A 144,179-nucleotide genomic window follows, 5' to 3' on the forward strand; every position below is an offset into this window, starting at 1 on the left:
TGAGCCAGGTAAAACCTGCAGATTTAGCTCTAGAAAAAAAAGCTGGGGGAAAGTTGATTTGCTAATGAAGGTGCTTTTAGCAACTATTGAAAATCCAGATTTGAGAATAGAGGAGAGGATATCATCCTCTAAAAGTAAAAGTAAGGGTAAGTTCACACAGGGCATTTTTGCTGTGGTTTTTTTACTGTTTTATTTATGCCAATTTTCAGCTGCTTTTTACAGTACCAGCAAAGCCTATGAGATTTCAGAAATCTTATGCACTCACGTTGGTTTTTTGTGTCATCAGGATTTTGTGCTTTTCTGTGTTTGTTTGGACATATAGCATGTAACTTCTTTCAGCGTTTTTTCAGCGTTTTTCACCCATTGACTTAAATGGATTGTGAAAAAACGCTGTAAATACACAGGTTGACTTTTCTTGCAGTGTATTTGCTGCAGAAAAGTCAAGGACAGCCGGATGCAACCTCTAGATGGCAGACTGCATGATGCATCCATACAGCCTGTCATCCAGCAGAGTGGACCTGAACCCCATTCACTTGAATGGGGGGCCCGACATTACAATGTTTGACATGCTGTCATATGCATGACAGCGTGGCAAAAACCGCTTCTGATCGGCAGGGAAATCCTCCCCGCTGGTCAGAGAGCCACGGTCCCCACGCTGTCAGAAGACAGCGTGAGCGCTATGCTGTGATCAGAGGTATAAACTTTACCTCCGGTCACTGGTGTCCCATCATCTGCTGCTCCTGCGCTATAAATAAATAATTAAAAAAAAACAGCATGGGTTCCCCCTATTTTTGATAACCAGCAAGACAAAACTCACAGCTGGGGGCTGCAATCCCCAGCTGTCAGCTTCAGCAAGTCTAGTTATCAAGGATAGAGGGGTCCTCATGCTTTTTTCATTATTTAAATAAATAATTAAAAAAACGGCATGGTGTCCCCCCATTTTGACAACCAGCCTTGCTAAAGCTCACAGCTGCCCAGAAAAGGTGCACCTATTAGATGCGCCAATTCTGGAGCTTTGCCCGGCTCTTCCCCCTTGCCCTGTAGCAGTGGCAAGCGGGGTAATATTTGTGGGATTAATGTCACCAGTGAAATTAAGTCCACGGCTTAGTAATGGAGAGGCTTCTATAAGTCACCTATCCATTACTAATCCTATAGTTGTTACATTTAAATAAAGACACAGCCAGCATAAAGTCCTTTAATGAAATAAAACACCACACAGTTTTACCATTTTATTATTCAGGTAATCCAAGCAAAGCCATCAATCTCCTGTAATAAAAATAAAAATAATAAACCAATACAAATACTCCCTGGTCCAGCGCAGTCCAATATACCGAGTGTCCCATGCAGTAATCCATATCTGGGGGAGATAACGTTTACAACCCAGAGTGCTGCTAATGCAACTGCACACGGCTGTAATCTATTGGGGAATGAATGATATGCAGCGGGCACAGGCTCAGTAACTAGTGGTGACGTCACTGAGAATGCGCTCCCTCACAGCCTAACCTGAGATAACCTCTGGACCGTGGGAAAATGTCAGTGAAGAGGTTACCTGTTGTGAATTCTGCTCTTGGGTTCCCTCCAGTGGTTGTAGGTGGGAATGCAGTTGTCTCTGAGTCACAGACCTGGCCAGGTGTATCGGATGATTACAATTCTGACTGGGATATTTAAGTGGGCAGGATCCTTTAGCCCTTGCCAGTAGTCAATGTTCCTTGTGAAGTGTTGGATCACTTTCTGGCTTCTCCTGCTCGCTGCCTATTTCAGCAAAGATAAGTGTTTGGTATTTGTTTCTGTGGCACACTGCCAGTGTGCTTGTTTCAGTTTTATTCCTGCTCTGATTGTAGGATTCACTGGAGTTGCAGATTTACGTTCCTACATCTTTTAGTAAAGATGTAGGAAGTTTTTGTATATTCTGCTGTGGATGTTTTGAAGGGTTTTTATACTGACCGCACAGAACTCTGTCCTATCCTGTCCTATCTAGCTAGAGTGGCCTCCTGTGCTAATCCTGTTTTTCTGCCTGTGTATGTTTTTTCCTCTCCGACTCACCGCCAATATTTGTGTGGGGCTATCTATCCTTTGGGGATTTTCTCTGAGGCAAGATAGTATTCCTATTTCCATCTTTAGGGGTATTTAGTTCTCCGGCTGTGTCGAGGTGTCTAGGGCTTGTTAGGTACACTCCACGGCTACTTCTAGTTGCGGTGTTAAGTTCAGGATTGCGGTCAGTACAGTGGCCACTTTCTCCAGTGAAAGTTCTCATGCAGCTCCTAGGTCACCGGATCATAACAGTTACCGCAGGTAATCTATCTATCTATTCTATCTATTATTCTATTATCTATCTATTTATTCTATCTATCATCTATCTATCTATTCATTCTATCTATTCATTCAATCTATCTACAGAAAGTTTTTATTTTCTCTGGGGGCACTGAACTTTATTGGCATGCACAAAGAGAAGAAAAAAAAAGCATCAAAAACATACGCACCCACCTAAACCTGCATTTTTGACGCAGCTTCTTTCCTGCCAGGAAGATCAGGTTTTGCTACAGAAAAAAAGCAGCAAAATCTCCCTGTGTGAACTTACCCTTAATGTTTTAATACAATATTTTTCATTTGAGAAAATTGTGGGCTATGTTGTGTAGAAAAAACTGGTTTATATGGATTGGTAGTAATGTTGAGCACGGAAGGCCTACTTTTGTTATGTGAAATAGAGCACCCAAGGGGGAGTATCCCCGTTTGGCATGTCTGCAGTGTAATTGGATCTTTTTTAGCATGCAGTCAGTGGAATTACTACAATTTCTTTTAATACAAATATATTCACCTTTGGGAATCACTTTAGCTACGTGTTTGGGATGACTGCTCTTGTAATGCATAATGGTGTTACCTGCTTATGGTTTTCTGAATATGGAGGAAATAATGAATTCATCTGCCATACCAGTAAATTCCAAATCAAAAGTTATTTTGGAAGAATTGTAATCAGTGGTAGATTGTACATTAAATTCATTTGAATTCATGTATTTACCAAAGAGTGGTATGGCAGGCACATCGCCACTCCAAATAAAAAAGTATATCATCGATGTATCTGCCATACCACTGGATGGAAGCCAGAAAAGGGTTGATTGAAGAATATAAAAACAACTCTTCCCAATATGACATTACCAAATTTGACAATGATGGGGAGAATTTAGCCTCAAATGACACTCCTCGATGTTGTATGTAATACGAACCATCATATAAAAAATAATTATATGACATGAGAAATGAGATGATTTGAATGATATAATTTTGAAGAATTGGATTGTAATTACTATATTTATTAAGGTGAAAAGCTAAAGCCTCCAAAGCTATGTATTGCAGAATCATTGCACCATGAATCTGCAAAAACCCTAGTCCATGCCCTCATCATCTCTCTCCTTGACTACTGCAACCTCCTGCTCTGTGGCCTCCCCTCTAACACTCTCGCACCCCTCCAATCTATTCTAAACTCTGCTCCCCGACTAATCCACCTGTCCCCCCGCTATTCCCCGGCCTCTCCCCTCTGTCAATCCCTTCACTGGCTCCCCATTGCCCAGAGACTCCACTACAAAACCCTAACCATGACGTACAAAGCCATCCACAACCTGTCTCCTCCATACATCTGTGACCTCGTCTCCCGGTACTTACCTACACGCAACCTCCGATCCTCACAAGATCTCCTTCTCTACTCCCCTCTTATCTCCTCTTCCCACAATTGTATACAAGATTTCTCTCGCGTATCACCCCTACTCTGGAACCCTCTACCACAACACATCAGACTCTCGCCTACCATCGAAACCTTCAAATAGAACCTGAAGACCCACCTCTTCCGACAAGCCTACAACCTGCAGTAACCACCGATCGACCAAACCGCTGCATGACCAGCTCTATCCTCGCCTACTGTATTCTCACCCATCCCTTGTAGATTGTGAGCCTTTGCGGGCAGGGTCCTCACTCCTCCTGTACCAGTTATGACTTGTATTGTTTAAGATTATTGTACTTGTTTTTATTATGTATACCCCTCCTCACATGTAAAGCGCCATGGAATAAATGGCGCTATAACAATAAATAATAATAATAAAAATAGTATACTGTAAAATAAGCATAATGGTATGAATTTGGATGAATTATTGGATACTAATCTGGTTATAAAATGAAATGATGAGAGATTGCAAGGAGTTGTATGTCTTGATCTCAATATTACAATATATTGTCATCATCTATTGGAAGTTTGACAAAGCAGAATAAGGCTATGTGCACACGTAGGAAATGTGGTGCAGAATTTTCTGCACTAAATCTACATTTCCTGGCAGAATCCAGAGGTGCATTTTTTATGCATTTTATATGCTTTTTTATGCGTTTTTGTGCATTTTTTAAGCGCTTTTTGTGCAGTTTTTGTACAGATTTTACCACTAGTGGATTTCTATTATGGAGGGGTGCAGAAACGCTGCAGAACTGCACAAAAGAAGTGACATGCACTTCTTTGAAATCTGCAGCGTTTCTGCACAGATTTTTCTGCACCATGTGCACAGCTTTTTTTTCACATTGATTTACATTGTACTGTAAATCACAGTGCAGTTCTGCAGCGTTTCTGCTGCAGAAAAATCTGCTGCTGTTCTGCACTAAATCTGCACTAAATCTGCATCGTGTGCACGTACCCTTAAAGTCTCATTGAAGTTTTAACTTTTCATATAAAGAGATTACATCACATGTAATCCACAAAAATTTTGATGCCCATTTAATTTTGGGGAATTGGTCTAGGATGTCACTGCTGTGTGTAAGAAGGAATCTAACCAGTTACCCAGAATGTCATTCTCAGATCCAATTCCATTTATAATGTGTCTCATGGGTGGTGGGCTAATTCCTTTGTGAATCTTGGGCAATGCATGTAAGATTGGGGTAACAGGATACTTAACAATAAGATAATCAGTCTGTTTTTTAGCTAGAACCCCTAAAGTAAGCCCTTCATTGATTAATTTAACAGTAAGTTGTGAATAATTAGCTGTAGGGTTAGACAATAGTTTGTAGTAGTTCTAAGGATCTGCCATCATGCTATTAATTTGGGTTGCATATAAATCCTTGTCCATTATAGCCACCACAAATTCCTTGTTAGTCATCTTAAATATGATGTCATCCATAAGTGACAGCTCGAACAATGTGGTTTTCAAAGGCAATGGGAGGTAGTGTCCTGAGCTGTTGTTTCGGGTCACATCATAAAGAGCTTTTAATTCTCTTTCTACTGTGTACTGAAATTTGTCTATGCAACCTGCACGTGACTGGACAGGGTAGAAAAATGTTTTTTTTAGTGGTAAATACAGGTGATGTAAGAATATCATGATTAAATGCATGATCATCACTTTAAGACTACTGTTTGGTCATTTCTAACTAAGCTTGACAAAGAACAACTGTGTTCGAAACGCGTTGCTTGCTGACCATACTGTCTTTGATGGAATAAAGATACTATTTGATATTTTACCAGAAGCTGTAACTCCTTCACTTTTCCCCCCATTTTTAACACAAGTGGTCGGCCTGGCATTATCTTTCTTTCTTTGACTGTCTTTTTAAAATGTGGTGCCCAGAACTGGACACAATATTCCAGATGAGGCCTGACCACGGAGGAGTGGAGGGGGATAATTTCTTTACATTGAAAAACTGGAGCAAGTTCAGAGAAGAGCCACCAGGATGGTGAGCAGACTGCAAAGTATGTCCTACGAGGAACGGTTAAAGGATCTGGGAATGTTTAACTTGCAAAAAAGAAGGCTAAGAGGAGACTTGATAGCTGTCTACAAATATCTGAAGGGATGTCACAGTGTAGAGGGATCATCCTAATTTTTATTTGCAAATGGAAACACTAGACGCAATAGAATGAAATTGAAAAGAAGAAGATGCAGATTAGATATTAGAAAAAACTTTTTGACAGCAAGGGTGATCAATGAGTGGAGCAGGCTGCCAAAAGAGATGGTGAGTTCTCCTTCAATGTAAGTCTTCAAACAGAGGCTGGACAGACATCTGTCTAAGATGGTTGAGTGAATCCTGCGTTGAGAAGGTGGTTCGACACGATGACCCTTGAGGTCCATTCCAACTCTAACATTCTATGATTCTGTGATTCTAAATGGCATTACTGAAAAGCCATTAATTGTGCGAGAGAGAGACCAAATTAGCACCAAATGATTTGATATTTACCCTCCTTTTGTGAAGAATAAGAGTAAAAAAGGCTGTTCTCATTGCTACCTTAGTATATCTCAGATTTAGAGTGGCTATACAGGTACAGCACTTAACTATACAATATATCATTTGAAACTTTGGATTATTTGGATTAGTATTCATAGACTGAGACTTTTCCATTTTCAACTTGCTTGGAAATTGAAGTGGAACATACCATCAGCTCACTCTCTGAGTCTGCAGGGTAAAAAATGGGATCTTTTTTTGGTGAATGGATCCTGAAGAATTGAATTTTACTGTTTGAATCGGGGATAATCTTTGAATTTCAGGAAATTAAGCCTCGTAGATCGATTTGCTTATCTCTAATGAACAGGCAACTGAATACTTGCTTGCAGAAAGGAAACACACTATTGCAGCAGTGTTGCAAATGGCCAGCTGGGCTGAGCAATGTAAATACATGGTAAACAAGGAGGAGTTTGCTGAAGAAATGGCAGTGGCCGTAAGAAAAGTGAGGACAGCCCAGCACTCAAGGTAGGACACGTTGTAACATAGAGTGGGGCGATAACCGCCGGTGAGGCACTCGTCTTTAGCATCATGGCAACTTACATGAAAGTGTGGGTCCTGGCTGGGTGTGTGGACTTGTGCTGTGAAGGCTTTTCGCCCCTGCAGGCCTCATGTCACTGGTGTTGCAAGCTTGACAGGACCAAATGTTTCAGAGTTCAATGAGGGAGACCACCATTCAAAAATAAACTCTTTACTGAATGGTAACTTGATAAGGGTTGTGTACATGGAATAGTGGGTACAAAGTCGTATGGAAATTTCTTTTACAGTGGGAAGCATTTTACCATACAGAATTCTTCCTCTGTAGTATAATCCACAGCTTTAAAGGCACTGTTTCACCATGCTTTGCGATAACTCAGCTTTAATGCTACATTCCTGATTAACAAGTCTCATTTACTTGCTCCGCAGTTCTGCATGCTATTTCTTCCCCTACTGGCAGCCTGGTTCTCCCACTGAGATCCTTCACTAGTCCTCATCTCTCAGTCCTGCTAAGGTCCGTTACCTTCTGCATTACAGCAGTAGGTAATGGGCCTTACTAGGCACTATAAAGGAAAACAATACATTAAAATTCACATTACACAATATTTACATAAGATGCACGACATAATACACATAACGCGATTGGTGCCTTCAGGGGTAGGGACATGACAGTCTTTGTCCACTAACCTTACAATGGAACATTAGGAGTATCAGAAAAAAAACTTAGAAGTACAAGGGTTGCTCCTTTTGTTTTGGACCTTTCATTGCGCTATGAAAAAAAAAAGAAAGAAAGTCAGCTCACCACGTTGTAGGAGTACAGATGAAAAGTCCTGCACAGATGGCACAGAGCAAGGCAAATCTTCAATAGAAGGATTGGTAATCCAGCGAGGCAAATGAGTGGTAAAATCCAGGAAAAACTTTATTTGTCAAAAATAAATAAAAAGCAATACAAGGATAGAATCACCAGCGGCTCACTGACCAACGCATTTCGGCTATGGAGCCTTCACATAATATATGTCATCCAATACAGATGAAGGTAGTGAGGAGGCACACCTGCAACAGGTTTGCTTGACCATCAACATGCATGTTAGATAAATGCATTGAAAGACCACTTAACATGCCCACCAGGGCCGAGGGGTACTCGGAACCGGGTCGGACAGTTCTTTGGGGAAGTCATGAGGCCGTGACCCGACTCTGTGGCCCTGGCCGTGCCGTAAAATGGGGAATATGTATATGGGATTTAATGTGACGCAACCTGTGGTGTTCAGCAATGGATGGTCGACGCTGCTAAAGAAGACCTCTGGGGCTGATGGTGATGCAGCTGATAGTACAGACCTGGGCACTGGTAACTGATCGTGATGGAGAGCCGGACAACCTGGAAGCAATTTTTGATACACCTGGCCAGGTAGGTACGAAGCTCTTCTTTCTGCGCTATCCTCCCTTTTTTCTTGCTGCCTAAAAACTCACCCTGCTGCTGCTGTCTCTTTCTGTTTTTAAAAACTCACCGTTGCCCACATGGCAGGCAGCTCGAGCCTATCACAGGTGCTGCTCCTGTGCGTCAGCTCCAGGCCCTCGTATGCTGCTGTGCCAATGGGTATTAGATCAGGCCAAGAGACCTGCAGTCCGCTGCCTTTCGGATTTAGCTGATGGGACTTTATTACCCACACAACGACGGATGTTATGAAAGGCAATTCAGTACTACAATGGACATAGCAGTCAGAGCACATACAGTGATCTGACAATAACCCAAAATCATAGAACGAGCTCTGAGACGTGGGAACTCTGCAGACCGCAATCCCTAATCCTCTCCAAACAACACTAGAGGCAGCCGTGGATTGCGCCTAACTCTGCCTATGCAACTCGGCACAGCCTGAGAAACTAACTAGCCTGAAGATAGAAAATAAGCCTACCTTGCCTCAGAGAAATACCCCAAAGGAAAAGGCAGCCCCCCACATATAATGACTGTGAGTTAAGATGAAAAGACAAACGTAGAGATGAAATAGATTCAGCAAAGTGAGGACCGACTTTCTTAACAGATCGAGGATAGAAAAGGTAACTTTGCGGTCTACACAAAACCCTAAAGAAAACCACGCAAAGGGGGCAAAAAGACCCTCCGTACCGAACTAACGGCACGGAGGTACACCCTTTGCGTCCCAGAGCTTCCAGCAACAAATTAGACAAGCTGGACAGAAAAAAATAGCAAACAAATAGCAAAGAAGAACTTAGCTATGCAGAGCAGCAGGCCACAGGAATGATCCAGGGAAAAGCAAGTCCAACACTGGAACATTGACAGGAAGCCAGGATCAAAGCATTAGGTGGAGTTAAGTAGAGAAGCACCTAACGACCTCACCAGATCACCTGAGGGAGGAAACTCAGAAGCCGCAGTACCACTTCCCTCCACCAACAGAAGCTCACAGAGAGAATCAGCCGAAGTACCACTTGTGACCACAGGAGGGAGCTCTGCCACAGAATTCACAACAGTACCCCCCTTGAGGAGGGGTCACCGTACCCTCACCAGAGCCCCCAGGCCGACCAGGATGAGCCACATGAAAGGCACGAACAAGATCGGGAGCATGGACATCAGAGGCAAAAACCCAGGAATTATCTTCCTGAGCATAACCCTTCCATTTAACCAGATACTGGAGTTTCCGTCTAGAAACACGAGAATCCAAAATCTTCTCCACAATATACTCCAATTCCCCCTCCACCAAAACCGGGGCAGGAGGATCAACAGATGGAACCATAGGTGCCACGTATCTCCGCAACAATGACCTATGGAATACGTTATGTATGGAAAAAGAATCTGGAAGGGTCAGACGAAAAGACACAGGATTAAGAACCTCAGAAATCCTATACGGACCAATGAAACGAGGTTTAAACTTAGGAGAGGAAACCTTCATAGGAATATGATGAGGAGATAACCAAACCAGATCCCCAACACGAAGTTGGGGACCCACACGGCGTCTGCGATTAGCGAAACGTTGAGCCTTCTCCTGGGACAAGGTCAAATTGTCCACTACATGAGTCCAAATCTGCTGCAACCTGTCCACCACAGTATCCACACCAGGACAGTCCGAAGACTCAACCTGTCCTGAAGAGAAACGAGGATGGAAGCCAGAATTGCAGAAAAATGGCGAAACCAAGGTAGCCAAGCTGGCCCGATTATTAAGGGCGAACTCAGCCAAAGGCAAAAAGGACACCCAGTCATCCTGATCGGCAGAAACAAAGCATCTCAGATATGTTTCCAAGGTCTGATTGGTTCGTTCGGTCTGGCCATTAGTCTGAGGATGGAAAGCCGAGGAAAAAGACAAGTCAATGCCCATCCTACCACAAAAGGCTCGCCAAAACCTTGAAACAAACTGGGAACCTCTGTCAGAAACGATATTCTCTGGAATGCCATGTAAACGAACCACATGCTGGAAGAACAATGGCACCAAATCAGAGGAGGAAGGCAATTTAGACAAGGGTACCAGATGGACCATCTTAGAAAAGCGATCACAGACCACCCAAATGACTGACATCTTTTGAGAAACGGGAAGATCAGAAATAAAATCCATAGAGATATGTGTCCAAGGCCTCTTCGGGACCGGCAAGGGCAAAAGCAACCCACTGGCACGAGAACAGCAGAGCTTAGCCCGAGCACAAATCCCACAGGACTGCACAAAAACACGCACATCCCGCGACAGAGACGGCCACCAAAAGGATCTAGCCACCAACTCTCTGGTACCAAAGATCCCAGGATGACCAGCCAACACCGAACAATGAACCTCAGAGATAACTTTATTGGTCCACCTATCAGGGTCAAACAGTCTCTCCGCTGGACAACGATCAGGTTTATTAGCCTGAAATTTTTGCAGCACCCGCCGCAAATCAGGGGAGATGGCAGACACAATTACTCCTTCCTTGAGGATACCCGCCGGCTCAGACAAACCCGGAGAGTTGGGCACAAAACTCCTAGACAGAGCATCCGCCTTCACATTTTTAGAGCCCGGAAGGTACGAAATCACAAAGTCAAAACGGGCAAAAAACAGCGACCAACGAGCCTGTCTAGGATTCAACCGCTTAGCAGACTCAAGATAAGTCAAGTTCTTATGATCAGTCAATACCACCGCGCGATGCTTAGCTCCTTCAAGCCAATGACGCCACTCCTCGAATGCCCACTTCATGGCCAGCAACTCTCGGTTGCCCACATCATAATTTCGCTCAGCAGGCGAAAACTTCCTGGAAAAAAAAGCGCATGGTTTCATCACTGAGCAATCAGAACCTCTCTGCGACAAAACAGCCCCTGCTACAATCTCAGAAGCATCAACCTCGACCTGGAACGGAAGAGAAACATCTGGTTGACACAACACAGGGGCAGAAGAAAAACGACGCTTCAAGTCCTAAAAAGCTTCCACAGCAGCAGAAGACCAATTGACCAAATCAGCACCCTTCTTGGTCAAATCGGTCAATGGTTTGGCAATACTAGAAAAATTGCAGATGAAGCGACGATAAAAATTAGCAAAGCCCAGGAACTTTTGCAGACTTTTCAGAGACGTCGGCTGAGTCCAATCATGGATGGCTTGGACCTTAACAGGATCCATCTCGATAGTAGAAGGGGAAAAGATGAACCCCAAAAATGAAACCTTCTGCACACCAAAGAGACACTTTGATCCCTTCACAAACAAAGAATTAGCACGCAGGACCTGAAAAACTGTTCTGACCTGCTTCACATGAGACTCCCAATCATCCGAGAAGATCAAAATGTCATCCAAGTACACAATCAGGAATTTATCCAGGTACTCTCGGAAGATGTCATGCATAAAGGACTGAAACACTGATGGAGCATTGGCAAGTCCGAATGGCATCACTAGATACTCAAAATGACCCTCGGGCGTATTAAATGCAGTTTTCCATTCATCTCCTCGCCTGATTCGCACCAGATTATACGCACCACGAAGATCTATCTTGGTGAACCAACTAGCCCCCTTAATCCGAGCAAACAAATCAGATAACAATGGCAAGGGGTACTGAAATTTAACCGTGATCTTATTTAGAAGGCGGTAATCTATACAAGGTCTCAGCGAACCATCCTTCTTGGCTACAAAAAAGAACCCTGCTCCTAATGGTGACGATGACGGGCGAATATGCCCCTTCTCCAGGGATTCCTTCACATAACTGCGCATAGCGGCGTGCTCAGGCACAGATAAATTAAACAGTCGACCTTTTGGGAATTTACTACCAGGAATCAAATTGATAGCACAATCACAATCCCTATGCGGAGGTAGGGCATCGGACTTGGGCTCATCAAATACATCCCGGTAATCAGACAAGAACTCTGGAACCTCAGAAGGGGTGGATGACGAAATTGACAGAAATGGAACATCACCATGTACCCCCTGACAACCCCAGCTGGACACCGACATGGATTTCCAATCTAATACTGGATTATGGGCTTGTAGCCATGGCAACCCAAACACAACCACATCATGCAGATTATGCAACACCAGAAAGCAAATAACCTCCTGATGTGCAGGAGCCATGCACATGGTCAGCTGGGTCCAGTATTGAGGCTTATTCTTGGCCAAAGGCATGGAATCAATTCCTCTCAATGGAATAGGACACTGCAAGGGCTCTAAGAGAAACCCACAACGCTTAGCATACTCCAAGTCCATCAAATTCAGGGCAGCGCCTGAATCCAGAAATGCCATGACAGAATACGATGACAAAGAGCAGATCAAGGTAACGGACAGAAGAAATTTTGACTGTACTGTACCAATGGTGGCAGACCTAGCGAACCGCTTAGTGCGCTTAGGACAATCAGAGATAGCATGAGTGGAATCACCACAGTAGATACACAGCCCATTCAGACATCTGTGTTCTTGCCGTTTAACTCTGGTCAAAGTCCTATCGCACTGCATAGGCTCAGGTTTAAGCTCAGGTAATACCGCCAAATGGTGCACAGATTTACGCTCACGCAAGCGTCGACCGATCTGAATGGCCAAAGACATAGACTCATTCAAACCAGCAGGCATAGGAAATCCCACCATGACATCCTTAAGGGCTTCAGAGAGACCCTTTCTGAACATAGCTGCCAGCGCAGATTCATTCCATTGAGTGAGCACGGACCACTTTCTAAATTTCTGACAATATAACTCTATCTCATCCTGACCCTGACAAAGAGCCAGCAAATTTTTCTCCGCCTGATCCACTGAATTAGGTTCATCGTACAGCAATCCGAGCGCCAGGAAAAACGCATCGATATTACTCAATGCAGGATCTCCTGGCACAAGAGAAAATGCCCAGTCCTGAGGGTCGCCGCGCAAAAAAGAAATAACAATCAAAACCTGTTGAACTGGATCACCAGAGGAGCGAGGTTTCAAGGCCAGAAATAATTTACAATTGTTTTTGAAACTCAGAAACTTAGTTCTATCTCCAAAAAACAAATCAGGAATAGGAATTCTTGGTTCCAACATAGCTTTCTGATCAATAGTGTCTTGAATCTTTTGTACTCTTGCCGAGAGCTGATCCACAAATGAAGACAGACTTCTAATGTCCATCGCTACACCTGGGTACTGAACCACCCAAATGTCTAGGGGAAAAAAAAGGCAAAACACAGTGCAAAGAAAAAAAAATGGTCTCAGAACTTCTTTTTTTCCCTCTATTGAGAATCATTAGTACTTTTAGCTTCCTGTACTGTTATGAAAGGCAATTCAGTACTACAATGGACATAGCGGTCAGAGCACATACAGTGATCTGACAATAACCCAAAATCATAGAACGAGCTCTGAGACATGGGAACTCTGCAGACCGCAATCCCTAATCCTCTCCAAACAACACTAGAGGCAGCCGTGGATTGCGCCTAACTCTGCCTATGCAACTCGGCACAGCTTGAGAAACTAACTAGCCTGAAGATAGAAAATAAGCCTACCTTGCCTCAGAGAAATACCCCAAAGGAAAAGGCAGCCCCCCACATATAATGACTGTGAGTTAAGATGAAAAGACAAACGTAGAGATGAAATAGATTCAGCAAAGTGAGGACCGACTTTCTTAACAGATCGAGGATAGAAAAGGTAACTTTGCGGTCTACACAAAACCCTAAAGAAAACCACGCAAAGGGGGCAAAAAGACCCTCCGTACCGAACTAACGGCACGGAGGTACACCCTTTGCGTCCCAGAGCTTCCAGCGACAAATTAGACAAGCTGGACAGAAAAAATAGCAAACAAATAGCAAAGAAGAACTTAGCTATGCAGAGCAGCAGGCCACAGGAATGATCCAGGGAAAAGCAAGTCCAACACTGGAACATTGACAGGAAGCCAGGATCAAAGCATTAGGTGGAGTTAAGTAGAGAAGCACCTAACGACCTCACCAGATCACCTGAGGGAGGAAACTCAGAAGCCGCAGTACCACTTCCCTCCACCAACAGAAGCTCACAGAGAGAATCAGCCGAAGTACCACTTGTGACCACAGGAGGGAGCTCTGCCACAGAATTCACAACAGACGGACCCCGGTATCCGGTTTCTAGTGCTCAGCTCTGGGGCGAGTTTAATCACAGTTGAACTCCCCAGGTCCTGCTCTACTTCTCTCCTCTCCTACTGACACCTGGTAAGGGGACCCCTCCTTGCTTCCAGGCATGACATTACTCTCTGTGAGAGAGGCAATGCGACTGTGGCAACCGTACTCCTGGGGTGCCACATATGTGTGTTACGCAATTAGAAAAATTGTATGAAAACAACTAGACAATAAGAAAAAAGACATGATGGAAAGAAAAAACAATTAGTACCATGCAGTATTTAATAAAAAAACATGTATGTGGAAGTAGGAGAAAAATATGGAATAATCGGTATAGCAAATACTGGTAAAGTCAAGAGAACTGTAAGAAAAAAATCCCTTTTAATTATATTTGTAGAATCGGGTCATGTCTAATGTTAAGACCTGAAGGAAATATGCTATTAAGTGTAAAGATCCAGAAGGATTCTCTGTTGAGAACCTTCCTTCTGAAAACTCCTCATCTATGAGGATTCTGTGACTCAAATCTGGAATGCTATTCTGTTCTCCTGATATGGTAAAATATCTGCTTTATTATCTGACTACCAACTTCAATCTCTTGATGCATCCAACATTCATGATCCAAATACAAACTGCGAAAACTGGACTGGCCGTGATGCTCCTGACACAAAATCAAAAGCCTCTGAGGCATATATGAGGATGTTGCATCTAGCAAAATGATATCCTCATTTGGTCTGTATGTTGCAGACCATTCTCGAACCATGAATTTCACATGTGTCAAACCAGCCTAATAAGATCACTTGCTATATTGATGGCACCCAGACGTTGATAAGAAATATAAAGTGAGAAAGTGACATCCTGGATGAGAGAACATTTGTCTCATTCATGTTCACACTTACTTTTGTTAAATACTCTTATTTCATGTAAATGGTAGTTTTTGGTATAACAATTATTATTGTAAAAGTTATTTTTATATAAAATTCTTCAGGGATTTAAGAATAAATGATTTGCAATGTGTCTCACAAAGTTACTATTTAAAAACATTGCACAAAGTCTACTGTCATCTTCAAATACTTTTTATGTGTCCTAAAACATATTCATTTTTCTTAGACCGTCACAGTGAAACTTTTGGTATGGACCATGACGGGAAAAATTATCAATCAACAATGATGACTCTATACCGGTAACAGTTAAGGGGGGACGATTCCTTACAATATTCCAATCCATGTTACTCACAACCATGAAAACTGACCTACTTGTATGAAAGAAATACTGTGTTCTACAAAGCAATAACTTGGGGCTACTTATAGTAAAGCCTATGTACGTATATAAAGTCTAACTTGTATGGAAGTAGAGGTCTTTCTAAACGGTTGGATCAAACATAGAACGTTTAAAGTAAAATTAGAAAAAAGATCTTTAATCTTAATAAATAAATAAAATATAGGACAACTTACAGTATCACTAAGTAACTACAGATAATTATAATTCTGTAATGTCTATTCTTTCATTATATGTTTCATTTAGATTTGAGAGTTTATTGATGGAGTCCAACCAACTAACAGTTCCAGGATTTAAGAAATAAGAAAATCTTTTATTATTAACTCTAATCCATGTACATGATACACAGTAAATGAACAAATATTTCATCTAATGTTGTTAAACTGTTCAGATTCTATGCTCTTTAGTATTTTATTAGCACTTTAATTGCTCAGTATACTGGTATATTTTTTTAAATGTTATCTTTGAGCAATTTTAGCACGTTACTAAGAGCAGGTTCAAATTTATATACTGCTTATAATTAGACTTCTATGCTCATGCTGCTATATCAGTGTTGCATTTTCTTGTTTTTCGAGATTTTTTTTCAGATTTTGTATACATTTTGCTTTTTTAAGCTTTTTTAATGGATTTTATTATTTTTTTTGGGGGGGGTTAAAACATGGGCAGATAATATAAAAAGTATGGTGGAATCTAAAAATTATTTTTGGTTTGTGGTGTTTTGATGTTTTTTAGGACAGTGTCATTTTTTCCAAATTGTCAAATCCTATAGGAATAGCATTTTTTAGGCATTTTTTAAGTCCTAAGTTTAAAACTATGGAAACAAAACTAAATAAAGCTTTGCTTGATTCAAATATAATGAATCACTGTAAAACCATAGTAATGCTAGGAAACAGTCTTGAGATTTATTGTGTGTTTACAAATCAGTATCTATTGAAGACAAACTTTTTTTTCAGCATAAATCAAATTAAAAAGGACCTTTCGGATCTACTAACATAAGTATTGAAATTAAAAATTCAGTAGTTCTGGAGACTTGAGGATCTTTTTGAGAGCTCTGTGTTTTTTTATTGAAACAGCTTTTTTGACGGATCCTGCAAAAAACGGATGAAACATGTGGCCATCAGGCGCAATCCGGCGCTAATACAACTCTATGAAAAACAACAGATCTGGCAGGAAAAAAAACGATCTGGTGGAGAAAAACGGATCTGGTGGAAAAAAACGGATCTGGCAGAAAAAATCAATCCGGAGGAAAAAAACGGATCCAGTGGAAAAAAACGGATCTGGCGGAAAAAACAATCTGCTGGAAAAAAACGGATCTGGCGGAAAAAAACGGATCCGGTGGAAAAAACGGATCTGGTGGAGAAAAACGAATCTGGTGGAAAAAACGGATCTGGTGGAAAAAAAATGATCTGGTGGAAAAAAACGGATCCAGCGGAAAAAAAACGATCCCATGGAAAAAAAACGATCCAGTGGAAAAAACGGATACTGCAAATGTGCTCGCAGGATGCATTTTACCCATAGACTTGTATTAGCGACGGATCGCGACAGATGGCCAAAAGTCGCGTCCTTCGTGCTACGGATCCATCATGTTTTGGTCGACCGTCGGCACGAAAAAACGTTCAAGTGAACGTTTTTTTGGCCGTTGTGCCCGCTATTTTCTACCGCGCATGCACGGCAGAAACTCCGCCCCCTCCTCCCCACACTTCAGAATGGGCAGCGGATGCGTTGAAAATCTGCATTCGCTACCCACATCGTGCACAAATTTCACAACGTGCGTCAGTATGTCGGCCTGACGCATAGCGACGGACCCGTACCGACGCAAGAGTGAAAGGCCTTAATGAGCATTGAATTTAAAAAAAAAAAAAAAAAGAAACCGAAAAAAACGGCGTGGGCTCCCGCGCAATTTTCGGTGCCAGAGGGGGAAAGCTGACGGCCGGGGGCCAATATTTGTAGCCTGCTATGAATATCAGCCCGCAGCTGTCTGCGTAGCCTTTACTGGCTATTAAAATAGGGGGACCCCCCAAAAAAATGATGTGGGGTCCCCCTATATTTTATAGCCAGAAAGGCTACGCAGACAGCTGCGGGCTGATATTTGTAGCCTAGAGAGGGGCCATGGATATTGGCCCCACCCTGCTACAAATACCAGTCCGCAGCCGCCCCAGAAATGGTGCATCTGTAAGATGTGCCAATTCCGGCACTTAGCCCCTCTCTTCCCTCTCCCGAGTAGTGGTGGGATATGGGGTAATAAGGGGTTAATGTCACCTTGCTATTGTAAGGTGGCATTAAGCCGGGTTAATAATGGAGTGGCGTCTATAAGACACCTATCCATTATTAATCCTAGAGTAGTGAAAGAGTTAAAAACAAAATAAAGACAAAGCCAGAAAAAAGTATTTTATTATTCTTAATTTCACCATACTTACCATACTTCAGCGCCTGCAAAAAATGTTAAGTAATAAACCGTATACTACCTGTACGCCGTAGTCCAATTAATAACGAGTGTCCCATGACGATCTCTCCTATAGAACAGTGACATCGGGTGATGTCACTGCTCTATAGGACCCTCAGTGACACACTGACAGGAGACAATGGCTCCTGCAGTGCATCACTGAGGTTACGCCAGTTCACTGGTCTCACTTTATGGCAATTGCTGCGTGGGAAAATTTCTCACACAGCAATGGCATAAAGTGAGACTAGGGACTATTTTCTCACAGGGGCGTAGGAATACATTGTGAGGAATACACTGTGGAAGGATACCTTCCATCATTGTATTCCTGGAGCCCCTGGAGAGCAGTCACATCAGCTGATGCTCCTGCTCTCCATGGGAGATCATCATGGGACACGCGTTTTAATTGGATTTCTGTGGATCAGGGAGTATAGTGTTTGCTTATTATTTTAATATTTTTTACAGGTGACAATGGCTTCAGGGAACAAAGGTACAAGTGATGGTGAGTATGTACTCTATGTTATATGTACTGTATGTCTGTATGTATGTTGTATGTATGTATGTACTGTATGTATGTACTCTATGTCGCATGTCCCATGTCACATGTTGTCAAATGTCCCATGTCGCATGTTGTCGCATGCCCCATGATGCATGTTGTCGCATGGTGCATATCTTTGCATGTTGTCACATGTCATCGCATGTTGCCCCATGTCGCATGCTGCATGTTGCATGTCGTCGCATGTCGTCACATGGTGCATGTCATCACATGGTGCATGTCGCATCTCGTCGCATGGTGCATGTCATCGCATGGTGCATGTCGCATGTCGTTGCATGGTGCATGTCGCATGTCGTTGCATGGTGCATGTCGTCGCATAGTTCATGTCATTGCATGGTGCATGTCGCATGTCGTCGCATGGTGCATGTCGCATAGCACATGTCGTCGCATGCTTCATGTCGCATGGTGCATGTCGCATGTCCAATAGTAGAGAAAACACACATCCGCACTGCTCAAAGGTCAAACTCAATGACCGTATTATATTATCGGTCTAGCACCACAGAAAGTGATACTGGCTGTATAAATCCTTTACACCTAAATCTTGTAGTCCCATCGGACGATGCCTGGACACACACACACCCCAAAGCACATACCGGCTCCGGTGCGCAGACCCCCGGCGCCTGCACGGCACATACCGGCGCTGGCACGCAGACCCCCGGCACCGGCATGCACATACCGACGCCTGCACGCACATACCAGCACCTGCACGCACATACCGGTGCCGGCACTCAGATCCCCAGCACCAGCACGCACATACCGGCACCGGCACGCAGACCCCTGGCGTCCGCACAATCATCCGATCCCAGCACAGCCCCGCCCTCAGCACAGCCCCGCAGGCAGCCCCCAGCCACGCCCACATTCCAGTCACTCTTGATGAGTGACCGCTGTCTGTGGGGGCTGGTCACGCCTGCTCCTGACGTCACGTCAATTTACAGAGTCTGGAAATTGACGTGACGTTGGTGGAAATAAGCGGCGGCTGCAGCCTGGGGGTCAAGTGACCCGGACTCAGCCACCAGAAGATCGCCGCTCACAGGCGAAAATGGCAACATAAGGTATTTGCACAATTCATTAGGGGCCCCGGGGGGATACATTGGGGGGTTAATTGAAAGTAGCGGACAACCCCTTTAAGTTTTGTCTTCTACTGAGGTAAATGTCTGTTGCTTCTACTATTCATGTTTTTCTGAGTTTCTCAGAATTTTGGGTCCTCGTATCGATCATTTAGCCATTTGTCCTGTATGACATACTACACATATAATACTTTTTAATGTACCGTCAATGCATATATTCTGTCTATAATAAATGGTGGACATGTTTAGTCTAGCTAACTTTATCAAATACTATCTGCTATCCAGTCTCCATTTAGAAAACATTGCCATCTAATACATAGCTGGTTATATATCCTTACAGCTAAAGACATGAAATGCCATGTCTTTTTTTTTATCAAAGAACCTCTGTTGATTTTCCTAAAACTTCACAAAGCTTAATTTCTAAGCACCTTACCATCTTTTTTAGGGCCTTTACAATGGCTTTTGTTTAATGCTAATCTTCAGTATATTTCATTTTGCCATTAACATTGCCTAGAGACAGCAGTCTACCTCAATAAGTATAAAGTACATGACATGCAATACTATAATTACAGTGTCTGGGAACTCTAGTGACCCATTAAAATTGATTTGTATAGTAGGCACAGATTCTAAGGGCAGAAGCAGGTGAGACATAAACGCCAGCCTGCAGGGTTCATTCATTGCCAGTTTATGTAGCACAAAAAGGCATAATCTGAGATAGAAAAATCAATACACACGTGAAAATTTATAGCTCTATTCTACGAGTTTATACTTATTCTACTGGCTCACAACTCACAAAAAAAATACACGGAGGTTGTATTAATGAAAAATCCAAATTTTTTTCTTTATTTTTGGAATCAAGAGTTTGTGACTCAAGGATTTTATGTTTCTGAAAAAGAGAATATTTTATAGCAAACCTCTAATTTACGAGTAAGGTGACAAATTCTTACTGTAAATAACCATTGACCTAAGAAAAGGTAGATACTTTAGAATCATTTTAAAGAATTAGGCAGCAAGCTGAAAAGAACTTAATTCCTTGGTACTGCATAAACACATTGATAAAGTTGGTGTTGCCGAGACACGGTTGGACTCTTCGCATGATTAGAATCTTAATTTTTATGGTTTTCAACTTTCAGAAAGACAGGGAAAAGAGGAAAGGAGGAATATGTTTGTATGGAAGGAGTGACATGAAACTTAGTGTGACAGAGGCAATTAGTGGGTTGATCGTGAGGAAGTTGAAATCTTGTGGTTGGAATTACAAAGTGTGGTAAAACCCTGAAATATAATGTTTGGTGCATTCTTTAGACCCCTAATGTCACTAAGGAATTGGAGGGTTATCTGCACATTCAGCTGGCGCAGGCTGCATTAGTGATTATTGGATATTTTGAATTCCCAAGAAAGGCTACGTTCACATTAGCGTTTTCCGTGTTTGCGTCGGGCGACGCAGCGATGACGCATGCGTCATGCACCCCTATATTTAACATGGGGGATGCATGGACATGCGTTGTGCTGCGTTGTGCAACGCATGCATTTTTTTTGCCGCAAGCGTCGGGCGCAGAAAACGCAACAAGTTGCATTTTTCTTGCGTCCAAATTTCGGCAAAAAAGGACGCATGCGTCACAAAATGCAGCGTTTTTGCGTGCGTTTTGGTGTGTTTTTATTTGCGTTGTGCGTTGCGTCGCCGACGCAGCAGTACACAACGCAAATGTGAACGTAGCCTAATAACTGAAGTCATTGTTTAACTGCAAAGAGAAGAAAATGATTCTACTTGTTGCTAAACAATTTTATAGACCAATTCATGGAAGACCTGAAAAGGGGGATGCTCTGTTGTATCTAGTCATTTTTAACATAGGTGAGCTTGGTAGAAATGTCAAACCAATGGCCACAATATAATTTTACTTTGCTTACTTGGTAAACAAGCATTCTCAGTAGGGCTGAGCGAAGCCAAATGGTAAAGTTTGGGGTGTGTACGTACGGTCTGTACATCAGCGCTAATATACCACTTATATGCCTGCTGGAAAAAAACAATTCAGGCAATGATAGATGAGGTGGTGGCAAAGGAGGAAGCAGAGCAGGAGAAGCAGGGCCAATTCACTACTTTGTCAGGCTGTCGTCTACACATGACTCAAAGGGAGGGTTACTGTCTCAGAGTGGCCAGGTACTCAGCTGTACTGCCAGGGGACAGTTTGGGAAAATGATCAAGAGAAGAAGGAGGAACAACCTTGCTTACATCAGGGTGGCACTCACATAAGCTCATGGGCATTACTGGAGCGTTACTGGGCAGATACAGAATACACAGTTCATACAACTCCCATCGAGAACAGCTTATTGTTTTCTCTAGGCAGTGTGGCACACATGAGCCAATACATGCTGCTGCGCCTGCACAATAACTATTGAGTTAATACTAGTGTTGAGCGATACCTTCCGATATCGGAAAGTATCGGTATCGGTTTGGATCGGCCGATATTCAAAAAATATCGGATATCGCCGATACCGATACCCGATCCCAATGCAAGTCAATGGGACCAAAATATCGGAATTAAAATAAACCCTTTCTTTCCTTGTAGGTTCATTCTACATGAAGGAAAACAACTAAGAATAATGCCGGATGTATTTGGGGAGGTGGCGGAGACATTAAAGTCATAGAGGTTTATCCCAATCAAATAGAATAGCATGTTTTTTGTTTTTTTTTAAGACGTTCGGAGTGACAAAGATATTGACTATGTAAATTTTTTTTTTATTTTGTCAGATATTGATGTTTCACTATTCCACGCCCTTCCCCTTCTTTTTTTTCTTTTTTTTTTCTTTTCCCACACTTTCATCTTCATCATCATCAGCATCTTTGACATCAACTTCTTCACCTTATTCATCTTCTTCTTCATCTTCTACCTATTTTTTTTTTTTTATTACATTCTTCATATTCATTTTATTCAACTATTATTATTCTTCTTATTCTACATATTCTTTTTATTCCACTGTTATTATTCTTCCTATTCTACTTCTTCATCATATTCTCATTTGTGACAGGCATTCCCGTAGTTGTTATCTATAAAAGTTTGAAGATTACACCTTCCGTTCTGCCAGTCACAAAAGTTACATTTGTCCGCGTTCAGTTTGGCCTGCAGCATCAGGCTTTATCCAGGGGCACCACGAGGAGGAACGGACTCACCCCCATACACTGCTTAGTCTTCTTCTGCATATAATTTAGATAATATCTTTTGCTCTGATATTAAGTCTTATGCTTAATGTTCTTCTGCTCTTTGTTCTGCAGCCTCTTGTTCTTCTGCTTCTCGGTCTTCCATGTTGTCGTCTCCAGGGTCGTCGTCTCCAGTGTCGTCATCTCCGCCGTCGTCGTCGTCGTCATCGGGGTGGTCTTCCGTGTCGTCGTCATCGTGGTGGTCTTCCGGGTCGTCGACGTTAGGGTCTTCAACTTGGAAATGTAGCAGAAGGTACAAGAAGGCTGAGAAAATGCCAAGAACCAGCTGATGGAACTGGAACTCGGATGGCTACCCGAAGGTTCAAGAGCCTATGGAACTACCGAGGACCAGCTGACGTTACTGGAACCCGGTTACTAAGCAGGAGGTACCCGTGCTAAAAAGCACTACCAAGGACCGCCTGACGTTGACGGAACTCGGATACCCAGAAGGAGGCACCTAAGCCAAAGGCTCTGCCCGGAACCAGCTGACGTTACTGGAACCAGGATGGGGAGCAGAAGGTACAAGAGCAAAAGACACTGCCGAGAACCAGCTGACGGTACTGGAACCCGGATGGGTAGCCGAAGGTCCAAGAGCCAATGGAACTACCGAGGACCAGCTGACGTTACTGGAACCCGGTTACTAAGCAGGAGGTACCCGTGCCTGAAAGCACTACCAAGGACCACCTGACGTTGGTGGAACTTGGATACCCAGAAGGAGGCACCTAAGCCAAAGGCTCTGCCCGGAACCAGCTGACGGTACTGGAACCAGGATGGGGAGCAGAAGGTACAAGAGCAAAAGACACTGCCGAGAACCAGCTGACGGTGCTGGAACCAGGTGGTGGACCCGAAGGCCCACAGGAGAGGAGAGAACAGCTAGGCCGCGAGGCAGCCGCAGTTACCGAACCCCAACAGTCCTACAGGGGGAGCTGGGCCTACTGGCACTACATAACCAGCCTTGACTACCAGTTCACGCAGCCCACATAGGAAGCTCCTAAACTGGAGGCACCCTGGAGTTGGCTAACTCGACCGCACCACGACGGGGCAAGCATAGGCGTCTCAGTGAAGTTGACACAACCCGGAAACAGCTGACGGTGCTGAAACCAGGCTTGGCACGAGGGAGTACCTGTGACAAGAACACTGCTGAGAACCAGCTGGCGGTGCTGGAACCCGGATGCGTTGCCCCAGTGTGCAAGAGCCAATGGCACGACCGAGGACCAGCTGACGGTGCTGGAACCCGGTTACTAAGCTGTAGGTGCCCGCGCTTAAAAGCACTACCAAGGACCGCCTGGCGTTGGCGGAACTCGGATACCCAGGAGGAGGCACCTAAGCCAAAGGCTCGGCCCGGAACCAGCTGACGGTGCTGGAACCAGGTGGTGGACCCCAAGGCCCACAGGAGAGGAGAGAACAGCTAGGCCGCGAGGCAGCCGCAGTTACCGAACCCCAACAGTCCTACAGGGGGAGCTGGGCCTACTGGCACTACAGAACCAGCCTTGACTACCAGTTCACGCAGCCCACATAGGAAGCTCCTAAACTGGAGGCACCCTGGAGTTGGCTAACCCGACCGCACCACGACGAGGCAAGCATAGGTGTCTCAGTGAGCTTGACACAACCCGGAAACAGCTGACGGTGCTGAAACCAGGCTTGGCACGAGGGAGTACCTGTGACAAAAACACTGCCGAGAACCAGCTGGCGGTGCTGGAACCCGGATGCGTTGCCCCAGTGTGCAAGAGCCAATGGCACGACCGAGGACCAGCTGACGGTGCTGGAACCCGGTTACTAAGCTGTAGGTGCCCGCGCTTAAAAGCACTACCAAGGACCGCCTGGCGTTGGCGGAACTCGGATACCCAGGAGGAGGCACCTAAGCCAAAGGCTCGGCCCGGAACCAGCTGACGGTGCTGGAACCAGGTGGTGGACCCGAAGGTCCACAGGAGAGGAGAGAACAGCTAGGCCGCGAGGCAGCCGCAGTTACCGAACCCCAACAGTCCTACAGGGGGAGCTGGGCCTACTGGCACTACAGAACCAGCCTTGACTACCAGTTCACGCAGCCCACATAGGAAGCTCCTAAACTGGAGGCACCCTGGAGTTGGCTAACCCGACCGCACCACGACGAGGCAAGCATAGGTGTCTCAGTGAGCTTGACACAACCCGGAAACAGCTGACGGTGCTGAAACCAGGCTTGGCACGAGGGAGTACCTGTGACAAAAACACTGCCGAGAACCAGCTGGCGGTGCTGGAACCCGGATGCGTTGCCCCAGTGTGCAAGAGCCAATGGCACGACCGAGGACCAGCTGACGGTGCTGGAACCCGGTTACTAAGCTGTAGGTGCCCGCGCTTAAAAGCACTACCAAGGACCGCCTGGCGTTGGCGGAACTCGGATACCCAGGAGGAGGCACCTAAGCCAAAGGCTCGGCCCGGAACCAGCTGACGGTGCTGGAACCAGGTGGTGGACCCCAAGGCCCACAGGAGAGGAGAGAACAGCTAGGCCGCGAGGCAGCCGCAGTTACCGAACCCCAACAGTCCTACAGGGGGAGCTGGGCCTACTGGCACTACAGAACCAGCCTTGACTACCAGTTCACGCAGCCCACATAGGAAGCTCCTAAACTGGAGGCACCCTGGAGTTGGCTAACCCGACCGCACCACGACGAGGCAAGCATAGGTGTCTCAGTGAGCTTGACACAACCCGGAAACAGCTGACGGTGCTGAAACCAGGCTTGGCACGAGGGAGTACCTGTGACAAAAACACTGCCGAGAACCAGCTGGCGGTGCTGGAACCCGGATGCGTTGCCCCAGTGTGCAAGAGCCAATGGCACGACCGAGGACCAGCTGACGGTGCTGGAACCCGGTTACTAAGCTGTAGGTGCCCGCGCTTAAAAGCACTACCAAGGACCGCCTGGCGTTGGCGGAACTCGGATACCCAGGAGGAGGCACCTAAGCCAAAGGCTCGGCCCGGAACCAGCTGACGGTGCTGGAACCAGGTGGTGGACCCCAAGGCCCACAGGAGAGGAGAGAACAGCTAGGCCGCGAGGCAGCCGCAGTTACCGAACCCCAACAGTCCTACAGGGGGAGCTGGGCCTACTGGCACTACAGAACCAGCCTTGACTACCAGTTCACGCAGCCCACATAGGAAGCTCCTAAACTGGAGGCACCCTGGAGTTGGCTAACCCGACCGCACCACGACGAGGCAAGCATAGGTGTCTCAGTGAGCTTGACACAACCCGGAAACAGCTGACGGTGCTGAAACCAGGCTTGGCACGAGGGAGTACCTGTGACAAAAACACTGCCGAGAACCAGCTGGCGGTGCTGGAACCCGGATGCGTTGCCCCAGTGTGCAAGAGCCAATGGCACGACCGAGGACCAGCTGACGGTGCTGGAACCCGGTTACTAAGCTGTAGGTGCCCGCGCTTAAAAGCACTACCAAGGACCGCCTGGCGTTGGCGGAACTCGGATACCCAGGAGGAGGCACCTAAGCCAAAGGCTCGGCCCGGAACCAGCTGACGGTGCTGGAACCAGGTGGTGGACCCCAAGGCCCACAGGAGAGGAGAGAACAGCTAGGCCGCGAGGCAGCCGCAGTTACCGAACCCCAACAGTCCTACAGGGGGAGCTGGGCCTACTGGCACTACAGAACCAGCCTTGACTACCAGTTCACGCAGCCCACATAGGAAGCTCCTAAACTGGAGGCACCCTGGAGTTGGCTAACCCGACCGCACCACGACGAGGCAAGCATAGGTGTCTCAGTGAGCTTGACACAACCCGGAAACAGCTGACGGTGCTGAAACCAGGCTTGGCACGAGGGAGTACCTGTGACAAAAACACTGCCGAGAACCAGCTGGCGGTGCTGGAACCCGGATGCGTTGCCCCAGTGTGCAAGAGCCAATGGCACGACCGAGGACCAGCTGACGGTGCTGGAACCCGGTTACTAAGCTGTAGGTGCCCGCGCTTAAAAGCACTACCAAGGACCGCCTGGCGTTGGCGGAACTCGGATACCCAGGAGGAGGCACCTAAGCCAAAGGCTCGGCCCGGAACCAGCTGACGGTGCTGGAACCAGGTGGTGGACCCCAAGGCCCACAGGAGAGGAGAGAACAGCTAGGCCGCGAGGCAGCCGCAGTTACGGAACCCCAACAGTCCTACAGGGGGAGCTGGGCCTACTGGCACTACAGAACCAGCCTTGACTACCAGTTCACGCAGCCCACATAGGAAGCTCCTAAACTGGAGGCACCCTGGAGTTGGCTAACCCGACCGCACCACGACGAGGCAAGCATAGGTGTCTCAGTGAGCTTGACACAACCCGGAAACAGCTGACGGTGCTGAAACCAGGCTTGGCACGAGGGAGTACCTGTGACAAAAACACTGCCGAGAACCAGCTGGCGGTGCTGGAACCCGGATGCGTTGCCCCAGTGTGCAAGAGCCAATGGCACGACCGAGGACCAGCTGACGGTGCTGGAACCCGGTTACTAAGCTGTAGGTGCCCGCGCTTAAAAGCACTACCAAGGACCGCCTGGCGTTGGCGGAACTCGGATACCGAGGAGGAGGCACCTAAGCCAAAGGCTCGGCCCGGAACCAGCTGACGGTGCTGGAACCAGGTGGTGGACCCCAAGGCCCACAGGAGAGGAGAGAACAGCTAGGCCGCGAGGCAGCCGCAGTTACCGAACCCCAACAGTCCTACAGGGGGAGCTGGGCCTACTGGCACTACAGAACCAGCCTTGACTACCAGTTCACGCAGCCCACATAGGAAGCTCCTAAACTGGAGGCACCCTGGAGTTGGCTAACCCGACCGCACCACGACGAGGCAAGCATAGGTGTCTCAGTGAGCTTGACACAACCCGGAAACAGCTGACGGTGCTGAAACCAGGCTTGGCACGAGGGAGTACCTGTGACAAAAACACTGCCGAGAACCAGCTGGCGGTGCTGGAACCCGGATGCGTTGCCCCAGTGTGCAAGAGCCAATGGCACGACCGAGGACCAGCTGACGGTGCTGGAACCCGGTTACTAAGCTGTAGGTGCCCGCGCTTAAAAGCACTACCAAGGACCGCCTGGCGTTGGCGGAACTCGGATACCCAGGAGGAGGCACCTAAGCCAAAGGCTCGGCCCGGAACCAGCTGACGGTGCTGGAACCAGGTGGTGGACCCCAAGGCCCACAGGAGAGGAGAGAACAGCTAGGCCGCGAGGCAGCCGCAGTTACCGAACCCCAACAGTCCTACAGGGGGAGCTGGGCCTACTGGCACTACAGAACCAGCCTTGACTACCAGTTCACGCAGCCCACATAGGAAGCTCCTAAACTGGAGGCACCCTGGAGTTGGCTAACCCGACCGCACCACGACGAGGCAAGCATAGGTGTCTCAGTGAGCTTGACACAACCCGGAAACAGCTGACGGTGCTGAAACCAGGCTTGGCACGAGGGAGTACCTGTGACAAAAACACTGCCGAGAACCAGCTGGCGGTGCTGGAACCCGGATGCGTCGCCCCAGTGTGCAAGAGCCAATGGCACGACCGAGGACCAGCTGACGGTGCTGGAACCCGGTTACTAAGCTGTAGGTGCCCGCGCTTAAAAGCACTACCAAGGACCGCCTGGCGTTGGCGGAACTCGGATACCCAGGAGGAGGCACCTAAGCCAAAGGCTCGGCCCGGAACCAGCTGACGGTGCTGGAACCAGGTGGTGGACCCCAAGGCCCACAGGAGAGGAGAGAACAGCTAGGCCGCGAGGCAGCCGCAGTTACCGAACCCCAACAGTCCTACAGGGGGAGCTGGGCCTACTGGCACTACAGAACCAGCCTTGACTACCAGTTCACGCAGCCCACATAGGAAGCTCCTAAACTGGAGGCACCCTGGAGTTGGCTAACCCGACCGCACCACGACGAGGCAAGCATAGGTGTCTCAGTGAGCTTGACACAACCCGGAAACAGCTGACGGTGCTGAAACCAGGCTTGGCACGAGGGAGTACCTGTGACAAAAACACTGCCGAGAACCAGCTGGCGGTGCTGGAACCCGGATGCGTTGCCCCAGTGTGCAAGAGCCAATGGCACGACCGAGGACCAGCTGACGGTGCTGGAACCCGGTTACTAAGCTGTAGGTGCCCGCGCTTAAAAGCACTACCAAGGACCGCCTGGCGTTGGCGGAACTCGGATACCCAGGAGGAGGCACCTAAGCCAAAGGCTCGGCCCGGAACCAGCTGACGGTGCTGGAACCAGGTGGTGGACCCCAAGGCCCACAGGAGAGGAGAGAACAGCTAGGCCGCGAGGCAGCCGCAGTTACCGAACCCCAACAGTCCTACAGGGGGAGCTGGGCCTACTGGCACTACAGAACCAGCCTTGACTACCAGTTCACGCAGCCCACATAGGAAGCTCCTAAACTGGAGGCACCCTGGAGTTGGCTAACCCGACCGCACCACGACGAGGCAAGCATAGGTGTCTCAGTGAGCTTGACACAACCCGGAAACAGCTGACGGTGCTGAAACCAGGCTTGGCACGAGGGAGTACCTGTGACAAAAACACTGCCGAGAACCAGCTGGCGGTGCTGGAACCCGGATGCGTTGCCCCAGTGTGCAAGAGCCAATGGCACGACCGAGGACCAGCTGACGGTGCTGGAACCCGGTTACTAAGCTGTAGGTGCCCGCGCTTAAAAGCACTACCAAGGACCGCCTGGCGTTGGCGGAACTCGGATACCCAGGAGGAGGCACCTAAGCCAAAGGCTCGGCCCGGAACCAGCTGACGGTGCTGGAACCAGGTGGTGGACCCCAAGGCCCACAGGAGAGGAGAGAACAGCTAGGCCGCGAGGCAGCCGCAGTTACCGAACCCCAACAGTCCTACAGGGGGAGCTGGGCCTACTGGCACTACAGAACCAGCCTTGACTACCAGTTCACGCAGCCCACATAGGAAGCTCCTAAACTGGAGGCACCCTGGAGTTGGCTAACCCGACCGCACCACGACGAGGCAAGCATAGGTGTCTCAGTGAGCTTGACACAACCCGGAAACAGCTGACGGTGCTGAAACCAGGCTTGGCACGAGGGAGTACCTGTGACAAGAACACTGCCGAGAACCAGCTGGCGGTGCTGGAACCCGGATGCGTTGCCTTGCCTATTAAAGATTGTCTTCCTAGAGCCCCAACTAGCGGTGTTGGAGCAAAGGGTAAGCAGGGGGAGATGAGTGTAGGCCGAAGCCTGCACTGGAGGCAGCTTTGTGTCTGCGTTGCGTTTGCAGGACACTTTGCCGGCTACACACTGGGGGAACAGCTGGCGTTGCTGAACCCCACTAACACAATGGCGTGTGTTTTTCTCTGTGCAGCTAGCACTTGCGGGCAAAAACTAGCGATGTTAGAGCCCGTGTTGAAGCAGGAGGAGGAGGAGAGGAGCAGAGTGTAGGCCGAAGCTTAGTTGAACCAATTTCAAAGGAAACCTTTAACCCCCCCCTCAGGTGTTACAAAGTACAAGAGACACACCTTGTGCAGTATTAATGCTGCACAAGTGAAAGGTTGCTCTATTAATTTGTCTACTTGCACACGCTGAATGAAAGACATACACAATTTACCCCATTCTACAGTCAAACTGTAGTGGATGCGTGACTTGGTTTTTTGATGAGACGCAGCACAGGTGTCCAAAATAACGCCTTGGTGCTTGGAGCAGCTTCCTGAGCGTTGTTATTTGCTGTACAGGAGTCTGCGCTCTTGTGTTATCCCTTGGCAATGCCCTGTTAGCGCTGCCCATCTTATGACATCATTTCATGTTGGCCGGTGCGGTTAACGATGGCCATAAATCCCAGACCCACAGTGTCTTTTCATAAAGCCACACTGCGGTGCTGGGATTCGTGGCCTTGAGCAGTAAATATTTTGGCCGCTCACACACGTCCTTACACCTGCTTCAGACTGGGCGGCCTCTGCTGATCCCTTCTTGCATGCCGCGGCCATGAGGCTGCACAGTCTGAAGAAGGCTGAAGGAGATGAGTTAAGACAGGCGAAGATATGCACTGCTCGTGCCCATCAATCACACCCTCGCAGTCAAAATAATTAAGACAACGAGGAGCATTTTATTCAGGCAGGGCGGACGAACAGGCGCAAGTAGCCAACCAATGATGTCAGAAGACGGGAAGCGCTACCAAGGGGGGTGCTGCGTATCATTAGAAAGGAAAGTCACACCTCAGGGACAGTGGAATGGTCTCAAAGAGACACATTTTGTACGTGTTGAGTTCCACGTGGGCAAGGAGAAAACATCAGCCACCTTGTACAAATGCAGCAGTACTGCTGTACAAGGTGGCTGTTATACATAGAAACACCTGGGGGTGGGGGCCAGGCTCCCTTCAATTTCAGTTCATGTGCCTGCGTGGCGTTTGCAGGTCACGTTGCAAGCTGCACAGCAGGGGAACAGCTGGCGGTGCTGAACCCCACTAACACATTGGCTGGTGTTTTTCTCTGTGCAGCTAGCATTTCCGGGCAAAAACTAGCGGTGTTTGAGCCCAGGGTCAGCAGGAGGAGGAGGAGAGGAGCAAAGTGTAGGCCGAAGCCTGCACTGGTGGCAGCTTTTGGTCGGTTGTGCCAGCGTGGCTTGTGCTGGACACGATGCCGGCTACACAGCGGGGGAACAGCTGGCGTTGCTGAACCCCACTAACACATTGGCTGGTGTTTTTCTCTGTGCAGCTAGCATTTCCGGGCAAAAACTAGCGGTGTTTGAGCCCAGGGTCAGCAGGAGGAGGAGGAGAGGAGCAAAGTGTAGGCCGAAGCCTGCACTGGTGGCAGCTTTTGGTCGGTTGTGCCAGCGTGGCTTGTGCTGGACACGATGCCGGCTACACAGCGGGGGAACAGCTGGCGTTGCTGAACCCCACTAACACATTGGCTGGTGTTTTTCTCTGTGCAGCTAGCATTTCCGGGCAAAAACTAGCGTTGTTACAGCCCAGGGTCAGCAGGAGGAGGAGAGGAGCAGAGTGTAGGCCGAAGCCTAGTTGAACCAATTTCAAAGGTTACCTTTAACCCCCCCTCAGGTGTTACAAAGAACAAGAGCCACTCCTTCTGCAGCATTAATGCTGCACAAGTAAAAGGTTGCTCTATTAATTTGTCTACTTGCACAAGCTGAATGCAACACGTAGACTATTTAGCCCATTATACTGTTTAACAGTAGTGGAGGCGTGACTTGTCTTTTTAAAGAAAAGCAGCACAGGTGTCGAAAACACCTTTTTGCATGGGCGCAGCTTCCTGAGCGTTGTTAGTTGCTGTACAGGAGTCTGCGCTCTTGTGATCCTTTGGCCATGCGCTGTGAGCGCTTCCTGTCTTATGACCTCATTTCATGTTGGCCGTTGCGGTTAGCGATGGACATGAATCCCAGACCCACAGTGTGTTTTTAAAAAATCACACTGCGGTGCTGGGATTCGTGCCCTGGTGCAGTAAATATGTTTGCCGCTCACACATGTCCTTACACCTGCTTCAGACTGGACGGCCTCATCTGATCCCTTATCGCATGCCGCGGCCATGAGGCCGCACAGTCAGAAGAAGGCGGAAGGAGGGGAGTGAAAACAGGGGAACATATGCACTGCTCGTGCCCATCAATCACACCCTCGCAGTCAAAATATATGAGACAACGGGGGGCGTTGTGTCGGGCAGGGGGGACGCACAGGCACAGCCAGCCAACCAATGATGTCAGGAGACGGGCAGCGCTAACAATGGGGGTGCTGCGTGTCATTAAAAAGGAAAGTCACACCTCAGGGACATTGTAATGGTCTGTAATGAGACACATTTTGTACTTGTTGAGTTCCACGTGTGCAAGGAGAAAAAGTCAGCCACCTTGTACAAATGCAGCAGTACTGCTGTACAAGGTGGCTGTTATACATAGAAACACCTGGGGGGGTGGGGGGCAGGCTCCCTTCAATTTCAGTTCATGTGCCTGCGTGGCGTTTGCAGGTCACGTTGCAAGCTACACAGCAGGGGAACAGCTGGCGTTGCTGAACCCCACTGACACATTGACTGGTGTTTTTCTCTGTGCAGATTGCATGTCCGGGCAAAAACTAGCGGTGTTAGAGCCCAGGGTCAGCAGGAGGAGGAGGAGAGGAGCAAAGTGTAGGCCGAAGCCTGCACTGGTGGCAGCTTTTGTTCTGTTGTGCCAGCGTGGCTTGTGCTGGACACGTTGCCGACTACACAGCAGGGGAACAGCTGGCGGTGCTGAACCCCACTAACACATTGGCTGGTGTTTTTCTCTGTGCAGCTAGCATTTCCGGGCAAAAACTAGCGGTGTTTGAGCCCAGGGTCAGCAGGAGGAGTAGAGGAGCAGAGTGTAGGCCGAAGCCTAGTTGAACCAATTTCAAAGGTTACCTTTAACCCCCCCCTCAGGTGTTGCAAGGTACAAGAGCCACACCTTGAACAGCATTAATGATGCACAAGTCAAAGGTTGCTCTATTTAATTTTGCTCCTTGCACACGCTGAATTAAACACGTACACTATTTAGCCCATTATACTGTCAAACAGTTGTGGAGGCGTGACTTGTCTTTTTAACGAGACGCAGCACAGGTGTCAAAATTTGCACCTAGGTACTGGGCGCAGATTCCTGAGCGTTGTTATTTGCTGTACAGGAGTCTGCGCTCTTGTGTTATCCCTTGGCAATACCCTGTTAGTGCAGGCCGTCTCATGACCTCATTTCATGTTGGCCGGTGCGGTTAACGATGGCCATAAATCCCAGACCCACAGTGGCTTTTCCTAAAGTCACACTGCGGTGCTGGGATTCGTGGCCTTGTGCAGTAAATATGTTCGCCGCTCACACATGTCCTTACACCTGCTTCAGACTGGGCGGCCTCAGCTGATCCCTTATCGCATGCCGCGGCCATGAGGCCGCACAGTCAGAAGAAGGCGGAAGGAGGGGAGTGAAAACAGGGGAACATATGCACTGCTCGTGCCCATCAATCACACCCTCGCAGTCAAAATATATGAGACAACGGGGGGCGTTGTGTCGGGCAGGGGGGACGCACAGGCACAGCCAGCCAACCAATGATGTCAGGAGACGGGCAGCGCTAACAATGGGGGTGCTGCGTGTCATTAAAAAGGAAAGTCACACCTCAGGGACATTGTAATGGTCTGTAATGAGACACATTTTGTACTTGTTGAGTTCCACGTGTGCAAGGAGAAAAAGTCAGCCACCTTGTACAAATGCAGCAGTACTGCTGTACAAGGTGGCTGTTATACATAGAAACACCTGGGGGGGTGGGGGGCAGGCTCCCTTCAATTTCAGTTCATGTGCCTGCGTGGCGTTTGCAGGTCACGTTGCAAGCTACACAGCAGGGGAACAGCTGGCGTTGCTGAACCCCACTGACACATTGACTGGTGTTTTTCTCTGTGCAGATTGCATGTCCGGGCAAAAACTAGCGGTGTTAGAGCCCAGGGTCAGCAGGAGGAGGAGGAGAGGAGCAAAGTGTAGGCCGAAGCCTGCACTGGTGGCAGCTTTTGTTCTGTTGTGCCAGCGTGGCTTGTGCTGGACACGTTGCCGACTACACAGCAGGGGAACAGCTGGCGGTGCTGAACCCCACTAACACATTGGCTGGTGTTTTTCTCTGTGCAGCTAGCATTTCCGGGCAAAAACTAGCGGTGTTTGAGCCCAGGGTCAGCAGGAGGAGTAGAGGAGCAGAGTGTAGGCCGAAGCCTAGTTGAACCAATTTCAAAGGTTACCTTAAACCCCCCCCTCAGGTGTTGCAAGGTACAAGAGCCACACCTTGAACAGCATTAATGATGCACAAGTCAAAGGTTGCTCTATTTAATTTTGCTCCTTGCACACGCTGAATTAAACACGTACACTATTTAGCCCATTATACTGTCAAACAGTTGTGGAGGCGTGACTTGTCTTTTTAACGAGACGCAGCACAGGTGTCAAAATTTGCACCTAGGTACTGGGCGCAGATTCCTGAGCGTTGTTATTTGCTGTACAGGAGTCTGCGCTCTTGTGTTATCCCTTGGCAATACCCTGTTAGTGCAGGCCGTCTCATGACCTCATTTCATGTTGGCCGGTGCGGTTAACGATGGCCATAAATCCCAGACCCACAGTGGCTTTTCCTAAAGTCACACTGCGGTGCTGGGATTCGTGGCCTTGTGCAGTAAATATGTTCGCCGCTCACACATGTCCTTACACCTGCTTCAGACTGGGCGGCCTCAGCTGATCCCTTATCGCATGCCGCGGCCATGAGGCCGCACAGTCAGAAGAAGGCGGAAGGAGGGGAGTGAAAACAGGGGAACATATGCACTGCTCGTGCCCATCAATCACACCCTCGCAGTCAAAATATATGAGACAACGGGGGGCGTTGTGTCGGGCAGGGGGGACGCACAGGCACAGCCAGCCAACCAATGATGTCAGGAGACGGGCAGCGCTAACAATGGGGGTGCTGCGTGTCATTACAAAGGAAAGTCACACCTCAGGGACATTGTAATGGTCTCTAATGAGACACATTTTGTACGTGTTGAGTTCCACGTGGGCAAGGAGAAAAAGTCAGCCACCTCGTACAAATGCAGCAGTACTGCTGTACAAGGTGGCTGATATACATAGAAACACCTGTGGGTGGGGGGCAGGCTCCCTTCAATTTCAGTTCATGTGCCTGCGTGGCGTTTGCAGGTCACGTTGCAAGCTACACAGCAGGGGAACAGCTGGCGTTGCTGAACCCCACTAACACATTGGCTGGTGTTTTTCTCTGTGCAGCTAGCATGTCCGGGCAGAAACTGGCGTTGTTTGAGCCCAGGGTCAGCAGGAGGAGGAGAGGAGCAAAGTGTAGGCCGAAGCCTGCACTGGTGGCAGCTTTTGGTCGGTTGTGCCAGCGTGGCTTGTGCTGGACACGATGCCGGCTACACAGCGGGGGAACAGCAGGCGGTGCTGAACCCCACTAACACATTGGCTGGTGTTTTTCTCTGTGCAGCTAGCATGTCCGGGCAGAAACTGGCGTTGTTTGAGCCCAGGGTCAGCAGGAGGAGGAGAGGAGCAAAGTGTAGGCCGAAGCCTGCACTGGTGGCAGCTTTTGGTCGGTTGTGCCAGCGTGGCTTGTGCTGGACACGTTGCCGACTACACAGCAGGGGAACAGCTGGCGGTGCTGAACCCCACTAACACATTGGCTGGTGTTTTTCTCTGTGCAGCTAGCATTTCCGGGCAAAAACTAGCGGTGTTTGAGCCCAGGGTCAGCAGGAGGAGTAGAGGAGCAGAGTGTAGGCCGAAGCCTAGTTGAACCAATTTCAAAGGTTACCTTTAACCCCCCCCTCAGGTGTTGCAAGGTACAAGAGCCACACCTTGTGCAGCATTAATGCTGCACAAGTAAAAGGTTGCTCTATTTGTTTTGCTCCTTGCACACGCTGACTAAAACACGTACACTATTTAGCCCATTATACTGTCAAACAGTTGTGGAGGCGTGACTTGTCTTTTTAACGAGACGCAGCACAGGTGTCAAAATTTGCACCTAGGTACTGGGCGCAGATTCCTGAGCGTTGTTATTTGCTGTACAGGAGTCTGCGCTATTGTGATCCCTTGGCCATGCGCTGTGAGCGCTTCCTGTCTTCTGACCTCATTTCATGTCGGCCGTTGCGGTTAGCGATGGACATGAATCCCAGACCCACAGTGTGTTTTTAAAAAATCACACTGCGGTGCTGGGATTCGTGCCCTGGTGCACTAAATATGTTTGCCGCTCACACATGTCCTTACACCTGCTTCAGACTGGGCGGCCTCATCTGATCCCTTATCGCCTGCCGCGGCCATGAGGACACCCAGTCTGAAGAAGGCGGAAGGAGATGAGTGAACACAGGCAAACATATGCACTGCACATGCCCATCAATCACACCCTCGCTGTCCAAAAAAATAAGACACCGAGGGCCGTTGTTTCGAGCAGGGGAGATGCACAGGCGCAGCCAGCTAACCAATGATGTCAAAAGACGGGCAGCGCTAACAAGGGTGGTGCTGCGTGTCATTACAAAGGAAAGTCACACCTCAGGGACATTGTAATGGTCTCTAATGAGACACATTTTGTACGTGTTGAGTTCCACGTGGGCAAGGAGAAAAAGTCAGCCACCTCGTACAAATGCAGCAGTACTGCTGTACAAGGTGGCTGATATACATAGAAACACCTGTGGGTGGGGGGCAGGCTCCCTTCAATTTCAGTTCATGTGCCTGCGTGGCGTTTGCAGGTCACGTTGCAAGCTACACAGCAGGGGAACAGCTGGCGTTGCTGAACCCCACTAACACATTGGCTGGTGTTTTTCTCTGTGCAGCTAGCATGTCCGGGCAGAAACTGGCGTTGTTTGAGCCCAGGGTCAGCAGGAGGAGGAGAGGAGCAAAGTGTAGGCCGAAGCCTGCACTGGTGGCAGCTTTTGGTCGGTTGTGCCAGCGTGGCTTGTGCTGGACACGATGCCGGCTACACAGCGGGGGAACAGCAGGCGGTGCTGAACCCCACTAACACATTGGCTGGTGTTTTTCTCTGTGCAGCTAGCATGTCCGGGCAGAAACTGGCGTTGTTTGAGCCCAGGGTCAGCAGGAGGAGGAGAGGAGCAAAGTGTAGGCCGAAGCCTGCACTGGTGGCAGCTTTTGGTCGGTTGTGCCAGCGTGGCTTGTGCTGGACACGTTGCCGACTACACAGCAGGGGAACAGCTGGCGGTGCTGAACCCCACTAACACATTGGCTGGTGTTTTTCTCTGTGCAGCTAGCATTTCCGGGCAAAAACTAGCGGTGTTTGAGCCCAGGGTCAGCAGGAGGAGTAGAGGAGCAGAGTGTAGGCCGAAGCCTAGTTGAACCAATTTCAAAGGTTACCTTTAACCCCCCCCTCAGGTGTTGCAAGGTACAAGAGCCACACCTTGTGCAGCATTAATGCTGCACAAGTAAAAGGTTGCTCTATTTGTTTTGCTCCTTGCACACGCTGACTAAAACACGTACACTATTTAGCCCTTTATACTGTCAAACAGTTGTGGAGGCGTGACTTGTCTTTTTAACGAGACGCAGCACAGGTGTCAAAATTTGCACCTAGGTACTGGGCGCAGATTCCTGAGCGTTGTTATTTGCTGTACAGGAGTCTGCGCTATTGTGATCCCTTGGCCATGCGCTGTGAGCGCTTCCTGTCTTCTGACCTCATTTCATGTCGGCCGTTGCGGTTAGCGATGGACATGAATCCCAGACCCACAGTGTGTTTTTAAAAAATCACACTGCGGTGCTGGGATTCGTGCCCTGGTGCACTAAATATGTTTGCCGCTCACACATGTCCTTACACCTGCTTCAGACTGGGCGGCCTCATCTGATCCCTTATCGCCTGCCGCGGCCATGAGGACACCCAGTCTGAAGAAGGCGGAAGGAGATGAGTGAACACAGGCAAACATATGCACTGCACATGCCCATCAATCACACCCTCGCTGTCCAAAAAAATAAGACACCGAGGGCCGTTGTTTCGAGCAGGGGAGATGCACAGGCGCAGCCAGCTAACCAATGATGTCAAAAGACGGGCAGCGCTAACAAGGGTGGTGCTGCGTGTCATTACAAAGGAAAGTCACACCTCAGGGACATTGTAATGGTCTCTAATGAGACACATTTTGTACGTGTTGAGTTCCACGTGGGCAAGGAGAAAAAGTCAGCCACCTCGTACAAATGCAGCAGTACTGCTGTACAAGGTGGCTGATATACATAGAAACACCTGTGGGTGGGGGGCAGGCTCCCTTCAATTTCAGTTCATGTGCCTGCGTGGCGTTTGCAGGTCACGTTGCAAGCTACACAGCAGGGGAACAGCTGGCGTTGCTGAACCCCACTGACACATTGACTGGTGTTTTTCTCTGTGCAGATTGCATGTCCGGGCAAAAACTAGCGGTGTTAGAGCCCAGGGTCAGCAGGAGGAGGAGGAGAGGAGCAAAGTGTAGGCCGAAGCCTGCACTGGTGGCAGCTTTTGGTCGGTTGTGCCAGCGTGGCTTGTGCTGGACACGATGCCGGCTACACAGCGGGGGAACAGCAGGCGGTGCTGAACCCCACTAACACATTGGCTGGTGTTTTTCTCTGTGCAGCTAGCATGTCCGGGCAGAAACTGGCGTTGTTTGAGCCCAGGGTCAGCAGGAGGAGGAGAGGAGCAGAGTGTAGGCCGAAGCCTAGTTGAACCAATTTCAAAGGTTACCTTTAACCCCCCCCTCAGGTGTTGCAAGGTACAAGAGCCACACCTTGTGCAGCATTAATGCTGCACAAGTAAAAGGTTGCTCTATTTGTTTTGCTCCTTGCACACGCTGACTAAAACACGTACACTATTTAGCCCATTATACTGTCAAACAGTTGTGGAGGCGTGACTTGTCTTTTTAACGAGACGCAGCACAGGTGTCAAAATTTGCACCTAGGTACTGGGCGCAGATTCCTGAGCGTTGTTATTTGCTGTACAGGAGTCTGCGCTATTGTGATCCCTTGGCCATGCGCTGTGAGCGCTTCCTGTCTTCTGACCTCATTTCATGTCGGCCGTTGCGGTTAGCGATGGACATGAATCCCAGACCCACAGTGTGTTTTCAAACAATCACACTACGTGGCTGGGATTCGTGGCCTTGTGCAGTAAATAGGTTTGCCGCTTACACATGTCCTTACACCGGCTCCAGACTGGGCGGCCTCAGCTGATCCCTTATCGCCTACCACGGCCAGGAGGCCGCACAGTCTGAAGAAGGCGGAAGGAGATGAGTTAAGACAGGCGAACATATGCACTGCTCGTGCCCATAAACCACACCCTCGCTGACAAAATAAATATGACAACGAGGGGCGTTGTTTCTAGCAGGGCGGATGCACAGGCGCAGCCAGCTAACCATGATGACAAAAGACGGGAAACGCTACCAAGGGGGGTGCTGCGTATCATTACAAAGGAAAGTCACACCTCAGGGACAGTGGAATGGTCTCAATGAGACACATTTTGTACGTGTTGAGTTCCACGTGGGCAAGGAGAAAAAGTCAGCCACCTTGTACAAATGCAGCAGTACTGCTGTACTAGGTGGCTGTTATACATAGAAACACCTGGGGGGGTGGGGCCAGGTTCCCTTTTAATTTCAGTTCCTGTGCCTGCATGGCGTTTGCAGGTCACGTTGCCGGCTACACAGCAGGGGAACAGCTGGCGTTGCTGAACCCCACTAACACATTGGCTGGTGTTTTTCTCTGTGCAGCTAGCACTTCCGGGCAAAAACTAGCGGTGTTTGAGCCCAGGGTCAGCAGGAGGAGGAGAGGAGCAGAGTGTAGGCCGAAGCCTGCACTGGTGGCAGCTTTTGTTCTGTTGTGCCAGCGTGGCTTGTGCTGGACACGTTGCCGACTACACAGCAGGGGAACAGCTGGCGGTGCTGAACCCCACTGACACATCACCTAGTGTTTTTTTCTGTGTAGACAACACTTCCAGGTGGCAACTGACAGTGTTGAAACCCAGGGAATCAAAGAGGAGCAGAGTGTAGGCCGAAGCCTGCAGTGGAGCAAGTTGAAAGGGAACCTTTAACCCCCCCCCCCCAGGCATTTGTTGCTGAAAGAGCCATCTTGTACAGCAGTAATACTGCACATGGAAAATGGTGGCTCCGAAAATTATGCTCCTTGCAAACGCTGAAGTACACACTCATATAATGTGTCCCCTCACACCGTCAAACCATCCCGGAAGTGGGACTTTCCTTTGTAATGTGACACAGCACAGCCGTCATTCCAACCCCCTTGGTGCCGGGCACCACCTCCTCAACGTTGTTTGGTTCTGTCACGGAGCCCGCACTGTAATGTTATCCCTTGGCCATGCACAGTTAGCGGTGCCCGTCTTCTGACATCATGTAGGTGTCAGGCTGGCAGTGCCTGTGCGTCCAAGCTGCCCGAGATCCAACCTTGCAGTGTCATCTAATGTAGTCCCACTGCGGGCCAGGGATCCATGGGCATGCGCAGTGCATATCATCGCCTCTCACTCACCTCCTTCCTGCTTCTTCAGACTGTGCGGCGTCACGGCCGTGGCATGCTATTAGGGATCAGCTGACGCCGCCTAGTCTGAAGAAGCGTGAAGAAGGGGAGTGAGAGGCTAGTATATGCACTGCGCATGGCCATGGATACCAGGCCCACTGTGGGATCACATTAGACGACACTGCGAGGTGTGATTTCGGGCAGCGTGGACGCACAGGCGCAGCCAGGACGACAACAAATGATGTCAGAGGACGGGCAGCGCAAACTGTGCATGGCCAAGGGATAACATAACAGCGCAGGGTCCATGACGGAATCAAACAACGCTAAGGAGGCAGCGCACGGTGCCAAGGGGGTAGCAATGACGGCTGTGCTGTGTCACATTACAAAGGAAAGTCCCACCTCCGGGACGGTTGGACGGTGTGAGGGGACACATTACATGAGTGTGTAGTTCAGCGTTTGCAAGGAGCATAATTTCAAGAGCGACCTTTCCCTTGTGCAGTATTAGTGCTGCACATGGTGGCTCTTTCAGTAACAAACGCCTAGGGGGGGGGGGGACAGGTCCCCTTACATTTTAGTTGTGCCAGCGTGGCGGTCGCATGACACGTTGCCGGATACACAGCTGGGGATCAGCTGACGTTACTGAACCCCAATAACAGAGGAGCGACTGTTGACTGTGCACACAGCACTTCCAGGCACCAACTGGCGGTGTTAGAGCCCAGGGACAGCAGGAGGAGCAGATTGGAGGTATTGCCGCACACACAGCTGGGGATCAGCTGACGTTACTGAACCCCAATAACAGAGGAGCGACTGTTGACTGTGCACACAGCACTTCCAGGCACCAACTGGCGGTGTTAGAGCCCAGGGACAGCAGGAGGAGCAGAGGAACAGAGTGTAGGCCGAAGCCTGATTGGAGCAAGTTGAAAGGAAACCTTTAACCCCCCCCCCCCCAAGACGTTTGTAGCTGAAAGAGCCATGTTGTGCAGCACTAAGGATGCAAAAGGAAAAGGTTGCTCTTTTAATTATGCTCCTTGCAAACACCGAAGTAAACACTAAAAATGTGTCCCTTTATACCGTTAAACCGTTCCGGAGGTGCGAATTTCCTTCGTAATGGGACACAGCACAGCTGTCATTCCTATCCCCTTGATGCCGTGCGCTGCCTCCTCAGCGTTGTTTTAAGCTGCCACGGAGCCTGCGCTGTTCTGTTAGCCCTTGGCCATGCCCAATTAGCGCTGCCTGTCTTCTGACATAATTTGGTGTCAGGCTGTCAGTGCCTGTGCGTCCACGCTGCTCCAGATCCCACCTCGCAGTCTCATCTAACGTAATCCCACTGCGGGCCTTGGAACCATGGGCATGCACAGTGCATAACCTCGACTCTCACTCCCCTCCTTCCCTCTTCTTCAGACTGTGCGGTGTCACGGCCGTGGCATGCTAGGGATCAGCTGACGGCGCACAGTCTAAAGAAGGCGGAGGGAAATGAGCGAGAGCCCGAGGGGAAGATATGCACTGCGCATGCCCATGGATCCCAGGCCCGCAGTGTGACTCAATCAGAAGACACTGCGAGGCGGGATCTCGGGCACCGCGGCCGCACAGGCGCAGCCAGCCTGACACCAAATTATGTCAGAAGACAGGCAGCGCAAATAGGGCATGCCCAAGGGATAACAGAACAGCGCAGGCTCCGTGACAGCTTAAAACAACGCTGAGGAGGCAGCGCATGGCACCAAGGGGGTAGGAATGACGGCTGTGCTGCGTCACATTACGAAGGAAAGTCCCAGCTCCGGGACGGTATAACGGTATCAGTGAACACATTTTATAAGTGTTAAGTTCTGCGTGTGCAAAGAGCTAAAAAAAAAGAGCTACCTTTTCCTTGTGCAGCATTACTGCTGCACAAGATGGCTCTTTCAGTAACAAACGACGGGGGGGGGGGGGGGGGGGGGACAGGTTCCCTTACATTTAGGTTGTTGTGCCAGCGTGGCGGTCGCAGGACACATTGCCGGCTACACAGCTGGGGATCAGCTGACGTTACTGAAACCCAATAACACTGGGTCGTATGTTTTTACTGTGCAGCCTGCACTTCTGAGCCGCAACTGGCGGTGTTGGAGCCCAGGAATAGCAGTTCAGGTGGTAGAAAGATGAACACAGCAGGAGACCTGGATGACACCCAATTACTTAATCAGGCAGAGGAGTGGCAAATTCCTGCGAGATCCAGGCCTGGTTCATTTTCAGGAAAGTAAGCCGGTCAACGTTATCGGAGGATAGTCGCATGCGACGGTCTGTTAGTACACCACCTGCGGCACTAAAGACACGTTCCGATAAGACACTAGCCGCAGGGCAAGCCAGCACCTCCAATGCATACTGGCTTAGCTCTGGCCATGTATCCAGCTTAGAGACCCAAAACTTGAACGGGGAAGAGCCGTCTGGGAGTACAGTAAGAGGGCAAGCCATGTAGTCTGTCACCATCTGACGGAACCGTTGCCTCCTGCTGACTGGAGCCGCCGGTGATGGTGTAGACATTTGGGGCGGGCACACAAAAGTGTGCCAGAGTTGTGCCATACTGGGCTTGCCTTGGGCAGAGGCACTGCTTCTGCTCCCTCTTTGGGCAGAGCCTCCCCCACTGCCTCGACGCACTGAGCTGCTTTGTAAAGCACTAGCAGCACTCCTCTCAGTTGGACAGGAGAAGATGATGGAATTCACCAGTGTGTCGTGGTACTCCCGCAATTTACGCTCCCGGGTCAACGCAGGGATGAGGTTTTGGACGTTGTCCCGGTAGCGAGGATCGAGGAGGGTGAACACCCAATAATCAGGCATGTTGAGAATGTGGTCGATGCGGCGGTCGTTTCTCAGGCACTGCAGCATGAAATCCACCATGTGCTGCAGAGTGCCAACCGGCCCAGAAACGCTGTCCCCTGCTTGAGACATGATCTCTGCCCGCTCGTCATCACCCCACCCTCGCTGTACACACTGACCACTGGACAATTGTGTCGCTCCCTCCTCTGGACGGAGCTCTTCCTCCTCCATTGACTCCTCCTCATCCTCCTCACAAATTGGCCCCTGCGTACCCCTTTGTGAGGAACCACGTGGCGCTGACTCTCCAGAAGCTGATGGAAAAGGTGACTCCTCATCCTCCACCTCTTCCACCACATCATCCCTTAACCCTTGCAAAGTTTGCTGAAGCAGGCAGATAAGGGGGACAGTCATGCTGACTAGTGCATCATCTGCACTTGCCATCCGCGTGGAATAATCAAAAGGACGCAAAACCTGGCAGACGTCCTTCATAGTGGCCCACTCTGTGGTTGTGAAGTCTGATCGGCGCTGACTGCGACTTCTTTGCGCCTGATGCAGCTGGTACTCCATAACTGCTTGCTGCTGCTCACACAACCGCTCCAACATATGTAACGTGGAATTCCACCGGGTAGGTAGGTCACATATGATGCGGTGTTCCGGAAGGCGGAATCGGCGCTGCAGAGCAGCAATGCGGGATCTGGCCAAGCTGGAACGCCGCAAGTGAGCACACTCTAGGCGGACCTTGTGCAGCAGGGCATCAAGATCCGGATAGTCCCTCAGAAAACTCTGCACAACCAAATTGAGCACATGTGCCAGACATGGGATGTGAGTGAGGTTGCCAAGGGCCAAAGCTGCCACCAGATTTCGGCCATTGTCACACACTACCATGCCTGGCTGGAGATTCGCTGGCAGTAACCACACATCGCTCTCCTGCTTTATGGCATTCCAGAGCTCCTGCGCTGTGTGGCTTCGATGCCCCAATGAAACTAGTTTCAAGACGGCCTGCTGACGTTTGGCCACGGCTGTGCTCATGTCGGTCATAGGTAAACGTTCACGGGTCCATGTGGGGGTGGACTGTGACGGATCCTGCAGAGAGGAATCAGAGGAACTGGTGTAAGAGGAGGAGTCGATGCGTACAGACTGGATTCCTGCAATCCTTGGAGTGGGCAGGACACGTCCTGCGCCACTCGCACGATCTGTACCTGGCTCAACAACATTAACCCAATGGGCAGTGAGGGAAACATATCGCCCCTGTCCATGCTGACTGGTCCACGCATCGGTGGTGAGGTGGACCTTGCTACTGACGGCGTTCAGTAGCGCATGTTTTATGTTTGCCTCAACATGCCTGTGCAGGGCAGGGACAGCCTGCCTGCTGAAGTAAAAGCGGCTGGGCACCTTGTACTGTGGGACTGCCAATGCCATCAAGTCACGGAAGCTGTCAGTCTCCACCAGCCTGAACGAGAGCATTTCCAGGGACAACAGTTTGGCAATGCCTGCATTCAGAGCCTGTGCTCGGGGGTGGTTGGCCGAGAATGCCCGCCTTTTCTCCCATGCCTGTACTACCGATGGCTGTAGAGTAGACTGGGAGTGTGAGGATGACTGGGAAGGTGGTGCTGTGGGTGGAATTACACAAGGTCTCTGGGAGGAAGCCAAACCAGCTGTGCGTGAGCTGGAGGAAGAGGCAACACGAGCTGAAGAGGTGGTAGCTGCCGCTGTTGGTTGGCCTACATCTTCAGTGTGTTTCTGTAACTCCACCGCGTGCCTGGTCCGCACATGTTTCCACATATTTGTGGTATTGAGGTTGCTGACATTTTTCCCTCTTTTTACTTTATGATGACACAGCTTGCATTTGACAAAACAAATGTCATCTGCAACTGTGTCAAAAAAGGACCAGGCACTGCAAGTCTTGGGAGCGCCCTTTTTGGCTTTGGAAAGAGACAGGCTCCTAACGGGTGCCAAAGTGGAGGCTACAGGCTCCGCAGTCTTCCCCCTCCCTCTCCCTCTTTGGCCCGTAAGAGGAAGCTCTTCCTCTGAGCTGCTCCCACCACCTTCCTGTTCCTCACGCCACGATGGGTCAAGGACCTCATCATCTCCACTACCCTCTGCCACCAACTGCTCCTCCTGGGTAGTCTCAGCAGCACAGTACGCACGAGAAAGCGGCACCTGAGTTTCATCATCAGATGCGTACTGCGCTGTGGTCACCGGAGGCACTGGCCCACCTGCCTCTTCAGAGTCAGAGAGAAAAAGGTGTTGGGCATCACTGCACACTGCCTCTTCTTCCATTTCTCCAATGCTGCTTGGCTGGCCCCCTGTTTCCAAGCCAAGAGATTCAGAGAACAGAAGTAGAGACGGCTCCTGTCCTGGGCTCTCTGACTGCCTGGCCAATTTGGCAGGTGGTGAAGAGACAGATGGCTGCTCTCCAGTGCTCTGTGCCTGAGAGGATGTGGCACTAACTGAAGTCGATGCCGAGGCGTTAGCTGCCATCCACCCGACAACGGCTTCAATTTGGTCTTCACGCAGCAGCGGTGCACGGCGCTCTCCGACAAAGCTGCGCATGAAGGACTGTTCCCTGCTGAAACTGAGTGACGACGAGTCACCGGCGCCCGCAGCAGGCACAGAATCACCACGTCCTCTCCCTGCTCCTCTCCCTGCTCCGCGCCCACGCCCACGTGCCTTACTCCCTGCCCTCTTCATCTTGGTTGACAGATAAAGATAAGCAGAAAAGTACTAAGGCCTTAGTGTGCTTATTCCTGTAATGCTCCTCCTAACAGGTGTAAGAAACACTAATGTTGTAAATTGTGGACTAAACTTTATTATTTTTCAAATGTGGCCTACACAAGTGTAAGTTGTGTTTGGTGAACTTAACCTTTTTTTTGGTGCAGATCGGGCTACAGAGCTAGTTTAAATCACACGGAGACCGTGCAGACAGCCGTAAACGGCGCTGCAAGGCCAAGAAACCCTCCTCTAGGTTATCCTATATAGTGTTTTTCCACTATTTAGCTGGATACAAGTGGAAAGACACTAATAGGAATTTTTTTTTTCAAATTTTAAACTGGCTGCACTATTTGAAAAAAAGGAAATTGTTTTTCAAGGTATGAGGCAGTAACGCACCCTGAGCTGAATCCAACCGGCTATGGCTGCACACAGACTACAGGGCGAGCTGGGCTCACACGGAGACCGTGCAGACAGCCGTAAACGGCGCTGCAAGGCCAAAAAACCCTCCTCTAGGTTATCCTATATAGTGTTTTTCCACTATTTAGCTGGATACGAGTGGAAAGACACTAATAGGAATTTTTTTTTTCAAATTTTAAACAGGCTGCACTATTTGAAAAAAAGGAAAATTTTTCTCAAGGTATGAGCCAGTAACGAACCCTGAGCTGAATCCAACCGGCTATGGCTGCACACAGACTACAGGGCGAGCTGGGCTCACACGGAGACCGTGCAGACAGCCGTAAACGGCGCTGCAAGGCCAAAAAACCCTCCTCTAGGTTATCCTATATAGTGTTTTTCCACTATTTAGCTGGATACGAGTGGAAAGACACTAATAGGAATTTTTTTTTTCAAATTTTAAACAGGCTGCACTATTTGAAAAAAAGGAAAATTTTTCTCAAGGTATGAGCCAGTAACGAACCCTGAGCTGAATCCAACCGGCTATGGCTGCACACAGACTACAGGGCGAGCTGGGCTCACACGGAGACCGTGCAGACAGCCGTAAACGGCGCTGCAAGGCCAAAAAACCCTCCTCTAGGTTATCCTATATAGTGTTTTTCCACTATTTAGCTGGATACGAGTGGAAAGACACTAATAGGAATTTTTTTTTTCAAATTTTAAACAGGCTGCACTATTTGAAAAAAAGGAAAATTTTTCTCAAGGTATGAGCCAGTAACGAACCCTGAGCTGAATCCAACCGGCTATGGCTGCACACAGACTACAGGGCGAGCTGGGCTCACACGGAGACCGTGCAGACAGCCGTAAACGGCGCTGCAAGGCCCAAAAACCCCCCTCTAGGTTATCCTATGTAGTGTTTTTCCACAATAGAGCTGGAGACTGGTGGAAAAACACTAATAGGAAATTTGAGAAAAAATGTGCAGCAGGCTGCACTAAGAGCAAAAAAGAACAACTGTGTGAGGCAGTGTGAACCCCCCCTGAGCTGAATACAACCGGGTATATGGCTGCACACAGACTACAGAGTGAGCTGCACACACACACACACAGAGACCTTGCAGAACGCTGTTAAAACAGCGCTGCAAGGCAAGAGCAAGGTGAACAGTGAAGAACACACAGCGTTTTGCTAAATTAGCCTTTGGAAAGGAAAATAAAGCAATTAGCTAGCTCAACTGGCCCTCAGTTAGAACACAGCGTCCTGTCCCTAACTGAAATCACAGCAGAGTGAGCGCAAAATGGCGGCAGCGCTTTTTTATAGTGCAGAGTGACATCATTTCAGCAGCCAATCCAAGCCTTGCCAGTACTTACATGCCCACCATGCTAAACAGGATGTGCCCACACTTTCATTCATTCCTCATTGGCTGCTGCGTTCAATTTGAATTCTGGGAACTTCCGATTCCGGTATCCGATACGCGGGAAGTATCGGAATTCAGTATCGGAATTCCGATACCGCAAATATCGGCCGATACCCGATACTTGCGGTATCGGAATGCTCAACACTAGTTAATACCAGTGCAGATTACTGGGTGGCTACCCTGCTTAATCTACAAGGAACATGTACCATCATTACTTATATCACTGGTGCGGGAGCACCAAATACGTGAATACACGCAGACACTGGTAGCGGAATAAGGCTAGGGTCACATTGCGTTAGTGCAATCCGTTTAGCGCTAGCGCTAGCGGATTGCGCTAACGCAATGTTTTCTATGGGGCTGCGGTCGGGGTCGCGGTAACGTCCCCGCTCTCGCAGATCCCCGATCTGCGAGAGCGGGGAACGGACCGCAGGCGCGCCTCGGACGCTGCAAGCAGCGTCCGCGGCGCGCCAGGAATCACCGGCGCGTCGCTAGCGCGTGCCGAATATGGCACGCGCTAGTGAAACGCGTTCCCATTAGCGTGAATGGGCGCGTTAACGGCCGCGTTGCACGGCGTTAATTTCGCCGTGCAACGCTGTCCGTTTAACGCGGTCCCATAACGCAATGGGAACCCAGCCTTACTGATTCCTTTCCCATCTGACAGCTAGGGCTCAGTGGAAGAACAGGTCAGAGGTGGAGTAGAAAGTCACCAATGCAGCTGGGGTACCGCCAGCACCGCCAGGAAGGCAGGGTTAGCATGGCCAAAATGCGGCAAAACTTTATGAGAATGCCACAGCATACAGCACCACCATGTAAGGTCTGTATTAGCAGGAATCAGCATTAAAACAACATAGAATAAGAGTGCGTGTCCACACATCTGCACATTATGACAGATGGATCTGCCCCATTTAACTTCTGGGTCTTTAAATTCATCACATGGCCTGAGCTTGCCCTTTAAGCCTTGGGGGTTCTGGCCTGCCATGTGGCTAGTGTACTGTTGAAACATGTGTTTAGCATGGCAGGGGGTGTGATCACAGACAGGCACATTCACCTGTCCACATCCAAGATCGAGAACCTAACATTCCCTAAAATGAACCAGGTGTGGATTCCATAGGACTTTTCCATACCTTTGGATGACTAGACAATTATACAGCTGCACCAAGCCAGTATTAAACTCTAATTGCCATTCGTTTCATTTGGGTGTCTCCTTCCCAAGTAAAAAACCCAAATCTGTGTTGGCTACATCCTCCTCTGCCTCTTCCACCTATACTGCCATGTCCACCTATTCCTCCACTTGGATCTGTGCCTCATAGTTGTAGATTGATAGATTTAGTTTGGTTAGTTAGAGGTTGTTTTAAGTCAGTTTCTTTAAATATTAGAAATGCAAAAAAATTTAAAAATAGTGAAAAAAAACATAGAAAAAAATACAAAAACCCACCTCAAAAACACTGTTAGATTACTCCTCCCTTTTTCCATTCCTTCTCTTGAACCTACAGTGGGTACGGAAAGTATTCAAACCCCTTTAAATTTTTCATTCTTTGTTTCAATGCAGTCATTTGGTAAACTCAAAAAAGTTCATTTTCCACATTAATGTACACTCTGCACCCCATCTTGACTGAAAAAAACAGAAATGTAGACATTTTTGCAAATTTAATAAAAACGAAAAACTGAAATATCACATGGTCATAAATATTCAGACTTTTTGCTCAGACACTCATACTTAAGTCACATGCTATCCATTTCCTTGTGATCCTCCTTGAGATGGTTCTACTCCTTCATTGGAGTCCAGCTGTGTTTCATAAAACTGATAGGACTTGATTTGGAAAGGCACACATCTGTCTATATAAGACCTCACAGCTTACAGTGCATGTCAGACCAAATGAGAATCATGAAGACAAAGGAACTGGCAAAGGGGCCCAGAGACCGAATTGTGGCAAGTCACAGATCTGGCCATGGTTACAACAGAATTTCTGCAGTTCTCAAGGTTCCTAAGAGCAGAGTGGCCTCCATAATCCTTAAATGGAAGAAGTTTGGGACCACCAGAAGTCTTCCTAGACCTGGCCATCTAGCCTTACTGAGCAATCGTGAGAGAAGAGCCTTGCTCCAGAGATGCAGTTGGGAGATGGAAGAATCTTCCACAAAGTCACCTATCACTGCAGCCCTCCACCAGTCTGGCCATTATGGCAGAGTGGCCAGACAGAAGCCTGTCCTCAGTGTAAGACATATAACAGCACGTATAGAGTTTGCTACAAAACACATGAAGGACTCCCAGACTATGAGAAATAAGATTCTCTTGTCTGATGAGATGAAAATAGACCTTTTTTGTGATAATTCTAAGCTGTATGTGTGGAGAAAACAAGGCACTGCTCATCACCTGCCTAATACAATACAATACAACAGTGAAACACGGTGGTGGCACCATCATGCTATGGGAGTGTTTTTCAGCTACAGGGACAGGATGGATGGTTCTCATTGAAGGAAACATGAATGCAGCCAAGTACAGAGATATCCTGGATGAAAACCTCTTCCAGAGTGCTCTGGACCTCAGACTTGGCCGAAGGTTCACCTTCCAACAAGACAATGACCCTAAGCACAAAGCTAAAATAACAAAGGAGTGGCTTCACAACAACTCTGTTACCATTCTTGACTGGCCCAGCCAGAGCCCTGACCTAAACCCAATTGAGCATCTCTGGAGAGACCTGAAAATGGCTGTCCACCAACATTCGCCATCCAACCTGACGGAACTAGAGAGAATTTGCAAGGAAGAATAACAGAGAATCCCCAAATCCAGGTGTGAAAAACTTGTTGTATCATTCCCAAGAAAACTCATGGCTGTACTAGCTCAAAAGGGTGCTTCTACTCAATACTGAGCAAATTGTCTAATTACTTATGTCCATGTGATATTTCAGTTTTTCTTTTTTAACAAATTTGAAAAAATTACTACTTTTTTTCAGTCAAGATGGGGTGCAGAGTGTACATTAACGAGAAAAAAATGAAATTTTTTTAATTCATTCAATGGCTGCAATGAAACAAAGAGTGAAAAATTTAAAGGGGCATGAATACTTTCCGTACCCATTGTATGCCTCCTGATTGTAGATAGCTAGTTTCAGCTTGGTTAACTACAGGTTGTTTTTATACAAAAAAGGTTGCACTCTATCGTGCCAAAGCATGTCTAATATGAAATACATGAAATATGAATAGCAAAATGGCTTTTGAACATTAGGAAAAATATTTATGAGACGCTTTGCACAAAATTTGGCCAAATAGTGTGAGCCCATCAACCATCATCAAGGCGGCCTCATTAATCTGATGGGTCCCTGACCTCCCTCTCCAAATTTGAACACTTACCTAAGGCTAATTTCTGAATGGGTGAATGTGGTCCCCTCTCGATTTGCTGGAACTGCAGGTTTCTGTTCCCCAATCTATTTCAGGGTAGTTGAAGTCCCCCATAATTATGACTTCTCCTTGAGTCGCAGCTTCATCTATTTGCTTTATGAGAATATTCTCCGTTGCTTCCATTATTTGTGGAGACTTATAACAAACCCCTATCAGTAATTTATTATTTTTTCCCCATCCCCTTATCTTCATCCACAAGGACTCTACATTTTCATTAGATTCACATATATTATCACGCAGGATGGGTTTTAAGGTTGATTTTACATATAGACACACACCTCCCCCTTGTTTATCCATTCAGTCATTTCTGAACAGATTATAGCCCTGCAAGTTAACAGCCCAGTCATGGCTCTCATCCAGCCATGTCTCAGATATCCCCAACATGTCATAATTATGCTCCAACACCATTAATTGTAATTCGTCCATTTTGTTGGTGAGGCTTCTGGCATTAGTATACATGCACTTTATGTATCTCTCTGTACCTCTATTCTTTCTTAAATTATTATTTGTTGTAACCCTACCCCCCATGCCACCGCCACCCCCAACTTCCTTATTTGTGCCCAGGTCTCTATCTGTACTATCTTCCCCTCCTATAAAATGAATACCCCCCCATCCCTAGTTTAAACACTCCTCCAACCTTCTAGCCATTCTCTCCCCCAACACAGCTGCACCCTCCCCAATGAGGTGCAGCCCATCCCTAGCGTAGAACCTGTAGCCAACTGAGAAGTCAGCCCAGTTCTGCAGGAACCCAAACCCCTCCTTCCTACAACAATTTTTGAGCCACTTACTAACCTCCCTAATCTCCTGTTGCCTCTTTGGCGTGGCACGTGGTACAGGCAGTATTTCAGAGAATACCACGTTGGAGGTCCTTGCTTTCAGCTTTCAGCCTAATTCCCTGAAATTGTTTTTAAGGACCTTCCACCTACCTCTAACTTTGTCATTTGTGCCAATGTGCACCATGACCGCTGGGTCCTCACCAGCCCCTCCCAGTAATCTGTCAACCCGATCAGCGATCTGTCAGACTTGAGAGACAGGTAGGCAGCACACCGTTCGACGATCCCTGTCTTTGTGACAGATTGCCCTATCTGTTCCCCTAATAATTGAGTCCCCCACTACCAGCACCTGTCTGGCCTGCCCTGCCCTCCTATTTCCCTCCTTACTGTAGCAGTCACTCCTCCGGCTTTCAGAGGACATGCCTGGCTGCAGCAGTGCTACCCCTGTACTGGCACCCCCTCATCTGCCAACTTAGCAAACTTATTGGGGTGTGCCAGATCAGGAATAGCCTCCCTGGCACTCTTCCCTCTACCCGGCCTTATATCTGTCACCCAGCTTGCTGCCTCACTGTCCTGCAGCTCCATCCCACCATCCCCCCCTCATCTATCCCATTGAGCATCTGCTCAGTGAGCAGAAGACTCTTTTCCATAGTGTCAATGGATCTCAGTGTTGCCAGCTGCACATTTACTGTAGATCCAGAATCTGGGCTTCCAAATGCACAATGTGCTCACATCTCGCACAGCAGTATGCACCCTCCACCAACTGATCAAGAATTGCATACCTGTTGCAAGATATGCACTGTATGGCATTAACAATAATGGAGCACATTTCCTAATGGGGATTGCACCAGATTACATCATTGTGCATGTTTGGGGTAGGATGAAAGAGGAAACTTGGAAGACAAAACCAAAGAATCTAGATGAACTCTGGGAGGCATGTAAGACTGTATTCTCTGCTATTCCTGATGACTTCATTAATAATTTGTATGAATCATTGTTGAACCGCATGGATGCAGTCCTTCAAGCTCATGGAAGTCACACAAAATATTAAATATGACTCTAATAGCATCACAACTTCATTCACCAATGTTATGCAACATATATTTGTATTTTAAGTTATTTGCTTGACTATCACATTACTTTCTGGGGGCGACAAAACTTTTGTCTTCCCTAAATCTGACCATTCTGTGTCCATTAACTGTTTAATATTTCTGCATTGATGTCAATTTATTTTCTTAACCTAAACCACATTTCAGGGGGTTTCAGCTTTAAAAAGAATAATTTATAAAACCAATGGATGAATTTAACATCAGGTTATAAGCTTTTATTGATATAACATGGATAAGCGACATAACATCTGTCAGGGATTGTAGCCACGATAAGGCATTTCTTGTATACAAGAAATACTAAAACTTTGTGATTAGCCTTTATGAATGTGGGACAACAGCAACTACACTTTAAAATAATTTGAATGTGCTCCACCAGTTGTGGCCTTTCAGGGGTCTATGGATGAACTTCCTTATAATTTTTTCTTGGCCTTGCACTTTTTGCAAAGCCTTTATGAGTGTAGAAGTACATAAACAACACTTTCAAAATATATAAGTTCCAAATTATTTTCTGGATTCAGTTAATCAACCATGTATTTTAACGCGCTTATTGCTACATTACGGTGCTATGTAAAACTCAAATAATGGTTTAAAAACTTTGACTTGGTTAACTTTCTCACCCATACACTATTCAGTGGTCTGGGGTAAATTTCTGTGATATCTAACCCTCCAAAAAATGTTCAAAAATGTATCTTAATTCAATTACTCATCCATAGAGTATTACATGCTCTGGTGTATATTTCCGTGTTATATAACACTCCAAAAAAGCATTCAAAAGTTTATCTCGATTGAATTAGTTATCCATACAGTATAATGTATTCTGGGGTACATTTCGTTGGTATGTGACCCTTCAAAAAATTGTTCAAGAATCTATCAGCACTGTATTGCCCATCCATATAGTATTACATGTTCTTGGGTACATTTTGGCATTATGTAACCTTCAAGAAAAGTGTTCAAAAATGTATCAGTACTATAATGGTCATCCATAGAGTAATACGTTTTCTTGGTAGATTTCTGTGGTATCTAACCCTTCCAAAAATAGTTCAAAATGTTTTAGTATTATATTTCTCATCCATAAAGTATTACATGTTCCTAGGTACATTTCAGTGGCATGTAATCCTCCCAAAATATATTAAAAAATGTATTGGTATTATATTGCTCACCCATAGAGGATTAAGTATTTTTAAGTACATTTAGGTGGTATCTAAATCTCCCAAAAATTGTTCAAAAATGTATCGGTATTATATTGCTTCCCCATTGATTATTACGTTTTCTTGAGTGCATTTTCAATGGTATCTACCCCTTGAAAAAAATTGTTCAATGTGTTTTCAATATTATATTATTCCTCCATAGATTATTACTAGTGATGATCCAATAGTGAAATATTCGGATTTGGTAAAATTAGCACGAATAATTTCTAATATCTGTGTATTCATACCGAATAATGAATCCAATGCAAGTCAATGGGAAAGCTGAATATTTTTCTGCTGGACCCAACAAACAGGTCTGGGGCATGAGAAAAAAGCTGAAATGGATGTTAAAGAGCTTAAGCTAAATGGTAACAGCATGGAGCAGATGTCTGCATACATTTCTGACTCACATATGATATCTGGGAAAAATGTTGTCAGACTACTGTGCCAGTTTACCAGATTTTAAAAAAGAACTACCAAACCAAAAATTTTTTTAAAGGGAAAAATGCTAAGAAACATTATTTCCTACATAATTATGCAGCGCCCCAGAGACCTGGTCGTTGCAGTATGGCACTCTGCCGCTAAGGAAAGTGGTGGTACGTCTGATGGCACTAAGGAGTTCTCCTCACCAGGTATCACCAGAACACATTACACTTCACACTCCGGCCACTAGGGGGAGAAAAAGGCTTTATTTATTGGGCCACTCCTCACATTGGTAAAACTAGGGGCTGGGGAGGAAGTTAATCAGAAGCTGACTGGATTGGAACCAGGCAACATCCCGTGGCAGGGGGTGTTGCAGGGAGAAGGCACAGGGGGTCCCTGTCAGGCGTGGGAACCTGGCAGGTGCCTAGCGAACAGAACAGAACGTAATGGAACCGCGCCTGCACACCCTGCGGCGGTATCCAGGAGAGAGACACAAAGGGAAGGATATTGTGGAACAGTGTAAACGAGATCAGCACAAAGGAGAGCCAGTAAGAGTCGTGCCGAGAGAGAGAGAGGCAACATCTCACTGAGGCGCGTAGTCGGTGGCCGGAAAACCGCAGGAGTAACTGACTTCAAGCCTTACTTCAAACTCCATCGGGCAGTCAATTATAAGTTGGCTGTCTAACTTAAATTTCCTAGGAAGACATAGGGGGCAACTGTTATGAACAGGTAATTCAGAACCACAGTGGACCTTGAAGTTCAGAGCACACAAGGTGACCTGACATTTACCAAAAACATAGGACAAGCTCTGAGACGTGGAAACTCTGCTGACCGCAATCCCTAATCCTAACACACCACACTAGAGGTAGCCGTGGATTGCGCCTAACGCTCCCTATGCACAGCCTGAGAAACTAACTAGCCCTGAAGATAGAAAAATAAGCCTACCTTGCCTCAGAGAAATTCCCCAAAGGAAAAGGCAGCCCCCCACATATAATGACTGTGAGTAAAGATGAAATACAAACACAGAGATGAAATAGATTTAGCAAAGTGAGGCCCGACTTACTGAATAGACCGAGGATAGGAAAGATAGCTTTGCGGTCAACACAAAAACCTACAAACAACCACACAGAGGGGCAAAAAGACCCTCCGCACCGACTAACGGTACGGAGGTGCTCCCTCTGCGTCTCAGAGCTTCCAGCAAGCAAGAAAAAACCAATATAGCAAGCTGGACAGAAAATATAGCAAACAAAAATAACACAAGCAGAACTTAGCTTATGCAGGATAGAGAGGCCACAGGAACGATCCAGGAGGAAGCAAGACCAATACTAGAACATTGACTGGAGGCCAGGATCAAAGCACCAGGTGGAGTTAAATAGAGCAGCACCTAATGACTTCACCTCATCACCTGAGGAAGGAAACTCAGAAGCCGCAGTACCACTCTCATCCACCAAAGGAAGCTTATAGACAGAACCAGCCGCACTACCACTCACGACCACAGGAGGGAGCTTGGCCACAGAATTCACAACAGTACCCCCCCTGGAGGAGGGGTCACCGAACCCTCACCAGAGCCCCCAGGCCGACCAGGATGAGCCACATGAAAGGCACGAACCAGATTGGCAGCATGGACATCAGAGGCAAAGACCCAGGAATTATCTTCCTGACCATAACCTTTCCACTTAACCAGATACTGGAGTTTCCGTCTCGAAACACGAGAATCCAAAATCTTCTCCACAATATACTCCAATTCCCCTTCAACCAAAACTGGAGCAGGAGGATCAATAGATGGAACCACAGGTGCCACGTATCTCCGCAACAATGACCTATGGAACACGTTATGGATGGAAAAAGAAGCCGGAAGAGTCAGACGAAAAGACACAGGATTAAGAACCTCAGAAATCCTATATGGACCAATGAAACGAGGCTTAAATTTAGGAGAGGAAACCTTCATAGGAATATAACGAGATGACAACCAAAACAAATCCCCAACACGAAGTCGGGGACCCACACAGCGCCTGCGGTTAGCGAAACGTTGAGCCTTCTCCTGGGACAAAGTCAGATTGTCCAATACATGAGTCCAAATCTGCTGCAACCTATCCACCACAGTATCCACACCAGGACAGTCCGAAGACTCAACCTGCCCTGAAGAGAAACGAGGGTGGAACCCAGAATTGCAGAAAAACGGCGAAACCAAAGTAGCCGAGCTGGCCCGATTATTAAGGGCGAACTCAGCCAAAGGCAAAAAGGACACCCAATCATCCTGATCAGCAGAAACAAAACATCTCAGGTATGTTTCCAAGGTCTGATTGGTTCGTTCAGTCTGGCCATTAGTCTGAGGATGGAAAGCCGAGGAAAAAGACAAATCAATGCCCATCCTAGCACAAAAGGCTCGCCAAAACCTCGAAACAAACTGGGAACCTCTGTCAGAAACGATGTTCTCTGGAATGCCATGTAAACGAACCACATGCTGAAAAAACAATGGCACCAAATCAGAGGAGGAAGGCAATTTAGACAAGGGCACCAAATGGACCATCTTAGAGAAGCGATCACAAACCACCCAAATGACCGACATTCTTTGAGAGACGGGGACATAAATAAATAAAATCCATAGAGTTATGCGTCCAAGGCCTCTTCAGGACCGGCAAGGGCAAAAGCAACCCACTGGCACGAGAACAGCAGGGCTTAGCCCGAGCACAAATCCCACAGGACTGCACAGAAGAACGCACATCCCGCGACAGAGACGGCCACCAAAAGGATCTAGCCACCAAATCTCTGGTACCAAAGATTCCAGGATGACCAGCCAACACCGAACAATGAACCTCAGAAATAACTTTATTCGTCCACCTATCAGGGACAAACAGTTTCTCCGCTGGGCAACGGTCAGGTCTATTAGCCTGAAATTTTTGCAGCACCCGCCGCAAATCAGGGGAGATGGCAGACAAAATTACCCCCTTTTTGAGAATACCCGCCGGCTCAGACAAACCCGGAGAATCCGGCACAAAACTCCTAGACAGGGCATCCGCCTTCACATTTTTAGAGCCCGGAAGGTACGAAACCACAAAGTCAAAACGGGAGAAAAACAGCGACCAACGAGCCTGTCTAGGATTCAACCGTTTGGCAGACTCGAGATAAGTCAAGTTTTTGTGATCAGTCAAGACCACCACGCGATGCTTAGCTCCTTCAAGCCAATGACGCCACTCCTCGAATGCCCACTTCATGGCTAGCAACTCTCTATTGCCAACATCACAATTTCGCTCAGCAGGCGAAAATTTCCTGGAAAAGAAGGCGCATGGTTTCATCACCAAGCAATCAGAACTTCTCTGCGACAAAACAGCCCCTGCTCCAATTTCGGAAGCATCAACCTCGACCTGGAACGGAAGCGAAACATCTGGTTGGCACAACACAGGGGCAGAAGAAAAACGACGCTTCAACTCCTGAAAAGCTTCCACAGCAGCAGAAGACCAATTGACCACATCAGCACCCTTCTTGGTTAAATCAGTCAACGGTTTAGCAATGCTAGAAAAATTAGCGATGAAGCGACGATAAAAATTAGCAAAGCCCAGGAACTTCTGCAGACTCTTCAGAGATGTTGGCTGAGTCCAATCATAAATGGCCTGAACTTTAACAGGGTCCATCTCGATAGTAGAAGGAGAAAAAATGAACCCCAAAAATGAAATCTTCTGAACACCAAAGAGACACTTTGACCCCTTCACAAACAAAGAATTAGCACGCAGGACCTGGAACACCATTCTGACCTGCTTCACATGAGACTCCCAATCATCCGAGAAGACCAAAATATCATCCAAGTATACATAGTTACATAGTTACATAGTTATTAAGGTTGAAGGAAGACTATATGTCCATCTAGTTCAACCCATAGCCTAACCTAACATGTTGATCCAGAGGAAGGCAAAAAAAACCCATGTGCAAAGAGTAAGCTCCACATTGGGGAAAAAAATTCCTTCCCGACTCCACATACGGCAATCAGACTAGTTCCCTGGATCAACGCCCTATCGAGGAATCTAGTGTATATACCCTGTAACATTATACTTTTCCAGAAAGGTATCCAGTCCCCTCTTAAATTTAAGTAATGAATCACTCATTACAACATCATACGGCAGAGAGTTCCATAGTCTCACTGCTCTTACAGTAAAGAATCCGCGTCTGTTATTATGCTTAAACCTTTTTTCCTCCAACCGCAGAGGATGCCCCCTTGTCCCTGTTTCAGGTCTATGATTAAAAAGATCATCAGAAAGGTCTTTGTACTGTCCCCTCATATATTTATACATTAAAATAAGATCACCCCTTAGTCTTCGTTTTTCCAAACTAAATAGCCCCAAGTGTAATAACCTATCTTGGTATTGCAGACCCCCCAGTCCTCTAATAACCTTGGTCGCTCTTCTCTGCACCCGCTCCAGTTCAGCTATGTCTTTCTTAAACACCGGAGACCAGAACTGTGCACAGTATTCTAAGTGTGGTCGAACTAGTGACTTGTATAGAGGTAAAATTATGTTCTCCTCATGAGCATCTATGCCTCTTTTAATGCATCCCATTATTTTATTTGCCTTTGTAGCAGCTGCCTGACACTGGCCACTGAATTTAAGTTTGTCATCCACCCATACACCCAGGTCTTTTTCATTGACGGTTTTGCCCAGAGTTTTAGAATTAAGCACATAATTATACATCTTATTACTTCTACCCAAGTGCATGACTTTACATTTATCCCCATTAAAGCTCATTTGCCATTTATCAGCCCAAGCTTCTAGTTTACATAAATCATCCTGTAATATAAAATTGTCCTCCTCTGTATTGATTACCCTGCAGAGTTTAGTGTCATCTGCAAATATTGAAATTCTACTCTGAATGCCCCCTACAAGGTCATTAATAAATATGTTAAAAAGAAGAGGGCCCAATACTGACCCCTGTGGTACCCCACTGCTAACCGCTACCCAGTCCGAGTGTGCTCCATTAATAACCACCCTTTGTTTCCTATCCCTGAGCCAGCTCTCAACCCACTTGCACATATTTTCCCCTATCCCCATTATTCTCATTTTATGTATCAACCTTTTGTGTGGCACCGTATCAAAAGCTTTTGAAAAGTCCATATACACTACATCCACTGGGTTCCCTTGGTCCAATCTGGAACTTACCTCTTCATAGAAACTGATCAAATTAGTCTGACATGAACGGTCCCTAGTAAACCCGTGCTGATACTGGGTCATGAGGTTATTCCTCTTCAGATACTCCAGTATAGCATCCCTTAGAATGCCCTCCAGGATTTTACCCACAGTAGAGGTTAAGCTTACTGGCCTATAATTACCGAGTTCAGTTTTTGTTCCCTTTTTGAATATTGGCACCACATTTGCTATACGCCAGTCCTGTGGCACAGACCCTGTTATTATGGAGTCTTTAAAGATTAAAAATAATGGTCTATCAATGACTGTACTTAATTCCTGCAGTACTCGAGGGTGTATCCCATCCGGGCCCGGAGATTTGTCAATTTTAGTGATTTTTAGACGCCGCCGCACTTCCTGCTGGGTTAAGCAGGTGACATTTAATTGGGAATTTTTATCACTAGACATTTTGTCTGCCATGGGATTTTCTTGTGTAAATACTGATGAAAAAAAGTCATTTAGCATATTGGCTTTTTCCTCATCCTCATCCACCATCTCACCCAGACTATTTTTAAGGGGGCCAACACTATCATTTTTTAGTTTCTTACTATTTATGTAGTTAAAGAATATTTTAGGATTATTTTTACTCTCTCTGGCAATGAGTCTCTCTGTCTCAATCTTTGCTGCCTTGATTTGCTTTTTACAGAATTTATTTAATTTTCTGTATTTATTTAATGCCTCCTCACTACCTACTTCCTTTAATTCTCTAAATGCTTTCTTTTTGTCACTTATTGCGCCCCTTACAGCTCTATTTAGCCATATTGGTTTCCTCCTATTTCTAGTATGTTTATTCCCATACGGTATATACTGTGCACAGGTCCTATCCAGGATGCTAATAAACGTCTCCCATTTTCTTTGTGTATTTTTGTGTCTCAGGATATCGTCCCAGTTAATTGCACCAAGATCCTCTCTCATCCGTTGGAAATTTGCCCTCCTGAAGTTTAGTGTCCTTGTAACCCCTCTACTACACATCTTTTTAAAGGATACTTGAAAACTTATTATTTTGTGATCGTTATTTCCCAAGTGACCCCCAACCCTTATATTTGATATGCGGTCTGGCCTGTTGGTTAATATTAGGTCTAGCAGTGCCCCCCTTCTTGTTGGGTCCTGAACCAGTTGTGAAAGGTAATTGTCTCTCATAATTGTCAAAAACTGATTACCTTTGCTGGAACTGCAGGTTTCTATTCCCCAATCTATTTCAGGGTAGTTGAAGTCCCCCATAATAATGACTTCTCCTTGAGTCGCAGCTTCATCTATTTGCTTTACGAGGATATTCTCCATTGCTTCCATTATTTTTGGAGATTTATAACAAACCCCTATCAGTAATTTATTATTTTTTCCCCCTCCCCTTATCTCCACCCACAGGGATTCTACATTTTCATTAAATTCACCTATATTATCGCGCAGGATGGGTTTTAAGGATGATTTTACATATAGACACACCCCTCCCCCTCGCTTATCTGTACGGTCATTTCTGAACAGGCTGTAGCCCTGCAAGTTAACAGCCCAGTCATGGCTCTCATCCAGCCACACTCATACAATCAGGAATTTATCCAGGTACTCTCGGAAGATGTCATGCATAACGGACTGAAACACTGATGGAGCATTAGAAAGTCCGAATGGCATAACCAGGTACTCAAAATGGCCTTCGGGCGTATTAAATGCTGTTTTCCATTCATCGCCCCGTTTGATACGCACAAGATTATACGCACCACGAAGATCTATCTTGGTGAACCAACTAGACCCTTTAATCCGAGCAAACAAATCAGACAGCAGCGGCAAGGGGTACTGAAATTTGACCGTAATTTTATTTAGAAGGCGGTAATCAATACAAGGTCTCAGCGAACCATCCTTCTTGGCCACAAAAAAGAAACCCGCTCCCAATGGCGACGATGACGGGCGAATATCACCCTTCTCCAAAGACTCCTTCACGTAACTCCGCATAGCGGCGTGCTCAGGTACAGATAAATTAAACAGTCTACCCTTAGGAAACTTACTACCAGGAATCAAATCGATAGCACAATCACAATCCCTATGTGGAGGTAGGGCATTGGACTTGGGCTCATCGAATACATCCCGGTAATCAGACAAGAACTCTGGGACCTCAGAAGGGGTGGATGATGAGATAGACAGAAATGGAACATCACCATGTACCCCCTGACAACCCCAGCTGGACACAGACATTGATTTCCAATCTAATACTGGGTTATGGACTTGTAGCCATGGCAACCCCAACACGACCACATCATGCAGATTATGCAACACCAGAAAGCGAATATCCTCCTGGTGCGCAGGAGCCATGCACATGGTCAGCTGGGTCCAGTACTGAGGCTTATTCTTGGCCAAAGGCGTAGCATCAATTCCTCTCAATGGAATAGGACACTGCAAGGGCTCCAAGACAAACCCACAGCGGCTAGCATACTCCAAGTCCATCAAATTCAGGGCAGCGCCTGAATCCACAAATGCCATGACAGAATAGGAAGACAAAGAGCAGATCAAAGTAACGGACAAAAGAAATTTCGACTGTACCGTACCAATGGTGGCAGACCTAGCGAACCGCTTAGTGCGCTTAGGACAATCAGAGATAGCATGAGTGGAATCACCACAGTAGAAACACAGCCCATTCTGACGTCTGTGTTCTTGCCTTTCAGCTCTGGTCAAAGTCCTATCGCACTGCATAGGCTCAGGTTTATGCTCAGATAATACCGCCAAATGCTGCACAGATTTACGCTCGCGCAAGCGTCGACCGATCTGAATGGCCAAAGACATAGACTCATTCAGATCAGCAGGCATATGAAATCCCACCATGACATCCTTAAGGGCTTCAGAGAGACATTTTCTGAAAATAGCTGCCAGCGCAGATTCATTCCATTGAGTGAGCACGGACCACTTTCTAAACTTCTGACAATAAATCTCTATCTCATCCTGACCCTGACACAGAGCCAGCAAATTTTTCTCTGCCTGATCCACTGAATTAGGTTCGTCGTACAGCAATCCGAGCGCCAGAAAAAACGCATCAATATTACATAATGCAGGATCTCCTGGCGCAAGGAAAAATGCCCAGTCTTGAGGGTCGCCACGTAATAAAGAAATAATGATTTTAACTTGTTGAACTGGTTCACCAGAGGAGCGGGGTTTCAAAGCCAGAAACAGTTTACAATTATTTTTAAAATTCAAAAATTTAGCTCTATCTCCAGAAAATAACTCAGGAATAGGAATTTTAGGTTCTAACATAGGATTCTGAACCACTAAATCTTGAATGTTCTGTACTCTTATAGTGAGATTATCCATCAAAGAGGACAGACCCTGAATGTCCATGTCCACACCTGTGTTCTGAAACCACCCTGATGTATAGGGGAAAAGAAAGACAGAACACAGTGCAAAGAAAAAAAAATGGTCTCAGAACTTCTCTTTTCCCTCTATTGAGAAGCATTAGTACTTTGGGCCTCCAGTACTGTTATGAACAGGTAATTCAGAACCACAGTGGACCTTGAAGTTCAGAGCACACAAGGTGACCTGACATTTACCAAAAACATAGGACAAGCTCTGAGACGTGGAAACTCTGCTGACCGCAATCCCTAATCCTAACACACCACACTAGAGGTAGCCGTGGATTGCGCCTAACGCTCCCTATGCAACTCGGCACAGCCTGAGAAACTAACTAGCCCTGAAGATAGAAAAATAAGCCTACCTTGCCTCAGAGAAATTCCCCAAAGGAAAAGGCAGCCCCCCACATATAATGACTGTGAGTAAAGATGAAATACAAACACAGAGATGAAATAGATTTAGCAAAGTGAGGCCCGACTTACTGAATAGACCGAGGATAGGAAAGATAGCTTTGCGGTCAACACAAAAACCTACAAACAACCACGCAGAGGGGCAAAAAGACCCTCCGCACCGACTAACGGTACGGAGGTGCTCCCTCTGCGTCTCAGAGCTTCCAGCAAGCAAGAAAAAACCAATATAGCAAGCTGGACAGAAAATATAGCAAACAAAAATAACACAAGCAGAACTTAGCTTATGCAGGATGGAGAGGCCACAGGAACGATCCAGGAGGAAGCAAGACCAATACTAGAACATTGACTGGAGGCCAGGATCAAAGCACCAGGTGGAGTTAAATAGAGCAGCACCTAACGACTTAACCTCATCACCTGAGGAAGGAAACTCAGAAGCCGCAGTAGCACTCTCATCCACCAAAGGAAGCTTATAGACAGAACCAGCCGCAGTACCACTCACGACCACAGGAGGGAGCTTGGCCACAGAATTCACAACAGGCAACATTGGGAGAGGGGCATCTCTAGGGTCCCAGAAGACCTGCAAGCCTTCCCGTCATACGGGTGCGTCCTAGCCAAACCATACTGGGGGACGAGAAACTAGTAACTTCTGGAACTGAAGAGAGAGAGAGCTGTAGAGAACGAACAAACGAGAACAGCAGTTCTGAGGACTATTCTGAATGCTCAGCAGGGTAGGACTACAACACACAGGCGCTAGTGGTAGGCAACGATTTCCATCTGCGAAGGAAACTCTGGATGTGCCCATCGGACCGGCCGGTCTCTGATAGCCCTGTTAATCGTGCTCTGGATTGAGGATCCTGAAGTCTTCAGTAAAGAGGTAAAGAGACTGCAACCCTGTGTCTTCGTTATTGCCTGCACCTCACACCATCGCAACCTACACCACTGGGAAGCCCTGGGGACATACTTCACCTGTGGGAAGGTATACCATCCAGCTGCCGTTCCATCACCCCAGCGGACCCCATAGCAGCGTCGGTCACCCTGACCGAACACCACAGGTGGCGTCACGAACCCCTGACAGACTGTACCACCACCTTCATTGGACGCCCCTTAGCAGGGTCACGGACCGGGTCTAGCCACCGTGACAGCCTAAGCACCGAACCAGAGAGGCCCGGTACCGAGAACCCGTGGCCCTGTGTCTGGGGGCGATCCAATTGCATGTATATAGAACCAAAAAAAATCATACCTTCCCATTAGCATATGTTCACAAGGAGTGTTTTGGCTTTATTATTTATTTTAACATTTGTGAGGGCTCTCACTCATACATTTGGGAAGACCATGCTTCATGCCAAATAGTTAGCAAGATAGAGGAATACATATTCCCCATCTACTTACAATGCCATTTCAAATATTTCTCCTTGTACCGTGGGTCAACAAAGGTGCACAGCCAGTATTTCATGTTAGACAAAATATCTTTCACACAAGGGTCTTGGGAAAGTCATCTGGACATGAACTGTGCCATGTGTGGCAGACTATAAAGAGTCAAAACTTTCAGTGTCTTCGCGAGGAAAAACACTAACCATACTCTTCTCCTCATGATGCATAGCTTCCTCCTCCTCCTCTTCAGGCCATCCATGCTGGACATGCATGAAGATGGGATTGGGGGTCCTCTCTGTAGCGCAGGGCAAAAAATCCTGTTCCACCTCCTCCTCCTCCTCCTCTTGTTCCTCATCATCACACAATGTGGCCTGAGAATACTGTGTGAGGCTTGGCTGTGTGGTATCAGCCACTGTACAATCTCACTCCATAGCCACTTACTCGGTATTCAAAGCTTCCTCTTTCAGATGGTTAAGCTCATAATAGCATCATCAGTGCTCACCATCTTGGTGCAGCTTTCAAAGTTACATCACATAGGTTAGTGAGCCACACCCTCTCGGCAGTTGTTATGTGTGGAGGCTGAGAGTTTCTTTGCCAGTCATTGAAAAGCTAACATTCAGAGACTGCCCTCTGCTGCTCATGAAGCCTTGTCAACATATGGAAGGTTGAATTCCAGTATGTGGGCAGGTCACAAATCAGTCTGTCACAAGGTAAATTAAAGCGTTGCTGCAGCACAGCTAGACTAGCAAGAGCCTGAGATGTCTTTTGGAAGTGTGCATTGACATGGCATACCTTGGCAAGTGGGTCAGGCAAGTCAGGTTATATTGTTAAAAACCGCTGTACAACCAAGTTCATCACGTGGGCCATACATGGAATGTGTTCCAGCTTGCCGAGCTTTAAAGCCGCAACCAAGTTACGCCCATTATCGCACACAACCAGACCTGGTTGGAGGATCAGTGGGGAGAGCCACTAATTGGTCTGCTCTTTAATCCCTTTCAACAGCTCGGCTGTGTTGTGAGCTTTACAGCCTAAGCAGATGAGGTTCAGCAGAGTGCTGGCGCTTTGCCAAAGCAGTGCTGCAGATTTCTCAGATGGGGAGTGATGAGGAGGCTAGTTCTGCTAAGGATGAGGAGGAGGAGAGACAGGAAGTGGAATACGAGGAGACTAAAATCCTGATGGAAATTGGGCCAGCTATTCTTGATGTCCCAGCCTTTGACTCTGTCCCAGACTCCACCAGGTTAACCCAGTGTGCCATCAGGGAAATGTATCATCTCTGTCCACAAGAACTTGTCCACATGTCTTTGGTTATGTGGATCTTACCTGTGACTGTGTTGGCCAGAGCACAGCTGATATTGTGTAGCACTTGCTTATGTAAAGTGGCTATGGCACACTGGGAAAAGTAGTGTTGGCTGGGAATCGAATACCGTGGGACTGCCACTGCCAAGAGATTGTGGAAAGACTCAGTTCCAACTAGTCGAAACAGCAACATTTCCAGGGCTACCAATCTAGCAATGTGGGTGTTTAACACTAGAAGTCCCAGAGAGGGGTCATTTAACATTTCTACGTTTGGAACCTTTGGAGCTGGAAATTTCTGGGACTTCTAGTGTTAAGGGTTTGAACATGTGGGAGGATGGGTAGATTTTTCTGCTTTCTAGTAAATGTCTGGGGTAGGGACAAGTGAATGCTGCGCTGGGACAACAAAGTGGACATGACTGCTGACTGTTGTGAGTGTGCAACCTGTGTTTGTGGGCAGGAGGCATCAGTGACTGCTTCATGGTCAGCAAATTGGGAAGGCCGTAACACAGGGGAAAGGGCAGTGGTTTGACCCTCAGACACAGATTTGGTACCCAGGCATTCCACCTACTGGAGTACTTGGCTGCTATGTGCTTTTACATGCTGGTGGTGCTCAGGTTGGCAGTGTTCTTGCCTCTTCTTAGCTTGGTTTGGCAGATGCGGCAAATTACAGTTGTTTTATCTGAAGGGCTTTCAGAAAAAAACTGCCATACAGGGGATCAATGCACCATTGGCCTGTTATCTAGCCAAGTGTGGGTGCGCTGTGGAATAGTTGACCGAGTTCTTGCCTTTTTTTGTGCTACAGATCCATTCCTCTCTGTAATGCTGTGCTCACTAGGCATGACACTGTGCCAGGTTGGATCAGTGGCTTCATCATCTACCACGTTGTTTTCCAGTTCCTCAATGTGGTCCTCCTTCTGAGCTTTGATTTGAGGCTGACCTGATGACAACTGTGCCTCATGATTATCCTCCTCCACCTCTTCAGACTTCAATTAACCTTCTTTTCTACTGGCCTTGGCGGGCACCACCACATCCATGTCCCTTAACATCACCCTTTCTCATCTTGAATACGTTATTGCTTATGAAACAAAAAAATACTGGTTTTGTTTTTCACAAGTACCCTTACAAAGGTCTTATTTACAAATTCACTGTATCTATCAATGTGTGACTATTTTTTGGAGATCGTCTTGCTGACACACTTCAAATGCAGAGTAATGAAGACTATTGCCCCTGCTAAATTGTCATGTAAGATTATCAGCACCCGGATTGCACTAGTTGCACAACTGCTAGATAAAGATAAGCTATTTTTGAACCAATACAAAATTATGTTTTTTTTTTCAATTGGCTTGCTGAAGCCCCCCAAATGTGGAGTAGTGAAGATTATTGCCCCTGCTAAATTATCACATAAGATTATCTGTACCCAAATTGTGCCAATCACACAACTGCTAGAAAAAAGATAAGCTATTTTTAAACCAATACAAAATTATTAATTTTTTTTCATTCGGCTTGCTGACACACTCCAAATGTGAAGTAATGAAGATATTTGCCCCTACTAAATTGTCACGTAAGATGACCCGGATTGCGCCAGTCGCACAACTGCTAGATAAAGATATGCTATTTTTTAAACCAATAGAAAATTTTGTTTTTTTTCAATTGGCTTGATGACATACTCCAAACGCGGACTAATGAAGATTATTGCCCCTACTAGGTTGTCAGTTAAGATTATCTGTACCCGGATTGCACAAGTCACACAACTGCTAGATAAAGATACGCTATTTTTTAAACCAATAGAAAATGATAATTTTTTTTCAATCGTCTTGCTGATACACTATAAATGCAGAGTATTGAAGATTATTGCCCCTGGTAAATTGTCATGTAAGATTATCTCTACCCAGATTACGTGAGTCGCACAACTGCTAGACAAAAATTAGGTATTTTAAGTGGAAAATAGCAGAGAGCTGCATCATGTACTTGCAATGATGAGAACACCCAGGTGACTGCCTTTCACTCTCCCTTCTATTAAATCTCTCCACACTTAAATCCTCACCTAACAAACAAGAGCTTTTTGGAATAAATAACGCTCACTATAACCTCCTATCACTCTCCCTACACTACTTTCACTCTCCCTATGCTAAAATTATGCATTCTTTACGCTGTTTCCGGCTGCAATTTGCGCAAGATGGGGCCTTTAAATAGTCGCTATGATGCTGGAAGGCCAGCCAATCACAGTAATGCCACAACAAAGATGGCGCCAGCATTACTGTTATTGGCTAGCCAGCCCAGCATGTTCATTGGCTGCAAATAAAGCGCCAAACATGCTGGGCGGGTCAGTTGAATATATCGAGGCAAATACCTAATTACTCGCCAAGTAACGAAATGCCAGAATACCATACTACTTGTGTGAGTAACAAATACTGCAAAATGTATTCGCTCATCACTAATTATTACATGTTCTTAAGTGCATTTAGGCGGTATCTAACCTTGAAAATATTGTTCAAAAACTAGTGGTGAGCGAATATATTCGGCAAATAGTACGGTCTTTGGGCTATTCGTTACTTGGCGATTTATTAGGTATTCACCTCGGTGCATTTGAGTGAACCACACAGCATGTTTGGTGCTTAAATTGCAGCTAATGAACATGTTGAGCTGGCTTGACAATCACAGTAATGCCGACGCCATCTTTGGTGTGGCATTATTGTGATTCGCTGGTGTTACAGCATTAGGCCGGCGTCACACACAGCGTAAAACAATACGGTCCGTATATTACGGCCGTAATACGCTGAAAAGTCCCCCAAAAAATGGTCCGTTGCTCCTCCGTAGGCAGGCTGTGTCAGCGTTTTTTGCGCATGGCATCCTCCGTATGTAATCCGTATGGCATCCGTACTGCGTGGTTTTCTCGCAGGCTTGCAAAACCAACATACCGCTATAGAAGTGATCCATGTGTCCCAAAAAGAAAAGAATATATATATATATATATATGTCAGTAGACACATATATGTATATATATTAATACTTATTCCAGCGCTATACAGCTTGAAAGCCGGTAATTCAATTACCGGCTTTTTCTTTCTCCTTCATAAAACCCGACATGATTTGAGACATGGTTTACATACAGTAAACCATGTCTTCTCTCCATTTTTTTTGCAGATTCCACACTACTAATGTCAGTAGTGTGTATCTGCAAAATTTGGCCGTTCTAGCTCTTAAAATAAAGGGTTAACTGGCGGAAAAAATTGGCGTGGGCTCCCGCGCAATTTTCTCCGCCAGAGTAGTAAAGCCAGTGACTGAGGGCAGATATTAATAGCCTGGAGAGGGTCCACGGTTATTGGCCCCCCCCCTGGCTAAAAATATCTGCCCCCAGCCACCCCAGAACAGGCACATCTGGAAGATGCGCCTATTCTGGCACTTGGCCACTCTCTTCCCATTCCCGTGTAGCGGTGGGATATGGGGTAATGAAGGGTTAATGCCACCTTGCTATTGTAAGGTGACATTAAGCCTAATTAATAATGGAGAGGCGTCAATTATGACACCTATCCATTATTAATCCAATTGTAGTGAAGGGTTAAATAAAACACAAACACATTCTTTAAAATTATTTTAATGAAATAAAAACAATGGTTGTTGTAGTATTTTATTCAACGCCCAATCCAGTCACTGAAGACCCTCGTTCTGTGAGTAAAGAAACATAATAAACCAACAATATACTTACCCTCCGCAGATCTGTAACGTCCAACGATGTAAATCCTTCTGAAGGGGTTAAAACATTTTGCAGCAAGGAGCTGTGCTAATGCAGGCTGCTCCTCGCTGCAAAACCCCAGGGAATGAGGCTAAAAATAGATCAATGATCTATATTTAGCATCATTTGTGGTGAGGCGCCCTCTGCTGGCTGTTCATAGATCGTGGGAAATTACCTAGAAAGCTCCCTGGCTCCCTGGCTTTCTAGGTAATTTCCCACGATCTATGAACAGCCAGCAGAGGGCGCCTCACCGCAAATGATGCTAAATATAGATCATTGATCTATTTTTAGCCTCATTCCCTGGGGTTTTGCAGCGAGGAGCAGCCTGCATTAGCACAGCTCCTTGCTGCAAAATGTTTTAACCCCTTCAGAAGGATTTACATCGTTGGACGTTACAGATCTGCGGAGGGTAAGTATATTGTTGGTTTATTATGTTTCTTTACTCACAGAACGAGGGTCTTCAGTGACTGGATTGGGCGTTGAATAAAATACTACAACAACCATTGTTTTTATTTCATTAAAATAATTTTAAAGAATGTGTTTGTGTTTTATTTAACCCTTCACTACAATTGGATTAATAATGGATAGGTGTCATAATTGACGCCTCTCCATTATTAATTAGGCTTAATGTCACCTTACAATAGCAAGGTGGCATTAACCCTTCATTACCCCATATCCCACCGCTACACGGGAATGGGAAGAGAGTGGCCAAGTGCCAGAATAGGCGCATCTTCCAGATGTGCCTGTTCTGGGGTGGCTGGGGGCAGATATTTTTAGCCAGGGGGGGGCCAATAACCGTGGACCCTCTCCAGGCTATTAATATCTGCCCTCAGTCACTGGCTTTACTACTCTGGCGGAGAAAATTGCGCCGGAGCCCACGCCAATTTTTTCCGCCAGTTAACCCTTTATTTTAAGAGCTAGAACGGCCAAATTTTGCAGATACACACTACTGACATTAGTAGTGTGGAATCTGCAAAAAAAATGGAGAGAAGACATGGTTTACTGTATGTAAACCATGTCTCAAATCATGTCGGGTTTTATGAAGGAGAAGGAAAAAGCCGGTAATTGAATTACCGGCTTTCAAGCTGTCTAGCGCTGGAATAAATATTAATATATATACATATATGTGTCTCACTGACATATATATATATATATACCTATTCTATGTGTACACATTTATTATATCTATTGGACTGTAAGCTGTCAGTGTGATTTTACTGTACACCGCACTGAATTGCCGGCTTTTCTCTCTAACAGCGCTGCGTATTTCTCGCAAGTCACACTGCTTGTCCGTGTGTAATCCGTATTTTTCACGCTTCCATAGACTTTCATTGGCGTATTTCTTGCGCAGTACGGTGACAAACGCAGCATGCTGCGATTTTGTACGGCCGTAGAAAGCCGTATAATACTGATCAGTAAAATACGGCAAATAGGAGCAGGGGCATAGAGAATAATCGTGCCGTATTTTTTGCGAGTTTTACGGACGTAGATTCTGCGCTCTTACGTCCGTAAAACTCGCATGTGTGACGGCGGCCTTAGGAACAGACTGTGAGATTAGGGTGAAATAGCGAGGGTTTCAGTCACTGCCAAAATGTACAAATCAGCTATTTTTAGAGGTAAATAATATTAGGCAGTACCGGTATATACAAAACCATTTTTTTTGAGCAACATAATATTCATGTGAAGCAGCCTATAATTTTTTTACCGCAAAATAATATTCCTCATTGCGAGCATATAGCAACATCCATTTTAAAAGCTAATTGGTAAATTATATTCCTTGTCTATTGCTTAAATACCTAATATTTCCCTAGCAGTTGTGTGACTGAGGCAAAACCTGTTGATCCAGGGAAACGTCACTACTTAAGGCTGTGTTCACACGTTGCGTTTTTTTCGCGGTTTTTCCCGATAAAAACGCTATAAAACCGCAAAAAAAACGCATACAATAAGCATCCCATCATTTAGAATGAATTCCGCATGTTTTGTGCACATGATGCGTTTTTTTTCCGCAAAAAAAACGCATACCGCACAAAATCCGGACATGCTCTATCTTTTTGCATTTTTTTTGCGGATTTCCCACTCCAAAATGCATTGGGAAGTGTCCGGAAAAAAACGCGGCAAAAACGCGTCAAAACCACGGCAAAAACGTGTCAAAACCGCGGCAAAATCGCGGCAAAAACGCATGCGGTTTTCTTGCGGATTTCATGCAGAAAATGTCCGGAATTCTCAGGAATTTTCTGCATGAATTCCTGAACGTGTGCACATAGCCTAAAAGTAACATCCCTGAGTCTGCTGTTAGCGTGTCTCATAAAGGCGATGTAAAAAATTCTATTGGTTAGAAAAATAGCATAATTTTATCTTTCAGTTGTGTGACTTGTGTAAGCAAACGTCACAATTTACCAGCGGCAATCATTTTCATTAGTCCACTGATGCAGTCTGTCAGCAAGGCAATATAAAAAAAATCATAATTTTCTATTGACTTAATAAATAGACTGTCTTTATCTAGCAGTTGTGTGACTTTCACAATTCAGGTAGAGATAAAATAAGCAAACATCATAATTTACCAGTGGCAATAATTTTCATCAGTTTAGTGTGTCAGCAAGGCAATATTAAAAAAAAATCATACATTTCCATTGGTTTAATAAGTAGCATATTTTTATCTAGCAGTTTTGCGACTTGCACAAAATGGTTAGAAATAAGCAAACTTCACAATTTACCAGTGGCAGTAGTTTTCATTAGTCCGCTGTTGCAGTGTGCCAGCTAAGCAATATTAAAAAAATCATATTTTCTATTAGTTTAATAAATAACGTATCTTTATCTAGCGGTTGTGCGACTTGTGCAAACCAGGCAGACATAAGCAAATGTCACAATTTACCAGTGACAATAATTTTCATTAGTCCACTGTTGCTGTGAGTCAGCAAGGCAATATAAAAAAAAATCATAATTTTCTATTGGTTTAATAAATAACATATCTTTATCCTGCAGTGGTATGACTTGCGCAATTTGGGTAGATATAGTGTAAGCAAACATCACAATTTACCAGTGGCAGTAATTTTCATTAGTATGCTGTTGCAGTGTGTCAGCTAGGCAATTGCAAAAAAAAATCATAATTTTCTATTGGTTTAATAAATAGAGTATCTTTATCTAGCATTTGTGTGACTTGCGTAATCTGGGTAGAGATAAATTAAGCAAACGTTACAATTTACCAGTGGCAATAATTTTTATTACTCTGCTGTTGCAATGTGTCAGCAAGGTAATATTAAAAAAAAATCATAATTTTCTATTGGTTTAATAAATAGCGTATCTTTATCTAGCAGTTGTACGACTTGCGCAATACGGATAGAGAAAAGCAAACGTCACAATTTACCAGTGACAATAATTTTCATTACTCTGCTGCTTCAGTGTGTCAGCAAGGCAATATAAAAAATCATAATTTTCTGTTGGTTTAATAAATAGAGTATCTTTATCAGTTGTGCGACTGGTGCAAAGCCTTCAGAGATGTGAAAAAGTGACTATTTACCTGTAATTTACATCAGTCTGCTGTTGCCGTGTATAATAAAGATGAGATCTGAGAAAAAATAGCCACGCATTGCTACATACAGTGAAGACCTTTATGAGACCTTGTGAAAAATAAAGCCAGCATATATTTTTTTCATAGGCATAATACATTCAATATGAGAAAGGGTGATGTTAAACGACGTGGATGTGGCAGTGCCTGCTAAGGCCATGTGACAGATCCGGAGGATACTGTATCTTGTTCTTGCTTCCTGACAAAATTTGGTCAGTGCGCTACACCACTAATGAACCCAGACAAGTGGGAGGATGTTGTAGGTTGGATGGCAGGCCAAGGCTCCATTGTGTTGACAAGCAGCACCACAAAGTGTTCCACACAGTCCAGTCTCAGTGGCCCTAGAGAGGCTCTGCCTCTGAATCCTCAACTTGGTCCTCCTTCCTCCCACTATCAAAAGTCCCAGGAGGGATATCACCACCAACACTGGCAACTCTGAGGAACTGTTTATGTTTCCTTGTAATTTGTCAGGCCTCTCAACGTGCACCATTAAAGAGGGTCATTAGGAGGTGAAGGTCAATTCATGTCTGAAGAGGTGGAGGATAATCATGATGCACAGTTGACATCAGGTCATCCTCAAATCGCAACTCAGAAGGAGGATTAAATTGAGGAACTGGAAGGTGACCTGGTCGATGATGAGGCCACTGATCCAACCTGGCATGGTGGCATAACTAGCAAGCACAACAAAGCAGAGAGGGATTTATCCGTAGCACGAAAACAGGCAAGAAGAGGTAGTGGTTTAACAAGAGGGAGAACTTAGTCAATTGTTTGGTGAGCCTTTTCCAGGCTCCTAAATGAGACTTGTGTCTCTTTTTTGTAAGCTGTAGCTTCCCTTACATTTTCTAAATTTGTTTCCTAAAAAAATAGTGGTGGGGTATTGGCTAGTTTCTGTACATTTTAATCACATCTTAAGAGACTGGGTGTTACGGCTGGCAGAACACACCAAATAATTATAAGGATGGTATGTGGTGCGTTCGCAGCCCGGGGTCCACCGTGCAGAGAAGACACCTGCTGCTCGGTAATGACGGACAATATATGGTGGTATAATGTGAACACACGGGTTAGCTTCACCCGGTATGTAAGGAAGCGAACCCTGTTGCGTCACAGGGCCGCAATACCGCAGAGTGAACGCTAGTATTGGGTCACAGAACTCTGCCCCAAGGACACGGGGTTAGAGTCCCTCTAGACCATTAGTGCTCGGTGCCGCAACTGCGGTGCCAGGGAAACACCTAAATAATGATTTACTGCACTGAGTGCGTGCAGCGCCACTCTGGCAAGCACCACTAACCGTCCTAACTAGGGACAGGTAAGCGCACTGGTTGCGCATGGTGCCGCACTGACTAATGCTGCTGTTAGGCGCTATAGATTGTGCCTGGTGCTGGATGGCACTAACTGGCGCTAGACAGCTCCAACATTTGTAAGCGCATGGTGCCGCACTGACTAATGCTGCTGTTAGGCGCTATAGATTGTGCCTGGTGCTGGATGGCACTAACTGGCGCTAGACAGCTCCAACATTTGTAAGCATTCATCAAAACTAGGGATGGGAATGATTCGGAGCTTTCACCAGAATAGGCACACATCCACACACACAATAACTGATCGATTGGCCACGCGAACCGTTTATATCTGTAGCCTTCCAGGACCTTCCTAGTGCTCAAATTTGGAGCCGCTACAGGACCTGAACATGTGACCCTCGACCACCAATGAGAGGTCGTCCCGTGGTTATGCTCAGTAAAAGAAAAGCAGGATTTAGTCCCTGGAACATCTGCTCGCCTCTGATCAATGCTGGTTATAAAGGCTGAGCCTTGAATGGCAGCTGTAACCAAACGCACAGTATCTGTTTGAGCCAGATGCTGGGACCTACATCTCTGCTGAGCAGGCTCCACTGCGGCTGAAGGAGAATGGGAGACAGTAGCGGACATGGTTTGAGATTCCCCCTGTGCAGCGGTGGGAACACGACACCTAACACTGGGTTAATATTCTCCATGGACCTATTGAAGCCACAGTCTTACAAATATTGGAACATGGTCATTGCCACACAAACGCCTTTACCAGAGCTCTGTAGCACTGCCTGTCACCTGAGTAATACACTCCATAGACCTCGCCACTCTCTGGGACATGTCCTGTAATTACTCCATTGATGCTCAAAATCGTGCAAAAGATACATTCTGCTTGGTTGGGTAGTTTCCAGAAGAAGTGCGTAGGCTTGTGCAGATTGGTCAATGGCACTCCTGGCTGTTTCCCTTGAGGAGGCTGCTTCCAAGTAAAATGAGGCTTATACATGTTCCTGACATGGGTTTAAAGCCTGACAGACTGAGCACAAAACAGGCCCTCGCTTGCATACACTGTATTCAGAATTTAATTCTGGAGGATTATCATGACGCACAGTTGACATCAGGTCATCCTCAAATCGCAACTCAGAAGGAGGATTAAATTGAGGAACTGGAAGGTGACTTGGTCGATGATGAGGCCACTGATCCAACCTGGCATGGTGGCATACCTAGCAAGCACAGCAGTGCAGAGAGGGATTTATTCGTAGCACGAAAACAGGCAAGAAGAGGTAGTGGTTTAACAAGAGGGAGAACTTAGTCAATTGTTTGGTGAGCCTTTTCCAGGCTCCTAAATGAGACTTGTGTCTCTTTTTTGTAAGCTGTAGCTTCCCTTACATTTTCTAAATTTGTTTCCTAAACAAATGGTGGTGGGGTATTGGCTAGTTTCTGTACATTTTAATCACATCTTAAGAGACTGGGTGTTAGGGCTGTCAGAACGCACCAAATAATTATAAGGATGGTATGTGGTGCGTTCGCAGCCCAGGGTCCACCGTGCAGAGAAGACACCTGCTGCTCGGTAATGACGGACAATATATGGTGGTATAATGTGAACACACGGGTTAGCTTCACCCGGTATGTAAGGAAGCGAACCCTGTTGCGTCACAGGGCCGCAATACCGCAGAGTGAACGCTAGTATTGGGTCACAGAACTCTGCCCCAAGGACACGGGGTTAGAGTCCCTCTAGACCATTAGTGCTCGGTGCCGCAACTGCGGTGCCAAGGAAACACCTAAATAATGATTTACCGCACTGAATGCGTGCAGCGCCACTCTGGCAAACACCACTAACCGTCCTAACTAGGGACAGGTAAGCGCACTGGTTGCGCATGGTGCCGCACTGACTAATGCTGCTGTTAGGCACTACAGATTGTGCCTGGTGCTGGATGGCACTAACTGGCGCTAGACAGCTCCAACATTTGTAAGCATTCATCAAAACTGGGGATGGGAATGATTCGGAGCTTTCACCAGAATAGGCACACATCCACACACACAATAACTGATCGATCGGCCACGCGAACCGTTTATATCTGTAGCCTTCCAGGACCTTCCTAGTGCTCCAATTGGAGCCGCTACAGAACCTGAGCATGTGACCCTCGACCACCAATGAGAGGTCGTCCCGTGGGTATGCCCAGTAAAAGAAAAGCAGGATTTAGTCCCTGGAACATCTGCTCGCCTCTGATCAATGCTGGTTATAAAGGCTGCGCCTTGAATGGCAGCTGTAACCAAACGCACAGTATCTGCTTGAGCCAGATGCTGGGACCTACATCTCTGCTGAGCAGGTTCCACTGCGGCTGAAGGAGAATGGGAGACAGCAGCGGACATGGTTTGAGATTCCCCCTGTGCAGCGGTGGGAACACGACACCTAACACTGGGTTAATATTCTCCATGGACCTATTCAAGCCACAGTCTTACAAATATTGGAACATGGTCATTGCCACACAAACGCCTTTACCAGAGCTCTGTAGAACTGCCTGTCACCTGAGTAATACACTCCATAGACCTCGCCACTCTCTGGGACATGTCCTGTAATTACTCCATTGATGCTCAAAATCGTGCAAAAGATACATTCTGCTTGGTTGGGTAGTTTCCAGAAGAAGTGCGTAGGCTTGTGCAGATTGGTCAATGGCACTCCTGGCTGTTTCCCTTGAGGAGGCTGCTTCCAAGTAAAATGAGGCTTATACATGTTCCTGACATGGGTTTAAAGCCTGACAGACGGAGCACAATACAGGCCCTCACTTGCATACACTGTATTCAGAATTTAATTCCAATGCTTTTGGTGTTTGGTAGAATCCAATTTACTGACATTGTTCATACAGCTCCCCCAACTCCTGTATTATATTCCCCCTACAGCAGCTTCACCCGCTATGGCAGTGGCTCCATTGTGATACAGTGAATAAAATGAACTATGGAGCTTGAAAAGCTCAGGTTTTATGGCACCTGCTGGCCCTCTAAAAATGTGAAGCGAGGGACCTACAATGACATGGCGGTGGACATTGTGGTGGTGACCGGTGATGCCCAAAATTCAAGTGGGTATGTTTGAAATGGTATTGTAAAGGGATGGGGAATATGTATTCCACTATCTTGCTAACTAGTTCGCATGAGGGATGGACCTCCCAAATGTAGGATTGAGAGCTCTCCCCAATGTATGATACAGGGCCACCTGGGGGCCTTTAAAAAACTCAGGTTTCACAGCACCTGCTGACACTCTGGTAATTGTCAGCGAGGACCGTTCCTGTAAGTTCATTCCTATAAGTAGATTGTAATGTATATATCTATAATTATCACATATTTTTTCCTTCACAGTTTTTTCCTTCACTTCCTCTAACAGGAAAAGAATTTCTCACACATACTGTTCATTCTTTTATTACCTGCGAAAAACACAACCTTTCACCCAATCTGGAACCCATCACCTATGTTTTCCAGATTCTTCACATGGTCAGCAGTTCACTTTGAGCCACGTCCGAGATGTCATTTTCTGCTCCTCACTCTTCCATCTCTATCCATCATTCTGCATCTGCTTTCTTCTGCGGTTTGGCCTCCCAGAAAGGCATCATTCACTACACTTCTCCCCAGCGTCTTAGAATTAAAATCTTCCTATTCCTTGTGCAACGTTCCACAATGCAGTGGCTCACAGCAATATCCTGGGTTTCCTCAAGCCCTCATGCAATGTTATCTAGCAGTTCGGATCCCATTATCCACTAACCTAGTTCACATAGTAGGAACAACTCTATTTTTATCAACATATTTAAGAATCCAATGTTTTTATAATGCTTTTATTTTTAATTTATTGTTATTTTCTTTTATAAATTATTTCAATGTACATAGAAGTTTTTTAACATGTTGATTGTTATAATATGTCGAGTATTTTAAACTGGATCTACAACTGTCGTTATCCTCACGACAGGCTGAACTTTGACATGTCATGTCCATTCAATTTCATGGGGTTTTTTTGTTCGGAGGGTGTGAAATTATGTTTTTTTATGTTTTATTTGTGTTGTTCCAATACACACAAAGAAAATAAACATATGTATAACAATTGTAAAATTGCTATAATTTTCTGGCAGAAATACTTCATTTTCTGGAACAATTTCAAGGGTGCCAAAACTTTCAGCTAAAATATATACATATAATATGCAAATATATATCCCAAAATGGGGCATCATGTTCATTTTTTCTGTGGTAGTATATTTGTCAGTATGTGTCATACTTTTTTAACCGCTATGTGAAATCTTCAGTTGTCAATATTGGTTACCTGCCAACCCTGGAAAGTTTTAACCTTAGACTGTACATGACTGATCTGTAAGTACCACCTGGGCTGGAATACATACTGTACATGTGTCTTGTATCCCAATATGATAACAAATTGATGACAATCCATTGCCCTCACCAGGAAAAAAAAAAAGTGAAATGTTTTTCAAATGAAAAACTTTATAAAATGAAAAATAAACACTGGAAAAGGTTTATATTATTATTATTTTGGAATAATTTCTTTAAAACTGAACCCATATTGCTATGTCAAGGGCAATAGTTTCTGCGCAGCGCTATTTAATTAATGGCATGGCTCAAAACACCAGTCATCGAACTCGACCATTCATTCAGCAGGCTGAAAGGGGTTCTCCAGAGCTCGAGTCAGTCTTATAGAATAGCATCGTTTAGCAAATGTGACCACTAATCCTTCTATCCGTCTTATCCTTCCAGCACTAAAAGGTTTAACTGCTTTGAAGTTAGCTTTCAAAGACTCAGCAGCTGAGTTTGCAACAGAAATAAATAAAGAAAAAGTGGCTAGAAAATTAATATAATCCCTTTAATCCTTGGCTGTAGTAGTGGGTGACAATGGTTCTAGGTGTGCATAAGAACAGCCTGAGTTTCTGCTAAATTAAGAATGTTTTAGTCAATTCCTAAGGCATTGAATAGTCTTGCATGTGCATACATACTTATCTTGAGCACTGTAACCCGGGTTTTGGTGACGTTTTAAGATGTAATCACATCAATATGAAACTATAAACTGTCACATATCCATCTATGAGTATATTTGCTCTGTAATTAAAATATATAATTGAGACATGCAGGAAAATGTCATTAGTGAACTGGAACCCCCAGATTTGGCACAGTTTATAGGGCTGCAAAATATCTCAGCAATGTACCTATTAATATTTTTGCTCTTCTTATTTCACTGTTAGATAAAAACGAGATAATATTTTTAGATTAGAGATTCTCAAACTGTATGGCAGCCATTCAAGTTATGGTGTCTCCCAGTTTTTGATGACGTGTGCCATGGAATATTGACATAAATGATCATATGCAGTACAGTCGAAGCTCATGTTTAGTAATATAATGTTTCATTTTTTACTATTTATAATTAAATTCTGGAATCAGAATAGAAATGTCAGGTAAAGCAAGCAGTATTTTCACTTTTGACATGGATTTCCATCACTGGTGAAACTGAGGAAGTCATTGTTTTATTGCGTGGACCTCAATGCAAAAGGTTAAAGAAGTGCCTGTAGATAAGTGTAGTTGTAGACAGAAAAATGGTTGAGGATAGACTAAGATATAGGTGCTCTTCACAAAATTAGAATATCATCAAAAAGTTAATTTATTTCAGTTCTTCAATACAGATCGGGTCGTTGCTGCAATGCAATCTTATGACCGGAGCGTCGCGAGGTGCGGGAAAAGCTGCCACGGACGCTGGAAGGTGGGAATATAATATTTTTTTAATTATTATTTTTAACATTATATGTTTTTACTATTGATGCTGTATAGGCAGCATCAATAGTGAAAAGTTGGTCACACAGGGTTAATGGCAGCGTTAACGGACTGTGTGACACCGCGTTATGCCACGGTGTAGAGCAGTCCGTTTAACGGACTGCTAAAATGCTATGTGGGCGCTGACTGGAGGGGAGTATGGAGGGGGCACTGACTGGAGGGGAGTAGGGAGGAGCCGGACTGTGCCTGTCGCTGATTGGTCATGCCCAGCCTGCCACGACCAGTCAGCGACGCAGGATTTCTGTGACAGACAAACAGACAGACAGACACACAGACAAACAGACGGAAGTGGACCTTAGACAATTATATAGATAGATAGCCAGTGAAAAGCCAAAAGTCATTATCTCAGTAAACTAGAATACTTTATAACACCAGCTTGAAAAATGAATTTAAATTCCGAAATATTGGCCTACTGAAATATGCGTTCAGTAAATGCACTCAATACTTGGTAGGGGCTTCTTTGCATCAATTACTGCATCAATGCGACGTGGCTTGAGGTGATCAGCTTGTGGCACTGCTGAGGTGTTATGGAAGCCCAGGTTGCTTTGATAGCAGCCTTCAGCTCATCTGCATTGTTGATTCTGGTGTCTCTCATCTTCCTCTTAACAATAACCCATGGATTCTCTATGGAGTTAGGGTCAGGCGAGTTTGCTGGCCAATCAAGCACAGTGATACTGTTGTTTTTAAACCAGGTATTGGTACTTTTGGCAGTGTGAACAGGTGCCAAGTCCTGCTGGAGAATGATATTTCCAACTCCAAAAGCTTGTCTGCAGAGGGAAACATGAAGCACTCTAATATTTCCTGGTAGATGGCTGCGCTGACTTTGTCCTTGATAAAACACAGTGGACCTACACCAGCAGATGACAAGGCTCCCCAAACCATCAATGATTGTGGAAACTTTACATTAGACCTTAAGCAGCTTGGATTGTGTACCCCTCCACTCTTCCTCCAGACTCTGGGACCTTGATTTCCAAATGAAAAGCCAAATTTACTTTAATCTGAAAACAACACCTTGGACCACAGAGCAACAGTCCTGTTTTTTTTATCCTTGGCCCAGGTAAGACGCTTTTGCCGTTGTCTATTGGTCATGAGTGGCTTGACACAATGAATGCGACACTTGTAACCCATGTGCTGGATACCTGTGTGTGTGGTGGCTCTTGAAGCAATGATTCCAACAGCAGTCCACGCCTTGTGAATGTTCCTTAAATTTTTGAATGGCCTTTTCTTAACAATCCTTTCAAGGCTGCGATTTTTCTGGTTGCTTGTGCACCCTTTTCTACTTTTTCCTTCCAATCAACTATCCATTAATATGCTTTGATACAGCACTCTGTGAACACCCAGCTTCTTTAGCAATGACCTTTTGTGGCTTACCCTCCTAGTGGAGTGTGTCAATGACTGCCTTTTTATTATTATTATTATTTATTTATATAGCACCATTAATTCCATGGTGCTGTACATGAGAAAGGGGTTACATACAGAGTTATAGATATCGTTTACAGTAAACAAGTTTACAGTGACAGACTGGTACAGAGAGGAGAGGACCCTGTCCTTGCAGACTTACATTCTATGGGATAGTGGGGAAGAGGCGGAAGGTAGGGGCGAGGCGGCGGCTCTGGCGATGGAGAGGTGGCGGCTCTGGCGATGGCGAGGCGGCGGCTCTGGCGATGGCGAGGCAGCAGAATGGTTATTGCAGGCTGTAGGCTTTCTTGAAGATATGGATTTTCAGGTTCTGTCTGAAGGATCCGAGGGTGGTGGATAGTCGGACGTGTTGAGGCATGGAATTCCAGAGGATGGGGGATATTTGGGAGAAATCTTGGAGGCGGTTGAGTAAGGAACGAATAAGTGTGGAGGAGATTAGGAGGTCTTGGGAAGATCGGAGATTACGTGAGGGAAGATATTGGGAGATTAGTTCAGAGATATAGGGAGGGGACTGTTATGACCTGGTGGTCAGGACAATAATGGACCTGGTGGTTAAGAGCACACGGAAAGACCTGATAGTTACTGATAATAAGGACGAGCTCTGGGACGTGGGAACTCTGCTGACCGCAATCCCTAATCCTATCACACACACTAGAAATAGCCGTGGATTGCTCCTAACGCTCCCTATGCAACTCGGCACAGCCTAAGGAACTAGCTAGCCCTGAAGATAGAAAAATAAAGCCTACCTTGCCTCAGAGAAATTCCCCAAAGGAATAGGCAGCCGCCCCACATATAATGACTGTGAGTAAAGATGAAAATACAAACACAGAGATGAAATAGATTTAGCAAAGTGAGGCCCGACTTACTGAACAGACCGAGAATAGGAAAGGTTGCTTTGCGGTCAGCACAAAAACCTACAAAAAGACCACGCAGAGGGCGCAAAAAGACCCTCCGCACCGACTCACGGTGCGGAGGCGCTCCCTCTGCGTCCCAGAGCTTCCAGCAAGCAAGACAGCAATAAAAATAGCAAGCTGGACAGAAAAATAGCAAACTAAAGAAAAACAAACAGGAACTTAGCTTCTGCTGGGAGGACAGGTAACAAGAATGATCCAGGAGAGAACTAGACCAATACTGGAACATTGACAGGTGACATGGAGCAAAGATCTAAGTGGAGTTAAATAGAGCAGCCAGCTAACGAATTAACCTCGTCACCTGTGGAAGGAAACTCAAAAACACCCACCAGAGGAAGTCCATGGACAGAACCAGCCGAAGTACCATTCATGACCACAGGAGGGAGCCCGACAACAGAATTCACAACAGTACCCCCCCCTTGAGGAGGGGTCACCGAACCCTCACCAGAGCCCCCAGGCCGACCAGGATGAGCCAAATGAAAGGCACGAACCAGATCGGCAGCATGAACATCAGAGGCAAAAACCCAGGAATTATCTTCCTGACCATAACCCTTCCACTTGACCAGGTACTGGAGTTTCCGTCTCGAAATACGAGAATCCAAAATCTTCTCCACCACATACTCCAACTCCCCCTCAACCAATACCGGGGCAGGAGGATCAACGGATGGAACCACAGGCGCCACGTATCTCCGCAATAACGACCTATGGAACACATTATGGATGGCAAAAGAAGCAGGAAGGGCCAAACGAAATGACACAGGATTGATAACCTCAGAAATCTTATACGGACCAATGAAACGAGGCTTAAACTTAGGAGAGGAAACCTTCATAGGAACATAACGAGACAACCAAACCAAATCCCCAACGCAAAGTCGGGGACCTGCACAGAGCCGGCGGTTAGCGAAACGTTGAGCCTTCTCCTGGGACAATGTCAAATTGTCCACCACATGAGTCCAAATCTGCTGCAACCTATCCACCACAGTATCTACACCAGGACAGTCCGAAGACTCAACCTGCCCTGAAGAGAAACGAGGATGGAAACCAGAATTGCAGAAAAATGGCAAAACCAAAGTAGCCGAGCTGGCCCGATTATTAAGGGCGAACTCAGCCAACGGCAAAAAGGACACCCAATCATCCTGATCAGCAGAAACAAAGCATCTCAGATATGTTTCCAAAGTCTGATTAGTTCTTTCGGTTTGGCCATTTGTTTGAGGATGGAAAGCCGAGGAAAAAGACAAATCAATGCCCATCCTAGCACAAAAGGATCGCCCAAACCTCGAAACAAACTGGGAACCTCTGTCAGAAACGATGTTCTCTGGGATACCATGTAAACGAACCACATGCTGGAAAAATAATGGCACCAAATCAGAGGAGGAAGGCAATTTAGACAAGGGTACCAAATGGACCATCTTAGAGAAGCGATCACAAACCACTCAAATGACCAACATCTTTTGAGAGACAGGGAGATCCGAAATAAAATCCATAGAAATATGCGTCCAGGGCCTCTTCGGGACCGGCAAGGGCAAAAGCAACCCACTGGCACGAGAACAGCAGGGCTTAGCCTGAGCACAAGTCCCACAGGACTGCACAAAAGAACGCACATCCCGTGACAAAGACGGCCACCAAAAGGATCTAGCCACCAAATCTCTGGTACCAAAGATTCCAGGATATCCAGCCAACACTGAACAATGAATCTCAGAGATAACTCTACTAGTCCATCTATCAGGGACAAACAGTTTCTCCGCTGGGCAACGGTCAGGTCTATCAGCCTGAAATTTTTGCAGCACCCACCGCAAATCAGGGGAGATGGCAGACAAAATTACCCCCTCTTTGAGAATACCCGCCGGCTCAGGAACACCCGGAGAGTCGGGCACAAAACTCCTTGACAGGGCATCAGCCTTCACATTCTTAGAGCCCGGAAGGTACGAAACCACAAAATCAAAACGGGAGAAAAATAACGACCATCGAGCCTGTCTCGGATTCAACCGTTTGGCAGACTCAAAATAAGTCAAATTCTTGTGATCTGTCAAGACCACCACGCGATGCTTGGCTCCTTCAAGCCAATGACGCCACTCCTCGAATGCCCACTTCATGGCCAACAACTCACGATTACCAACATCATAATTACGCTCAGCAGGCGAAAACTTTCTAGAAAAGAAAGCACATGGCTTCATCACCGAGCCATCAGAACTTCTTTGCGACAAAACAGCCCCTGCACCAATCTCAGAAGCATCAACCTCAACCTGAAATGGGAGCGAAACATCTGGCTGGCACAACACAGGGGCAGAAGAAAAACGATGCTTCAACTCCTGAAAAGCCTCTACAGCTGCAGAAGACCAATTGACCACATCAGCACCCTTCTTGGTCAAATCAGTCAACGGTTTAGCAACACTAGAAAAATTAGCGATGAAGCGCCGATAAAAATTAGCAAAGCCCAGGAACTTTTGCAGGCTCTTCACAGATGTCGGCTGAGTCCAATCGTAAATGGCCTGGACTTTAACAGGGTCCATCTCGATAGTAGAAGGGGAAAAAATGAACCCCAAAAATGAAACCTTCTGAACTCCAAAGAGACACTTTGACCCCTTCACAAACAAAGAATTCGCACGAAGGACCTGGAACACCATTCTGACCTGCTTCACATGAGACTCCCAATCATCCGAAAAGACCAAAATATCATCCAAATACACAATCAGGAATTTATCCAGGTACTCTCGGAAGATGTCATGCATAAAGGACTGAAATACTGATGGAGCATTGGAAAGCCCGAATGGCATAACCATGTACTCAAAATGGCCCTCGGGCGTATTAAATGCAGTTTTCCATTCATCGCCTTGTTTAATACGCACAAGATTATACGCCCCTCGAAGATCTATCTTGGTGAACCAACTAGCCCCTTTAATACGAGCAAACAAATCAGACAGCAACGGCAAAGGATACTGAAATTTGACTGTAATTTTATTAAGAAGGCGGTAATCAATACAAGGTCTCAAAGAACCATCCTTCTTGGCCACAAAAAAAGAACCCTGCTCCTAACGGTGATGACGACGGGCGAATATGGCCTTTCTCCAAGGATTCCTTTATATAACTCCGCATAGCGGCGTGTTCTGGCACAGATAAATTGAACAATCGGCCCTTAGGAAACTTACTACCAGGAATCAAATTAATTGCACAATCGCAATCCCTATGAGGAGGTAGGGCACTGGCTTTGGGCTCATCAAATACATCCCGATAATCCGACAAAAACTCTGGAACTTCAGAAGGAGTGGAAGACGAAATAGACAAAAATGGAACATCACCATGTACCCCCTGGCAACCCCAGCTGGACACAGACATTGATTTCCAGTCCAATACTGGATTATGAACCTGTAGCCATGGCAACCCCAAAACGACCACATCATGCAGATTATGCAACACCAGAAAGCGGATATCCTCCTGATGTGCAGGAGCCATGCACATGGTCAATTGGGTCCAGTACTGAGGCTTATTCTTGGCCAAAGGCGTAGCATCAATTCCTCTCAATGGAATAGGATACTGCAAGGGCTCCAAGAAAAAACCACAGCGCCTAGCATACTCCAAGTCCATCAAATTCAGGGCAGCGCCTGAATCCACAAATGCCATAACAGAATAGGATGACAAAGCAAATCAGAGTAACGGACAATAGAAATTTAGACTGTACCGTACCAATGAAGGCAGACCTAGCGAACCGCTTAGTGCGCTTAGGACAATCGGAGATAGCATGAGTGGAATCACCACAGTAAAAACATAGCCCATTCCGACGTCTGTGTTCTTGCCGTTCAGCTCTGGTCAAAGTCCTATCACATTGCATAGGCTCTGGCCCATGCTCAGATAGTACCGCCAAATGGTGCACAGCTTTACGCTCACGCAAGCGTCGATCGATCTGAATGGCCAAAGACATAGACTCATTCAGACCTGTAGGCATGGGAAATCCCACCATGACATCCTTAAGGGCTTCAGAGAGACCCTTTCTGAAGATTGCTGCCAGGGCACATTCATTCCACTGAGTGAGCACAGACCACTTTCTAAACTTCTGACAATATATCTCCGCTTCATCCTGACCCTGACACAGAGCCAGCAAGATTTTCTCTGCCTGATCCACTGAATTATGTTCGTCATAAAGCAATCCAAGCGCCAGGAAAAACGCATCAACATCACGCAATGCCGGATCTCCTGGCGCAAGGGAAAATGCCTTGTCTTGAGGGTCACCACGTAACAAAGAAATAATGATCCTTACTTGTTGAACAGGGTCACCTGAGGAGCAAGGTTTCAAGGCAAGAAACAATTTACAATTATTTTTGAAATTCAAGAACTTAGATCTATCACCAAAAAACAAATCAGGAATTGGAATCCTAGGCTCTAACATCGGATTCTGAACCACAAAATCTTGAATGTTTTGTACCCTTGTAGTGAGATTATCCATCCAAGAGGACAGACCTTGAATGTCCATGTTTACACCTGTGTCCTGAACCACCCAGAGGTAAAGGGGAAAAGAGAGACAAAACACAGTGCAAAGAAAAAAAATGGTCTCAGAACTTCTCTTATCCCTCTATTGAGATGCATTAGTACTTTTGGCCACCTGTACTGTTATGACCTGGTGGTCAGGACAATAATGGACCTGGTGGCTAAGAGCACACGGAAAGACCTGTTAGTTACTGATAATAAGGACGAGCTCTGGCACGTGGGAACTCTGCTGACCGCAATCCCTAATCCTATCACACACTCTAGAAATAGCCGTGGATTGCTCCTAACGCTCCCTATGCAACTCGGCACAGCCTAAGGAACTAGCTACCCTGAAGATAGAAAAATAAAGCCTACCTTGCCTCAGAGAAATTCCCCAAAGGAATAGGCAGCCCCCCACATATAATGACTGTGAGTAAAGATGAAAATACAAACACAGAGATGAAATAGATTTAGCAAAGTGAGGCCCGACTTACTGAACAGACCGAGGATAGGAAAGGTTGCTTTGCGGTCAGCACAAAAACCTACAAAAAGACCACGCAGAGGGCACAAAAAGACCCTCCGCACCGACTCACGGTGCGGAGGCGCTCCCTCTGCGTCCCAGAGCTTCCAGCAAGCAAGACAGCAATAAAAATAGCAAGCTGGACAGAAAAATAGCAAACTAGAGAAAAACAAACAGGAACTTAGTTTCTGCTGGGAGGACAGGTCACAAGAACGATCCAGGAGAGAACTAGACCAATACTGGAACATTGACAGGTGGCATGGAGCAAAGATCTAAGTGGAGTTAAATAGAGCAGCCAGCTAACGAATTAACCTCGTCACCTGTGGAAGGAAACTCAGAAACACCCACCAGAGGAAGTCCATGGACAGAACCAGCCGAAGTACCATTTATGACCACAGGAGGGAGCCCGACAACAGAATTCACAACAGGGGACAGGTTGTGGATGGCTTTTTAGATCAGTGTTAGTAGTTTGAACTGGATTCGTTGGGGAATTGGGAGCCAGTGGAGGGATTTGCATAGGGGAGAAGCAGGGGAGCAGTGAGGAGAGAGGTGGATTAGCCAGGCAGCAGAGATCAGGACAGACTGGAGTGGTGCAAGAGAGATAGCGGGGAGGCCACAGAGGAGGGTGTTGCAGTAGTTGAGACGGGAGATGATGAGGGCATGCACAAGAGTCTTAGTAGATTGTGGGCTGAGGAAAGAACAGATTCTGGCAATATTTTTGAGTTGGAGGAGACAGGAGGTGGCAAGAGTTTGGACGTGCGGTTTGAAGGACAGGGCAGAGTCGAGAATTACACTGAAGCAGCAGATTTCAGGTGCGGGAGAGAGCGTGATGCCGTTTACCTTAATAGATAGATCAGGTAGGGGGGATATGTGAGATGGGGAAAGATGATGAGTTCAGTTTTGTCTACATTGAGTTTTAGGAAGCGAGAGGTAAAGAAGGAGGATATGGCTGACAGACACTTCAGGATTCTGGACAGCAGAGAGGTGACAGCTGGGCCAGAGAGGTAGATCTGAGTGTCGTCCACATACAGGTGGTACTGGAAACCATGGGAATTTATGAGTTGTCCTAGGCCAAGGGTATAGATGGAAACAAAGTAGGGGCACTAGGACAGAGCCTTGAGGGACTCCAACAGAGAGAGGGTGGGATGAGGAGGTGGTGTGGGCGTGGGAAACGCTAAATGTGCAGTCGGAAAGGTATGAGGCAATCCAGGACAGGGCAAGGTCTTTGATGCCAAGGGAAGAAAGAATCTGTAGCAGTAGGCAGTGATCGACTGTGTCGAAAGCAGAGGACAGGTCAAGAAGGAGGAGGATGGAAAACTGTTTGTTAGCTTTGGCTGTGAGTAAGTCATTAGTAATTTTTGTCAGGGCAGTTTTGGTGGAGTGGTGGGGGCGGAAGCAAGATTGGAGGTTGTCAAGGAGAGAGTTAGATGGGAGGTGGGAGGAAATTTGAGCATGGACATGCTGCTCAAGGAGTTTTGAAGCAAACGGGAGCAGTGATATGCGGCGGTAGCTGGGCACAGCAGTTGGGTCAAGGTTAATGTTTTTGAGGATGGGTGTGATGGTGGCATGTTTGAAGGCAGAGGGGAAGGTACCAGAAGATAGCAATAGGTTGAAGAGATGGGTTAGGGCTGGAATGAGCATGTTAGTGAGGTTGGGGAGCAGGTGGGAGGGGATGGGGTGAAGTGCACAGGTGGTGAGGTGCGATTTGGAAAAGAGGCGACGTTCTGGACATCTGTCAAGTCAACAGTTTTCCTCATGATTGTGGAACCTACTGAAACAGAATAAGGGACCTTGTTAACCACTTAGCAAACCTTTGCAGGTGTTGTCTGTTAATTATTTTAATTTACTGAGATAATGACTTTTGGGTTTTATTGGCTGTAAGCCATAATCATTAACATTAACAGAAATAAAAATTTGAAATGGATCACTCTGTTTGTAATGACTCTATATAATGTATGAGTTTCACTTTTTGTATTGAAGAACAGAAATAAATTAATTTTGTGATGATATTCTAATTTTGTGAGAAGCACCTGTAGGTTTCAATTTGCAACACATTTTTGGCAATATGTTCAAGCATCACAGAATATTAAAGAGGATCTGTTACCAGGTAAAAAAGAGCAGTTTTTGCTCATTTTTATCCGCCATACGGTTCCAAAAATATGGGGCCTTTTTATTTGGTGCCAATTTTTATGGTCTTTACAAAAGAGGCTCGGGGGTTGTCTTTAGACTTCTCTGCATTATTACCCTATGAACCACGCCCCCTTGGTAAAGACCATAAAAAACATAAAAAAGTAAAATGAATTATATCTCTGAAATATTATGGCAGAAAGAAAAAAGAATACTCAGGGGAACAGAAGTAATACAAAAAACTGACCTCATTTCACCTAGTAAGAGATCATCTTTAACCCTGCTGTTCTATTCTTTTCCACTATACACTTGTATTGCTCCGGTCATTTTTGACCGGACCTATTAAAATGCTGTTTTAGCTACTTAAAATTTTTTTGGGGATTACCTGTTGCATTATTATACTGTATGTGTGCATGGTTGGTCATTATAAAAAATTACGTGAAAAACTCAATTTTTTTTATTTATTTTGTGTTTATAAAGGTTACAAGGGCTTATTGAATTCTGCACATAAATTACAAATTTGAGCTTAACTAACTAACTAACTAAAACAACAACTACTATAACAACTATAACTAACTCTAACTATAACTAAAATTAACTATAGTATAAAATTTAACTGCGTGCAAACATTTTGAAAAAGAAACAGTAAAAATAATAAAAAAAGTAAAAAATCTGTTTTTTTTCAGAAAATCTTCACATAATTCTATTGTTTACATTCAGGACAACAATAATACACATGTCTGCCTAGTCCATTATCATGTCCGGCTTTCTATCTTATCGATTGCTTATTGCATCATCATTGTGCATTGTGCTCATAAGTATCACTTATTTATTTTTTTTGGAACATAAGAAACCACTGTTGCATCTGTTGTGTCTTTTGCTGAGAATACCTTGTGGAAGCTCAGGCTTGTTTGCACAGAACTGTACTGAAAGCCAATATGTTTTTTTTTTTTTACACTTGTACTGTTCCATGTCAAAAATGAGCAAATAGCATTTTAGCTAATTTTATGGTTTGCATATGTAAATCTGCACCAAAAGCAACTATTTATTTCATAAACAATAGTAGATGAAATAAGTAGTCTCAAAAGAAATTATAAGTCATTTGTTTTACTAAAAAAATGGCTGAAATTAGCTAAAATGCTATTCGGTCATTTTTGACCAGGAACCGTACAAGTGTAAAAAAAAATGTGGTGCAAAAACTAAACCAAAAAAAAGGACCCTTAGAAAGAACCCCTCAAATTAGGAAAATAGAAGTAACCACAAGTTTCAGAACCGCATAATGAATTGTTTAAAAAATATCAAAGTTCAAAAACGGTCATTTTTGACCAAACAGTACAGCAGGAATATGGCACATTCAGATTCGTGATCATGTGTGTTGCCTTTAACAGTAGACCTCCGATATCCACAGTCCTCCACTCTCTTTGAGTCAACTACCCGTGATACTATCTTAATTTTTCTAACAATAGTAATCTACGAAACTGATATGTGTGCCTCCTGAGTGTGGTGACCATCAATTTCATTTTTTCATCATTTATATAGCGCCAATAATTCAACATTCGCTTTACAGACATTTTCAGACATTACTGGCACTATGACCATTGGGACTCACAATCTAAATTTACTACCAGTATGTCTTTGTAGTGTGTGTGGAAAAATATTTACTGGGAGTAAACCCTCACAAAGAAGGGTAGAACATACAAACTCTTTCCAGATGCTGTCCTTGGTGGGGTTGGAACGCAGGACTACAGTGCTGCAAGGCTGCTAATGTTTTGCTGTCTTGGGGAAAACCACTGTCAAGATTGTCTTCATGCATGTTTGGAAACTGCAGCATGGGTGTGTCCTTTTCTGGGGGGTGAGCAACCTGCAAAATGTACTTTTGCATTGTGGATAGAATGAGTATCAATGGGTATGGGTATCAATGAGGAGATGAACACTGAGGAGTAGGAACAGGTGCTGATGGCTAGCACAACCGAGGCTAGTAGTCACACAACCTTTGTCCTGTCTCTCTAACATGGATGGGCTGAGGATGGGAGTCAGGAGGATGAGAGGGAGGAGGAGAAGTTGGCAAGTGGTCATCCCAATGGAGACGGAATTGTTGGCTGTATGGAGCTGTATGGAGCTTGGCACACATGGATGACTCTATGTACATCATTCATCTTGGTCAAAATAGAGTATTGGTTGTTCACACTGCTAGACCCTTGCTACAAGGAGAACATTTCATTTATTTTTCTTGAGGTGAAGATGTCTTCTAAAATGGTAGTATATCAGAAGACTATTGTGGAAAATATGTTGAAAAAATTCTCATCTGACAACGCTAGCAACAGGGGGCAAATTTCCTTACCCAACTAAGGAGGATAGGCCAGGGAGACACACAGCAGAGGCAGGGGTATACTGTCAAAGACATGGGCCAATTGCATGACACCAGCACTGCATCCAGGGCCAGATGACTTGGGATTTTTAACAAGGTTGTTACAGATGGTCAAGAATTTCCTAGCCCTCCAAACCAGCATAATCCATAATTCCTCTGTGACTTTCAACTTTTGGGTCTCAAAGCTGGATACCTGGCATGAGTTGTCCTTCTATACCTTGGAGGTGTTGTGATGTCCTGTTGCTAGCGTCTTGTCTTAGCGTGTTTGTAGTGTCCCTGGGAGGGTCAAAACAGACAGATACTTTTGCCTTGTCAACAGAGAATGCAAACAGGCTACCTATCATGAAAATGAACAAAACCTGCAGTATTACATGTTCTTTGGTACATTTCGTTGGTATATAACCCTGCAAAAACGTGTTCAAAATTTATTGGTATTATATTGCTCATCTATAGACTATTCTGTGTTCTGGAGTCCATTTTGTTGGAATAAAAGCCACAAAAATCTTGTTTAAAAATATATCGGTATTAAATTGCTCACCCATAGACTATTCCATTGCCTGGATTTAATTTTGTTGGTATATAACCCTAAAAAAACTTGTTAAAAAATGTATTGGTATTTTTTTGCTCATCCATAGGGTATTAGATCTTCTTGGGTACATTTCATTGCCAGAGCCAGCTCCAGGTTTTAATGGGCCCTGGGTGTCTCAGTGAGCCCTTTAACATATACCATGCTTCATGATGCACAGATAAGCAATATAGGTATAGTACAATGCCAAAGATTTCAGTTACTTCTTATATAGCATGAGTGATATCTATTGTAAATTCTACAATAGATCAGAACACGGTGAATTCTTGCAGCTCACAGTGCATACCCTGTGGGGGATTCAAAGGTTTTCATTTTACACTCTGTGCAGAATTGCTAGGCAAGTTGTATTTTGATCACATGATACTTTTTATACATGTTGTCCTACTCCAAGCTGTTCAGGCTTGAGAGCCAACTACCAATTAAGTAAATCAGGTGATGTGCATCTCTGTAATGAGGAGGGGTGTTGTCTAATGACATCAAAACCCTATATAAGGTGTGCTTAATTATTAGGCAACTTCCTTTCCTTTGGCAAAATGGGTCAGATGAGAGATTTGACGAGCTCTGAAAAGTCCAAAATTGTGAGATGTCTTGCAGAAGGATGCAGAAGTCTTGAAATTGCCAAACTTTTGAAGCGTGATCACTGAACAATCAAGCGTTTCATGGCAAATAGCCAACAGGGTCGCAAGAAGCGTGTTGGGCAAAAAAGGTGCAAAATAACTGCCCATGAATTGAGGAAAATCAAGCATGAAGCTGCCAAGATGCCATTTGCCACCAGTTTTGCCATATATCAGAGCTGCTATGTTACTGGAGTAACAAAAAGCACAATGTGTGTGATACTCAGGGACATGGCCAAGGTGAGGAAGGCTGAAAAACTACCACCTTTGAACAAGAAACATAAGATAAAACGTCAAGACTGGGCCAAGAAATATCTTAAGCCTGACTTTTCAAAGGTTTTATGGACTGATGAAATGAGTGTGACTCTTGATGGGCCAGATGGATGGGCCCGAGGCTGGATCAGTAAAGGGCAGAGAGCTTCACTCCGACTCAGATGCCAGCAAGGTGGAGGTGGGGTACTGGTATGGGCTGGTATCATCAAAGATGAACTTGTGGGACCTTTTCCGGTTGAGGATGGAGTGAAGCTCAACTCCCAGACCTACTGCCAGTTTCTGGAAGACAACTTCTTCAAGTAGTGGTACAGGAAGAAGTCTGAATCGTTCAAGAAGATTTTCATGCAGGACAATGCTCCATCACATGCCAAAGAAGAAAAAATAATGACATGGCCTCCTTGTTTACCTGATCTGAACCCCATAGAGAACCTGTTGTCCCTCATAAAATGTGAGATCTACAGGGAGGGAAAACAGTACACCTCTTGGAACAGTGTTTGGGAAGCTGTGGTGGCTGCTGCAGTCAATGTTGATCGTAAACAGATCAAGCAACTGACAGAATCTATGGATGGAAGGCTGTTGAGTGTCATCATAAAGAAAGGTGGCTTTATTGGTCACTAATTTTGGGGGGTTTTGTTTTTGCATGTCAGAAATGTTTATTTCTAAATTTTGTGCAGTTATATTGGTTTACCTGGTGAAAATAAACAAGTGAGATGGGAATATATTTGTTTTTTATTAAGTTGCCTAATAATTCTGCACAGTAATAGTTTCCTGCACAAACAGATATCCTCCGAAGATAGCCAAATCTAAAAAAAACCCACTCCAACTTCCAAAAATATTAAGCTTTGATATTTATGAGTCTGTTGGGTTGATTGAGAGCATAGTTGTTGATCAATAATAAAAATAATCCTCTAAAATACAACTTGCCTAATAATTCTGTACAGACAGTATAGACCTCAATACAATATTATGGGCACGATATAGTGCTCCATACAGTATTATGGGCACCACATAATCCTTCATACAGTATAATGGACCCCATATAGTGCTCCATACAGTATAATGAGGCCCACATATTGCTCCATGTAGAATAATGGACTTCATATAATGCTCAATACAGAATAATGGGCATCATACAATGCTCCATCTATATATATAATTGTCTAAGGGTTTTTCCGTCTGTCTGTCTTTCTGTCTGTCTGTCTGTCTGTCTGTCTTTCTGTCTTTCTGTCTGTCTTTCTGTCCTGGAAATCCCGGCTCTCTGATTGGTCAAGGCCGCCAGGCCTCGACCAATCAGCAACGGACACAGCGACGATGATGTCATAAAGGACGTAGACATCTCACGTTTCTGATTCAGCGACGGGCACAGTATCGACGTAGATGTCATAATGGTTGCCATGGCGACGATGATGTCATAAAGGTTGCCTCGACCAATCAGCGACGGGCACAGTCTGCCGCGAATTCTGGAATCATCATTGTCCATATACTACGGGGACATGCATATTCTAGAATACCCGATGCGTTAGAATCAGGCCACAATCTCGTACAGAATAATGGGCCTATATAATGCTCTATACAGTATAATGGCCCCATATATTCCTTCATACAGTAAAATGGGCCCCATATAATGCTTCATACAGAATGGGCTCCATATAATGCCCCATCTATATATATAATTGTCTAAGGGTTTTTCCGTCTGTCTGTCTGTCTTTCTGTCTGTCTGTCTGTCCTGGAAATCCCGGCTCTCTGATTGGTCGAGGCCGCCAGGCCTCGACCAATCAGCAACGGGCACAGCGACGATGATGTCATAAAGGACGTAGACATCTCACGTTTCTGATTCAGCGACGGGCACAGTATCGACGTAGATGTCATAATGGTTGCCATGGCGACGATGATGTCATAAAGGTTGCCTCGACCAATCAGCGACGGGCACAGTCTGCCGCGAATTCTGGAATCATCATTGTCCATATACTACGGGGACATGCATATTCTAGAATACCAGATGCGTTAGAATCAGGCCACAATCTAGTACAGAATAATGGACCCCATATAATGTTCCATACAGAATAAAAGACTCCATATAAAGCTCCTTACAGTATAACAGCCCCACATAGTGCTCCATATAGTATGAAGGGCCCCATATAATGCTACATACAGAATAATGGGCCCCATTTAATGCTCCATATAGAATAATGAACTCTATAATACTCCATACAGTATAATGGTCCCACATAGTGCTCCATACAGTATAATGGGCCCCATATAATGCTCCATGCAGTATAGTGGCCAAACTAAATGATCAAATACTCACCTCTCCTCATTCCTTGCTGGCTGCTGCTCCTATCTCCTTAGTGTCTTATGACTTGTCCAGTAAGCATGGAGAAACTGAAAGAAATTGACATATGCATATGAAGTATATCTTTATTAGAGGATAGGGTAAACTCCATGGCAATTACACCTTCCTTGCTAGTGTGTGAAGTTTCCTTGTTTAGACTTCAGTTTGGAGCAATTTATGCTAAAGTCTTTCAATATAAATAATAATATATAAAGAAAGTCCTTATAGTAAGATGTTGGCCTTTTTCAGCCGACAATAATCTCTTCCGACCAATTTGTGTAAAAATCTACTTTTATTTAAAAGAAAGAATGTAATTATATATGTATGTTTAATCATTTCACATTGATCCCTCTGTACCAAACATGCTTCTAATGTGAAAAATCCGTAGAGAAAACACAAAAAGTCCTCCAACACAATATTATAAACCAAATAAATACTATTATTGAATATACATAATTTTAAAAAATTGTAGATGACAAAACAAAAAAGACGGATGGAAAGAACACACATGGGATGAAACATGTATTGTAACTGTATCCTGGGTATGACATTACAGAGTATATCATATCTTTGGTAAAAAAATATATTCTATTTGAGACATGGTTAAATACAATATATGAATTAATACCAAATAAAGTGCATAGTGCTTATAACCGAAGTCTCTAACCAGATACAAGACAATAAATGTATCGCACACATCTCTCTAAATTCCTCTCTCCCTGATTGACCCTAGGATATATAAAGGGAATAATGTTAAGTGCACCATCTCCTAAGGACAATCAGGCACAGTGTCATGCACATCAAGTTATACCCCCAATGTGCAGTTTCTGTCCAATGTACCCCTTGATGCGCATTTCGATGTCAGATCTTCCTCAGAAGGGGTGCTTCTAATGTGGTTGCGCAGGCAGAGGGAACAGGAAGAATGCTACTACTGGGGCCATCATTCCTTGCCTCTCTTCATTGTGTATGACTGTGACACTGGTGTTTTCTCTGATCAGTATGTTCTTACACTGATCAGAACTTGAAATATTGTGGTAGGAACTTAATAGAGCTTCCCATAAACAATGTCACAAACATCAATGAACTTAAGCAATGTTGTAAAGAAGATTGGGTCAAAGCTATGTGTATTCTTCTGACTAGTTGTGATCGGCCTCATTCAGTACACGTGTATTGAATAAGACCCAGAACTAGGGTTGAGCGAAACGGGTCAAAAATATTCAAAAGTCACCGACTTTTGGCAAGGTCGGGTTTCATGAAACCCGACCCGACCCCTGTGTGGGGTCGGCCATGAAGTCGGCGATCTTTTGAATCTAGAATCGGAATTCCGATACCGATTCCCGATATGTTTAAGATATCGGGAATTGGTATCGGAATTCAGATTTAAGTGTAAAATAAAGAATTAAAATAAAAAATAACGCAATACTTACCCTCTGACGCGCCCTGGTACTAACCGGGAGCCTTCCTTCCTTAGAATCAGCCTTCCAGGACCTTGCGGTGACGTCGCGGTGACGTCGCGGTTTGTGATTGGTCGCGCGGCCGCCCATGTGACCGTTCACGCGACCAATCACAAGCCGCGACGTCACCGCGACGTCACCGAAGGTCCTAGAAGGGCTGATTCTTAGGAAGGAAGGCTGCCGGAAAGAAGCAGGGCGTGTCCGAGGGTGAGTATATACCTAATAGGAATATACTCACCCTCGGACGCGCCCTGCTTCTTTCCGGCAGCCTTCCTTCCTAAGAATCAGCCCTTCCAGGACCTTCGGTGACGTCGCGGTGACGTCGCGGCTTGTGATTGGTTGCGCGAGCGGTCACATGGGCGGCCGCGCGGCCAATCACAAGCCGCGGCGTCACCGTGACGTCACCGCAAGGTCCTGGAAGGCTGATTCTAAGGAAGGAAGGTTCCCGGTTAGTACCAGGGCGCGTCAGAGGGTAAGTGTTGCGATATTTTTTATTTTAATTCTTTATTTTACACTAAAATATGGATCGCAGGGCCTGAAGGAGAGTTTCCGCTCCTTCAGACCCTGGGAACCATGGAAACCCAATGCACTGCATTGGGTTTCGGGTTTCGGCCGACCCCGACTTTTTTATAGGATCGGCCAATTTCACACGACCCGACTTTTGAAAAAGTCGGGTTTCGTGAAACCCGACCCGATCCTATAAAAGTAAAGGTCGCTCAACCCTACCCAGAACGTCTAGCCGGAATGTGGCAAGAAGTTTGCAAATCGCATACTTGCGGTCATGTAACCACCCACTTCCATCTGCAATACCAACGAATCCTCCTACAGTAAGCTCACATAGAGTGACTGCAGATTTTCATCAGAGGATCATATGTGGCACCCCAGGAGTTCGGTTGCCACAGTGACCTTGCCTCCCTCACAGGGGGTGATGTCATGCCTGGAAGCAAGGAGGGATCCTGTTGTGAATTCTGTTGTCGAACTCCCTCCTGTGGTCGTGAATGGTACTTCGGCGAGTTCTGTCCATGGACTCCCTCTGGTGGCTGTGAGTGAAGCTGCTGCTTCTGAGGTTCCTTACACAGGTGACGTGGTTTATCCTTTGGTTGGCTGCTCTATATAACTCCACTCAGATCGTTACTCTATGCCAGCTGTCAATGTTCCTGCATTGGTTCAGTTCGCTCTTGGATCTTTCTGGTGACCTGTCTTCTCCAGCAGAAGCTAAGTTCCTGATAGTTATTATTTGTTCATTGTTTCCTTGTCCAGCTGGTTATCATGATTTTGTCTTGCTAGCTGGAAGCTCTGGGATGCAGAGTGGCACCTCCGCACCGTGAGTCGGTGCGGAGGTCTTTTTGCACACTCTGCGTGGTCTTTTGTAGTTTTTGTGCTGACCGCAAATATACCTTTCCTATCCTCTGTCTGTTTAGTAAGTCTGGCCTCCCTTTGCTGAAACCTGTTTCATTTGTGCGTTTGTGACTTTCATTTTATCTCACAGTCAATATATGTGGGGGGCTGCCTTTTCCTTTGGGGAATTTCTCTGAGGCAAGGTAGGCTATATTTTCTATCTCTAGGGCTAGCTAGCTCTTAGGCTGTGAAGAGGCGTCTAGGGAGTGTCAGGAACGCTCCATGGCTATTTCTAGTTGTTGTGATAGGATTAGGGCTTGCGGTCAGCAGAGCTCCCACATCCCAGAGCTTGTCCTGTGTGAGTTTAACTATCAGGTCGTGCCGGGTGCTCCAAACCACCAGGCCCATAACAGGATCCCCTTTCCAGGTACATCAGCATGCAACACATTTCCTACTCCAGACCAAAAGGGGAGCTCTAACACCTGATTTCAGGGGAGCTTCGCTATAAGTTCTGGCCTGGAGGAGGGGTTGGTGAGTTTTAGGAGAGTCTGAGACAGTGAAGGAGAAAGAGGCAAGTGAGGAGAACCTGGGGTTTTGATCTGCGACTAAGCTCACCCAAAGACTGAGTGCCAAAGACCGGACACTGGAGTCCGTGGTTGCGTGGGAACTGCAGGCCCAGCAACTAAAACCGGAGGGCAGGAGATTGCAGGTCTCCTGGCCCTAGCTGACACCATGAGGTACAGCAGCATATAAGAGCCCAGTCACCACGAGGGAGTAACATCTGGAACACGCTCAAGCTGCTTGCCATGTGGGTAGTGTTCCATTTAATGGACAGACTGAGAGAGGGACTTGAGTAGAGTATAAAGCATCAAGAACCCAGAGAACAGCGCAGTAGGGAGGCCTTCAACCCCACCTGGCTAGGTGGATTCTGAATTGCTTCCAGGCTGCCCAGATCTCCATTACCACCTGTTATCTGTGCTCCAGACTGCACCTTCAACCAGGAATTAAAGGTAAAGAAAACTGCAGCCCTTGTGTCCTCTAGTCCTTTCTCACACCCTCAGTCCTGTACCCCAAAACCACGATCCTTGATACACTGTACTTGTAGCATCGGGGCCTTGCTCCACCTGTGGGGAGCAGGACCATCTCAGCTGCAACACCATCGTCCCCAGCGGTCCCTTTAGGCAGCGTTGGCTACCCATTGCTGAACACCGCAGGTGAAATCCCCTACAAACATTCCCTCATTTCTTTTATTGCATGCCCTGGGCCACAGACAGGGTCACCGCTGCAGTGACCACCCTTTAAGAATCGCCCGACCCGGTTCCGAGTACCCAACGGCCCTAGCGGGTATCACACATAAAATCCCTACAAATACATAGGAATTAAGAGGGTAAATACTGCTCAATTGTTCATCAGCAAGTGTGACCATCAAAGCAGATATTGGCAATTTTTTGATCTGGTACATGCAGACATGTGTTACTACAATGCTAAAGAGGAAAGATATGAGAATGCAATGATCTTAGAAAAATAATTCTTACTGCCCATCAATCTGATAAGAGTTGTAAGGCCATTTTTAAACAATTTGGAGTTCATCATTCTACAGTGGTTAAGGTAATTCACAAGTTAAAAACAACACAGCTCATAATCTTCCTAGGCCTGAATGCTTACGCAAATTTACCACAAGTTTAGATGTGCCATTCACAGAGAAACTACAAAAATACAAACAGCAACAGGTTTGCTGGAAGAAAGCTTTTTCTTCCTAAAAATAACATTTTTTCTAAAAATAACGAAAGTCTGCAAAATTACATCTTAAACACAAGACTGTTGGAACATTGTAATTTTTAAAGATGAGATCAAAGTGGAGATGATTGACCATAATGACTTGTGCCGCATTTAGTGAAAACCCAACACAGCATATCGGCACAAACATTTCATACAAATTGCCAAGTACACTACTCGAGGGGTGATGATTTCAGCTTGCTTTGCACCCAGAGGAGCAGTGCTAGATTGAAATGTGCAGCCATCTAGCCAAAAGTGGATCATGGAACAAGGCAATGATACCAAGCACACAAGCAAGTCACCATTAGGGTTGAGCGAAACGGATCGTTCATTTTCAAAAGTCGCCGACTTTTGGCAAAGTTGGGTTTCATGAAACCCGACCCGACCGCTGTGCGGGGTCGGCCATGCGGTACGCGACTTTCGCGCCAAAGTCGCGTTTCAATGACGCAAAAAGCGCCATTTCTCAGCCAATGAAGGTGGACGCAGAGTGTGGGCAGCGTGATGACATAGGTCCTGGTCCCCACCATCTTAGAGAAGGGCATTGCAGTGATTGGCTTGCTGTCTGCGGCGTCACAGGGGCTATAAAGGGGCGTTCCCGCCGACCGCCATCTTACTGCTGCTGATCTGAGCGTAGGGAGAGGTTGCTGCCGCTTCTTCAGAAGCAGGGATAGTGTTAGGCAGGGTCCATTAACAACCAAACCGCTTGTGCTGTAGCGATTTCCACTGTCCAACACCACCTTTGTTTGCAGGGACAGTGGAAGCTACATTTTTTTTCCTCAGCGCTGTAGCTCATTGGGCTGCCCTAGAAGGCTCCCTGATAGCTGCATTGCTGTGTGTACGCCGCTGTGCAAACCAACTGCTTTTTTCAAAGCACAAATCCTGTTGTTCCTTCCTTTCTGCACAGCTATCTTGTTTGTTTGTCCACACTTTTTATTTCATTTGTGCAGCAGTCCACTCCTTATTGCTGCCTGCCATACCTGGCTGAGATTACTGCAGGGAGATAGTAATTGTAGGACAGTCCCTGTGTTTTTTTTTTTTTTAATTCTCCCTAAAAAGTAAAGCTGTGGGAGATTAAGATTGGCATTTCTGCTCGAGTGCCATCCCTGTGTGTGCCATCTCACATAGTGGGCCATAGAAAGCCTAATTTTTTTTCTGTTTTTTTTTTGTGGGGTTTCTAAATTCTCCCTGAAAAAAAAAAAAAACAGTGGGAGATTAATATTGGCCTTTGGGCTTGTGTGCCAGTCCTGAGCGTGCCATCTCTCTCTCAAATAGTGGGCCATAGAAGGCCTATTTATTTATTTTTTATTGGTTTTATAAATTCTCCCTGAAAAAAAAAAAAACAGTGGGAGATTAATATTGCCCTTTGGGCTTGTGTGCCAGTCCTGAGCGTGCCATCTCTCTGTCAAATAGTGGGCCATAGAAAGCCTATTTTTTTTTTTTTTATTGGTTTTATAAATTCTCCCTTAAAAAAAACAGTCGGAGATTAATATTGCACTTTGGGCTTGTGTGCCAGTCCTGAGCGTGCCATCTCTCTGTGAAATAGTGGGCCATAGAAAGCCTATTTTTTTTTTTTTCATTGGTTGTATAAATTCTCCCTGAAAAAAATCAAAACAGTGGGAGATTAATATTGCCCTTTGGGCTTGTGTGCCAGTCCTGTGCGTGCCATCTCTCTGTGAAATAGTGGGCCATAGAAAGCCTATTTATTATTTTTTCATTGGTTTTATAAATTTTCCCTGAAAAAAAAACCAGTGGGAGATTAATATTGCCCTTTGGGCTTGTGCGCCAGTCCTGAGCGTGCCATCTCTCTGTCAAATAGTGGGCCATAGAAAGCCTATTTATTTTTTTTTCATTGGTTGTATAAATTCTCCCTGAAAAAAATAAAAACAGTGGGAGATTAATATTGCCCTTTGGGCTTGTGTGCCAGTCCTGAGCGTGCCATCTCTCTCTCAAATAGTGGCCCATAGAAAGCCTATTTTTTTTTTTCATTGGTTTTATAAATTCTACCTGAAATAAAAAACAGTGGGAGATTAATATTGCCCTTTGGGCTTGTGTGCCAGTCCTGAGCGTGCCATCTCTCTCTCTCAGATAGTGTGCCATAGAAAGCCTATTTTTTTTTTTATTTGGTTTCTAAATTCTCTCTGAAAAAATCACTTTTTTTTATTTGTTTTATAAATTCTTCCTTAAAAAATTCATTTTTTTTTTGTGTTTCTAAATTCTCCCAGAAAAAATAAAAAAAAACTGTGGGAGATTAATATTGAAAAAACCTAAAACAAACAAGGATACCTAAAAAATAACCTTTATTAGTAGTCGCTAAAAAAGTACTCTTTCCATAAATAACAAAAAAAATAGAATAAACATACAATTATGTACCTGAAGGGCCCTAGGAAGAATCTGCACTGAGACCTACCTATCAGTGGAGGCTGGCACCCTAAGTTTCTGCGGTAGGCACCCCACTCAGCGTCGACTAACCCTAGGGAATCCCTAGAAGACCCTAGATAGGGAACCCTAAAGTAGACCTAAAAAAATCCCTAACAGAAGACCTACCTGGCAGTGGGGGTTGGCACCCTAATGTGAAGCGGTAGGCGCCCCCACTCCACGTCGACTGACCCTAGAAGCCCTAAAACGTCCCTAATAGGAATAGAATAAAGAAAATGTCCCACAAACAAACCCAAACACCCCAAAAAAAAGGATAAGTATCTAAAACAAAAAAAAAAACGAAAAATATTTAATAATCAAGAATATGCAATGAGACTAATGCGTTGCTTAGATATGCGTATATTTCATGTAGTAGACAGTTATGTCTATAGCAATATCAGCCAGCAAAAAGATTCACAAAAATAGGGTGAATGAGAAAATACTAGTATTGTCCATATTTAATACAAACATGCGATCTTTTCTGGTTTAAGGAGTGAAAAATACTTGAGGTTTTTAATCAAATGCTAAAGTATACGAGCATGGTCACCCGCTATACAAAAAGTCAACCATATAGCATACTAGGACAGCTAACATAGAAAAAACTCAGAAAAAATACATACCATGAGATACGGCCTTCCCAAAACCCTGTCTAATGACAAATGCACACTAAGCAGGATGCAGCAGGCCTCCACTGATAAAAGCTAGGAGCGGCACAGGTGCAAACTACTTGATAAAAACAGCCACCCCAACCAAACATTGCAGGGGTTGGCTGCCTAGCAGAAAAAATGCACATTGATATGACTCACATAGGACGCCAGTCACACTGATAAGTGTAGTGCACAGTGTCTGTATGCAACCTATTGATGACGCCCCTTGTATTAACAGGCGGGCTGCCCAGCACTAAAAAAATGCAGCACACAGTGACAGACGCCCCAGAAAAACCTAGCCAACATAAAGAGGCCTGGCCACATCCTGCAAAAAAGGATATGATAAAGTGCAAAAAAATGCATGCATATGATAAATGCATACACTATATGGGGTATTGGTTAACATCAGAAGCCTCAATTAAGTAGCAAGATACAGCAACTAGAAAATCAGATGTATAACTCCTTACACCTGACTACTAATAAAGGTTATTTTTTAGGTATCCTTGTTTGTTTTAGGCTTTTTGAGTTGGTCTAGGATTCCACATATATTTGGATTTATGTATAAAATAAATAAAAAACCTGCGCTGTCTGTTATATATACAGAAATCAAACAATCACAGTACGAAATTACCTGTCAGATGAGGAACATTAATCGTATTGAAATGTATGCATGTACTCAAACTCAGATAGATGCAATTAGTAGCTATAATAGAAAAAAGTAAAAGAAAAAGGAGAGCAATATTAGTAAATGGTTCCTATTTTAAAAGGGTAAGGATACTACTATAATGTGTATAAATATTATCGGGAGTGCATAAATAATATTCCAGAAAATACCAGGATAGTAAAAAAGAGACTAAAAATATAATAAAATAATATAATATACTCCTGTGGTTTAAACGTTGTTAATAAAGCACCTGTTCCTGCCTGGAAATGGAGTCAATATAGTAGCAAACAAGTACTCGTATATAGATCAATGGAGGCGCCGTAGTTGCGCACACAGTCTCAGTGCAGTACCTGTAATGTAGATAGGCGCTTTAAAAACCTCCGTGGTTACTGTAGATGAATGCTGCTGAATAATCAGCTGATGGATACGGGCGTTACACTCTTCCAAGCGGCTTATGCGAGCGCTGTCCCGGCCGGTGACAGACGCCTGCGCGGCCGCTGCTTGAACGTCCTAGTACGATGCTTCGCAGGACCTGCAGTGACGTTCGGGTCACGTGTTCTTGAGTCTCGTGGTGCCCCTGGAGACACTACGGATCGCAGTGGGAGCCAAAAACCAACGCGTTTCGGAATGACGCGGATTCCTTCATCATTCCGAAACGCGTTGGTTTTTGGCTCCCACTGCGATCCGTAGTGTCTCCAGGGGCACCACGTGACTCAAGAACACGTGACCCGAACGTCACTGCAGGTCCTGCGAAGCATCGTACTAGGACGTTCAAGCAGCGGCCGCGCAGGCGTCTGTCACCGGCCGGGACAGCGCTCGCATAAGCCGCTTGGAAGAGTGTAACGCCCATATCCATCAGCTGATTATTCAGCAGCATTCATCTACAGTAACCACGGAGGTTTTTAAAGCGCCTATCTACATTACAGGTACTGCACTGAGACTGTGTGCGCAACTACGGCGCCTCCATTGATCTATATACGAGTACTTGTTTGCTACTATATTGACTCCATTTCCAGGCAGGAACGGGTGCTTTATTAACAACGTTTAAACCACAGGAGTATATTATATTATTTTATTATATTTTTAGTCTCTTTTTTACTATCCTGGTATTTTCTGGAATATTATTTATGCACTCCCGATAATATTTATACACATTATAGTAGTATCCTTACCCTTTTAAAATAGGAACCATTTACTAATATTGCTCTCCTTTTTCTTTTACTTTTTTCTATTATAGCTACTAATTGCATCTATCTGAGTTTGAGTACATGCATACATTTCAATACGATTAATGTTCCTCATCTGACAGGTAATTTCGTACTGTGATTGTTTGATTTCTGTATATATAACAGACAGCGCAGGTTTTTTATTTATTTTATACATTTATTCATTTTTCTCTGTGTGTGGTACAGAATATTACCTGCTGCGTCTCATTTCCATCTGCATCAGCGCCGCTATCTCTATTTATTTTATATTTGGATTTAGGTTGTTTTTTGGAGATTAATATTGGCCTTTCTGCTTGTGTGCCAGTCCTGATTCCTGGGTGTGCCATCTCTCTCTCCCAGATAGTGGGCCATAGAAAGCCTATTTGGTTTTTTTTTGTTTGGTTTCTAAATTCTCTCTGAAAAAATCAACTTTTTTTATTTGTTTTCTAAATTCTTTCTGAAAAAATCATTTTTTGGGGGGGGGTTTCTAAATTCTCCATGAAAAATTAAAAACAAACAGTGGGAGATTAATATTGACATTTGTGCTTGAGTGACAGTCCTGCGTGTGTGGCATCTCTCTCATTTGGTGCCACCAAAAACAGAGTGTGTAACATTGTGCCTGCTTTTCCTTGCGGTGTCACCCACCTGTAAAGGGGTATCTAAATCATACTGAAGTTATAGCTCACCGTGTAAGTTGTTTGACAGCAACAAATACCGTTAGTTTGGTTATGTTTTTAAAACAATGAGGAAGTCTGGTGGAAGAGGTCGTGGCCGGGGGCGTTCATTGTCAGCTGGTAATGAGGGTAGTGGTAGTGGTGGAGCATCAGGTGGTCGTGGGAAAAAAAATATTGCACCTAAGTCTGGAGCTGTGGAGCCAGGTTCGTCGTCTGGCTACACAAGGCCTCGAACGCTCCCTTTTCTGGGAGTAGGAAAACCGCTTTTAAAGCCGGAGCAGCAAGAGCAAGTTTTGGCTTACCTTGCTGACTCAGCCTCTAGCTCTTTTGCCTCCTCTTTTGAAACTGGTAAATGTAAAAGCAGCGCGTCGTTAGTGGATGTTCACGGTCAGGGACAAGTCGCTTCCTTGTCCTCTTCAGCAAAAACAACAACAGAGAAGGATGCAGCAGGCGACACAACGGGTTACTCCATGGAGCTCTTTACACATACCGTCCCTGGCTTAGAAAGTGAAGCAGTTAACAGGCCATGCCCATTACAAGTTGAATCTGACATGGAGTGCACTGATGCACAGCCACAGCCAGACTACTATGCTGGTCCTTTGACTCAGACCACAACATTGCCCTCGCAGGGTACTGATCCAGAATCAGACCCTGATGAGACTATGTTGCCCTGTCACGAACGCTCTACCACCGACTTAAACGGTGACACAGACGGAGTTGCGCACAAGCTAGAAGAGGAGGTTATAGATGACCCAGTTGTTGACCCAGATTGGCAGCCATTGGGGGAACAGGGTGCAGGCAGCAGTAGTTCTGAAGCGGAGGAGGAGGGGCCGCAGCAGGCATCAACATCGCAACAGGTTCCATCTGCCGGGCCCGTATCTGGCCCAAAACGCGTGGCAAAGTCAAAACCTGTTCGAGGACAGCGTGGCCATCCTGTTAAAGCTCAGTCTGCAATGCCTGAAAAGGTATCCGATGCTAGAAAGAGTGCAGTCTGGCATTTTTTTAAACAACATCCAATTGATCAGCGCAAAGTCATCTGTCAAAAATGTTCAACTACCTTAAGCAGAGGTCAGAATCTGAAAAGTCTCAATACAAGTTGCATGCATAGACATTTAACCACCATGCATTTGCAAGCCTGGACTAACTACCAAACGTCCCTTAAGGTTGTAGCACCCTCGGCCAATGAAGCTAGTCAGCAACGCAACATCCCTTCCGGCAGTGTAGGGCCACCATTTTCCGCACCACCTGCAGTATCTGTGCAGGTTTCTTTGCCAGGCCAAAGCAGTCAGGGTCAGGGAATCACCAGTTTCGTAGTAGGAAACACTGCATCTAGGGCACCGGCGGCAACAATACCATCTCCCACCGTCTCTCAGTCTGCCATGTCCACCGGCACACCCGCTAGTTCCACGATCTCCAGCTCTCCAGTCCAGCTCACCCTACATGAGACTATGGTTAGAAAAAGGAAGTACTTAGCCTCGCATCCGCGTACACAGGGTTTGAACGCCCACATAGCTAGACTAATCTTGTTAGCGATGATGCCCTACCGGTTAGTTGAAAACGAAGCTTTCAAAGCCCTGATGGACTACGCTGTACCACGCTACGAGCTACCCAGTCGATACTTCTTTTCCAGAAAAGCCATCCCAGCCTTCCACCAGCATGTTAAAGAGCGCATCGTCCATGCACTCAGGCAATCTGTGAGCACAAAGGTGCACCTGACAACAGATGCATGGACCAGTAGGCATGGCCAGGGACGTTACGTGTCCATCACAGCCCACTGGGTGAATGTTGTGGATGCAGGGTCCACAGGGGACAGCAATTTTGGGACAGTTCTGCCTAGCCCACGGTCTAGGAAACAGTTGGCTGTAGCCGTTCGCACCCCCTCCTCCTCGTCCTCCTGCAGAAGCAAGAGCTCGTCCACAGACCGCAGTCGCACAACCACTCCATCCGCAGCTGCCACTGTTGCACACCAGGTCTCCCATTATGGGGCAGCTACTGGCAAGCGTCAGCAGGCTGTATTGGCTATGAAGTGTTTGGGCGACAACAGACACACCGCGGAAGTTCTGTCCGAGTTGTTGCAGAAAGAAACACAGTCGTGGCTGGGCACTGTAGATCTTGAGGCAGGCAAGGTAGTGAGTGATAACGGAAGGAATTTCATGGCTGCCATCTCCCTTTCCCAACTGAAACACATTCCTTGCCTGGCTCACACCTTAAACCTGGTGGTGCAGTGCTTCCTGAAAAGTTATCCGGGGTTATCCGACCTGCTCCTCAAAGTGCGTGGACTTTGCTCACATATCCGCCGTTCGCCCGTACACTCCAGCCGTATGCAGACCTATCAGCGGTCTTTGAACCTTACCCAGCATCACCTAATCATAGACGTTGCAACAAGGTGGAACTCAACACTGCACATGCTTCAGAGACTGTGCGAACAGAGGTGGGCTGTTATGTTTTTGTGGGAGGATACACATACACGGGCAGGCAGTAGGATGGCAGACATGGAGTTGTCAGGTGTGCAGTGGTCGAAGATACAAGACATGTGTCAAGTCCTTCAGTGTTTTGAGGAATGCACATGGCTGGTTAGTGCAGACAACGCCATAATAAGCATGAGCATCCCCCTAATGCGTCTGCTGATGCAAAGTTTGACGCACATAAAGGATCAGGTGTCTGCAGCAGAGGAAGAGGAAAGCCTTGAAGGCAGTCAGCCATTGTCTGGCCAGGGCAGTGTACATGACGAGGTAGCGGGCGAAGAGGAGGAGGAGGATAAGGAGGATGATGGGGATGATTATATTTTTAATGAGGAAGCTTTTCCGGGGCCACTGGAAATTGGTGGCGTGGCAAGGCCGGGTTCGGGTTTTTTGAGGGACACAAGTGACGTGGATTTGCCTGAAACTGCCCCTCAACCAAGCACAACCGCAGATTTGACAACTGGAACTTTGGCCCACATGGCGGATTATGCCTTACGTATCCTCAAAAGGGACACACGCATTACTAAAATGATGAACGATGACGATTACTGGTTGGCCTGCCTCCTTGATCCTCGCTATAAAGGCAAATTGCAAAATATAATGCCACATGAGAACTTGGAACTAATATTAGCAACCAAACAATCAACTCTTGTTGACCGTTTGCTTAAGGCATTCCCAGCACACAGCGCCCATGATCGTTCTCACACGAGCTGCAGGGGCCAGCAGACCAGAGGTGTTAGAGGGGCAGAAATCAGAAGTGGCGTTAGACAGAGGGGTTTTCTGACCAGGTTGTGGAGTGATTTTGCTATGACCGCAGACAGGACAGGTACTGCAGCATCAATTCAAAGTGACAGGAGACAACATTTGTCCAGTATGGTTACTAACTATTTTTCATCCCTTATCGACGTTCTCCCTCAACCGTCATTCCCATTTGATTACTGGGCATCCAAATTAGACACCTGGCCAGAATTGGCAGAATATGCATTGCAGGAGCTTGCTTGCCCGGCAGCTAGTGTCCTATCCGAAAGAGTATTCAGTGCTGCAGGTTCAATATTAACCGAAAAAAGGACTCGTCTGGCTACCCAAAATGTAGATGATCTAACCTTCATTAAAATGAACCACAACTGGATTTCGAAATCTTTTGCCCCACCTTGCCCGGCCGACACCTAGCTTTCCTATGAAAAGGTCTTGCCTGTGGGCTATTCTGAATGACTTTTCCAATCTCGTAATTTGCAGCACCTGATTGTCCAGCATACGATATGTTTACACCTCCCTAAATGGCCAAACTCCCCACACGGGGCCGTGGTATCGCCACTTGGCGCCAGCACCCGTGAGAGTGCTGTTTGTCTGAAGAGGTGGGTGTGCCCGCTTTTGGTTGACGGCACTGCTACTGGGTCCCTCATAGTACAATAAAGTCTCTGGCGGTGGTGGTGCGCACCCAACGTCAGACACACTGTTGTAACATGAGGGGCCCTGGGCCTGTACCGCCGGCCACAAGAGAGTTCCCCCACCCCCAGCTCAAACATTGCTAAACCACTTGCACAATTATCTCTCACAGTTCCACCAATGTTTAGTCTATGCGCTGACATCCGTAAATTCCTGCCACTGACAATACCATTGTGTTGACATGTATGATGGTACTTAACATAGTCAGGGGCAGTGTCCTATATTTACCCAAGTAAATACTTTGTGCCAAATTACTAGGTCTGAAACAGAGGAGCCCACCCCAGTACCGAATGATTGCACCGTTTGGTGGTTTCGTTTTGTTGTCATGCGAGAGATTATCATGTATTTATTGTTTGGGACTACTAACTTGCAGACACTCATTACAATCGGCCTCCGCTGACCAGACCACTGCTGCCCGTGTACCACTGGAACCAATTATAAATTGCCTACAGCCCAATTTTATTATGTTAGGCCTTCGAAGCCTGTCTGCGGTCCCTCCTTCCACTAGGCCTCCACTGACCTGTCTACTGCTGCCCGTGTACCCCTGGAACCAATTATAAAGTGCCTACATCCCAATTTTTTTTATGTTAGGCCTTCGAAGCCTGTCTGCGGTCCGTTCTTTCTACTACTCCTCCACTGAAAAGACCACTGCTGCCCGTGTACCCCTGGAACCAATTAGAAAGTGCCTACAGCCCAATTTTTTTTATGTTAGGCCTTCGAAGCCTGTCTGCGGTCCTTTCTTTCTACTACTACTCCACTGACCTGTCTACTGCTGCCCGTGTACCCCTGGAACCAATTAGAAAGTGCCTACAGCCCAATTTTATTATGTTAGGCCTTCGAAGCCTGTCTGCGGTCCCTTCTTTCTACTACTACTCCACTGACCAGACCAATGCTGCCCGTGTACCCCTGGAACCAATTATAAAGTGCCTACAGCCCAATTTTTTTATGTTAGGCCTTCGTAGCCTGTCTGCGGTCCGTCCTTCCACTAGTCCTCCAGTGACCAGTCCACTGCCGCCCGTGTACCCCTGGAACCTATTTCAAAGTGCATACAGCCTACTTTTTTTCTTCTATTTATAATTATAAAGCCCAGATGGACTACGCTGTACCACGGTAAGAGCTACCCAGTCGTCACTTCTATTGCGAGAAAAGCCATCCCAGCCCTCCACCATCATGTAAAAATCCGCATTGTCCATGCTCTCAGGCTATCTAATAGTAGAAAGGTGCACCTGACAACAGATGCATGGACCAGTAGGCATGTCCACGAAAGGTTACATGTCCATTACGGCGCACTGGGTTAATGTTGTGGATGCATGGTCCACAGGGGACAGCCTACTAAGTCTGTCTGCAGTCCCAAATAGAAATTGTCCTCCGCTTACCACACCAATGCTGCCTGTGTACCCCTGGAACATTTTATAAACTCCATTGACCAAAATTTTGGGTTTAAAGCCTACTACCAGTGTCTGCCGCTCCAAGGTGTTCTCCGGGTTGCCTTTTCTGAGCTTTGATCTTCAGGCTCTCGTTTAGTATTTTTTTTAAATCTAACTGCAGTGGGGCTAGTACTTGTGTTGGGGCCTACTACCAGTGTCTGCCGCTCCAAGGTGTTCTCCGGGTTGCCTTTTCTGAGCTTTGATCTTCAGGCTCTCGTTTAGTTTTTTTTGGTAAATCTAACTGCAGTGGGGCTAGTACTTGGGTTGGGGCCTACTACCAGTGTCTGCCGCTCCAAGGTGTTCTCCGGGTTGCCTTTTCTGAGCTTTGATCTTCAGGCTCTCGTTTAGTATTTTTTGGTAAATCTAACTGCAGTGGGGCTAGTACTTGGGTTGGGGCCTACTACCAGTGTCTGCCGCTCCAAGGTGTTCTCCAGGTTGCCTCTCCATTGCTTCAATCTTCTGGCTCTCATTTAGTAGTTGTTGAAAACAACACTGCATGCGGCCTACAAGTTGGGTCAGGGGTGTAGAGACGGTGTGTCCCACTCCAAGGTGTTCCCCAGGTTGCCTCTCCATTGCTTCAATCTTGAGGCTCTTGTTAAATAGTTGTTAAATGGAACAACTGCATTTGGCCTACTAGTTGGGTTGGGGCCTACTAACAGTGTCTGCCGCTCCTTGCTGTTCTCCTGGTTTCCTGTCCTGAAATTCCATTTTCAGGCTCTTGTTAAGTAGTTGTTAATGTTAGACTGCATTTGGCCTACTAGTTGGGTTTGGGCCTACTATTGGTGTCTGCCGCTCCTTGCTGTTCTCCTCCACTGAACAAAGCTGTGCCGCCTGTTTACTACTGCTGCCAATTTCGAACTGCATTTAGACTAATTACTGATTTGGTCCTACTCTCTGTGTCAGCCTCTCATTACAGTTGTCCTCCACTGAACAAAGCAATGCCCCCTGGTTAGTCCTCTTACCAATTTTGAACTGCATTTAAACCACTTTATTCTTTGGGCCTATATCTGTGTTTCCTCCTCATCCTGCCCATTGCCCAGCCAGTGATAGATGAGTCTGCTGGTACATTGACCCATAACGCAACATTCCCCATGCATGCTACACAGCAAGATTGTGACACTGCTGAAAGTCAGGTTCCTCTTCCCGCATACCATACCACCTTACACGGGGACAAAGAGGAAGGTGCAGATGAAAGTGCAGGTTCCTTCATCAGGTGGGGGGAGGAATACTCGTTGGCAACGTCACTGGCACAGGGCCCCTCATAGTACGCAAAAGTGTCGCTGCCGGTGGGAGGCGCCCCCGCCGTGCAAACACACCGCCGTACTTTGAGGGGCCCTGTGCCAGTGCCAATGCCAACGAGTGGGCCCCCCCTGCTTGCTCAGCATCACAGCACTTGCAAAGTTTAAATACTTACCTTACCTTAACTATTATTATAAGGGAAATTAAGATTGACAAGCTTCATTAAGAAGAATGGATGGTTTTGGCATTAAAATGGGCACTCTAGGTGTTTTCCTGGCCCCCACTCACTGCCGACTATGCCGCCCCATTGACTTGCATTGGGTTTCGTGTTTCGGTCGATCCCGACTTTACGTCATAATCGGCCGATTTCACTCGACCCGACTATTGAGATAGTCAGGTTTTGCGAAACCCGACTCGACTCTAAAAAAGTCAAGGTCGCTCAACCTTAGTCACCATTACTATGGCTGAAAAATGAAAGAATCAAGGTGTTGTAATGGCCCAGTTAACATCCAGACCTCAACCTGTTTGAAATGTTGTGTTGAGACCTTAAGACAGCTGTGCATAAAGAAATGTCTGCAAGCTTCATTGAACCAATGAGCTAAAGAAGCACTCCCATTAAGTTTTTTATTTGTTGAATGCTTGTATATGCATGCAATGTAGTATGAGTGTATTAATATACTCACCTACCATAGCTCTCTCTAGTTTCCAGCGTCGTTCTTCTCCTCTTCTCATTTACCTTACCTTAAGAGTCAGCTCGCTCTATACTCTATTCGTGAGTCTGAAATCTCTTTTAAATAGTAAGAATATGGTGCCTCATTTTGACGCATCATAGACTAACATTGTAAAAGTCTCTTCCAAGTCAAAGAGTGCAGTGTGATCAGGAGAGTATGAAGATCGGTGTTCTCACTCAGAAGAGAAGAACCAAGCTGGTTCATGGAGAAGGTGGCGGTAGGTGAGTATATCATCACACTTACTCTACATTAAATGCATATATACATTTTAATGAATACAAAACTTAATGGGAGTACTTCTTTAAGAGAAGAGTGGATCACTTCAAGATATTGTTGCTAAAGGTGGTTCTATAATCTACTGATTAAGGCCAGTGGCTCCGGTACGTGAGGTGACAGTTTCCTCACGTACCGGAGACATTGACTCACGTAGACACATTGAAATCAATGTGTCTCTGCACATGTCAGCGTGTTTTCACGGACCGTGTGTCCATGTGCAAAACACGGAGACATGTCAGTGTTCGTGGGAGCACACGGATTACACGGACCCATTAAAGTCAATGGGTCCATGTAAAACACGTACCGCACACGGACGCTGTCCGTGTGCAGTCCGTGTGCCGTGCAGGAGACAGCGCTACAGTAAGCGCTGTCCCCCCCACGTGGTGCTGAAGCCGCCATTCATATCTTCTCTCCAGCAGCGTTCGCTGGCGAGAAGATATGAAAAATCCTTTTTTTTCGTGTTTAAAATAAAGATCCCTGTCCCCACTCCCCTCCCACCCCCTGTGCGCCCCCCCCCCCCCCGCTGTTAATGAAATACTCACCCGGCTCCCTTGCAGCATCCTGTCCTCGCCGCACCTTCTCCTGTATGAGCGGTCACGTGGTGCCGCCGATTACAGTCATGAATATGCGGCGCCACCTCCCATAGGGAGCACAGGGGGTGGGAGGGGGGTGGGGACAGGGATCTTTATTTTAAATATGAAAAAAAAAAAAAAGGATTTTTCATATCTTCTCGCCAGCGAATGCTGCTGGAGAGAAGATATGAATGGCGGCTTCAGCACCAGATGCAGGGGACAGTGCTTATCTCTAGCACTGTCTCCTGCACGCTCCGTGTGGTACCCAGTCGGCACATGGGCAGCACACGGATGGCCTATATGAGCTCACGGACACACGGACACGGATAACTCAGGTACCGATTTTTCTGGTACCGGAATTATCTGGACATGTGGGACAGGCCTTATAAGGTATACTTAATTTTTCACACATTGCTTCTGCACTTTGGCATAGTACTTGTTAAATAAGTAATGATGCAGTGTAATTTGTCAAGTGTGCTTTTTCTTTTGAAGTTGCATTTTGCCATTTGTAAAACCTTCGAATGGCCAGATGCTTTGTTGCTATAGAAAACCATAATGTTTAATAATATACACACAAAAATTTAAAGAAATATGAAAATTGTAGCATTTGGCTGCATCTGAAATACTACCGAGTTACATTCACGAACATCTGTTGGGACAGTTGCTCTAACAAGACCAATTAAGTTTTCAAAATAATCCTTAATCCACTATTTGTGAAACAAATCATTACGGCTGCTAATTGCCTTTGTTTAGAAATCCTTGGGGTAGTCATTGTGGAAATTTAGCTGGAAATTCAGGAATGGGAAGAATGTAAGTTATCCTGAAGAGACAGTGAAGAGAGATTTGCTAAAGCCTTATTTATGAATACACACAAAACATAAGTTGAAAAACAAAATCTAATTGAATTGGTTGGAGAGTTACAAAAACACAATAACGGGAGGTAATCTGTGCAATGTACTATCAGTTTTCAAGTAAATTAACCCACCACAAACAATTTTCTGAATATCTAAATCTGCGTATTTTAAGCAAAAATACACCTCAAACAGTCAGGCTGTCAATGACTTCCACTTTTAGGATGAACGTGAATTAATCTCTTGTCCTTAACTGAGATTAACAAGACTGGGACTTTTATGAAACAGAGCCGTGTTAGTATTTTGGTTGCTTTCTTCAACGTAATGGAGTATCCTCCTTCCAGATACTTTGTGCATGTTAGAGAAAGGTCTTATTGACTGACACATCACACATTTGCACAAAACTGGATTGGATGCAATAAAATCAAGATTTCCTTTGATTTTGGAGTGCTGTAAGCATGCCCCACACTGACAACTTCAGTGCACATCATGGTATTAGCCAAGTAATCTTTTGGTGCCTATATCGTGTATTCAGCGAGTCATTAGAATACAAAAGTCAAATTTGCATTCAAGAGAAGCAGCAGTTGGGCAGAGTAAATCTTCGGGCATCAGTAACATCATTGCCCATGAGCCATAACCACAAGAATGAGACTGCAGTGGTTATTCGAGGTCATTTCTCACGGGCGGGCGATAACGTTACGCCTGTGAGTAATGACCATGAGCAACCTCTGCAGTCTGGCACTCTCCATCCTTGCTCAAATTGATGATGTGACAGAGAAAATGAGAATGCAGAGGTTATGCAAGATCATTTTTCACGGCCGATGAGGTTACGCCAGTGAGAAATGACCGCGAGTAACCTCTGCAGTCTAGCTCTCTCGGACACATCATCACTGTGAGCCAGGACCATGAGAGCGAGACTGCAGAGGTTACTCTGACCTTGAATAATCTCTGTAGTCTCATACTTGCGATCATTAGGGTTGAGCGGAACGGGTCAGCCATTTTCAGAAGTTGCCGACTTTTGGCAAAGTCGGGTTTCATGAAACCCGACCCCTGTGTGGGGTCGGCCATGAGGTCGGCGATCTTCTGATCTGGTATTGGAATTCCGATACCGAGTTCCGATATGTTTAACCCCTTCATGACCCAGCCTATTTTGACCTTAAAGACCTTGCCGTTTTTTGCAATTCTGACCAGTGTCCCTTTATGAGGTAATAACTCAGGAACGCTTCAACGGATCCTAGCGGTTCTGAGATTGTTTTTTCGTGACATATTGGGCTTCATGTTAGTGGTAAATTTAGGTCAATAAATTATGCGTTTATTTGTGATAAAAACGGAAATTTGGCGAAAATTTTGAAAATTTCGCAATTTTCACATTTTGAATTTTTATTCTGTTAAACCAGAGAGATATGTGACACAAAATAGTTAATAAATAACATTTCCCACATGTTTACTTTACATCAGCACAATTTTGGAAACAAAATTTTTTTTTGTTAGGAAGTTATAAGGGTTAAAATTTGACCAGCGATTTCTCATTTTTACAACGAAATTTACAAAACCATTTTTTTTAGGGACCACCTCACATCTGAAGTCAGTTTGAGGGGTCTATATGGCTGAAAATACCCAAAAGTGACACCATTCTAAAAACTGCACCCCTCAAGGTACTCAATACCACATTCAAGAAGTTTATTAACCCTTCAGGTGCTTCACAGCAGCATAAGCAACATGGAAGGAAAAAATGAACATTTAACTTTTTAGTCACAAAAATTATCTTTTAGCAACAATTTTTTTATTTTCCCAATGGTAAAAGGAGAAACTGAACCACGATCGTTGTTGTCCAATTTGTCCTGAGTACGCTGATACCTCATATGTGGGGGTAAACCACTGCTTGGGCACACGGCAGGGCTTGGAAGGGAAGGAGCGCCATTTGACTTTTTGAATCAAAAATTGGCTCCACTCTTTAGCGGACACCATGTCACGTTTGGAGAGCCCCCGTGTGCCTAAAAATTGGAGCTCCCCCACAAGTGACCCCATTTTGGATACAAGACGCCCCAAGGAACTTATCTAGATGCATAGTGAGCACTTTGAACCCCCAGGTGCTTCACAAATTGATCCGTAAAAATGAAAAAGTACTTTTTTTTCACAAAAAAATTCTTTTAGCCTCAATTTTTTCAATTTCACATGGGCAACAGGATAAAATGGATCCTAAAATGTGTTGGGCAATTTCTCCTGAGTACACCAATACCTCAAATGTGGGGGTAAACCACTGTTTGGGCACATGGTAAGGCTCGGAAGGGAAGGAGCGCCATTTGACTTTTTGAATGAAAAATTATTTCCATCGTTAGCGGACACCATGTCGCGTTTGGATAGCTCCTGTGTGCCTAAACATTGGCGCTCCCCCACAAGTGACCCCATTTTGGAAACTAGACCCCCCAAGGAACTTATTTAGATGCCTAGTGAGCACTTTAAACCCTCAGGTGCTTCACAAATTGATCAGTAAAAATGAAAAAGTACTTTTTTTTCACAAAAAAATTCTTTTCGCCTCAATTTTTTCATTTTCACATGGGCAGTAGGATAAAATGGATCATAAAATTTGTTGGGCAATTTCTCCCGAGTACGCCGATACCTCATATGTGGGGGTAAACCACTGTTTGGTCACTCGGCAGGGCTCGGAAGGGAAGGCGCGCCATTTGACTTTTTGAATGGAAAATTAGGTCCAATTGTTAGCGGACACCATGTCGCGTTTGGAGAGCCCCTGTGTGCCTAAACATTGGAGCTCCCCCACAAGTGACCCCATTTTGGAAACTAGACCCCCCAAGGAACTTATCTAAATGCATATTGAGCACTTTAAACCCCCAGGTGCTTCACAGAAGTTTATAATGCAGAGCCATGAAAATAAAAAATAATTTTTCTTTCCTCAAAAATGATTTTTTAGCCTGGAATTTCCTATTTTGCCAAGGATAATAGGAGAAATTGGACCCCAAATATTGTTGTCCAGTTTGTCCTGAGTAGGCTGATACCCCATATGTGGAGGTAAACCACTGTTTGGGCGCACGGCAGGGCTCGGAAGGGATGGCACGCCATTTGGCTTTTTAAATGGAAAATTAGCTCCAATCATTAGCGGACACCATGTCACGTTTGGAGAGCCCCTGTGTGCCTAAACATTGGAGATCCCCCAGAAATGACCCCATTTTGGAAACTAGACCCCCAAAGGAAGTAATCTAGATGTGTGGTGAGGACTTTGAACCCCCAAGTGCTTCACAGAAGTTTATAACGCAGAGCCATGAAAATAAAAAATAAAAATTATTTTCTCAAAAATGATCTTTTAGCCTGCAATTTTTTATTTTCCCAAGGGTAACAGGAGAAATTTGACCCCAAAAGTTGTTGTCCAGTTTCTCCTGAGTACGCTGATACCCCATATGTGGGGGTAAATCAGTGTTTGGGCACATGCCGGGGCTCGGAAGTGAAGTAGTGACGTTTTGAAATGCAGACTTTGATGGAATGCTCTGCGGGCGTCACGTTGCGTTTGCAGAGCCCCTGATGTGCCTAAACAGTAGAAACCCCCCACAAGTGACCCCATTTTGGAAACTAGATCCCGAAAGGAACTTATCTAGATATGTGGTGAGCACTTTGAACCCCCAAGTGCTTCATAGAAGTTTATAATGCAGAGCCGTGAAAATAATAAATACGTTTTCTTTCCTCAAAAATAATTATTTAGCCCAGAATTTTTTATTTTCCCAAGGGTTACAGGATAAATTGGACCCTAAAAGTTGTTGTCCAGTTTCTCCTGAGTACGCTGATACCCCATGTGTGGGGGTAAACCACTGTTTGGGCACACGTCGGGGCTCAGAAGGGAAGTAGTGACGTTTTGAAATGCAGACTTTGATGGAATGCTCTGTGGGCGTCACGTTGTGTTTGCAGAGCCCCTGATGTGGCTTAACAGTAGAAACCCCCCACAAGTGACCCCATTTTGGAAACTAGACCCCGAAAGGAACTTATCTAGATGTGTGGTGAGCACTTTGAACCCCCAAGTGCTTCATAGAAGTTTATAATGCAGAGCCGTGAAAATAATAAATACGTTTTCTTTCCTCAAAAATAATTATTTAGCCCAGAATTTTTTAATTTTCCCAAGGGTAACAGGAGAAATTTGACCCCAATATTTGTTGTCCAGTTTCTCCTGAGTACGGTGATACCCCATATGTGGGGGTAAACTACTGTTTGGGCACATGCCGGGGCTCGGAATTGAAGTAGTGACGTTTTGAAATGCAGACTTTGATGGAATGCTCTGCGGGCGTCACGTTGCGTTTGCAGAGCCCCTCATGTGCCTAAACAGTAGAAACCCCCCACAAGTGACCCCATTTTGGAAACTAGACCCCGAAAGGAACTTATCTAGATGTGTGGTGAGCACTTTGAACCCCCAAGTGCTTCATAGAAGTTTATAATGCAGAGCCGTGAAAATAATAAATACGTTTTCTTTCCTCAGAAATAATTATTTAGCCCAGAATTTTTTATTTTCCCAAGGGTTACAGGAGAAATTGGACCCCAAAAGTTGTTGTCCAGTTTCTCCTGAGTACGCTGATACCCCATGTGTGGGGGTAAACCACTGTTTGGGCACACGTCGGGGCTCAGAAGGGAAGTAGTGACGTTTTGAAATGCAGACTTTGATGGAATGCTCTGTGGGCGTCACGTTGTGTTTGCAGAGCCCCTGATGTGGCTTAACAGTAGAAACCCCCCACAAGTGACCCCATTTTGGAAACTAGACCCCGAAAGGAACTTATCTAGATGTGTGGTGAGCATTTTGAACCCCCAAGTGCTTCATAGAAGTTTATAATGCAGAGCCGTGAAAATAATAAATACGTTTTCTTTCCTCAAAAATAATTATTTAGCCCAGAATTTTTTAATTTTCCCAAGGGTAACAGGAGAAATTTGACCCCAATATTTGTTGTCCAGTTTCTCCTGAGTACGGTGATACCCCATATGGGGGGGTAAACTACTGTTTGGGCACATGCCGGGGCTCGGAATTGAAGTAGTGACGTTTTGAAATGCAGACTTTGATGGAATGCTCTGCGGGCGTCACGTTGCGTTTGCAGAGCCCCTGATGTGCCTAAACAGTAGAAACCCCCCACAAGTGACCCCATTTTGGAAACTAGACCCCGAATGGAACTTATCTAGATGTGTGGTGAGCACTTTGAACCCCCAAGTGCTTCATAGAAGTTTATAATGCAGAGCCGTGAAAATAATAAATACGTTTTCTTTCCTCAAAAATAATTATTTAGCCCAGAATTTTTTATTTTCCCAAGGGTTACAGGAGAAATTGGACCGCAAAAGTTGTTGTCCAGTTTCTCCTGAGTACGCTGATACCCCATGTGTGGGGGTAAACCACTGTTTGGGCACACGTCGGGGCTCAGAAGGGAAGTAGTGACGTTTTGAAATGCAGACTTTGATGGAATGCTCTGTGGGCGTCACGTTGTGTTTGCAGAGCCCCTGATGTGGCTTAACAGTAGAAACCCCCCACAAGTGACCCCATTTTGGAAACTAGACCCCGAAAGGAACTTATCTAGATGTGTGGTGAGCATTTTGAACCCCCAAGTGCTTCATAGAAGTTTATAATGCAGAGCCGTGAAAATAATAAATACGTTTTCTTTCCTCAAAAATAATTATTTAGCCCAGAATTTTTTAATTTTCCCAAGGGTAACAGGAGAAATTTGACCCCAATATTTGTTGTCCAGTTTCTCCTGAGTACGGTGATACCCCATATGTGGGGGTAAACTACTGTTTGGGCACATGCCGGGGCTCGGAATTGAAGTAGTGACGTTTTGAAATGCAGACTTTGATGGAATGCTCTGCGGGCGTCACGTTGCGTTTGCAGAGCCCCTGATGTGCCTAAACAGTAGAAACCCCCCACAAGTGACCCCATTTTGGAAACTAGACCCCGAAAGGAACTTATCTAGATGTGTGGTGAGCACTTTGAACCCCCAAGTGCTTCATAGAAGTTTATAATGCAGAGCCGTGAAAATAATAAATACGTTTTCTTTCCTCAAAAATAATTATTTAGCCCAGAATTTTTTATTTTCCCAAGGGTTACAGGAGAAATTGGACCCCAAAAGTTGTTGTCCAGTTTCTCCTGAGTACGCTGATACCCCATGTGTGGGGGTAAACCACTGTTTGGGCACACGTCGGGGCTCAGAAGGGAAGTAGTGACTTTTGAAATGCAGACTTTGATGGAATGGTCTGCGGGCGTCACATTGCGTTTGCAGAGCCCCTGGTGTGCCTAAACAGTAGAAACCCCCCACAAGTGACCCCATTTTAGAAACTAGACCCCCCAAGGAACTTATCTAGATATGTGGTGAGCACTTTGAACCCCCAAGTGCTTCACAGACGTTTACAACGCAGAGCCGTGAAAATAAAAAACCATTTTTCTTTCCTCAAAAATTTTGTTTTAGCAAGCATTTTTTTAGATTCACAAGGGTAACAGGAGAAATTGGACCCCAGTAATTGTTGCGCAGTTTATCCTGAGTATGCTGGTACCCCATATGTGGGGGTAAACCACTGTTTGGGCACACGTCAGGGCTCGGAAGTGAGGGAGCACCATTTGACTTTTTGAATACGAGATTGGCTGGAATCAATGGTGGCGCCATGTTGCGTTTGGAGACCCCTGATGTGCCTAAACAGTGGTAACCCCTCAATTCTACCTCCAACACTAACCCCCCCACACCCCTAACCCTAATCCCAACTGTAGCCATAACCCTAATCACAACCCTAACCCCAACACACCCCTAACCCTAATCCCAACTGTAGCCATAACCCTAATCACAACCCTAATCACAACCCTAATTCCAACCCTAACCCTAAGGCTATGTGCCCACGTTGCGGATTCGTGTGAGATATTTCCGCACCATTTTTCAAAAATCCACGGGTAAAAGGCACTGCGTTTTACCTGCGGATTTTCCGCGGATTTCCAGTGTTTTTTGTGCGGATTTCACCTGCGGATTCCTATTGAGGAACAGGTGTAAAACGCTGCGGAATCCGCACAAAGAATTGACATGCTGCCGAAAATACAACGCAGCGTTTCCGCGCGGTATTTTCCGCACCATGGGCACAGCGGATTTGTTTTTTCATATGTTTACATGGTACTGTACACCTGATGGAACACTGCTGCGAATCCGCAGCGGCCAATCCGCAGCCAAATCCGCACCGTGTGCACATGGCCTAATTCTAAAGGTATGTGCACATGCTGCGGAAAAGCAGCAGTTTCCCATGAGCTTACAGTTCAATGTAAACCTACGGGAAACAAAAATCGCTGTACACATGCTGCGGAAAAACTGCACGTAAACGCAGCGGTTTACATTCCGCAGCATGTCACTTCTTTGTGCGGATTCCGCAGCGGTTTTACAACTGCTCCAATAGAAAATCGCAATTGTAAAACCGCAGTGAAATGTGCAGAAAAAACGCGGTAAATCCGCCATAAATCCGCAGCGGTTTAGCACTGCGGATTTATCAAATCCGTAGCGGAAAAATCCGCAGAGGACCAGAATACGTGTGCACATACCGAAACCCTACCCCTAACCCTAACCCTACCCCTACCCCTAACCCTACACCTAACCCTACCCCTAACCCTACCCCTAACCCTACCCCTAACCCTAACCCTACCCCTACCCCTAACCCTAACCCTACCCCTAACCCTACCCCTACCCCTAACCCTAACCCTACCCCTAACCCTACCCCTACCCCTAACCCTACCCCTAACCCTAACCCTATTCTAACATTAGTGGAAAAAAAAAAATTCTTTATTTTTTTATTGTCCCTACCTATGGGGGTGACAAAGGATGAGGGTCATTTATTATTTTTTTTATTTTGATCACTGAGATATAATCTATCTCAGTGATCAAAATGCACTTTGGAACGAATCTGCCGGCCGGCAGATTCGGCGGGCGTACTGCGCATGCGCCCGCCATTTTGGAAGATGGCGGCGCCCAAGGAGAAGACGGACGGGACCCCGGCAGGATCGGTAAGTATGATGGGGTGGGGGGGACCACGGGGGGGGGGATCGGAGCACGGGGGGGGAATCGGAGCGTGGCAGGCGTGGAACGGAGCACGGGGGGGCTGGAACGGAGCACGGGGGGCTGGAACGGAGCACGGGGGGGTGGAACTGAGCACGGGGGGGGTGGATCGGAGTGCAGGGGGGGTGATTGGAGCACGGGGGGGTGATTGGAGCACGGGGGGAGCGGACAAGAGCACGGGGGGGAGTGGAGCACTGGATGGAGGGGAGCCGGAGCAGTGTACCGGGCAGATCGCGGGGCTGGGGGGCGATCGGTGGGGTGGGGTGGGGGCACACTACTATTTCCAGCCATGGCCGATGATATTGCAGCATCGGCCATGGCTGGATTGTAATATTTCACCCGTTATAATGGGTGAAATATTACAAATCGCTCTGATTGGCAGTTTGACTTTCAACAGCCAATCAGAGCGATCGTAGCCACGAGGGGGTGAAGCCACCCCCCCTGGGCTAAACTACCACTCCCCCTGTCCCTGCAGATCGGGTGAAATGGGAGTTAACCCTTTCACCCGGCCTGCAGTGACGCGATCTTTCCATGACGCCACATAGGCGTCATGGGTCGGATTGGCACCGACTTTCATGACGCCTACGTGGCGTCATGGGTCGGGAAGGGGTTAAGATATCGGGAATCAGTATTGGAATCCATATTTAAGTGTAAAATAAAGAATAAAAATTAAAAATATTGATATACTCACCCTCGGACGCGCCCTGGTTCTAACCGTCAGCCTTCCTTCCTAAGAATGAGCGTCTGAAGGACGTTCAATGACGTCACGGCTTGTGATTGGTCGCGTGAGCGGTCACATGGGCGGTCACGCGACCAATCACAAGCCACGACGTCATCTAAAGTCCTTCAGGCGCTCATTCTTAGGAAGGAAGCGTCCGAGGGTGCGTCCGAGGGTGAGTATATTCCTAATAGGAATATACTCACCTTCGGACGCGCCCTGGTTCTAACTGGCAGCCTTCCTTCCTAAGAATGAGCGCCTGAAGGACCTTAGAGGACGTCGTGGCTTGTGATTGGTCGCGTGACCGCCCATGTGACCGCTCACGCAACAAATCACAAGCCGTGACATCATCAAAGGTCCTTCAGGCGCTCATTCTTAGGAAGGAAGGCTGCCAGTTAGAACCAGGACGCGTCTGAGGGTGAGTATATCAATATTTTTTATTTTTATTCTTTATTTTACACTTAAATATGGATCCCAGGGCCTGAAGGAGAGTTTCCTCTCCTTCAGACCCTGGGAACCATTAGTATCCCATTGCACTGCATTGGGTTTGTGTTTCGGCTGACCCCGACCCCGCCTTTTCTATAGGATCGGCCGATTTCACTCGACCCGACTTTTGAGAAAGTCGGGTTTCGTGAAACCCGACCCGATCCTAAAAAAGTCGCTCAACCCTAGTGATCATATCTCACAGGCGATGATATTACTGACTGATTGCTTGTTAGAAAATTGGTGGCCGACGTGGGACCTAGTTGGATGTTGTCGAATCTGCAAAGATGTTTTTTAATAAAAAATGGGTAAACCATGGAATGTGAGTGGGAGTCTTTATTCAAATAAAATGTTTTTATCTGTGTGTGTCTATTTTTTTCTTTTAACTTACTAGGTTAGTAATGATAGATGCCTCTCCATTGCTAACCTATGGGCTTGATGTCAACAGACATTACAAAGCTGATATGAACCTGAGGAACTATTACCCTGCTTGCTAACACACCAGGGCAAGTGAGAAGAGCAAAGGTTAAGCGCTAGAATTGGCACTTCTAATAAATGCACCATTTAATGGGCCACTGAGGGTTGGTGTTAATAGTCTGAGAGACCCAAATCCATGGCACCTTCCCAGTCTATTAAGATCAGCCTGCAGCAGTCTGCTTAGTCTCTGCTGGTTATCAAAAATAGGAGTGACCCCTACCAAGTACAGTAAAATACACACCCAAGGTAAATTTAGTTCACAGCCTTCAGGTGTTCCAGCAGCTGGAAACTCCAGTAACTTAAAATGTCCCTCAAAGGTTTCCATGAGGTTTCTGGGCCTCACAGCTGCCGGTAGAACTACCCTACCTGTGAAATCCCTTTCGAGGTTATGCTGCAGCTGCATTGGCAACTTCCTCTTCCTGTCTTGTTTTACAGCTGAGCCCCCGTTGTTATATGGGAACACAGATAGTAGTTTCTCTACCAGTGTGCACAGGTATTCATGCATTTTGCTATCCCGCTCTAATGATGGAAGTTATGTTGTTATGTTGTCCTTGTAGCAGGAATCTAGCATGGTTACCACCCAGTATTCAGCGCTGATAACAATCCGGGCAACTGGGCAGTCGATGTGCAGGCATAGCAGCATGTATTAGCTCATATGTGCCAGGCTGTCCAGAGGCAACAACAAGCTGTCCTTGTTCGGAGGTGTATAGTCTGGCTCTTTTATATCCCCCCAGACATGACCCAGTGATGCCCATGAGCTGCTTTGAGCACCACACTGCTGTGCTTCATCATTCCTCCTTTTCCTCCTCCCCTCCTCCAAAACTGTTCCTTGGCTGGAGAGTTGTGTACCTGGACGCTGTTGCTACAGGAACCCACCCTCCTAGCCATGTGTGGATGACAGGCCTAATAATGGTGTGAATGGACCCTGTTCTTTCTGCTCCTGTTCCTCTTGTTCCACCACCTCATCAATCATCACCTGAATTGTTTCTTCCAGCAGTCATAGAAGTGGAATACTAACACACATGATGTCATCATCAGTGCTGGCCATGTTGATAGAGTATTCAAAGCAGAGCAACATGTCACACGTACCACATGGAGGCCCACTCAGACACACCTGTATTAGACATAAAGGAGGGCCTCATACACATTCTGTTCAAATTGTCATGTATTGGTATTCCTAGACTCATAAGGACTATGCATTTTTGAGGGTTATATACCAAGCAAATGTACTCCAGACCATGCAATAGTCTATGGGTAAGCAATATAATACCGATAAGGGTATGTGCACACACTGAGTAAAATATATGAACCATTTCTGCATCTCTTGGCAGGAAAAATGCAGCTGCAAACATTAGCCTTTTTGATGCCTTTTTGCAGGTGTTTTTGATTCTTTTGAGTGAAGTCAATATTAAAAATACACAGGAAGAATTGATATGCAGCAAATTATTTTCTGAATCAAATCTGCAAGTCAAAAATATTCAATGTATGCATGACACTTCAGGATCCTTAGGCTATGTCCACACGGTGCGCACTGCTGTGCGGATTTTTCCACACTGTTTTTGCAAAATCCGCAGGTAAACCACACTGCTGATTGCAAGCAGATTTGCCACAGATTTAACGCATTTTTGTGCGGATTCCACCTGCTGTTTTACACCTGAGATTCCTATTGAGGAGCAGATGTAAACCGCTGCGGAATCCGCACAAAGAATTGACATGCTGCGAAAAAAACAACTCTGAATTTCCGCGCGTTTTTTTCCGCAGCATGTGCACTGTGGATTTTGTTTTCCATACATTTACATGGTACTATACATTGCATTGAAAACTGCTGCAGATCCGACCATCAAATCCGCAACGTGTTTACATAGCCTAATTCACTTTGCTGGCATCAAAGCGACAAAAACACACCAATCTGCGCATACATTTTTAAGATGTTTTTTGAGGGTTATTTACCAACAAAATGTTCTCCAGACCATGGAATAGTCTTCTGAGGAGCAATATAATACCGATAAAATTTTGAGGCTGTTGTACCAAAAAATATGTAATACCCTATGGGTGAGCAATATAATATAAATAAATTCTGAACAAGTTTTTTGCGGCTTATAAAGCAACCAAATATGCCCAAGAAGATGTAATACCAATATATTTTGAATAAGTTTTTGTGGGTTATAGAGCAAGTAATTTACTCCAGACCACAAAATAGTCTACAGGTGAGCTATATAACACCAAGAATTTTTTTAACAAGTTTTTTGAGACATATAGCAATGGAACAATCGCTTCTCTAGGATTATTGCTGATGTCCTTCCTCCTTTGCATTGTGTTAACATACTTGAATGCTCCAGACCAGCAAACTGCCCAAACTTTTATCAAGGTAGTCACACTTCCTAATGAATAATTAATCAAGAGCACTTTATTAGTAATACCTGGCTTTCACTTACCTTCTTAATTCCTATGGAAACAGTGAAACAATAGAATTCAAAAAGAGTGATTTTCGTTTCTTCAGATTGTATTTTAGGAGCTTTAGGTTATGTGCACACGTTGCGGATTTGGCAGCGGATCCGCAGCGGGTTGACCCTGCGGATCAGCAGCAATTTTCCATGCGGTGTACAGTACCATGTAAACTAGTGGAAAACAAAAACCACTGTGCACATGCTGCAGAAAATTCTGCCAGAAACCCAGCGGTTTATTTTCCCGCAGCATGTCAATTGTTTGTGCGGAAATGCAGCGTTCTGCACCTATCGACTATACATTGAGTAAGGCAAATCCGCACATCAAAAAATGCAAGACAATTGGTGACAAATCCACAAGAAATCCGCATCAATTCCGCATTAAATCCATAAGCATTGTGGCCTGTGTTTTTTGCCAAGAGATGCGGATTCTGTGTGGAAAAATCCGCAGACAAATCCGCAACGTGTGCACATAGCCTTAAGCAGTGGACAGAGATCATTATAGTTAATGAGATTAGTCTGTTGCTACATGGCCCTATATGCAGAAAGCTGTGATGTACTGGGGGTGTGGATATTTTTCTACATTTGCCAGCATTTATTTTTTCAGAAAATTGTGCTAGAAGAGTTTTAGTCTGTAACACTGTTCTACATATGGATACACCTAAATAAAATGGGAATGGTTGGTGACTTCAACTTTCTGTTTGTGGCACATTAGCATATGGAATGGGGAAAACTTTTCAAGATGGGTGGTGACCATGGCGGCCACTTTGAAGTCTGCCATTTTGGATCCAACTTTATTTTTTCCATTGAAAAGAGGGTCATATGACACATCACATGTATTGAGAATTTCACCAGAAAAACAATGGTGTGCTTGGTTTTAACATAACTTTATTCTTTGACAGCCATTGACATGTCACAGGGGTTAACACGTGAGGAGAGGATAGAAATTGTGTTGATGTCTGGTGAGCGTAGTACCCAGGTCATTGCAGCAAATTTCAATGCAAGACACCCTACGCTAGAAAACTGTCACCATTCCCATGTTGTTTAGGTGTATCCATATAAATGGATCACCCAAAAAAGTTTGCCTCATCATTGAACATAATGTTCTGTATAAACTGAGGGCCCTGTTCCAATTTTTGTTTTGCCCATTTTGCAAGTTCAGCTCGCCTCATCCTCATTGAGATTCTGCAGCAGCTGGATTTTGTAAGGGTGCCATTTGTGAGTAGCTAATATCTGCTGAAGGGATGTTCAACTGATGCCAGATCGGCAGGCTGAATTTGCAGAATGGGCAAAAAAAAATTGGAACAGAACCCTCTGTTTGCACAGAACATTATGTTCAGTGATGAGGCAAACATTTTTGGGTGGGCCATTTATATAGATACACCTAAATAACATGGGAATGGGGATAGTTTTCTAGTGTAGGGTGTCTTGCATTGAAATCTGCTGCAATGACCCAGGTACTGAGTTCACCAATCATCAACACAACTTTTATCCACTTCTCATGTGTTAACTTCTGTGACATTTCAATGGCTGTAAACAAAGATAAACTTGTAAATAACTCATGAAATAATAATGTTACGTTAAAAGCAAGCACACCATTATTTTTCTTTCTAATTGGAAAAAATAAAGTTGGATCCAAAATAGCCAACTTCAAAATAGCCACCATGGTCACCACTAGGGTTGAGCGACTTTTAGTTTTTTAGGGTCGAGTCGGGTTTCGCAAAAGTCGAGTCGAGTGAAATCGGCCGAGTGTCTGACACAGTTAGTACTCCCAAAAAATAAATAGATGTTAATGTCTCGCAAAACAACAAAACCAAAAAACAAAAGGGTGGCATACTTAGGTACAGGGGTGGGCTCCTCTGCTGAGTTTCAGACATAGTAATTTGGCGCTAAGTATTTACCGGTGTCAATATAGGACACTGACCCTGACTATTTTAACTAGCATCATACATGTCAACAAATTGGTATTGTCAGTGCCAGGCATTGAAGGATGTCAGCGCATTGACTAAACATTGGTGGAGCTGTGAGAGATAATTTTGCAAGTGGTAGAACAGTGTTTGAGCTGGGGGGGAAACTCTCTTGCGGCCGGTGGTACAGGCCCAGGGCCCCTCATATTACAACGGTGTGTCTGACGTTGGTTGCGCGCCACCACCGCCAGAGACACTTAATTGTACTATGAGGGACCCAGTGGCAGTGCCGTCGACCAAAAGCGGGCACACCCACCTCTTCAGACAAACGGCACTCTCACGGGTGCTTGCGCCTAGTGGCGAGACCACAGCCCCGTGGGGGGAGTTAGCCCATTTAGGGAGGTGTAAACATGTCGTATGCTGGACAAACAGCTGCTGCAAATTAAGAGATTGGAACAGTCAGTAAGACCAGTCCACAAGCAAAACCTTTTTATAGGAAAGCTAGGTGTCAGCCGGGAAATGTGGGGCAAAATAATTCGAAATCCATGAGTGGTTCATTTTAATGAAGGATCATCAACATTTTGGGTAGCCAGACGAGTCCTTTTTTTCGGTCAATATTGAACCAGCAGCACTGAATACTCTTTCTGATAGCACACTAGCTGCTGGGCAAGCAAGCTCCTGCAATGCATATTCTGCCAATTCAGGCCAGGTGTCTATTTTGGATGCCCAGTAATCAAATGAGAATGATGGTTGAGGGAGAACATCGATAAGGGATGAAAAATAGTTAGTAACCATACTGGACAAATGTTGTCTCCTGTCACTTTGAATTGATGCTGCAGTACCTGTCCTGTCTGCGGTCATTTCGAAATCACTCCATAGCCTGGTCAGAAAACCCCTCTGTCCAATGCCACTTCTGATTTGTGCACCTCTAACACCTCTTCCCTGTTGCCCCCTGCAGCTCGTGTGAGAACCATCACCGGCGCTGTGTGCTGGGAATGCCTGAATCAAACGGTCTACCAGAGTTGCTTGTTTGGTTGCTAATATTTGTTCGAGGTTCTCATGTGGCATGATATTTTGCAATTTGTCTTTATAGCGAGGATCAAGGAGGCAGGCCAACCAGTAATCATCATCGTCATCATTTTAATAATGCGTGGGTCCCTTTTGAGGATACGTAAGGCATAATCCGCCATGTGGGCCAAAGTTCCAGTTGTCAAATCTGCGGTTGTGCTGGGTTGAGGGGCAGTTTCAGGCAAATCTACGTCACTTGTCTCCCTCAAAAAACCTGAACCCGGCCTTGCAATACCACCAGTTTCTATTGGCCCCGGAGAAGCTTTATCATTCAAAAAATACTCCTCCCCATCGTCCTCCTCCTCTTCGCCCGCTACCTCGTCCTGTACATTGCCCTGACCAGACAATGGCTGACTGTCATCAAGGCTTTCCTCTTCCTCGGCTTCAGATGCCTGCTCCTTTATGTGCGTCAAACTTTGCATCAGCAGACGCATTAGGGGGATGCTCATGCTTATTATGGCGTTGTCTGCACTAACCAGCCGTGTGCATTCCTCAAAACACTGAAGGACTTGACACAGGTCTTGTACCTTCGACCACTGCACACCTGACAACTCCATGTCTGCCATCCAACTGCCTGCCCGTGTATGTGTATCCTCCCACAAATACATAACAGCACGCCTCTGTTCGCACAGTCTCTGAAGCATGTGCAGTGTGGAGTTCCACCTTGTTGCAACGTCGATGATTAAGCGATGCTGGGGATGGTTCTGCATACGGCTGGAGTGAACGGGCGAACGGTGGATATGCGTGCAAAGTCTGCGCACTTTGAGGAGCAGGTCAGGTAACCCCGCATAACTTTTCAGGAAGCACTGCACCACCAGGTTTAAGGTGTGAGCCAGGCAAGGAATGTGTTTCAGTTGGGAAAGGGCTATGGCAGCCATAAAATTCCTTCCGTTATCACTCACTACCTTGCCTGCCTCAAGATGTACAGTGCCCAGCCATGACTGAGTTTCTTTCTGCAAGAACTCGGACAGAACTTCCGCGGTGTGTCTGTTGTCGCCAAAACACTTCATTGCCAATACAGCCTGCTGAAGCTTGCCACTAGCTGTCCCATAATGGGACACCTCGTGTGCAACAGTGGCAGCTGCGGATGGAGTGGTTGTGCGACTGCGCTCTGTGGATGAGCTCTCGTTTATGCAGGATGACGAGGAGGAGGAGGATGGGGGCGAACGCCTACAGCCAACTGTTTCCTAGACTGTGGGCTAGGCAGAACTGTCCCAATATTGCTGTCCCCTGTGGACCCTGCATTCACCACATTAACCCAGTGTGCCGTGATGGACACGTAACCTCCCTGGCCATGCCTACTGGTCCATGCATCTGTTGTCAGGTGCACCTTTGTACTCACAGATTGCCTGAGTGCATGGACGATGCGGTCTTTTACATGCTGGTGGAGGGCTGGGATGGCTTTTCTCGAAAAGAAGTGTAGACTGGGTAGCTCGTAGCGTGGTACAGCGTAGTCCATCAGGGCTTTGAAAGCTTTGCTTTCAACTAACCGGTAGGGCATCATCTCTAATGAGATTAGTCTAGCAATGTGGGCGTTCAAACCTTGTGTACGCGGATGCGAGGATGAGTATTTCCTTTTCCTAACGAGAGTCTCATGTAGGGTGAGCTGGACTGGAGAGCTGCAGATGGTGGGACTAGCGGGGGTGCCGGTGGACATGGTAGACTGAGAGAGGGTTGGAGATGGTATTCTTGCTGGTGCCCTACATGCAGTGTTTCCTACCACGAACCTGGTGATTCCCTGACTGCTTTGGCCTGGCGACGAAACCTGCACATTTACTGCAGGTGGTGCGGGAAATGGTGGGCTTACAGTGAGGGAAGGGATGTAGCGTTGCTGACTAGCTTCATTGGCCGAGGGTGCTACAACCTTAAGGGACGTTTGGTAGTTAGTCCAGGCTTGCAAATGCATGGTGGTTAAATGTCTATGCATGCAACTTGTATTTAGACTTTTAAGATTCTGACCTCTGCTTAAGGTAGTTGAACATTTTTGACAGATGACTTTGCGCTGATCATTTGGATGTTGTTTAAAAAAATGCCAGACTGCACTCGTTCTACTATCGGATACCTTTTCAGGCATTGCAGACTGAGCTTCTTTAACCAGATGGCCACGCTGTCCTACAACTGGTTTTGGTTTTGCCATGCGTTTTTGGCCAGATACGGGCCCGGCTGATGGAACCTGTTGCGATGTTGATGCCTGCTGCGGCTCCTCCTCCTCCGCTTCAGAGCTACTGCCGCCTGCACCCAGTTCCCCCAATGGCTGCCAATCGGGGTCAACAACTGGGTCATCTATGACCTCCTTTTCTATCTCGTGTGCAACTTCGTCTGTGTCACCGTGTAAGCCTGTGGTATAGCGTTCGTGACGGGGCACCATAGTCTCATCAGGGTCTGATTCTGGATGAGTACACTGCGAGGGCAATGTTCTGCTCTGAGTCAAAGGAACAGCATAGTAATCTGGCTGTGGCTGTGCATCTGTGCACTCCATGTCCGATTCAACTTGTAATGGGCATGGCCTGTTAACTGTTTCACTTTCTAACCCAGGAACGGTATGTGTAAAGAGCTCCATGGAGTAACCCGTTGTGTCGCCTGACGCATCTGTTGTGAGTTCCGTTCTGGAGCTCCCTCCTGTGGTTGCTAATGGTATTTTTGCGAGTTCTGCCCTTGGGCTCCCTCTGGTGGTTTCGAGTGGAACTGCTGCTTCGTTAGGTGGCTGTAGCAGCTGCCTTCACTAATCGCCTTGCCTGGGTTTGTTATTTAAACCTGCTCTGGGCTTCAGTCCATGCCTGCTGTCAATGTTCTTGGTTGGATTTGATTCTTCCCTTGGATTTCTCATATGGCCAGTCCTTGTCTGCAAAAGATAAGTTTTGCTAGTTTTGTTCGTCCATTTGTTTGGACTCTATTGCTTTGCATTTTTGTCTCTTTTGTCCAGCTTGTCACTATGTCTTATTTAGGCTATCCGGAAGCTCTGGGAAAGCAGATTTGCCCCTCCACACCGTGAGTCGGTGTGGAGTTCATTTTTGTAAACTCTGCGTGGATTTTGTAGTTTTTAATACTGACCGCACAGTATCCTTTGCTCTCTGTCTATCTAGTTTAGTTTTGGCCTCCCCTTTGCTGAATTCTAATTTCATTTCTGAGTTTGTCATTTCCCTCTCCTTTCACAGTCAATATTTGTGGGGGGCTATCTTTCCTTTTGGGGGTTTCTCTGAGGCAAGATAGCTTTCTATTTCCTTCTTTAGGGGTAGCTATATCTGAGGCTGTGACGAGGTGTCTAGGGAGTGTCAGGAACATCCCACGGCTATTTCTAGTTGTGTTGTTAGGATTAGGGACTGCGGTCAGTAGAGTTACCACCTTCTCAGAGTTCGTTCCATGTTGCGTTTTGGCCACCAGGTCATTTCAGTGTGGCCTCTTAACCACCAGGTCATAACACGCATCCTTCTCTGTTGTTCTTGGTGAAGAAGACAAGGAAGTGACTTGTCCCTGACCGTGAACATCCACTAACGACGCGCTGCTTTTACATTTAGCAGTTTCAGAATAGGAGGCGAAAGAGCTAGAGGCTGAGTCAGCAAGGAAAGCCAAAACTTGTTCTTGCTGCTCCGGCTTTAAAAGCGGTTTTCCTACTCCCAGAAAAGGGAGCGTTCGAGGCCTTGTATAGCCAGACGACGAACCTGGCTCAACAACTCGAGACTTAGGTGCTATATTGCTTTTCCCATGACCACCTGATGCTCCACCACCACTACCATCATTACCAGCTGGCAATGACCGCCCACGGCCACGACCTCTTCTACCAGACTTCCTCATTGTTTGAAAAACGTAACCCAACTAATGGTATTTGTTACTGTAAAACCAGTTACAAGGTGAACTCAAACTTCTGTTGGATTTATATATCCCTTTATAGGTGGGTGAGACTGCAGGGAAAATCAGGCCCAATGTATAACAGTACACAGCTTCAGTGGCAGACAGATATGCCACTAACAGGACTGACGCTGATGCAGACACTACCAATAAAAATCTCCCCCTTTTTATTTTTTCTGGGAGAATATTGAAGAAGTGTGGCCCACTCTTATACAGTATATGATCTGTGGCACAAAATTAGAGACATGTGGCACACACAGGACTGGCACTGAACCAGAAATGCCAATCTTAATCTCCCACTGTTTTTTTTTTCAGGGAGAATTTACAAGAAATCTGGCCCAGTATTACACACTAGGTTTAATGTGGCACACAATTTGAGACAGGTGGCACACACAGGAGTGGCACTGAAGCAGAAATGCCAATCTTAATCTCCCACTATTTTTTTTTCAGGGAGAATTGAAAACAAATCTGGCCCAGTATTACACACTAGGTTTAATGTGGCACACAATTTGAGACAGGTGGCACACACAGGAGTGGCACTGAAGCAGAAATGCCAATCTTAATCTTCCTATTTTTTTTTTCAGGGAGAATTGAAAAAAAATCTGGCCCAGTATTACACACTAGGTTTAATGTGGCACACAATTTGAGAGAGGTGGCACACACAGGAGTGGCACTGAAGCAGAAATGCCAATCTTAATCTCCCACTATTTTTTTTTCAGGGAGAATTGAAAAGAAATCTGGCCCAGTATTACACACTAGGTTTAATGTAGCACACAATTTGAGACAGGTGGCACTCACAGGAGTGGCACTGAAGCAGAAATGCCAATCATAATCTCCCACTATTTTTTTTCAGGGAGAATTTAAAAGAAATCTGGCCCAGTATTACACACTAGGTTTAATGTGACACCCAATTTGAGACAGGTGGCACACACAGGACTGGCACTGAAGCAGAAATGCCAATCTTAATCTCCCACTATTTTTTTTTTCAGGGAGAATTTAAAAGATATCTGGCCCAGTATTACACACTAGGTTTAATGTGGCACACAATTTGAGACAGGTGGCACACACAGGAGTGGCACTGAAGCAGAAATGCCAATCTTAATCTCCCACTATTTTTTTTTCAGGGAGAATTGAAAAAAAATCTGGCCCAGTATTACACACTAGGTTTAATGTGGCACACAATTTGAGAGAGGTGGCACACACAGGAGTGGCACTGAAGCAGAAATGCCAATCTTAATCTCCCACTATTTTTTTTTCAGGGAGAATTGAAAAGAAATCTGGCCCAGTATTACACACTAGGTTTAATGTAGCACACAATTTGAGACAGGTGGCACTCACAGGAGTGGCACTGAAGCAGAAATGCCAATCATAATCTCCCACTATTTTTTTTCAGGGAGAATTTAAAAGAAATCTGGCCCAGTATTACACACTAGGTTTAATGTGACACCCAATTTGAGACAGGTGGCACACACAGGACTGGCACTGAAGCAGAAATGCCAATCTTAACCCCTTAAGCCCCGAGGGTGGTTTGCACGTTAATGACCGGGCCAATTTTTACAATTCTGACCACTGTCCCTTTATGAGGTTATAACTCTGGAACGCTTCAACGGATCTTGGCGATTCTGACATTGTTTTCTCGTGACATATTGTACTTCATTTTAGTAGTAACATTTATTCGATATAACTTGCATTTATTTGTGAAAAAAACGGAAATTTGGCGAAAATTTAGAAAGTTTCGCAATTTTCCAACTTTAAATTTTTATGCCCTTAAATCACAGAGATATCTCACGCAAAATACTTAATAAGTAACATTTCCCACATGTCTACTTTACATCAGCACAATTTTGGAACCAACATTTTTTTTTGTTAGGGAGTTATAAGGGTTAAAAGTTGACCAGCAATTTCTCATTTTTACAACACCATTTTTTTTTAGGGACCACATCTCATTTGATGTCATTTTGAGGGGTCTATATGATAGAAAATACCCAAGTGTGAGACCATTCTAAAAACTGCACCCCTCAAGGTGCTCAAAACCACATTCAAGAAGTTTATTAACCCTTCAGGGGTTTCACAGGAATTTTTGGAATGTTTAAATAAGAATGAATATTTAACTTTTTTTCACACAAAATTTATTTCAGCTCCAATTTGTTTTATTTTACCAAGGGTAACAGGATAAAATGGATGCCAAACATTGTTGTACAATCTGTACTGAGTACGCTGATAGCCCATATGTGGGAGTAAACCACTGTTTGGGCGCATGGCAGAGCTCGGAAGGGAAGGAGCGCCATTTGACTTTTAAATGCAAAATTGACAGGAATTGAGATGGGACACCATGTTGCGTTTGGAGAGCCACTGATGTGCCTAAACATTGAAACCCCCCCACAAGTGACACCATTTTGGAAAGTAGACACCCTAAGGAACTTATCTAGATGTGTGGTGACCACTTTGACCCACCAATTGCTTCACAGAAGTTTATAATGCAGAGCCGTAAAAATAAAAAATCATATTTTTTCACAAAAATGATCTTTTCGCCCCCAATTTTTTATTTTCCCAAGAGTAAGAGAAGAAATTGGACCTCAAAAATTGTTGGCCAATTTGTCCTGAGTACGCTGATACCCCATATATGGGTGTAAACCATTGTTTGGGCGTATGGCAGAGCTCGGAAGGGAAGGAGCGCCATTTGACTTTTCAATGCAAAATTGACTGGAATTGAGATGGGACGCCATGTTGCGTTTGGAGAGCCCCTGATGTGCCTAAACATTGGAACCCCTCACAAGTGACACCATTTTGAAAAGTAGACCCCTTAAGGAACTTATCTAGATGTGTGGTGAGCACTTTGACCCAACAAGTGCTTCACAGAAGTTTATAATGCAGAGCCGTAAAAATAAAAAATCTTATTTTTTCACAAAAATGATCTTTTCGCCCCCAATTTTTTATTTTCCCAAGGGTAAGAGAAGAAATTAGACCACAAAAGTTGTTGTGCAATTTGTCCTGAGTGCGACGATACCCCATATGTGGGGGTAAACCACTTTTTGGGTGCATAGCAGAGCTCGGAAGGGAAGGAGCGCCATTTGACTTTTCAATGCAAAATTGACTGGAATTAAGTTGGGACGCCATGTTGGTTTGGAGAGCCCCTGATGTGCCTAAACATTAAAACCCCCCACAAGTGACACCATTTTGGAAACTAGACCCCCATAAGGAACTTATCTAGATGTGTTTTGAGAGCTTTGAACCCCCAAATGTTTCACTACAGTTTATAACGCAGAGCCGTTAAAATAAATTTTTTTTTTTTTTCGCAAAAATTATTTTTTAGCCCCCAGTTTTGTATTTTCACAAGGGTAACATAATAAATTGGACCCCAAAAGTTGTTGTCCAATTTGTCCTGAGTACGCTGATACCCCATATGTGGGGGGGAACCACTGTTTGGGCGCATGGCAGAGCTCGGAAGGGAAGGAGCGCCATTTGGAATGCAGACTTAGATGGATTGGTCTGCAGGAGTCACGTTGCATTTGCAGAGCCCCTGATGTACCCAAACAGTACAAACCCCCCACAAGTGACCCCATATTAGAAACTAGACCTCCCAAGGAACTTATCTAGATGTGTTGTGAGAACTTTGAACCCCTAAGTGTTTCACTACAGTTTATAACGCAGAGCCGTGAAAATAAAAATTCTTTTTTTTTTTCACAAAAATGATTTTTTAGCCCCCAGCTTTGTATTTTTACAAGGGTAACAGAATAAATTGGACCCCAAAAGTTGTTGTTCAATTTGTCCTGAGTACGCTGATACCCCGTATGTGGGGGGGAACCACTGTTTGGGCGCATGGCAGAGCTCGGAAGGGAAGGAGCGCCATTTGGAATGCAGACTTAGATGGATTGGTCTGCAGGCGTCACGTTGCATTTGCAGAGCCCCTGATGTACCCAAACAGTAGAAACCACCCACAAGTGACCCCATATTGAAACTAGACCTCCCATGGAACTTATCTAGATGTGTTGTGAAAACTTTGAACCCCCAAGTGTTTCACTACAGTTTACAACGCAGAGCCGTGAAAATAAAAAATCCTTTTTTTTCCCACAAAAATGATTTTTAGCCCCCCAAATTTTTATTTTCCCAAGGATAACAAGAGAACTTGGACCCAAAAAGTTGTTGTCCAATTTGTCTCGAGTACGATGATACCCCATATGTTGGGGTAAACCCCTGTTTGGGCGCACGGGAGAGCTCGGAAGTGAAGGAGCACTGTTTTACTTTTTCAATGCAGAATTGGCTGGAATTGAGATAGGACGCCATGTCGCGTTTGGAGAGCCCCTGATGTGTCTAAACAGTGGAAACCCCCAATTATAACTGAAACCCTAATCCAAACGCACCCCTAACCCTAATCCCAACTGTAACCCTAACCACACACCTAACCCTGACACACCCCTAATTCTAATCCCAACCCTAATCCCAACCGTAAATGTAATACAAACCCTAACCCTAACCCTAGCCCTAACCCTAGCCCTAACCCTAACCCTAATGGGAAAATGGAAATAAATACATTTTTTTTAATTTTATTATTTTTCCCTAAGGCTAGGTTCACATTGCATTAGGGAAATCCGTTTAGCACTAGCGGATTGCGCTAACGCAATGTCTTTTTAGGTGTCGTGTTTAGTGGTCGCGTTAACGTCCCCGCTCTGGAAGATCGGGGATCGGACCTCGGGCGCGCCGCGGACGCTGCAAGCAGCGTCTGAGGCGCGCCACAAAAGAACGGCACCTTGCTAGCGCGAGCCGAAAATGGCACGCTCTAGCGATGCGCTACACCCGAAAATCACATTGCTGTCAATGGTTGTGCTAACGGACCCGTTGCACGGCGTTAATTGTGACATTTTCGCCGTGCAACGCTGTCCGTTAGCGTTAACCCATTAACGCAATGTGAACCTAGCCTAACTAAGGGGGTGATGAAGGGGGGTTTGATTTACTTTTATAGCGAGTTTTTTATATCGGATTTTTATGATTGGCAGCCGTCACACACTAAAAGATGCTTTTTATAGCAAAAAAGTTTTTGCGTCTCCACATTTTGAGACCTATAATTTTTCCATATTTTGGTCCACCGAGTCATGTGAGGTCTTGTTTTTTGCGGGACGAGTTGACGTTTTTATCGGTTACATTTTCGGACATGTGACAGTTTTTGATCGCTTTTTATTCCGATTTTTTGTGAGGCAGAATGACCAAAAACCAGCTATTCATGAATTTCTTTTGGGGGAGGCGTTTATACCGTTCCGCGTTTGGTAAAATTGATGAAGCAGTTTTATTCTTCGGGTCAGTACGATTACAGCGATACCTCATTTATATCATTTTTTTTATGTTTTGGCGCTTTTATACGATAAAAGCTATTTTATAGAAAAAATAATTATTTTGGCATCGCTTTATTCTCAGGACTATAACTTTTTTATTTTTTTGGTTATGATGCTATATGGCAGCTCGTTTTTTGCGGGACAAGATGACGTTTTCAGAGGTACCATGGTTATTTATATCCGTCTTTTTGATCGCGTGTTATTCCACTTTTTGTTCAGCGTTATGATAATAAAGCGTTGTTTTTTGGCTCGTTTTTTTTTTTTTTTTTCTTACGGTGTTCACTGAAGGGGTTAACTAGTGGGCCAGTTTTATAGGTCGGGTCGTTACGGACGCGGCGATACTAAATATGTGTACTTTTATTGTTTTTTTTGTTTTTTTTTTATGTAAAGAAATGTATTTATGGGAATAATATTTTTTTTTTTCTGCTTTATTTAGGAATTTTTTTTTTATTTTTTTTTACAAGTGTGGAAATTTTTTTTTTTACTTTTTCACTTTGTCCCAGGGGGGGACATCACAGATCACCGATCTGACAGTGTGCACAGCACTCTGTTAGATCGGTGATCTGACATACAGCCGGGCAGGATTAGAGCTGCAGCTGCAGCCTGATCCTGACCCGGAAGTGCTCCCTGCAGGACCCGGATGCAGCCCGGCGGCCATTTTGGATCCGGGGACTGCAGGGAGAAGACGCTCGGTACACGGTGAGCACATCACCGTGTACCGATCGTCTCAGGGAAGCCCGCAGGGAGCCCCCTCCCTGCGCGATGCTTCCCTGCACCGCCGGCACACCGCGATCATCTTTGATCGCGGTGTGCCGGGGGTTAATGTGCCGGGAGCGGTCCGTGACCGCTCCTGGCACATAGTGCCGGATGTCAGCTGCGATAGGCAGCTGACACCCGGCCGCGATCGGCCGCGCTCCCCCCGTGAGCGCGGCCGATCGCATATGACGTACTATCCCGTCCATGGGAATTAAGTCCCAGGTCACCTGGACGGGATAGTACGTCATATGGGATTAAGGGGTTAATCTCCCACTATTTTTTTTTTCAGGGAGAATTTAAAAGATATCTGGCCCAGTATTACACACTAGGTTTAATGTGGCACACAATTTGAGACAGGTGGCACACACAGGAGTGGCACTGAAGCAGAAATGCCAATCTTAATCTCCCACTATTTTTTTTTCAGGGAGAATTGAAAAAAAATCTGGCCCAGTATTACACACTAGGTTTAATGTGGCACACAATTTGAGACAGGTGGCACACACAGGACTGGCACTGAAGCAGAAATGCCAATCTTAATCTCCCACTATTTTTTTCCAGGGAGAATTGAAAAGAAATCTGGCCCAGTATTACACACTAGGTTTAATGTGGCACACAATTTGAGACAGGTGGCACACACAGGACTGGCACTGAAGCAGAAATGCCAATCTTAATCTCCCACTATTTTTTTTCAGGGAGAATTGAAAAGAAATCTGGCCCAGTATTACACACTAGGTTTAATGTGGCACACACAGGACTGGCACTGAAGCAGAAATGCCAATCTTAATCTCCCACAATTTTTTTTCAGGGAGAATTTAAAAGAAATCTGTCCCAGTATTACACACTAGGTTTAATGTGGCACACAATTTGAGACAGGTGGCACACACAGGACTGGCACTGAAGCAGAAATGCCAATCTTAATCTCCCACTATTTTTTTTTCAGGGAGAATTTTAAAAAAAGCTGGCCCAGTTTTACACACTAGGTTTAATGTGGCACACAATTTGAGACAGGTGGCACACACAGGACTGGCACTGAAGCAGAAATGCCAATCTTATTCTCCCACTATTTTTTTTCAGGGAGAATTTAAAAAAAAGCTGGCCCAGTTTTACACACTAGGTTTAATGTGGCACAAAATTTGAGACAGGTGGCACACACAGGACTAGCACTGAAGCAGAAATGCCAATCTTAATCTCCCACTATTTTTTTTCAGGGAGAATTTAAAAGAAATCTGGCCCAGTATTACACACTAGGTTTAATGTGGCACACAATTTGAAACAGGTGGCACACACAGGACTGGCACTGAAGCAGAAATGCCAATCTTAATCTCCCTCTATTTTTTTTTCAGGGAGAATTGAAAAGAAATCTGGCCCAGTATTACACACTAGGTTTAATGTGGCACACAATTTGAGACAGGTGGCACACACAGGAGTGGCACTGAAGCAGAAATGGCAATCTTAATCTCCCACTATTTTTTTTTTCAGGGAGAATTGAAAATAAACCTGGCCCAGTATTACACACTAGGTTTAATGTGGCCCAAAATTTGAGACAGGTGGCACACACAGGACTGGCACTGAAGCAGAAATGCCATTTCTAGTGTTGCAGACATAGCATGAAAACTAACTGCGCGATATAAGACTCTTTACCCCATTTTAAAACTTTACTCAACTACCATGCTAGCTTTGGTAACTGGTAGAAAAGAAAAATACAAGCAATTTATACAGTTTTTACAGTTTCAGGGGATCATTTTTTAACCTGACCAAAATATTTCACTAAATCAAAGAAAACCCTTTCCTACAAAGTGAATCTTCTTGTATCCAGTGAAATCTCTGTGTGGCCACATATGTCTGCTGTAGGGGACACAGGGAAAATGTAGTGTTATGTGATCTAGTCAAGTCTAGTGACATGACTTGCGTTTTTTGTGAAAAATCGCACAGTTATATCACACAAAATACTTAAAAGGTAACATTTCCCACATGTCTACTTTACATCATCACAATTTTGGAACCAAAAATTTTTTTTGTTAGGGAGTTATAAGGGTTAAAATTTGACCAGCAATTTCTCATTTTTACAACGCCATTTTTTTTAAGGACAACATCACATTTGAAGTCACTTTGAGGGGTTTACACTGCATGCAGAATTATTAGGCAAGTTGTTTTTTGGATCACATGATTCTTTTTATACATGTTGTCCTACTCCAAGCTGTTCAGGCTTGAGAGCCAACTACTCTGTAATGAGGAGGAGTGTTGTCTAATGACATCAACACCCTATGTAAGGTGTGCTTAATTATAAGGCAACTTCCATTCCTTTGACAAAATGGGTCAGAAGAGAGATTTGACGAGCTCTGAAAAGTCCAAAATTGTGAGATGTCTTGCAGAGGGATGCAGCAGTCTTGAAATTGCCAAACTTTTGAAGCGTGATCACAGAACAATCAAGCGTTTCATGGCAAAAAGCCAACAGGGTCGCAAGAAGCCAAGATGCCATTTGCCACCAGTTGTGCCATATTTCAGAGATGCAAAGTTACTGGAGTATCAAAAAGCACAAGGTGCTCAGGGACATGGCCAATGTAACAAAGGCTGAAAACGACCACCTTTGAATAAGAAACATAAGATAAAATGTCAAGACTGGGCAAAGAAATATCTTGAGACTGACTTTTCAAAGGTTTTATGGACTGATGAAATGAGAGTGATGCTTGATGAGCCAGAGGCTGGATCAGTAAAGGGCAGAGATCTCCACTCCGAGTCAGACGCCAGCAAGGTGGAGGTGGGGTACTGGTATGGGCTGGAATCTTCAAAGATGAACTTTTGGGACCTTTTCGGATTGAGGATGGAGTGAAGCTCAACTCCCAGACCTACTGCCAGTTTCTGGAAGACAACTTCTTCAAACAGTGGTACAGAAAGAAGTCGGTATCGTTCAAGAAAAACATGATTTTCATCAGGACAATGCTCCATCACATGCCTCCAACTACTCCACAGCGTGGCTGGCCAGTAAAGGTCTCAAAGAAGAAAAAATAATGACATGGCGCCCTTGTTTACCTGATCTTAACCCCATAGAGAACCTTTGGTCCCTCATTAAATGTGAGATCTACAGGGAGGGAAAACAGTACACCTCTCAGAACAGTGTTTGGGAGGCTGTGGTGGCTGCTGCACGCAATGTTGATCATAAACAGATCAAGCAACTGACAGAATCTATGAATGGAAGGCTGTTGAGTGTAATCATAAAGAAAGGTGGCTATATTGGTCACTAATTTTGGGGGGTTTTGTTTTTGCATGTCAGAAATGTTTATTTCTAAATGTTGTGCAGTTATATTGGTTTACCTGGTGAAAATAAACAAGTGAGATGGGAATATATTTGGTTTTTATTAAGTTGCCTAATAATTTTGCACAGTAATAGTTACCTGCACAAACAGATATCCTCCTAAGATAGCCAAATAAAAAAAAACCCACTCCAACTTCCAAAAATATTAAGCTTTGATATTTATGAGTCTTTTGAGTTGATTGAGAACATAGTTGTTGATCAATAATAAAAATAATCCTCTGAATTACAACTTGCCTAATAATTCTGCACACAGTTTATATGATAGAAAATACCCA

Source organism: Ranitomeya imitator, chromosome 4 (assembly GCF_032444005.1).
Source record: "Ranitomeya imitator isolate aRanImi1 chromosome 4, aRanImi1.pri, whole genome shotgun sequence".
In the NCBI taxonomy this organism is placed as follows: Eukaryota; Metazoa; Chordata; class Amphibia; order Anura; family Dendrobatidae; genus Ranitomeya; species Ranitomeya imitator.